General features: G+C 39.5%; 13 protein-coding genes, 2 long non-coding RNA genes and 1 pseudogene across 21 annotated transcripts in view; 7 read left to right on the forward strand and 9 right to left on the reverse strand.

Annotated features, from left to right (window-relative positions):
* The window catches only part of adam8a (ADAM metallopeptidase domain 8a), an 11,118-nt gene extending 1,481 nt beyond the window's left edge, over positions 1–9,637 (reverse strand). The window contains exons 1-22 of one of the 4 annotated variants that reach the window (XM_044214693.1): positions 9,475–9,637; positions 8,005–8,114; positions 7,813–7,886; positions 7,597–7,675; positions 6,468–6,544; positions 5,820–6,051; positions 4,634–4,711; positions 4,392–4,460; positions 3,591–3,760; positions 3,405–3,486; positions 3,135–3,277; positions 2,845–3,022; positions 2,663–2,752; positions 2,297–2,492; positions 2,122–2,200; positions 1,843–2,023; positions 1,652–1,738; positions 1,483–1,567; positions 980–1,091; positions 686–884; positions 277–324; positions 101–157 (exon numbers count right to left, since the gene is read on the reverse strand). In XM_044214693.1, the coding sequence (XP_044070628.1) occupies positions 101–157; positions 277–324; positions 686–884; positions 980–1,091; positions 1,483–1,567; positions 1,652–1,738; positions 1,843–2,023; positions 2,122–2,200; positions 2,297–2,492; positions 2,663–2,752; positions 2,845–3,022; positions 3,135–3,277; positions 3,405–3,486; positions 3,591–3,760; positions 4,392–4,460; positions 4,634–4,711; positions 5,820–6,051; positions 6,468–6,544; positions 7,597–7,675; positions 7,813–7,886; positions 8,005–8,114; positions 9,475–9,637 (2,589 nt within the window). Of the gene's footprint in view, positions 1–100; positions 158–276; positions 325–685; positions 885–979; positions 1,092–1,482; positions 1,568–1,651; positions 1,739–1,842; positions 2,024–2,121; positions 2,201–2,296; positions 2,493–2,662; positions 2,753–2,844; positions 3,023–3,134; positions 3,278–3,404; positions 3,487–3,590; positions 3,761–4,391; positions 4,461–4,633; positions 4,712–5,819; positions 6,052–6,467; positions 6,545–7,596; positions 7,676–7,812; positions 7,887–8,004; positions 8,134–8,200; positions 9,357–9,467 lie in introns of those variants that run through there. The other 3 variants (XM_044214695.1, XM_044214696.1, XM_044214694.1) reach the window with 3 other exon arrangements.
* A 4-nt stretch (positions 9,638–9,641) lies between these two features.
* On the forward strand, positions 9,642–12,922 carry znf511 (zinc finger protein 511). The gene is made up of 6 exons (XM_044214702.1): positions 9,642–9,959; positions 10,092–10,165; positions 11,003–11,204; positions 11,386–11,510; positions 11,890–12,159; positions 12,522–12,922. Exons 1-6 carry the CDS (start codon positions 9,780–9,782, stop codon positions 12,592–12,594), a joined length of 924 nt encoding a protein of 307 aa, XP_044070637.1. The 5' UTR covers positions 9,642–9,779; the 3' UTR covers positions 12,595–12,922.
* Positions 12,923–13,098: 176 nt separating this feature from the next.
* msx3 (muscle segment homeobox 3) lies at positions 13,099–15,985 on the reverse strand. Its single transcript, XM_044214703.1, has 2 exons — positions 15,427–15,985; positions 13,099–15,001 (listed from the first exon to the last, which is right to left on the reverse strand). Exons 1-2 carry the CDS (start codon positions 15,785–15,787, stop codon positions 14,595–14,597), a joined length of 768 nt encoding a protein of 255 aa, XP_044070638.1. The 5' UTR covers positions 15,788–15,985; the 3' UTR covers positions 13,099–14,594.
* Positions 15,986–36,585: 20,600 nt separating this feature from the next.
* On the forward strand, positions 36,586–38,307 carry si:ch211-217g15.3 (uncharacterized protein LOC368914 homolog). The gene is made up of 4 exons (XM_044214706.1): positions 36,586–36,882; positions 37,065–37,128; positions 37,288–37,325; positions 37,413–38,307. Exons 1-4 carry the CDS (start codon positions 36,875–36,877, stop codon positions 38,125–38,127), a joined length of 825 nt encoding a protein of 274 aa, XP_044070641.1. The 5' UTR covers positions 36,586–36,874; the 3' UTR covers positions 38,128–38,307.
* A 4-nt stretch (positions 38,308–38,311) lies between these two features.
* Positions 38,312–41,011, reverse strand: fuom (fucose mutarotase). The gene is made up of 6 exons (XM_044214707.1): positions 40,011–41,011; positions 39,708–39,776; positions 39,536–39,606; positions 39,298–39,396; positions 39,142–39,215; positions 38,312–38,674 (listed from the first exon to the last, which is right to left on the reverse strand). Exons 1-6 carry the CDS (start codon positions 40,093–40,095, stop codon positions 38,608–38,610), a joined length of 465 nt encoding a protein of 154 aa, XP_044070642.1. The 5' UTR covers positions 40,096–41,011; the 3' UTR covers positions 38,312–38,607.
* A 1,905-nt stretch (positions 41,012–42,916) lies between these two features.
* On the reverse strand, positions 42,917–47,892 carry echs1 (enoyl CoA hydratase, short chain, 1, mitochondrial). The gene is made up of 8 exons (XM_044214705.1): positions 47,711–47,892; positions 45,699–45,896; positions 45,451–45,578; positions 44,490–44,589; positions 44,272–44,376; positions 43,631–43,750; positions 43,487–43,554; positions 42,917–43,387 (listed from the first exon to the last, which is right to left on the reverse strand). The coding sequence occupies exons 1-8, from the start codon at positions 47,799–47,801 to the stop codon at positions 43,322–43,324; spliced, it is 876 nt and encodes a 291-aa protein (XP_044070640.1). The 5' UTR covers positions 47,802–47,892; the 3' UTR covers positions 42,917–43,321.
* A 392-nt stretch (positions 47,893–48,284) lies between these two features.
* sprn (shadow of prion protein) lies at positions 48,285–51,304 on the forward strand. Its single transcript, XM_044214710.1, has 2 exons — positions 48,285–49,322; positions 50,138–51,304. The coding sequence occupies exon 2, from the start codon at positions 50,138–50,140 to the stop codon at positions 50,609–50,611; it is 474 nt and encodes a 157-aa protein (XP_044070645.1). The 5' UTR covers positions 48,285–49,322; the 3' UTR covers positions 50,612–51,304.
* Positions 51,305–51,873: 569 nt separating this feature from the next.
* Positions 51,874–56,267, reverse strand: mtg1 (mitochondrial ribosome-associated GTPase 1). Of its 2 annotated transcripts, none has more exons than XM_044214708.1 (11): positions 55,986–56,267; positions 55,752–55,816; positions 55,232–55,336; positions 55,054–55,140; positions 54,876–54,932; positions 54,259–54,349; positions 54,097–54,158; positions 53,915–54,011; positions 53,650–53,731; positions 53,435–53,547; positions 51,874–52,189 (listed from the first exon to the last, which is right to left on the reverse strand). In XM_044214708.1, the coding sequence occupies exons 1-11, from the start codon at positions 56,086–56,088 to the stop codon at positions 52,092–52,094; spliced, it is 960 nt and encodes a 319-aa protein (XP_044070643.1). In that variant the 5' UTR covers positions 56,089–56,267; the 3' UTR covers positions 51,874–52,091. The 2 variants fall into 2 exon arrangements, with proteins under 2 accessions (XP_044070643.1, XP_044070644.1); XM_044214709.1 differs by having other exon boundaries at positions 55,945–56,012.
* Positions 56,268–57,303: 1,036 nt separating this feature from the next.
* LOC122884600 (peroxisomal N(1)-acetyl-spermine/spermidine oxidase-like) lies at positions 57,304–63,174 on the reverse strand. Its single transcript, XM_044214711.1, has 10 exons — positions 62,880–63,174; positions 61,580–61,756; positions 61,010–61,140; positions 60,651–60,838; positions 60,100–60,281; positions 59,520–59,689; positions 58,630–58,715; positions 58,397–58,509; positions 58,125–58,279; positions 57,304–58,021 (listed from the first exon to the last, which is right to left on the reverse strand). Exons 1-10 carry the CDS (start codon positions 63,049–63,051, stop codon positions 57,869–57,871), a joined length of 1,527 nt encoding a protein of 508 aa, XP_044070646.1. The 5' UTR covers positions 63,052–63,174; the 3' UTR covers positions 57,304–57,868.
* Positions 63,175–69,064: 5,890 nt separating this feature from the next.
* Positions 69,065–76,987, reverse strand: LOC122884601 (annotated as a pseudogene).
* An 848-nt stretch (positions 76,988–77,835) lies between these two features.
* Positions 77,836–97,771, reverse strand: rassf4a (Ras association domain family member 4a). Of its 2 annotated transcripts, none has more exons than XM_044214713.1 (11): positions 97,659–97,771; positions 91,694–91,762; positions 91,472–91,547; positions 84,016–84,122; positions 82,805–82,884; positions 81,300–81,469; positions 80,794–80,895; positions 80,654–80,705; positions 80,433–80,554; positions 79,378–79,475; positions 77,836–78,366 (listed from the first exon to the last, which is right to left on the reverse strand). In XM_044214713.1, exons 2-11 carry the CDS (start codon positions 91,744–91,746, stop codon positions 78,297–78,299), a joined length of 930 nt encoding a protein of 309 aa, XP_044070648.1. In that variant the 5' UTR covers positions 91,747–91,762; positions 97,659–97,771; the 3' UTR covers positions 77,836–78,296. The 2 variants fall into 2 exon arrangements, with proteins under 2 accessions (XP_044070648.1, XP_044070649.1); XM_044214714.1 differs by lacking the exon at positions 97,659–97,771 and adding an exon at positions 92,328–92,434.
* LOC122884605 lies at positions 84,143–87,643 on the forward strand. Of its 2 annotated transcripts, XR_006379927.1 has the most exons (3): positions 86,098–86,254; positions 86,729–87,575; positions 87,629–87,643. It is a non-coding gene; the product is annotated as an uncharacterized LOC122884605 (long non-coding RNA). The 2 variants fall into 2 exon arrangements; XR_006379926.1 differs by lacking the exon at positions 87,629–87,643 and having other exon boundaries at positions 84,143–86,254; positions 86,729–87,415.
* On the forward strand, positions 92,461–94,321 carry LOC122884604 (C-X-C motif chemokine 9-like). The gene is made up of 4 exons (XM_044214716.1): positions 92,461–92,621; positions 92,812–92,941; positions 93,051–93,134; positions 93,727–94,321. Exons 1-4 carry the CDS (start codon positions 92,555–92,557, stop codon positions 93,857–93,859), a joined length of 414 nt encoding a protein of 137 aa, XP_044070651.1. The 5' UTR covers positions 92,461–92,554; the 3' UTR covers positions 93,860–94,321.
* Positions 97,772–97,908: 137 nt separating the features above from the next.
* tmem72 (transmembrane protein 72) lies at positions 97,909–105,967 on the reverse strand. Its single transcript, XM_044214715.1, has 5 exons — positions 105,391–105,967; positions 102,372–102,438; positions 101,494–101,565; positions 101,061–101,200; positions 97,909–100,870 (listed from the first exon to the last, which is right to left on the reverse strand). Exons 1-5 carry the CDS (start codon positions 105,464–105,466, stop codon positions 100,431–100,433), a joined length of 795 nt encoding a protein of 264 aa, XP_044070650.1. The 5' UTR covers positions 105,467–105,967; the 3' UTR covers positions 97,909–100,430.
* A 1,342-nt stretch (positions 105,968–107,309) lies between these two features.
* On the forward strand, positions 107,310–110,605 carry LOC122884959. Its single transcript, XR_006380014.1, has 3 exons — positions 107,310–107,410; positions 110,152–110,297; positions 110,428–110,605. It is a non-coding gene; the product is annotated as an uncharacterized LOC122884959 (long non-coding RNA).
* A 20,634-nt stretch (positions 110,606–131,239) lies between these two features.
* cxcl12a (chemokine (C-X-C motif) ligand 12a (stromal cell-derived factor 1)) lies at positions 131,240–138,500 on the forward strand. Its single transcript, XM_044213085.1, has 4 exons — positions 131,240–131,397; positions 132,875–132,992; positions 134,096–134,179; positions 136,061–138,500. The coding sequence occupies exons 1-4, from the start codon at positions 131,331–131,333 to the stop codon at positions 136,086–136,088; spliced, it is 297 nt and encodes a 98-aa protein (XP_044069020.1). The 5' UTR covers positions 131,240–131,330; the 3' UTR covers positions 136,089–138,500.
* Positions 138,501–141,470: the final 2,970 nt, after the last annotated feature.

A 141,470-nucleotide genomic window follows, 5' to 3' on the forward strand; every position in this document is an offset into this window, starting at 1 on the left:
AAGATGTCAAATGTTGAATGTACATAATTTAACACATCAAACAATGAGTGTCCTTGAAAAGAAAATAAGAAATATTGGCAATTTCTGTATGCAGTTTTACCTCAGTATAGATTGGCTTGCTTGAAACTGGTGGTGGCTGCATGAACGTCCTTACAAGCTAAAGAAAAACATTTATTTACTAGTTTATTTACAGTAGACACCTAAACAATAAGGACTGCAATTCTACATAGAAATAATGCTACATTTAGATAAAGACAAAACTGTAGATCAGATTACCTGTTGAATGCTTGATGGCTGAGGTACAGCTGGTGCTTTCTTAGGTGGCTGTAAGGGACAAAAACAGAGGTGAATGCTTGATTAGTGTTTTTTTAACTATAATCTTTACTGGTTTTTGCAGCTTAATTACAATAATGGCCTGTTGATGATTTAGAATAGCATCCCTGGAGCTCAGTGGTTGTCAGTGTGTGGCTCAGGGACACTTCAGCAGGCACATGTTTGCTGTTTCTGTAGCTTCAAATTTGGGCCAGTTACTTAAATCCAATCTCCACAATGACATGGTCTCAGATGCAAACCACAGGGGCCACAGATGGAAATATCATGTCTAATGTAGACAAAAACATAAAAAGCTAACACATACAGTGTTAGTGCCGGTGTATCACTACACTCTGCTGAAATGGAAGCTCACCTCTGGAGCTGCTCTGCTGGGCTTCAGTCCTCCAGTAGGTGGTCTGGCAGTAGCAGAGGACAGAGGTTTACAGGCCTGAGTGGCTGAAGACTCCACAAATATAGGCCGGCTGATGTGTGTGGACCCGAGACGAGGGCTGCCTCGTGTACCGCTTGACTGAAACAACGGGTTGGATTGTCCTGAGGTAGATTGGAGGCATCTATAAAGAAATACACACAGAAGCTACAATTAAAGATGGACAAGATTTTGAAGTTTTGTCTATATGGCTCAATGTACAATAACGTCTTTCTGTACCTCTTTGCAGGTCGTCTTTTTTTGATGCAGCACATCAAACTCCCAATAACAAGGACCAGCAGCAGAAGTAAGCCAACCACCAGTAACACAATAAACATCACCAGACCTCCCTCTGCGCACACACGCACACACACACACACACACACACACACACACACAAACACACCCATTAATTATGACAATATTCTTTTATTCTTCAAGGATGAGCATGTAACAACATATGTCACCCGCTCAGGAAACAAAATGCTCTGTAACATCATTACTGCATTTGTACAGACTAGTGGGGGGAATTCCATTAAATCACTGTTTGTTTGTGCTCATCAGAACAGAGCACAAGTGTTCAGAGTCCATGAGAAATCTATTTCAAGCATTAAATCTTGGTGAAAAACAGAGTATAAGGACAGAGAGGTCATTAAAAGGTCAAGCATATAAAGAGGCAGATACACAGATGCTGACTGTCAGTGCGTACATATGTGGAAAGACAAGCATTACATGTACTATACCTTCAGGCAGCTCCGACTGCTGTACATCGCAGAAAGGCGGGGCCCAGCCAGGGTCGCAGTGACACTTGCTCTCATGGTTACAAACCTGCCAGAGATCACACTCACAGTCAGTCATGTTGTCATGGCTCTACAGCGCTCCAAAGTGTTGCATGGTTAACAAATTTCTTACCCCGTGGTTGTTGCATTTGGCAGAGCAGTCGTTTGTTCCGTATACTTTTATGTTTTTGATGTCTTCACACCGTTGATTGAAGCATACCTGAAAGATAGATAAAGGAAATTGTGAGAACATTGTGACAGTTCGCAGATTTGGAGGTTTTGTTGATGCTAACTATTAACAGCAACATGGGCAGTTTTTCTTACCATGTTGTTGCCACACTTGGTACCAGTAGGCACCAAGCCCAGATCTGCAGGGTAGTTATCTTCGGGATTCATAGTTGCCTCATTGCATATGTCTCCATTTCCTACATTGTAGAAGGACTTCCTGGATGTCACTGGAAACTCCCAACCTCCCGAGCAGAAAAGTGTCCCACAGGATTGATCTCTGTAATCAAAAACCACAAAGCAGTGACCCCACAAACCAACAATACCACACTGTTAATATGCGCTATTATAGTGCTGTTTTGGCTTTCGATTACATACTGGCTTGAACATCTGCTAGACCGTATCTTTCTGCAGTTTCCGTGCTGGAAGAAACAAGCATCTGCAGCTACTTCAGCATCTAAACAGGATCATAACACACAAGATGGCTGTAAGAGTCTTGATGTATCAGAATCGAAGCACATCTAAACCAAACTGTAATTCACTGGTCTTTTACCTGGCCCCCAAAGTCTCTTGCAGTGTTCCTGCCGTGAAGGACACTGTCCATTGTAACAGTATCCTTTTCCACGGTTGCAGGGCAGGCCGTTTTGAGTGTAGGCATCAGTCGGACAGGAGGCGGAGAAGCCAGTGCAGTACTCTACCAGGTCACAGTCTCCTGTTTTTTGTCGGCAGGCGCTGCCTATCGGTTTCAGCTGCAGATCGGAGAGAAACACAGATGGTGATGCACCGACTACTAAAATACGTACACTCACACATAACCGGCCAGACGGCACAGTCAGACAGTGTCTAGCTATATTGTTACACAATTAGCATCAGAGTGACTTTTTTTCCATCTAGAGAGCACATAGTGAGTGTTACTTACTTGGCAGTTGTGGCAGCATTCTCCCTCTGCACACTGGGCTCCTGCAGTAAGTTTGCAGGTAGTGGCATTGCAACAGGGATTCTTGCATTCCTATGAGACAAACAGAGGGGTGCAGAATATTCAGTCTCCTTTGTTTATGCGATTGTGTGTATGCACCCTGTGCGAGCGTGGCATGCACAAACCTTTGCGGTGCCACAGTCACACTCCTCTCCAGGCTCCAGGAAGGCATTTCCACACACTGGCCCCCCGTAGATGCGATCAGCAGAAGGAGTATCCAGCAGACAGGCAGGGTTGACCTCCTCCAAGAACCTGCTGAGCTGCTGCTGACTGCAACTGCTGAACAGTGCTGGATACTCAGAGCTAGAAGAAGAGATAGCAAGAACAAGAAAAGAGAAGGTACATATTAGCTTCACTGTAGGTTTAAGGACAGTAGATTTGGGGGAGTTTATGCGCAGTGAGAATCTGAGCTTACCTAACACTCTCGGCCATGATGCAGCCTCTTTTCGATATTACGGAGCCACAGACACAGTTTCCAGTATCATGGGACAAGCCCAGGTTGTGACCCATCTCATGTGCAATAGTAGAGGCCACTCCTATTGAGTTAGTGTTATGGTCCTGTGTGTACAGTAGACAAAAAAAACCCCAACAGAAATTAACATCACACAATTCCCCTTCATTTCCTTTGAATTTCTATATTTTTACACAGAAATTTTATATTTATTAAACAAAAAAGTATATTTACCTCATTGACAGCTCCAGAGTTTGAGGTGCACATTGCATTGGTGTTGGCTAAGCCGACAGTAGAACCATCAAAATCCACACCTCTGAATGAAGAAGAGGAAAAACATTTAGACACCAGCACTGACAGCTTAACACATCATCTTGGCATTGTCTATTTAGTGGGGCATTAAAAACAGCTGTGTCTCACGTGATGAACTGTGCGTTGTCGTGTTTGGTCCTCGGCAGCAGGCTCCGCTGACGCCACTCGAGGAAGCGACCAAGGGTGACCTCAGGATCAGTGCTGACCTCTATCTGATCTCTGTATGTCCAGATATCTAGACCCACCAGCATCACACGAACACCCACGGGACGATACAGCTGAAACAGAGCAGCATGTTAGTACAAACAGGAAAGTGGAAAATACCATAAAACTTCAGGTAAATATCAGGTAAATAGTTCAAACCAGTATTTATGAATGTGAAGGAGTCAAACGTGTAATGCTACATTCATCATCTATAATGCTGTCACAGGAAACCACTGTTGGGTCTATTGCTGTCTGATGATGCATTCATGTTGGCCCTACTCTTTCAGAGTATGCAAAGAGGATTGTGGGATATGTGTGAAAATTTTCAGCTTAGCTGTGAAGCATTCACAGTTAAAGTTAGATTTTCACAGTGAGAGAACGTTTCCTTCATTTCATTGGTCAGATTCCAGTCAGTAAAGAACAAATAGTATCAGGACAGATTTCTTACACGTGGCTGTGCTTCACTGTGAGAAAAATGTAAGTCCTTATCTGCCGCCAGTGAAAAACCACTAAATTACTAGTAAAAATAGATGGAATACTTTATTAGCCCAGAACGGAAATTGCATAACATTACACAAAATTAAGCTTTTACACTTTAGAATGCCCTTATTTTACGGTCCTGGCTCATTGTTTTCCAAGATAAGTGGATTTTTTTCAACAGGGTTGAATCATTTTAACTGTGAGACTACAGAGAAACAAACGTACCTTGTCCACATGGTTTGCTATTTCAAGCACTCTGGCCTCTATTGTCCTCTTACTGCCATACTTCTTATACTAAAAAGAAATTATTATTTAAATTAGTAATACAATCAACAGCATCTCAGATATTAAAGATAATCAATCTACTTCTTAGGGGGAAAAGTGTTTCACCCATAAGATCATTATCATTAATAGGCTACATCTGCAATAACAGACTCAGTCAGAGAAAGGAAAATAGGGAATCAAACCTCCGCATGGTCGACCACTACAACCAGCTCCACTGTCCTGGGTTTTCCTTTACGGTCTTTGGTCTGGGCTCTGCTTTTCTGAATGACACAAAAGGTGGACGATATCAGCAATACTGTTGTAGTGTGTGTGCACGCATATGTGTTTGTTATGGTTAGACACAAGTTTTAAATAATAATAATAATGATAAAAAACTGTATTTATATAGCACCTTTCAAAACAATGTTACAAAGTGCTTTACAAAGGCAAAACAAAAATTTAAACAAATCCGCACCACCATTAAATATAATCCAGCAAATAAAAGTACAGTGAATAAAATAGAATAAAATACCCAACATACAACAAGATAAAATAAATACTGTAAAATAAACAAATAAAACACAGAAAACATAGTGAAACTAGCTAGCTTTTAGCTAGTTTTTAGCTAACTAACGTTTTTCAAATTTTCTATAAATATCGCAATAATATCGATATTGTGAATTATTTTGGCCGTGATAATCGTGAAGTGGAAATCTGATATCGTGACAGCCCTAGTCACGTCCGGTAATAATTTCCATATATATTAATTAATTATCTCTTTTGTCTCTCTTCCTTATTCCCTTGTTGTGGAAAAATAAAGTGAATTCAACAAAACAGCTCTTTTGGAGTTTTATTGCAATATTCAATCATTCGCGAATGGATTATCACGCTTGCTGGCTCTGAGAATGCCATTCTTAAAATTAGTATTTCAATCATACGGTCTCATGCTGCGCAGAATATTTTGTCTCTCTCAGAGACTAATATTTGACCTGCAGTTGTTCAGCTGCACAATTCAATTCATAGTTACTTTCACACAAAGATAAAAAAGACAAAGTATCATCTTGCATTTTTAGCTAAAGCACAGGCAGTGTTCATGCATGAAACAGTAGGAATTCATAATAAGAGTATAAATTCTCATTACATCTTGTCTATTTTTTTTACCATGTTCCCCTTTGTTCATTCCCTTTGTTATACTAAACGGAATGCTAATGTGAATTGCAACAAAAACTTTTCAAATGATTTTAACTCATAGCTTAGCTCTCATATTGTTAGATTTTTTTAAATATCGAGGGGAAAGTGTTTGTTTCTTTATCATAAATCTGATGCAGATACATAATGATTATGATACAGAACCGTGTTTCTGTATGTGTCCATGCTGTGTGTCTTTACCATACTGCCGAGCTGGAACAGTCCAGACGGATGAGCTCCATGATCATAGAAAGTGGTCGTGTTTCCATGGGAACAGGAGCTCCTCTTCCTCCTCAGGTGTTTGTAGTTGTAAACAGCATGAAGGCCCCCGTCACTGTGAGCTTCAGAGCTCTGCCTGTCGTCCACCTGTCCCGCCTCGGCGCCGGCCAGAGGTTCAATTAGGTACATTTGGTCGTGGAGCCGCACAAACCCCCTGTATTGCAAAACAGGAACTTCAGAGTGGACAGAGGAAAGAACATTTTCTTTTCTTCAGCAAATCTAACTCTCAAACAGATGGGCTGAATTTAATTCATTACAAGACTTTCCTTTGTTTATTATACTTTCAAGTTTCCACAGCTATTGACACTAACAGAAATGTCTTTATGGTAGACAGAAGGCAGCTTTAATCAGAGAAGTTTGCATGGCCTTTGTTGATTGGGTTACAGGTTTTCAGACACACAGCTACATGCAGTCTTAATAGTCTTCGTGATGGAGGAAATGGATGCTGAGGGACTGATCCTCTCCTTGGATTGGGCACACAGTTCAAAATCATCATGGGTTTAATTAAATTTGCCACAATAATCTTTTTGTAATTAGAGATACAGGATGATAAAATCCAGCATTACTCACTTTATTCCTGAGCACAGTGCCACGCTGGCAGAGGAGTCCTCCGCTCCCACAATGTGTCCATGGTAGTAGCAGTGAACCTGAACAGACATCCATTATATGTCACAGAAGGAGAGATTTAAACTCACACTTTGATTTTTCTCTTAAGCACAGTGGAAAACTGTTGTCTAGTTTGAAGAAGATAATATACGCGTCATGGTCAGATGAAATGACAATCTTAACCTTATATGTCGATTCCTCTTCCACATTATGCTCAAGAATTGCAATGCCAGTGTCACCTCACGTATTGAGGAACTTTGGTAATTGAGAAACTTTTCATGACATCTGATATTGCGACATAAGAAGAAAATACTGGCCTAACAGGACTTGATGACTGGGATCTGTAGGAATTAATGGTAAAATATGAATTTATTTACTTCTGAGTGTTTTATTTGTGTTGTACAGCCTTAAAAACTTGACTGGTAAGAATATAAAGGTATAAAGGTACCTTGAACCTTGAATATAAAACGTGTTGTATTTTGGAAATACTGTATCCATAAGTGCAGGTCAAATTTCAAGATTAAACTTCTCAATGGAAGATCTGCATTTTACAAACCCCGTTTCTTATATTTAACAGTTCAGAGCTGTGACTTATATTTTAGACTGACGACAAAATAATCACACCAGCGTTTTACAAAACTACAGAAAAGACACAGCACAGGAAAGCAAATGTAAGAAAACCACTGGAACTGGGTGTGCAGATGGCACAGGAAATCCTGTACTTGATTCATTAAGCACGTATAGTAAGAGAAGTCTTTGGCAGTATATACAAGCCTGGTTCAAGACCTCTGAATCGCCCACATATCTGCTTTATACACTGATTAAAACAGAATGAATGAAGTGAAACTAAATGGCATTTCAGTCTGATTATCAAGCCTAGTATACTATACTCTCAGAAAATAATCACAGATAAGATTGTATCTTACAATTGAGCATCCATTTAAATCTTACAATCTAATTTAATAATACAGGCATCTGTCTCAGATAGACTCAACTAACTAAAAGATATATCACATTATAATGCAAGCTGATCACAAATACAGGGATTATGTTAATGTGAGCGAAATAGTAGTGAAAATGCAAAGCTACATACCCCAAGATCTGGAGTAGTTTTGACTTGGGTGCCCTGATCAGAATAGTGTGTCACAGAAAAGTTTTTCCCGACAAGATCTCTGAAAAGAACAGAGTTTTTTTTAAATGTCAATAATATTGACAGATAAGAAAGAAAGCGCAGTATCTGTAAAAAAAAAAACACTAAATACACTAAAAACACTGTCAAAATCTATAAGGACATTTCAGGTTTTCTCACTTGTTCTTTTCCAGGTGCAGTGTGTAGTTTTGCCCTGCGATCGTCAAAGAGTACTGGAGTACATCAGGGTATGTCTGCACACGCACACACACACACACACACACACACACACACAGCATAAAAGACTTTAGTAAATACATAAAATAATTTAGTAAATAAACTGATAAAATAGTACAGTAGAGTGTGTGTTACCTGATGTGTAGCCGCATCATTAATGAGAGATGAATCCTTCAGCTTCTGGGGTGTCACTGTTTGGTACTTCATCACATGAGGTAGAGTCCTCACACTGCCCGCAATTGTTCCTGCAAGTATCAGGGATATCTTATGAGACAAAAAGAAAGAAAGAAAGAATAAAGAAATAAATAAAGAAAGAAAACTCGTAGGCTACCCCATGAGGAGAAGAAAATCCATATAAAATATCCAGAATACGTCATGTTGGTCTACCGAACGGACTGTGTCATTGTGTGCTTGGCAGTCTGAGTGAAATAGCGAGGATCTTCAGCTCTCCGCCCCTCTCTGCTGTGTAATATCCTGACAATTACCATTTGAGGCTGAGTCACAAGTTAAACGTTGTTCTTTACAAAATGAATATGAATTGTGGGAGGTGCTGAGTGAGCCAACGTTAAGTTACAGGCATCATTTTACGGAGATTAAAGTAATAAACCTCGTTAGAAAATGTGTAAAAGTTAATTTAGCAGTTTATTGAAAAGAGAAAATCGGCTCTGCCCTGAGTTTTCCCTCCATCACAGTTATTCTCACAAGTTGTTATGAGGTTATAGGTCTATTTGAAACTTTTATTTTTTATTCAAGACATTGTTTCCCCCGATTAACAATAGGCTCTAGTCTATTTTTCCCATTTAGCACTCATAGGTCACACAGACGTTTCTATAGCCTAACAAAAGTAAGCTATATTAACACTAGTACAGTTGCATGTAGACAGATTTTACTGGGCAGATGGATTTGAATAGTATTAAATTACGGTAAAATCCTTATAAAAAAATGTCCAGTACCCAATATCAAACATCCACTTGAGCTGACAGCAGGCCCAGCTTTGTCGTCATCTACTGGTAAAATAGCTCAAAGGCTGGTGTTTTCATATTACAAAAAGTCAATTTACTGAATCATCTTGACGGACTTTTTGCCAGCTATTATAATGTACACCGTAAACAGGACGTGTAGATTGAGTTGTAAATATAGCATGTGTTTGCTGTAACGTTAGCTTACTCATTGTGAGAGGAAAAGTAATACTTTTAGGCTGCTGCAAATCCTGACAATTAAAGGATTGTTCAGTGGAACCGAACAGTTTACACGGTTTTTACTTTTTACATAGGCTATCAAAAACAGAACAAATAGTAAAACAAACAAACAAACAAAAAAAAAACCCAAAGGTTTTTAAAGTCATAGCAAAAATCAATGCACTAACGTGGGACCCCGGGTCATAAAAATGAGCTGTGGGGCGCATAATTTGAATACACACAAATTGATTTAGGAATATCCACAGTGTAAGCAAAAATATCAACTGAATAACTAACGCTATGAGATTTTGACACAGGGCTATACAATACCTTAATCTGGTAAGACCTTAACCTTTAACTATCAGTCAAGTTTAAAGTTAGTTAGTGGTGCATAATATCAAAGAAATGTAATCAAATTACCACACACTAATTGCCATTGCTGGGGCCCTCGAGGGTCTGCCCGGGGTAGTTGTTCTGTTGGTAATCCAGCCTTGGTTAACACGATGGACGATTATAGTTAGTGGTTGCCTGGAGTGGATATAACTTTTTCCATATTTCAGTCTGGCCAGTTGGTGGCGGCAACGCACCATTTTATTTTTGACAACCGCCAAAAATAAATGACGTCGTCATTCCGCGACAACTATGACCAAAACAGAAAACTCCTCGCAGGCAGTTGGAGCTCATTACTTGGATAACGTTACAGTCTAACGAGTATGAAAACCTCTGGAAGCGATGCTGCAGCCAGAATTGGTCCGACTTCTGACAGAGGGACATGTGTTAGTAAAAAGCTGCGATGAAGACTGTCCGACGGGAAACACACGTGAGCCGAGGCAGAGTGAGGCAGAGGAGGGAAACCCGTTCAACTTCACCCCGCAGCTCATCCACCTGCACAAAGACCACGAGCTGTTTGAGGTAACATAGCAACAACAAACTGAACCGACTAATTGTTATTCATTCCGCCGAAGCACTTGGATAACGGTCGCCATAACATTAGCTAACCTACCCATCATAACCTAACGTACTGCCCGTGAATGCTGTTTACAGGATGGGGACATTCACAGACACATGTATCTGCAAGACCTCTACATCTCAGAGGCTGAAGACAAGCCAACACCCAGGTATGAAAGCCACGTGATATCCGTGCTTGATCGAAGTTTTTTGCTTTTGAGTGGCTGTGGGCTGCATTCAGTTAGCTAACAAGCAACAAACACAACTTTATATCTATGCAGCCCATACCATTCCAGGAGAAGATACTGTCCTTCACAGCAAAAGCAAAGACCATTAAAAGTATATATACACATGCATACATGGTTTACTAACAAACAAACGCCTAAAACAAATGCGGTTAAAAACATATACAACAGTCATTTTATTATTAAGATGTTTTAACTCTAAATAACAATTTCGGAATAAATACCGCAAACTCCTAGCTAATTTGGATTATACATTGAAATGAAATCACCAAGTTACCATGTTGCTATTGAAGAAATTGACTTTGCCAGCTGAATCAATTTGGGAAGGACTAATTTGTGTTAGACGTTTGGTGCTATTTTACAGACTAAACTGATAGGTTGTCTTAGAAAAAAGAACTGAGCACAAGTTTTTTCTAGAAATAAATATGAGAATCACACTGCTCAAAACACATTACTATTGACTGAATTATATTTTGGTTTACTGGTGCTACTGCTTGTTGACAAATTGATATCTCTATGTTTTCTACTTAAAATTCCCCCATGAATATGATTATCATCGTAACTGTGCTAGACATATGTGGTTGTGTCATCCCAATGTCTATATTTGACCAGTTGAAATAGGAAAAATAAACCACCAAACAACAGATTGGCCCCAGAAATGATAATTCCTTAGCAACAGCTGTGGATTTAGTTGTAGCCCATAGTAATGCCAGTGGTGATGAGGCAGTCAGTCACCTTCCTCCTCCTCTTGTCTTTTCTCAGTGTGTCAGAGTTTGCCTGTCACATTTCTGGCTGCAGTGCAGTCTTCAGCACTTTGGAGGAGTACGAGCACCACTACAACTCCCTGCACAGACATGTGTGCTGCTCCTGCCGTCGCTCCCTGCCAAGTGCCCGGCTCCTGGACATTCACATTCAGGAGTGGCACGACTCTCTCTTCACTATCCTCGCCCAGAGGCAAGATATGGTAAGTCAAAGGAAAAAAAACAAAGAAACCCTCTGAGGTTGTGTCCTTTCCCATGACCTCTTTATTGTTTGATACTCACCATCTTAAGCAAAAAGCTGTACATAAAGTGAAGTATTTTAAACATTCTTTGAAGATGGCTTTAAAGATAAATTTTCCCTGACACTTCCTTCACATTTTTCAGTACCAGTGTTTGGTGGAGGGCTGTGGACAGAAGTTCAGGACTAGTAAACACAGGAAGGACCATCTAATACGAATTCACAAGTATCCTCCAGACTTCAGATTTGACAAAACCAGAAAGGAGAGAGGGTAAGACTGCCCTTACTACACATATTGTCCACTAGATGGCAGCAAGGTTTCAGTCTGGGAGAGCCCATGTTTGTTATAGTAAACAGAATTTTGACAAATCCTTGCCTTGCTGAAGCAATGTTTCCATTTGCACTCACTATTTCATCTTTTTTTATTAACATAATATGATAAAGGACGTTAAATAATGGGATTCTCTTTGCTGCTTTATTAAACCCAGTGTGTAACTTTTGTTGAACTTTCTTTTTAAAAACTGAGTGAATTGTTTTAAATGCATATTTTGGTAATAATTCATCCAACAAACATTAAAATGTCTTAAATCATTATATTATTCTTAAATACCCATATATGTGTATTTCTATTATCATATCTTTGTTAACAGAAACCGAGAGACGAAGAGACCGCAGCAGAACGACACAGCCATGGAGGTAGTGGATGATGTGTGTGAGTCCGAGGGTGTGTGTGAGGTTATGTGTGATGTGTTGTCCGACCAACCCGAGCACGGGGAATCCATGGAGACGCATGTGTGTCAGGAAGAAGCTGCTCGCACGGCAAAGTCTGCCTCTGCTGAGGAGCACGCAGATCTTTCTGCTGCAGCTCACGGCACTGGGAATACAAGCACCGAGCCACTAAAACCACAATACTCCTACAGGTTAGTCTTTAAGCTAGTCTGCTGGAAGGCACTGGATAATCTCAGGCTGTCTTAGCCCTCTACTCAGAGAGAATAAGTCAGCCGTTTTTTAGATGATTTAAGGTTATCACTGGGAATTTACGGCAAGTTTTTAGCCATTAGATAAGATTCCAGTCTTCTTGCACAAATTTGCACAATTATGTAGTTAAGTCTGGGAGAAGCAAACTGCAGGAAGGGTTCTTTCTATCATTCATGCACAATGTTATATAATTAAAATGCATGAGTTGACATCTTCATAAAATTTGCTACAGTTTTTCTTATTTATACTATTTCTACATTGAACAATCTGAGATACAAAACAACAGCTGTGTTCGTGCTCTCAGGGTCCCTACAACTGTGTGCTTCGGTCACGGCTCCGTCCGAGGCTTCAGAGGGCGGCGGGGAAGGAGGAAGTGAAACACCAGAATCGAGTCTTCTGTCCTTTTAAGATGTACAACTTTATACCCTCGTCTTGTAAGATATTTACTGTCATATGTGTCCTTAACTTGAAATAAAATGTTTTTTGCACAACCCCCCCCTGATGTGTGTAGATGTTCGTTCAGGTGATGAAGAATAAGTTTTGTTGTAAGGTGTAGTTTTTTTTTGTTTTGTTTTTTTTCTGCTACATATTCCCCATCTCACTTCTCCTCTTGGGGACATTCTGGATGTCAGAGCTATCTCAGTGTTTCATTTAATGCATCAATGTCATCTGTCTTTATAATAAACTTTATTTTTCCAAAGTACACCATATGGGATGCTGTTGACCTGTGTTATACTGGTGGAAAGTTTGATTATAAAAATTAAAATGCATGCGGTGTCCTTTTTAAAAGAACGATGCACTGCATCATGTTTAAATTACACATGGGTGTGGACGTTTTTAGAGTCCACTGGATTTTTGTGAAGAGAAAAATGAGAGGAATATCAGAATTTACATAATAGATTTTAATAATTGTACAAAACATCTTTTCACCCATCAGATATAAAATACACTGTACATTCATGACTGATGTGAGTCTATCAGTCGTGTTTAGCCTTTTGAGTGTTTGCAAAAATAGTTGATGACTTATTTACATTTAGTAATGGAACTGTGGTCTTGGACTTTTAAGAGCTCTTTGAATATCTGTGCAAAAAAAGTTTTTTGAGGTAATGTAAGAAGAAAAATTACCAATTTTAAATGACAATAGTAAAGCAGATTTTATAGATAATTTGTGTTTTTGAAACAGAAAATTATTAAGAAGTTAGAAACAAACAGAAACTGTGTGGATAAGATATTGTAATAGTAAATTCACCTTGAGAAGGTCTCGTGGTTCATAGTTAACATGGAGAAGTCACTGCAGTATTTGACAGCTCCATGGTAAAATGCCAAAAGTAAACATATTTTTGAAGATGAAACTTAAAAAAAAAACATTTTTTAGGGACACTTGATTTTATTACAACAGTAAATGAAAGGCACTAATGAGCACTTCATAGTTTTGTTATTGATTGTGAGCTGTTAAGGATGACCCACTTATGATTATAAATATGGATGTACTTTTGCACTAATTGAACTGTGTGTGTTTTGTTAAATGACTTTAAAGCTTGAGATTGCCTCTTTATAGCTTCTGATCATAATTTTAGGTTGAGTATACCAATCAGACCTGCCTTCCACCTTCAGCTTATAAAAAGAAAGTCTGACTGTGAGCGATATTATCTGAGTCTGAGTCTATGATTAAACAGTTCACTTCTTCAGATTATAGCTAACCTACTTAAAGTGGATGAATGTGGATGATTAAATGATGCTCTTCAGTGTTTTCTAAACCCCCAACATTTGAAACTGGCCTTTTAAGGTGAGACATTTTCAAAGGTCTCTGGAATAGAAATAAAAGATTCACATGGACACTTTAGTGAGTTATTGCTTTAAACGCAAACTACAGGCCTTTAAATAATCGTCATCCTGGCGAAATTAAAATGACGTTGACTAAAGTATTTGTTATAATACTTCTATTGGAATAGAAAACCTTGCCTATGAAATGTCAAAAAAATTAATACGAAACACTAGCTCAGTGAGAGTCCGTCATTATTATTTTTTTACTGAATACACTGCAAAAAATGACCATGTTAACAAATAGTCAGATTTACCATAAAGTAGGGCCTCAATCTTAAAATCGAGTCAAAATATCTCCCTTGTTTCTGTTCCACGAGTTCCTTGAATGAACCGACTATTTTAAATGTAAAAATTAAGCCAGATTGTTCTACCAACATGTCTGTGTGAAAAGGATTCTTCTCACACCATTAGATTTTTTTTTTTACTTTAGAGTTAATATATTTCAGACAGATTGACTCATAAAATGGACATTTTTGCAGTCTTGGTTATTTGCTGTATGAAGGCATTTTCTAAAGGCAGCTTTCCCATCGATGCAGTTCAAAGTTAGTGAGGGTTAGGACAAGTAGTACATCCCATATGGTCCACTGAATAGTCCTGGGACAGGTAAGGCAGGCCGCGGTCCGTTTAGGGCCCCGTAGAGGGACGGTGCGCCCATGGGTGCGCTCAGGGGGAAGGGAAAGGCGAAGGCCGGCAGCAGCGGCTTCGTTGCCAGCTTGACCTTCTCCAGCTCGGCCTCCTGCAGTCTCTTGGCCTTGGCCCTGCGGTTCTGAAACCAGATCTTGACCTGGGTCTCTGTAAGGCTGAGGGAGTTGGAGAACTCCGCTCTCTCCGCGATGGAGAGGTACTGTTTCTGACGAAACTTCCTCTCCAGAGAAAGCAGCTGAGAGGTTGTAAAGGGAGTTCTGGGTTTCCTGTTGTTCTTGTGTTTCCGTAGATTGCACCCGGTCGGGCTGGGAAGTCCTGAAATGTAGAAAGTCACATCATTGGAATAGAAAATATGTGATCGATATGACTTAACTAGGCCTATATCTGCTAGTGACTTTGCCTGTTTGAATTTTACATCATGCATGGATAAAGTAAAGCCAAATCAGGGAAATATCAAACACAGAATATTTAAGCTATAGGAGCAGTTATTTGCACCATCAAAATTTTATAATCCTTCTCCATCATCTCTAAATTTCTTAACGGATGATATAATTTCGTCATCTGTGTACTCTATGTACTCTATTAAAAGACCTGGGGTATTAAATATTTGGTACACACACACTGCACTATTTCGTGCAATGTTCTTTGGAGATTTCCAGAGCAGTTTTAGACTGTTGGAAAGATGAGAAATAGCGTATATTTCTCAGAATTAAGAAAGGAAGAGAGTGTCCTACACTCACTTGGAGGGGATGCGTTAGGAGCCTGAAACCAGGGGCTCGTCTCCTTGTCGCTGAGGTCCACCGCCTCTTGTTTGGACCGATAAAGTCCCCTCGGTGACGCACACTCGGTCTCCTCTGCCCGGACGCAGCCTGAACCAGGATCGGGGTAGTGGAGACTTCTGTCCTGCGTCCTGTCTGATATGAGGGATTCCACACTGAAAGGCAGATCTAAACTTTTGGTTTTACATCTTCTGACAGATGACAGGTCCAGTTCGTCGGTTCCCATGCCACCAGCGGCTCGGTCCTCCGGTGAGGTCTCCCCCGGAGCAGCCGAGGGCGGTGATCCCTGCGCAGGATTCATTACGCACGACTGAGGTGCCATACAACCAGTTTTCCTGCCGCTCTCTCCGTTGCTGTTTTTGCTTTCGTGTTTTCACTCGACGAAATCTGTGTTATTGCCCAGGTTCCTCCGATGTTGCGCAGCTGCGTGGTAAGCTTCTGTTTTTACGCACGGACTTGCCTCTCCTTCAGTGAAGTGCCGTAAGTTCCTCTCTCATCTTGCCGCCTGCCTATCAGTCTGTCGATGTTTCCACGTGACTCGGCTAAAACAGTTACTGATAGGCCAGGCTTGTAATGACAGTGTTGTGGTCCATTTCATGCGCCTGTGGTGCCTTGACAGATGTAAACCCCCAATCATGTTTAGCCTTGTTCCTCTGCCACCAAGTGGCCAAAACATTCAATTAATGCAGGTTTGACAAAAACTCACTCAGGAAATTAAGTTTACAAAAGTTTACTAGTAGCCATTTGTTCGTTATGTTGCCAAAACTATAGTGCCATTATTTGTTGTGGGGCCTCTTCTGAAGTTGTGCTTGAGAATATGTTGACAGTAGTTTATCATCGTGTTTCATTAAAGCAGTAAGCCAGTCCAGGCTGTGATTTACAGTACTTTTTATACTCTTAGGAGTTATTATCACTATAAATTTCTATCTTGTGGCCTGTAATCAAATTATCTATGGCTGTGTATCTCCCATATTTCAGCCTATTGTGTTCATTGTCTGTAATCCCCTTTAGAGACAGTAAAACCACAACTAATATTTCAGAGGCCCATTGAAGAGGCCCATCCAAATTGGCCTTGTTTTGCAGCTCTTCAAATCAAGTCAAATCATTTTCAGTGAAACCCAATATGTGAGAGCTTTTCCCCTCTTATGGTAACTGTTGTTGGGCCTACAGCAGCACACTGTCTGTCTGTAGGACAATTGGTTAAATGGAGTTAACCGTTTCTCTGCCCGAGGTACATTTCTGCTTTGATCCTGCTGCGCCTGGCGCCTGTCTGCTCTCTCTCCCCCTCTCCCTCTCTGTGTGACAGTGATAGATTGCTGGGTAACCATACAAGCTTTCAATGACTGTAATTTAGTGCCCAACAACATTACATTCTCCTCTACTTACTGTGAATATAACCTCTCACTCTCCTCCTGTTTGAAAAGGGATGTAGGGCTGTCTGTAACGTCTTGTTTCTCTTCCATTGTTTTATAATGAATAAGTAAATGATATTTCCTGCTTCTCTCTGAGTAGCACGCACATGCCGGAAAAGTCAACAATGAGTATTTTGGTTTGAGAAATGCAAATCTATCTATTGTGTAGTAGCTGCACTACAGTTTTTTTTTGAATAACAAACTATCTCTTTCATTTCTATCCTTGTATTACTTTTCACTGCATTTGGATAAATAATGAAAACCAGATAACTTTTTGGCAATCTTTATTTCATTCATTTAATCATTTAATTCTGAAACACAGAAAGGTGGTTTGGATTTTTTGGGCTCTTTAATCTTTCCTACTACTGATACCCTTTTAAAATATCTATTTATCTTTCATCCATTTAATTTATTTATATATTTTCAAAATGGGAAAAGCACAACCCGTACCATTTTGATAATTGCCATTAAACACAAAGTACAGCTGAGGCTGATAGGAATGTCATTAGTTTTGCAGGTATTTGGTCATAAACCAAAGTATTTGAAACATTTTAATTTTGACCTGATGATGGCGCAAGATTAAAAGTCAGGGAATCACCAAAGTTATTAGGATTCATCTTCTGGAAACAACAATGTTTTTTTGTACAAACTTTTATGCCAATTCATCCTGTAGATGTTGAGCTACTTCACTGGATAAGTGAAACCTTTGACCTATTGGTGGCGCTAGAGGAAAAGTCACCAAAGTCATTAGGATTCAACGTTTGAGCCCCATGGATATCTGTAATTTCATGGCAGTCCATCTAATAGTGGACGAGACATTTTATTAAAACCAAAAATGTCAACCTGCTGGTGGCACTAGAGGAAAAGTCAGTGTGTCACGAGAAAATATAACAGGTTCTGGGGAAATATTCATACCGTATTCTTCATTTTATTGTTTTAGTTTCCCTCACAACTTCAACTGAGAAACTGCCATCAACCAGTCAACTACCGTCGCACACACAAACACACACAAATTTACGCACACCTCTCTGAATCCTGCTGGCTTGCCCAAGTGGAGAATTATGGTAATTGTGGTTTCCAAAAGAGTTCTCCTTTTGAACCAAACATGTTGAAGCAGGCTTTATATATTTCATTTTTTAAATCTTTCTCTTTCATGAGAGTTGGCAGGGCTTACAGCTATCCTAAGCAAACTTTGGGGAGGGGGCCGGAGTCATGTGGGATAAACATTTATGAAACGCACAGCGTGGAACTTTGTGGTGAAAGTGTATCGTCTTTAAAAGAGACGGGAGGCCTGCCTGGTGAAGCATAACAGAACATTATCCTGTGTCTGAGTGGAGCTGCCAACATTGGTATGTTAAAATGTCAATGGATGTGAGATCACAAACTTTCCTTTCCATGCTGACATTTACAATAAATCACGCTCTATATGAATTCTCTTTCTCTTCACAGACAGAATGAAGTGTTGATTGCCACATGCACAAGTATCATATTTATGATTCACTCCATTATATGCAGAGTTGTGACCAAGTCAGCTTTGCTTGTGTCCTTAAATTGGTCTGTCGTCTTAAACACAAGTAACAAGTAGTAAAGTCAAGTCTCATATCCAGATGTAAATGTCATTAGTCCAGTCACCACTTTGTTCAGTTCACTCCCACTTTTATGTCTAAAATAAAACATATCTTGACATTTTAATGGAATATTATGTTTTGAAAAGAATCAAAGCTGCTCTGTCTCATGCTCAGTTTATACACAATCCAAGTAAAATCTCTGTACAACTGGGATTTCAGTCAGACTTGAGATCATGTGACTTGAGTCCACAACTCCCCAAATTTACAACCCCATAACCTCATCTAGTTCATGTATCATTACACCATCACTGAGGAATATTAACTCTGTGACTTTTTCTGTGACTAGTTCATTTCCTGCCATCACATGATGATTGTGTCACATGGCAGAATCAACGGGACATTAATATGACTTGAATATGAGCAAAGCTAAAGCTAATTCTACGTTAAGAACGTCCATGAGATAAACTGGGATTGTTGACTATTTATTTTGTTAAACCTATTTAAGCATCAAGTATTGCTTATACATGGCACTGTGCTTGCAGCACTCACACTGTAAATTTGCATGATTGATATGGGTGTTACATTAATCACTGCAATAATAAAGTCAAGCATACAGGCTCACTTGGCTCCAGCTCACTTTCACTCAGGCCCAGTCATGCCAACCATGCCAAAGAGGATGTGGAGGGCCTGAGGTCTTCCCAGTGATGTTTCTCTTTATCTGATCTGAGCTTGAAGGGAACTGCAACAACATGTCAGCTTTGATTAGTTGTTTCATCTTTCCCACCATCAGCACATTGTGCCATGTGAGCTGCTTCTCTCTCTGCGCCCACTGAAGGCCAGGTCTGACCTGTTGACTGTGAAAAAGGTCAGATACGACCTGCTGACCGTATAACGTGCTTAAATGTTCTCCTTCTTACCTGCCTCAGGTGGTGCCGAGCCTCAGATATCATGTGAGAACATTTCTCAGGGTGTCACAGAGTAAAACGTAACAAAAGGCTCTACAGAGAGTGACTACAGGCCACTTAAGGCATCAGTATGCTTCAACCGAAGTGCTTGTTGGATGGTTGAACAGTGTCTGAAACCCCCTCGCCCCATACCTTTTTGACATTGGGCCTGTGTTTGAACCTCTCTCTCAAGCTCTCTTTTTTTCATTCTTCACACAATTACTTCTGACTTTTCGTGTGTACAAGGACAGATTGTCCAAAAGTGTATGCCGTTATCCCAATTTGAATGATCATCACATCAGACCTCTCTCTGACGGTGCACTTTCCACCCTGCCTTAGACTGTGGCCTTTCAGAACAGCACTCACTCTATGCCTTAACACTTAATGTCTTCAGATGTGGTCAGACGACACGTTTTACGCACCTGTTTGCTCCATGCATACCCCTGCCTTTACTCATTATAGCCAATATGGGCATCAGCAGGGCACTGTTTTAAGACAAGATCAAACTAAGCCATGGAAAAGATAATTTGGCATTTTTCCTGGGTTGTGTGTCATGGTACAAGATGACCAAGTTTGAGGTGTGCTCAAAATGAAAATGACTACGTCTGAAGAAAAATGTTTATAGTTGTTCTGAACTGCCACACTCAAAGGCGGGGCATCAAGCCTGACATCATAGAGAGGGGAGAGACACAATAATTGTACTAATAGGAATGCCACATACTTTCAGACAGTCTGTCCTTGAAGGAAATTCATGGTGCTGCACTTGTTTGTACAGCTAAAAAGTGATGGTACTTGTGTGAAGAATGAAAGAAGCAAGCTTGAGAGAGAAGTTCAAACTCTTCCTTTCTTTTTCACCTCCTCACATCTGGCTAATCATTGCGTGAAGTGGGCGTGGCTGTCAGATTGTCTATTTCAGAAAATTACTAAAATTGTCAAATGCAGGCCATCAAATTCCAGCATTGGAAAAATGTTTGGGGTCAGGGTTTCAGAAGCTGTTTAAGCATCCAGCAAATACTTTGTCTGAAGCTTACTGACCTGTGTGCATGTCAGAATTTTTGGGGCTTCTGGCGTGCCCTGGTAGCCCAACGGTTATTGACCATGCCACAAAACCACAACGTCAATGGCTCAATTCCAAGTGGGGAAAAAGTAAAGTCTGATCCCAGAATTTTACAAATTCAGGCAATTGAAACTCAAAATATTAATGAATATTAATTTTTACAGCAGCATAAGCTGAGGTTGTCTGTTTTAAGCATTTGTTGTGATGATGATATCTCAGTAATTTCCTTCTTGAGGAGGACATACTGGGGACTCACATGGCAGATGATGCTTGAAACCTTTGTAATTACCTGATGGGTTGTCAATTGGTTAAGTGCTTTTCATGTATTCTCTATATGTTAGCATGACTTGGCTTCCAGGGGAAAGCGTTGACAGGCGAGCAGCGAGCGGGTTATTATGCCTCTGTGTGTTATGTATGTAGGATATTGGGTTTGGTGACAGGAAGGCGCGTTCCACATGGCGTCTGACAGAGACGAGCAGAGTGGCTGGCTGACGGGGACTCAGCAGTGAGTCTTGCCAGGTGCTAACAGGTGAACACAGAGATATTGTTGCTGTATTGTTGTGATCTGGGATGAACGGAGGGGGACAAAGGGAACCGGACACCCTCTCTGGACCTGGAGCGAGCCAGGGGTTAGGGTGAGCTCAGTGACGGCGCTGACAGTAGGGGGCTCAGATGGTAGCCTGCACTTGGTGATGATAACGACGATGATGATGATGTTAGAGAATGACCCACTAACAGAGGCTAGGGATGTCAAATTATCATAGGCTCTTTATTGTCTGGCAATGATAGCAGATGTAGGCGTTGTTCGTATCAGGGTGATGACAACAGAAGAGCAGGGGACATCACAGGACTAATGGAAATAAGAGAAACCTGACACACACACACGGAGGTACAGCTCTCCCCATGCAGTGTCTGAAATATAGAGAAGCTCAACTATAAATTACTGAAAAAGTCTGAGTATAATGAGCGCAGCATTCCAATGGTTCACAGTGGGACACAGAGGCCTTGCAGCTATTTTGTGGTCAAATGAAATGACTGGAGAATGTTTCCACAACATATAATACACACAGTATTATCTTCTTCACTCTCATTCTGTTTCACTTCCCCTGTTTCCCCCTACTGTCTGTAGATTTACTGTGAATTAAATCTCACAAATCTCTCTGCCACAGCATCAGTTTCCCACTTTGCCTCTCAATGATTGCAGAACGAGGTCAGACCAAAGCCCAGTGGGAGACGGTATTGAACACAGTTTGGTGTAGGCCCACCGGAAGCTGAAAATGGCACACTGATTTGTGTCAAACAGCTGTTGCCGATTGACTGTTTGCAAATTAGGCTAAACATTTCCCAACAATAATAAAATTGACTTCTCTGAAACCACTCAAGTGATGGCAGCTGCGCTGCAACATGCTGTGACATTTAAACTGTGACAAATTACGCACAACAGCACCTGTTGGGAGATGACTGGTCCACTGAGACACTCAATTGAAAAAAAAAGTCGACTTATTGTGCGTGTTTCTTAATTTTAAGACTCTATGTTATACCTCTTTGAGTTCAAAAGGAGACTAATAATTAGAGGTGTAACAATATATCCTGGCACAAAATGTTGCAATACTAGAAGGTGACACTCTGTATCCAGGAGCTGAAAAATGTATACAATGTTAACTGAACAGTTATGACTCAGAAAAAGTACAAATTTTAGTTTGCATATTTTAATTATTAACCATTAATACTATGAAGCTTGCTCTCTGCTGTTCCAACCTTGTTAAAAATATTGTGACTATATCAAACCCTGTATCATGTATTGTACCAAACAGCGAGCTGCTACTAATCATACAAATCATTATCAAAAAGAAAAACAAGGTTAAAGACATTTTGGGAATTAGCTTATTTGCTTTCTCGCCAGGAGTTAGATGAGAAGATCAATTCCACTGTCATGTATCAATATCTTTAATGGATGACAGCTAAAAGCACCATCTTTTAATGTGTGATACTTTTTCCTTTTTTGTAAATCTCATTATAACCCTAACCCTACCAAAAAAGCTTTATTTGGTTTAGTCGTCTTTAGTTGTCTTATTTGCAAAACTAAACATCACCATACAAGATAATAAGTACAATATGGCTTATCTTGTTATCCACCAGAGCAAAACTGCATCAAAAACATTACATTTGACATTTCAGAGAACATTCTGTGTGTTTTATGCCATATTTATTGTATAAAAACTCCTGTAATGTAGATGGCTATTCAGTGCAAATTACTTAATGTTAAGAGAGTGACTCGTTTGGATCTATCTAAAGCAATATCACACAAAGTTCCAGAGGGGACTTTTCCATATTTCCAATGCATATTTCCTCAGAGCTTGTGACTCACACTGACATCAAAAGATGTTCTAGGAAATTCGATAATGTCAATAAATTATAGGATCCTCATGTACTCTAGGCTCTGATGATGTTGACCACAGATGAGCCGAAACTGGAACAAATTGGAATTACATTCCTTGCTTAGAGGCATTTTTGTGCTAGCGCTAGATGGTGGGAATAGCCCTTTCCATTTGCTTCCCCCTCATGCAGATTTTTAAGGCCATCAGTGGATTTGAGCCAGTATGATGTCTTGGTCACACACCTACCTCTCTAACAAATGCTGTAAGTCAACTGTCTTGTTCATTTTCACATGTGAATAAAGATTCTGCATAAAAAATATTGTTTAATTACAATATATTTAGGGCACTAACCTGCGTTTGTGTGAGAATGTGAGTGCGCTCCTGTGATCTCAGCACAGTGACAACCTGAACAAATATGCTGAGTTGATTCTTCTGAGATTACAATAGATTCCACGTCGTCTCATGAAGCTCTGAAAGAGATGGGAGGGCACAGCAGAGGCCCCTGAATAAACAACCATTAAATTCTCCCTACGCCTCCATGAGGAGAACCTTCAGACTTGGGGCCGAGCTTTGAACAAACCAAAACAAAAAAACAGACAGAAACAGATTTAAACGTAGGGAGAGGGAAATTTGTTTGAATAAGGAAGCCCATTTTACCTTCACTAAAGTTTAATCTTTTTAGATTGGATGCTTGGAAAAAGAGGGAGATTAGTGGACAGCCGGATAAAGCGAGGAAGATGGGTGGAGGGAGAGAAGAGGGGGATGAAGTGGATGAAGGAGAAGATGAAAGCTTTGTTGTGCTGATGCTTAATGAGCTGGAAAACACAATTGAACTTCTCTGACTGTGGAAATTGCTGTGAGGGCATCGTAAATTAGCGCCAGTGTGGGAGCTAGCCTGCTGACAGAAAAGGGGCTTTGTGTGGTAAAGGCTTCTTCACAGGCCTGCAGCCACTGAGATCCTCACAGCGGTATCATAGCTTGATCTGTCACATGACAAGGGGTTCGGCAGTTACTCTTGAACATGGACGAGGGAACTGTTTGGCAGCATTTTTGTGCACTCATTTGCCGATGTGATTCTTGTTCTCCCCTCCACCATCTTACCTGTTGATCTGTGTTTACCAAAAAACTTTTAAAACTTTTAAAGCTCCATCCTACTGACCTAAGGCTTTTTATATTTTGCTGTCTATTCTTTCTCTGTGTCCTGCTATATGTGGATTATTATTCCATAAACAGGGAGGCCAGACAGACGAAGACACGGCATGGTGGATAAGGGAGAAAGGGAGTGAAGAGGAGATGGGTCTCACTCTCTTCTGATAGTTAGTGAACTCCAAAGGGTGACTCTTCATTCTGGCTTTGCAGGCTTGGCACATGCCTTCTGTTACTAAGTGGCTTCATATTGAAAGGCTCTGCGGCCGCTATTCTCTCTCCCACTGGGTGCCAGCCTCTCTGCCCTGGCAGCTGCTGGGCTTTAGAATAGACCCATAGTTTCCCCTCTGCAGGTGAGCTGCACAGCCAAAACAGGGCCCCTCAAAGGTCCTTTCAGAGCCTCAATAGGAAACTGACTTGGGGAGAGAGGAACGGGCACACAATGGCCGCCTTCTCTGGACACAGAGAAGATGGAGATGAGCTATTGGGGTGCTGCTTTAGTGTTGCTTATAGCCATGTCGAGAAGAGGTGATGAGAGAAGAGAGAGGATGAGTTCCCCCTGTTAAGTTTTTGAAGGCGTGGTTCTTTCCCCTCAGCGTTCTTTTTTAGCTCAGCCACTGCAGTGCAGGGATGTCCTGTCATCCTGCGTCTCCGATGTAATTGCTGTGCCTTTCAAACCTGACCAAACAAAATGTTTTTTTTTTCCATGTCCTGGGGTGACGGGGGTGACACTCAGCTCCTATCCACACCTCCCCTCTCTCCACCCCCTCTCTTCCACTCCCATCCCAGACCTCTGGAACTCTCTTTCGCCCTTCCCAAGCAGGCAGGAAGGAATGCACCTCCCTCTGCTCCCTCTCACCTCCCTTTCATAGTTTGCTTTTTAACTTTTATTAGCAACAGCTTTCACTGACATATGAAGAGTTGGCAACTGAGAGATAGGGCAAGGGAGGGGATGAGAGATGGAGAAAGGGTTTAAAAGTATGGGGATAGAGAGGAGCGGTGAAGGAAAAGAGGGTTATCCTTTCTCTTTGTTGGTAATTGCAGCATGTCCACATCCTGTCAAACTAGAACAGGAATACAATATGACAACCTGGGGGCTAATTCACTATTGTGGTTTATTGTCTCACTAATCATATTGTGAGTGAATTATTCCATCGATATATCATGTTTCGTTTGTGGCTTTTTTGACCCAATTGAGACCTTAGCAGTCCATACAGTTCTCTGTGATTTTGGTCACATACCGCTCCCTACACAGGGGAAAAGTCGTTACTTTTTACTTGTTTTCCGGCAGCGAATTGTATCTTCAACGCAATTTTTTTGATATCACAGGTGTCTGCTTTCTGCCTGGAATGATGAAATGAAGTGAAACAAATGTTAAAAGCCAACATTTCCATAGCCTGCACCACTGTGCTGTGCTCTTCTTCTTTGTTGAAACATATGTTATGTCCATTTATTCCAGTCAAACATTTTATCATTCTGTGCAAAAAGTAGACATCTTTGAGATTACAGCAATGCCTTTAAAAATACATTCTGTTGCTGGATAACAGGTAAAATATAAATCTTTGACTTTTCCCTCTAAAGCTTTCTTAGGAAACGCTATGTGACCGAATCACAGAGTAACTGCTGACGTCACAGAAATAATTGTTCTGATGTCTAAATGAATGATAGCAAACTAAAATCTGTCAGTTTTTATTTGAATTTCGAACTACCATTTGAAGGTGGGAAATTAGTAAAATGATGCTGCCTTATAGCATTAGGTCATCACTCACGCACCCCGAATAAACGGTATACTCCATTTTCACAATATATTATATTCACAATATACTCCAGTTTCTGTTTAAATCATTACTCTTAAAGGCACAACTTTTAACAAACACAGATTTTGAATGTTTTTTTCTCGATGTATGTTAGCAATAATTTAGATATCAGTGGAGAAAAGTTTAATACATAATACATCCGGCTGTTGGGCTAGCAACAGCGTTCCGCGAGTTGAAAATTACACAGCTTTTTATCAAACACTTTTTCTGTCATTAATCTCTGTCAATGTCCCTGCAGCGAATACGTCTCAGCCCTGAGACTTAATAGCATGAGCATGAGGTTAAATTTTTACCACGTGATTTTGAATACTTTAGTAAAATTCCTTTCAAAATGAACAATGGTGATTGCAATTAAAATTTTTGCCCATATTACCCGCTCCTGCTCCAAAATACAGAAATATTTCTACTGCATATTCTTTTGTTATTGTTAACATTTCACATGAGATTTTAAACACACATTCGTCTGAGAGATTATGGAGCCTTTAGCTGTCTAATATAATTAAGTTGGGTAAGAAGATGCTATCAGTCCCTGTCTCATTTTTCCTCTCTTTTCTTTCTCTCTCCCTCCTTCCTTCTCCTCCTCTAATCAGTTCCACTCTGTTATTGCTGGCCCTGGGCTGTTTATCTCTTTGCTAAACTGCTTTCACAAGCATGAGACCAAAGCCTGCTCAAATGTCTATTAGACCCTTCAAATCCTCACTCAGGCCCACAGTCACTGTGTGGCTGACCTTAAGGCAGTTGTTGCCATTATTATGGAATCAATGCTCGCTGATCTGGCGCTCCTCACATCTTCTTAAACAATGAATCGTTTTTCCTTCTGAAGTTAGTCAACCACTTTTGAAAGGTTAAGTGGTGAATAGGGGCTCTCATGGCAGCGCAGAGGGCTGAGCAGTGACCGCAGCCCTGGAGAACATGAAATCCAATGAAATCCAGGACAGACAATTCAACACAAGTTCTGAGGACAGACTTGCTCATGAATGCACTACGCTTCATGTACTATTTGCTTTAAGGTTTTGAGAAGAAAGAAGCATTTCCTACAGTCACGCCAGCTGGGAGTGATTTAGTTACATTAGTAAAATCCCATTCTGGCAAGTGTCTTTCCTCAGGGATAAGTTCACAGGGCTATGTAAACCAATAATGTAATAGTAACCCTCTTTAGTGAGATTCATCTTGTGTTGGCTTGTTTGGAGCGGACACAGTGGGCATCATTATTGTGTTAGCTTAATTTGCAAAGAGCGCTGTGACTTTTGAGTTTAACCTCTCCTGGTACATTCAACTCTCTTTGTTAACATGTGCGAATAGTTTCTGAAATACATACAGTCTGCAGTACTATGCCTTCTACGCCAAGTACGCCAAGTAGCTTCTACTGAAATAAAAATACTGTGTAGGTGTGCTATGTTTGCATTATTTAACAGAATTTACAGTTGCAATTTTGCTGATATGAAGTGCAACATTTGAGAAGGGAGAAGAGACTGAATGAATCAAAGCTCAACAAACAAACGTGCTGCTGAATACAATTTGAGTAAAGAAACACCCTGAACATTGTGGTAGATTATTTACTTTTTCATGTTATGCTTTGTTGTCACATTGCACTATATCAGAGCTTGTAAATAGACGCCTAAACATTGGCAGTGCCTAAATAATACGAGGAATTATTAAAGGAACTAAAACTTGAATTATAAATAAATTGTACCTAGCTAATCTTCACATCTTAGTTTAAGTTCCACAATTTTATTCTCATAATCAGAAATATCTAAATCACATAGAAGAACTGTATAAACATCACAGCAGCATGGCTCCTTATATGGCTCTTCTACTTCCGCTCCATTTCTATCTCTCAACTGTTTGACTGTACAGTGTCTGTAGTTGTTTTTATCCACATTATGTAAACATGTCCAACAGCAATAATCTCACTGAAGACATATGTAACAGTGTGACGCTGGTGCTAATTTTATATGTTGAGCTGGTGGAAGAGAATCACCATTACTGTTATTTTAGTTTGGTTTGGCAACACACAAATAAGCAATGCACTCAAAAGACTTATTTTAGTGCTGTCCTTTAACGCAAATTACATACAGCAGTGAGTAAGTGGCAGCAAGTTATTACGTATCAGTAATGGTGACCCCTCTCCCTTTCATGCTGTCTGTCTTTACTCCGTTGTTGTCTGTGTTCTGCAGGTATGTAATTATGGTTTGAAAAGGTTGGAGCCAGACTTTCCGCAGGACACTGCGTGGGAACAAAGCAGGGTCTAGGAGGCGAGGTTAAGGGAGCACAGTAGCTGCACAGTGGCTACAAACTACAGAGATAGACATCTAGGGACAGTCATCTTCAAGAAATGAAAGTCTGTTAGTAGAGTGGATTCGGAGGTCTGATTCACATCCTCTGACTGTGCAAGGATAGTTTGCGTGGCATTGAATGATGTGTAATGAGCAACTTTTCAATCTGGCATAAATGGAGGTTGTTATATAGTAGCATACAGTTGATGAACAATGCATTACATGTAACAGGGTTCCTCAAATCAATTTGTCATTTTGACGCACCACAGTAAAATAAAAGTACACAAAAATATTCTCTGAATTATACAAAGGGTCAAATAGACATTTTAAGTAGTTATTAAATATTGGAAATAACGCTGCTTGATATATACTCTTAAAACAAATGCTGATATATTATTAGATATAGTTGTCTAATATGATAACAATAACAAATTGTAAGCCTTTTAATGTTTTTATTTTATTTTTGGAGATTGTTGGATTAAAATAGGAACAATTTAACCCCTAATGTTCTCAACATTCACCTTACATTTATCCTTAAGCAGCATCAAAACATACTTAAATATTGTTTTCAACTCCAAGATGCCTTTTTTATTACATTAAATGTCCAAAGTGTAACATTTAGGAGGAGCTATTGGCAGAAATAGAATATAATATTTATAAGTATGTTTTAATTAGTGTATAATCACCTGAAATAAGAATAGTGTTTTCGTTACCTCAGAATAAGCTATTTTTATCTACAGAGGAAGCGGGTTCAGATAGGACCGGTCGCATTTTTCGTGAGTTTCGCGGCCACCGTAGTTTCCCGTACACGCTTGGAAGGGGAGAGTGATGCGAGCGGTATTCAAATGGTTGCAATCTGCAATTTCACCACTAGATGACACTAAAACCTACACACTGGACCTTTTAATACAAATTTCTAGAAATTTTATTCATTTTATTCGCATTTCCCTGCAATTCAGATTCTTGGAAACTGTTGATCTTGACTAGAAAACAAAACAATTCTTCTTCTCTGTATTTGTAATGGTGGGCCAACATCATAAAATTTACAGTAAAATCTATAAATCTCTCCACTTCGTGTCCTCATCCTGACATCAGGATAGCCTGACCTGATCTGATCTGATCTGTTTTGTATTTTAAACTTAAAACAGATGATTGGTTTTTATCCTAATTGTCTTTACATTCTGTATGATGCTACTTATCATTGTCCCTCTCTCCCATAACTTGAAGATCAGTAGATTTGGTTAAACTTTGGGACAGTGTGTTTATGCTGGGAAATTTCTTTCTAGGGTGATACTCCAGATTTTCAATTGTACGGTGCTGGGAAACTTACATTAGATACAATACTTTTAGGACAAATTGGTCCCTCTATGGTGGGAAAAAGCATTGCTGAGATGCCACACCTACACACGAGAACAGCCCTAGAAGCAGTGCTGCAATTAGTTGTGGATACATTTTGAAGACCAAAGATTAAGTAATCATTTTAATTGAATCAGCTGGGTTTGACATTCTTTGTCACCAGGGAGTCTGTAATTATGTTTTGACTGTGTAACAAAGAAACCATTGGTATTTGAAGTATGAAGATGCACCGAAATGAGGAATAAATCCCTTTATGCTCACTGAGATACATATACGAGTCTTTTATTAATCTTTTCATATTCTCATAGGCTTATTATTTCTTATGGTAATAGAGTGTATTAACCTCAAAAGATGAGAGTTTTGTCAACCGACTATATCTGTGTAATATCCTTATTTGGGTTGAGAAAAAACTAAAAGCAGAGACGAGAGGAAAAAGTTTCATCTGCCGACATAACTGCTCAGAGCGAGCACATGTTTTTTTAATAAGGATGAAAGCGCTGTGCTCTTGTAACCGGATCTTTCTGTAGCTGGCAGCTTTCCATCAAGGAACAGCAGGATCCTCTTTTTAACCCAGGAGCATCAGGACAGATGGGGCAGTGACACGCAAACTCAAATACACACAGTAACAAATTCAGAGCGTGACAGACACTGAGATCTAATCTTATGGATACAATGTGTTGTGAATGTCAAGGGGCAGCAGTGAAGGCGGTGTAAAGAACATCTGTAACACCTGTACTTACTGTTAACACCTGTACTCACTGTCGCGCCTCTCTGTTGTCATGACAGCGTTTCACAGGATGTGCTGCCTGCTGAGTGCATTGAGCTGACGGCTCTGTAATGAATTCTGTGGTGCTGGGGGTCAGAGGTTAAAGGTTAGGGGTACTCCAGCTGGCAGCCAGGGCCGCAGTGGACTCCAGTGAGGAGGCATTCAGTGGCTGGAGCAGGAGGGGGAGAAGGGGGAGGCAGAGGAGGGGAGGAGGCCAAAGTTCTTTCTCTTTCTGTCTTGTTTGATGTACTCCACCCACAAGGCCTTCTTTTCCCCTTCTGGCATAAACCATTGCAATTTTCAGATGTTGGAAAAAGCTGAAGCATTGTACATACCTCTTTATCTCTTAAAGTAGAAGTGGCTGTAATCAAGATTTTTATATTAACAATGATCAAAATGGATCACATGACTTGTATGCGAAAGTTCCCCACAGCTCTATGGAGCTCTATAGTGAGTTTAAGCTCATTGTTTTGGTTTTCTGGCCCACAGCTTCACAGTTTTGGTTCACTCTCACCGCTATCATTTTATTATTATAATCATATTACCTTTTTTGGCTGCAGCAAGCAACTGTTTTTAGTGGAAAAGCTTTTAAAAAACCCATTGTACACTCCCTGCTCAGCAGCAAATGAAAAAACAGACAAAGTTAGTGACTAGCGAACCTACTGGAGCATTTGGCAGCTAGAGCCAGATTTCCCTGAAACATGACTTTAAATGAATACTAATATTGGAATGTATTTTCTGGGTGTGTAAATGTTGGCTTACAAGTTCGCCATATCAACTTAAAAGGTGATTATATGTCAGTTATTGTAGGTTTAAAGTTTTGGTAAGAGAAATTATCAACAGATAAAGCCATATCTGTGAAACTACTGTGAGTGCATGTCAGTAGTCACGTTTCTGCAGTTCCCTGGTTTATCCTATAGAGGGCAGGTCTGTTAATTAATGAGCCACATGTGCCAAGTGTTGGCATGATGTGTGTTTCATTTAACAGAGTTTTCCAAAACATTAGTTCTCTTCGAGTGGAAAATGTGTTTAATGAGAAGCGTCCAAAACACAGTAAATAGCCATTAAACTTACTTTAACAGCTCCCACATGTTTACTGAGTTTATGAGGGGTGTGATCGAGGAAGGATAAGCGTGTACGGTATGTTTGTGTGTGTGTGTGTGTGTGTGTGTGTGTCTGTGAGAGAGAGAGAGAGAGAGAGAGAGAGAGGACCACCTGAGCTTTCCCTCTCATTATTGTGACTATAATATAATATTTCCATGGTTGATACACACTGTCAAAGCAGTGTAATGGCTCTGTGTCAGCTCAAGCAGCAAGCGTTGCTAATGGCCATCTTTCACACAGATACTCAGATCAGCTTTTCAGATTAGCTGCCCTGGACAAAAAGGTCAACCGTATTCCTCTGCGTCTCCTCTCAAACAGACAAAGAGCTTCCCAGTCTTCTGTCATCAGTTACATAACAGAGAGAGGGGAAAGTTCTTCTTTCTGTCTCCTATGTAGCTGTTGCAGCTCCCGGTCCACCTCCCCTCTGCCTTGGCTGTCATCAGCGCTATTGTCGCTGGAAAACTGTCTCAGGCATTACCTGTGGAGCCAGATAGTCAGGTGGCTCCGGGCCCCAGACTGACTGGCTCATCACTCCCCTCATTTTACCCCCCCTAAAACCCCACCTGTTCATTGACGAGAAATTTTTATTAAGCATTAGCACTGGAACATGTTATAGGCAGTGCCTACAAGCAACTGTTGAGCAGATGGCTCCCTAATTCTCTCTGCGGCCGCTTCATAAGTCTGACAACTCCTCTGTTCACCAGACCATCGTCACAACATTTCATGTTCGCCTCCGCTCTTCCGTGGAGGTCCTTCCCCCAGCCCTGTAATTCGTGTGGTTAAACTCCACCGTGAGATGTCTAATGTGTGTTTAATGGGTGTTGGTGAAGCCTCAATTAAGTTAATTGTAGATCATTGAGTTAATTTTAGTTATTTAGAAAACCCCAGCTTTCCTAAATGTTGTGAGTGTGGGGGATATGACGGAAGACTGTGAGTAAAGACAGAGGGGTGGTTAGCCTCAAATACAGCCCTGTGCTCCGGGACGACCTTTATGGGATTTACTGATAGTAATGACGGTGATGATGAGGTTTTGGTGCTGATGATTGTTTTAGTGTTCTGTTTGCATATGAGGCGCACAATATGTTCATTATCACATTTCAAACAGCGATACAGTGTGTGTTGAGGTTTAGCGTGGAGTCTGATGTCTCCAGTTGATTGTCGCCTGTTAAATATTCTGTTTTCTATTTGTTTCTTTGCCAATAGAGAAGTCTTGATAAAGATGCCACTTTAAGTCAAGTAGAAACATGACGGCCGCATTCCTCAAAGTCTTAGCAGTAATAGGCAGTTATTGGTTTTGAGGCAGAGCCAGGACTTCAGATCCTGCACTTAAAGTTACAATTTTGAAGAAAGTGCTGTCATCAGTGGCAATGACATATTAATCCACTGTATCTGACTACACATTGTGCATGTGTGTAAGTAAGTGGTGCTGCAAACTGTAGGCTACACAAATGCATTCATGCTCATGCACACACACACTCATACACCTCATGCAACAACTGTGTAACAGTAAGCAAAATGAAGCCAAGATTATCATTTTAAAATGGGAATTTAGTCAAATATTCATTTTGGTGGTTTCCCCCATAAATTGCTGCAAGCTGCAACATTTGGAGCATGTTTTCTGTCCCACTTTACAGGCATAAATCATGACTTAATGCTGCATTTAAATAGTTACAGACAGGCAATTTATTCTTGGCTCACTCTTTGCATTTTGTGCAATAACATCGTGTAACTGTGTGTGTGTGTGTGTGTGTGTGTGTGTCTGTGTGTGTGTGTGTTTCACAGTTTATTGGCAGCAATCATTACTTGCTGACAACTCCCATTCGTTCTGGTCTTTAGTGTTGCCCTTACAGTTTCTAAAAGGCTTGTCATTTATATGATATGTGCTTTCGCACATTGCACCAGCACACACACCTAGCCAGTAGCAGGATACAAGCAGAAGTATGCAATGTCACGGGGAGGGAAACGTATTTGCTCATGCACTTGGCAGATCAAGCCAAGCCTCTCGAGCGTCTAGAGGTGTCAGGGCACAATCTGTACACACCGCATATAAAGATTCAATTATCCTCACATCACCTGCAGCCAATTTGAAAGAAGAGAAGCTGAGGGGGTGTTAGAGGCTCATTAAGAAATATTCCATCATGTTTTGCTTCCAGGCTTGATTGTTACACTACATAAACTACTTTACCACCAAAGATAGGTAAATACAAACTCGTAGAGACACTTGGGCCAGCACCTCTTAAGTTCACTAATTAACATGTTATATCTCATTTGTTTAATGTGTGCAAAAACTGAAGTGTTATAATGCCAATTCACTCTTTTACAGGGATTATGTGCATAAGATAATTCCTGTTGGCTACTATTCCTTTAAAAAGTTTCAATATTAAAAACAGGCATATTTCAAAATGCCTCTGAATGCATATAATTGTTCACACATTGGTATTCATCTCTACTGCTCCTGTGTCACACAGACTTACCAGTGTTGCTCTGAAAAACTACCTTTCCTAACTTTTCTACTAATAGTACTACTGCTTTTAAACTTTCCGACACTTCATCACCTTAGTGGAGTGACCTGAGACACGATTCAGTCATTTGCTGAGCCGCAGCGCTCTGCCAACCAGAGCCTGGTTAAACCACAGAGGAGCATGTTTTCCTGTAAGCCTGTGGGAGCATCAGAGGTTCAGGGAGCAGAGTCCTGTGGTTACTCTGTGCTGGTAGCTGCTGGGCCTCTGGGCTTCACATGAAAGCTGTTTCACTGATGTGTGCAGGACACAGGGGGTAGATTGGTAGAAGCTTCAGCACACTTTATCCATCAAACCTCACTTTCAAGGCTTGGAGCAGCAGGATGTCTTCTCCAAGGGTTGTGGTTTCTGGGAGACTGACAGCATTTCAATAATGGCTCACATCTCCCGGCCTCAATATCAGTTTAAGAGCCAGTATATGTTTGTCACCAGTATGAATCTGGCAGCAGTGTTTTATTTTTATTTTTTATGATTATCTTTGTAAAGACAATCTTATTGAAAGAAATTAAGTGACATTTTGGGAAATATGCTTATTTGCTTTCTTTTCTTGAGAAGATTGATACCACTCTCGTATTTGTATGCTAAATATAAAGCTACAGGCAGCAGCCGGTTAGCTTAGCTTAGCATTAAGACTAGAAACAGGGGGAAACAGCTAGCCTGGCTCTGTCCAAAGGAAACAAAATAAGCCTACCAGCGCCTCTAAAGCTCACTAATTAACACTTTATATCTCATTTGTTTAATGTGTACAAAAACGACAATTTTTGGTGATTCCCCCTGCTTTCAGCAAAGCTAACCAGCTGCTGCCTGTAACTTGATATTTAGCATACAGATATAGAGAATTAATCAGAATCAGAATCAGAAATACTTTATTGATCCCCGAGGGGAAACTCTTTTGCTACAGCTGCTCACTGTCACGTCAGTGCACACAGGAATAGAAGTACTAAGCAAATCAAAATATAATACAGGCAAGATAAATTAAGTACAAAGTGGATATAATTATAAAATTTAAACAAGTGTAAAGTACAAAGTGGATTTACCGGTTGATGATAAGTAAATCCACTGGTATCTTCTCATCTAACTCTTAGCAAAAAAGGCAAATAAGCATATTTCCCAAAATGTCTAACTATTCCTTCAAGTATAGTGTCTGAAGCGGAATCAAACAGTAGTCGTTTCCTTGTCAGTATTTCACAGACTATCTTATAGATGTCTGGTATTTGCCTTTTTGGGAAGAAGACAGTAGACCACTCAGTGACCTGGGAGTGGGGCTAGTCGAAGGGTAACATGGGACATGTGGATCTGATAGAGGGTAGATAACCAGCAGACACGGTGGAGCCATCCCTTGAACAGAGCAGGAAGTGTGTGGCGTGTCTGTCGGCTCCTGTTCTACTGTACAGTGAATCCTGTTGTCATGAGACATTATTAACCCATATGTTAAGTTAATGACTCTCCTACTGTTTTATGAACAATGAAAGAGGTGAAGAGTTCTCACGGCCACAGTGGTGCCCTAAGAAGCAAACTCTCACGAGCTGCATCACAGCAGCTTAATGGGGGGGCTGCCAGACTGAAACCCAGATCACATTTTTTAAGGGTGTATATGTTATGTTAGATTAGTTTAAATTAGTTTATGACTGTATATTGCAACCTACATTATATTGTTTAACATAGTCTCAGAGTTAAAAGATTTCTGTCTTGGCCACATATCAGAAAGACTGATTCATATAAATTCACAAGTGAGTTGTAATTTAAACGACTTATTCCGTACATCAAACGTGAAGCTGTTTTATTCTGAAACAATGAGTTTTACATTGCGATAGGATCTTGGCATGGATGTAGATTAGACCTGACACATTCAACAGTTGCTTCAGTAAGAGTTGTGCCTGGCATTAAGATCACAGACCGATCATCTGCCTCCAATCTGGCCTCCTATATTGGATGTGTATGAGAGGGGTAATTAGTTGTTTTAAATTACTGAAAACAACAGGAGGGGGTCTGTCTGCGTCTAAGAAAGTTCCTGTGAAAGTAAGCCAAGCATGGTGACTATTGTTGCTTCATGGTAATATTATACATATGCAAGACTTGATTTTTGATACAACTCCAAATAATATACATTTTTATGCACCGTCCCTTCTTCTGAGTAAATAATCGACCAGTTAGCATATTACTACATCCCAAATCACTGAGCCTCATCAGGACCAATAGTCAGTTCACAACTGCTGCAATAACATAAAACAGGAAGTCAGAAAGGTTATTGGTATATTATTATAACGTTTAATCAGGTAAGTCCCATTGAAATTGAGATCTAGCACAGAAACAGAGTGACTCAATGAGCCGTGCTCTGCTAAATGGTGGAGAGCAATTTTTGTTTAATTATACATGTACGTAATAAATAATAATTAACTTAATTTATATTGCACTGTAGTTACATTGAGCCCGGGTAATAGGGACGACCCCCTTAAGGAGATTGGAGAAATTATTACTGCATGATAAGTTTCTCTCATGACCATAGGGCATTATAACCTTGTGATCACTGATAACTGACAAGGAAGATTAATCACAAAAAAATGTAGTTATAAAATACTTGTAATTGTATTAGATCAGTACAGAATTCAGTATTTTTAACTGTTATGCACACAAGAAATCAGACACAAGAATTACCTTTTAATCACAACACAGTAAAATAACAAAGGTTAACTAAAACAAGAGTGACATTAATCTTATTCTAGTCATTTATATATATACATACACACAGCACATTCACGCTTATTAGACTTAATGAGGGATTTAACTGTAATCAGCCATTGTTGCAGAGACCCTATTATGTTGACAAAATGTTTCTGAAGGCAGTTTCATTTTTTCAAATGATGAGCCACTTTGTTATGCACAAAACAGACTAGACAACAAGAATTACTTACAGCTGACGTTCCTGTATTTAGAGGATACAAAGGTCAAGAAAATATAACTGGTTTATTGGTGGAACTTTGGTCCTTCATTTCCACAGCAGGTTAAACGGAAGTGAAAGATTTCTTTGTTGTTCAGATCCAAAACGCTGAGCTGAAAGCAAACACCATGTTCAGGTAAGAAAACTACAAATTTCTTTAAAAGGGTTTCTGACTCTGATTGCTGTGGTTGTTAACCTGGTTTTAATGTTTAACAGCGTATAGATTACATGGTTTGTTTCTTTGAGAGGACAAGGATCTGTTGTGTAATGTCTGTCACATATGGGGACTTGAAATTAATCCAGTCTCTTCACTTGTAGGTTTTCTCTAATAGTCTGTGTTTCTCTAATATTTGGCATCACAGCAAAGCCATATAAACCCTGGGTATGTATATATTGCTCCTGGCTGTCCTCAATATTAGACTCTACAGCTTCAAATCATATGATAAATTATTCCTGATGAATTTAAAATGACAAACATGTTTGTATGGTCACTACCTTGTATATGGACAGCAGTGATGTAATATTTGTGCTCTTTTCTCAGAGTAAATTTACAGATGAAGCATTCAAGGATACTGTTATGTAAGTTGTAATTTCCTTAAACTAAAATGAAAGTGTATAATCTTCTCAGAGGAAATGCAGGCTGAGATTGCATGATTTTTATTTCAGGTCTATAGATGACAATGGAAAGATGTCCTGGGGAGTGGAAGTGGAGCCTCCAGAGGACATGGATGAGACTCACTATGACATAGACCCTCGCATGATGATTTGGAAGAGTATGGCAGGCAGTGGAAAGGACAAACAGCCCCTGAAGGCTGAAGAAGACTTGGATGAGCTGTACCACCCTTCAATGGCTGACCTCCTCAACGTTCAAATCCATAACCTGGATGCCCTCCCTGCTGCCGACATCCAGGCAGAGCCCTCGCAGGAAGATGCCAACAGCAAGTACAATCAGGAACCAGAGGAGGATAAAGATGACATCGACCACTCTGTTTTCAGTAAGGTGGCCTCAGAAGAACCTGAGCAGGACTGGGATAAAGTCTACCACAAAGCGAGGGAGGAGCTGGATGTGTATCTGGCCCCACTAGTGGCTGGATACAAAGCTGGTGCAGAGGTTCGCGTTGCACACTCTGAACCAGAGAAGGATGAGGACGAGCTGTATCATCGCCACGACCGGCACTCGCCTGTGCAGATGGAGCCGCTGAAACGTGAGGTCAGAGTTCACCTTCAACCAGAGGAGGACATGGACGACCTGTACCACAACGATCTCCTGAAGCCCATCCCTTACCAAGGTGATACTAAAGCTGCAGCTCCTGTTGATCTGCCATCTCAGAGGAAGCACAGCGAACCAGAGGAAGATCTGGATGATCTCTACCACCAGTGATCCTTCAACAACAGCTCAACCTGTGTAGATCCTTATCATGTCAAATCAAACATAAACGATACTTGCAGCAGGTAAAGAAAACAGGCGTGTCATTTGACTCCATTAAACTGTCATCAGTAACAATGAACACATCTGAGTGTCACTCATATGTATCTTGATGATAAAGATACTTTAAACACACTCATCAGAGACTTCATGGGTTTTATTTATTGAAATGTATATACAACACAGAAGTTATTTACAAAAATACAAACTAATTTCTGCTCCATGTAAACTGGAGATTAATCAGATTGTATTTACAGTATTAATTACACATGAACAAGAATAAATTATGTTTTGAATTCACAGCTCCTGGTGGAAACTGAACAAAACTGAAAATTTGTTTTATGCAAAAAATATTCACCTCTTGATTTTCACTAGAAAGAATTACAGTTGTGACTGAATCATTATTAGATCATCATTACTTTTAATGTGTGTGTGTCACTGTAGCAGCTCTGCAGGAATGACCCCCTTCTTCAGTATCAGGTTACCATACAGAGCTGTTTCCCTTTGTACACAGAGCAGAGGAATATAAGAAAGAGGAAAATATTTACATTTATCAGCTGCATTTTTAAAGACATGTTTGAAATAATTAAATTTTTGTGGAGATTTCATTGCATTATTAAAATATTAGTTATTTGTGAAATATTTGCCTGGTTCCAGACCTCTGAACTGCCGTCCACATTTCACATTAGTTTAGAAATTCATATAGTGAATCAGGTGAAACAAAATGACAATTACAGCCTGATTACCAGGCTAGTGAAACACAGAGAACAGGTACCAATTTTATGACTTAAGAAGTCTGCTGATTTTTAAAAAAAGACAACTGACAGAAGAAATCTAGAGAAAGGTTCCTCTTGTAGAGAAAGTCTGTCTTTCCTTAACTTTTACAAAGTAACACATGCTTTTATTATCATTTTGCAGACCCAGAATGAAATATTGAGCTATTCAAATGAAGGCAGAGGAAATACACACCCTGTTGCCACAACAGCGAAGCATTTCTTGGCTCGTTCATAGAAAGCAAACCTCTCCACCTTCTCAAGAGGAGTCTATATGAAAACAGCAATCAACACACAAAGAGTCAAAAATCAAAGGAACACAAAGTTGTTTTGTGTTACTTTACTGTTTTACCTGAGACCCAGCTTGACCCAGGAGCTGTGTGTAGGTGTCCCACACAGGGACAGCTAAACACCTCTGTTTGTCACTGTCTACCAGATCCATGACTGCAGCCTGTGGAAACATATTAGCACAGATTCAACAAACGAAATTAAAAAAGTTAACAAAAGTAGCATACAGAAAAATGTGCTCAATATTGCCATCGACAAGACATCACTTAGTGGTTTTAACTTTAGGTTTATGGGTCCTGTACCGGAGAGGGGACATAGGTATCCAAGGGCAACAGCTTCAAAATGGCCTCCAAAAGCTGTGGTATTCCCAAACCTACATAAACATCAGACACAGTTGGAACAATCAACTATAAAACCTCTCCAGTACACACACTCACCCAACATTTTTATTGACAGATAGATGTGTTTACATACCATCAGCTCTTATCTCAGTTGGACCACAAGCACAAATGGAAGATGCTGGAAAATTTGCATCACCAAGAACTGAAAAAGAAAGAACACCACCGAGTCTGTAAATGACTGAATGAACTAACATGGTTGTAAGTTAATGATCCTGTGAGATCTGTCCTGCTCCGTCACAGTTTACACTGGTGTTGACTTGAACTTGGATTCGCCTACTGCCCTGAAGTGCCTGTGCAAACGTTATAGGCTAGCACTGCTAGCACATCCAACTAGAAATGCTACCTATGTGTAACGTTGTGTACTTAAATATCATACCCAGTTCATCCCCATGGCCCATTTTAGCGAGAGCATACAGCAGTTCAGGTGACAAAACAGAGGGGATTCCTTTCAGTACGACCATACTGGCAGCCACAGAGAGGCGAGAACTGGAGAGTATTGAAGCGAAGCGAGAGCAGCCACTGAAGCCTACTTCCGGCCTCTTTAGCTCCGCCAGACATGCTAGCCGATAAAAATAGCCTATTAACAAAAAAACAAAAGCCGTTTAGTGAGTAGCGAGTCTCGCGTGTGTATTATGGTGGTGTCTCTTGTCGGTCGTCAAGCCAAATTTCACATTGTATGTTTCGGTCTGCCGGACGGAGGTTTTTGTAGGATATTTAACTATCTTGATACTTAACTGTATCGTCTTTGTTGAGACAAGGAAACGCGTCATGTGATCAGGGGCCCTAATTTGATTGGTTAGAAGGGCTTCCACTAGAGTATCTTTCAAAAACTTTAAATGTTACAGACTCAAACCATCGCTCAGACACATTTAATTGTCTGTCTGTAAGCCCAGTTTCTAACACAAATAAAAAAAATAATTATTATCTATTCCAGTTTTGTTCGTAACATGGCCTATGGTGAAAAAGGCAGGCGATATGTGCACTGCAAAAGTACATGCCTTAATTAATAGAAATTAGGCTAATATTTATGTTTTGTGTCCAGTTAATTATTTTCAAAAATGTGCAGTCCAATTTGCAAATACACTAAGCAAAAGTTATTTAACGACATTGTGGTAGCCTATCTGGAGCTATCTAGTGTCATTAGTCCGACGGGCTGCATAGTCGGTTAATCTTCGGTCTGTGTTGTTTCTGACACCCTTGGGTGGGCATAATTCAAAGCAGACACCGGTGAATGTGTTATTCCGACACGGTCTCTGGTGCCAAGAATGTGAGATAATGAAAATATTTGTCAGATGAAAACCACTCCACCCGGCCTGTTTCATCTTAACCAGAGAAACCGTCAGCTGGATGGCAGAGAAGTGCTGAGGAAACCTTTCCATGACCGCAGATTCTGGTTCTGTAACCCCCCCCCCAAAAAAAATGCAGATCTGCATAAAAGGCTTTTATAAAAGTCAAGTCACAGTTTAGCATTGCGGGCTTGTGGGCCTATACACTGAATTTACAATCCAGCTGCTGTTAATAACGAACAGGAGAACTATGTTGGTAGGCCTGCTTTATTGTATGTTTTTAATCTGCAAACATTAACTATATATATGTTCATAATATTTTTGCATTCCAGAGCAACCGTGTATTTTTGCTTTAACCCTGTAATATAGGCCTACGGGATGGTCTGTGTGTAATGTCACTCTAAACATGAGCTTTCTGCTAATTGTGCAGGAAGAAATCAGCCCACATCACATTACACAAATCCTTTGCTATAGGGAACTATACGTTTATAATTAACTTTATAATCTATGTAGTTCCCTATGTTTATGTAGCTGCTTCCTTTTTCTCTAAATCAGTTTTTGGCTTTATTGCTTTGAGTTATAAGACTTTTAAGAATACATGCATAGAAACGGATCCACGAGAATGTAAAAATAAATTGGATGTAAAAAACAAACAGATAAAGTCACCAACATGACTGAGTGGTACAGAGGCAGTGTAGGAATATGAGAGTGATTTTTGGAGAGGGCTGGGAGGCTGCTGGGCAGGAGAAAAGGCCCTTGCAGGAGCCAGGCCTGTCTGCCGGACTGAAAGCCCCTTTCTCCCGCTCTGGACCCATGCTGCTCTCTCTTTATTTCGGCTTCTTTAAATGAGTTTATCACGCTATGAGGGTCTGCGCTGCCAAAATGTAACGTTTTGCCCCCTTTGTCTGTGTGGAGAGCATCAATTGAGTCTACATTTATTATTTTGACCTTTCGGTAGCCTCAAAGAGGAGCTTCTTTTCGGGCCATCTCTGCAGACTTTTGTGCTTCCCCGCGGAGTGAGGAGACGAGCCCCCCCCCTCCTCCTTTTTAAAGTTTTGTTCCAGGGGGCTGACAAGAAAGCAAGCTCCAGGGGAATATTGAATGAAAATAAAAATCAATTAGGCCATGGCCTGGTGAAGATATGGGGCGCCGCCGTGTGAAGATCAGAGAGAAAAAAGGTGCCTTGCGATGATTGGAGCGGCAAAAGAAAGTGCACACAAACCAAATTTGTTCTGGTGTTTTCTTTAAAGCCAAAATTATGGTTTTATGTGCTCCCGAATATTTTCAGCCGACAGGCGATGCGCAAGACTTACCATATGCCTACAGATGAATCTGTAAGGTTTTATTCTGTAGGCTATCTAGGCTACAATTAAACATGGGTATTTTCTTCAGTGTCTGCTTGTAAAGGCATGCAGCAGTGCTATTGCTGCTGAGATGACATAATTTCCTCTAATCATCAGGCCGCTAGTATAGTCTTACAGAAATAATCCGCTTCACTGACATTTTGTCAAAAGGTTATCAGCTATAAGACATTTAAATCGGTTATTAAATTGGTTATTTTGTTTTGTTTTTTACAGTATTTAATGACTTGGCCTTATAATTGTCCCTTTTCACTCTGTTGTACCAAATGAAGCCTTATCCAACCCGTGCGTGTCAAAGGAATAGGCCCATTTAATTTATTGTCTATGTCCAGTTTCTGCTTTCTATAACAGCACAAGAGCCCCATCTAGTGGTGTGAAGTACACACTGGTTGAATAGTGGGTGAACTGAATCCACTCTAGACAAGTTTTAGATAATATTTACTGAATTTCTTCTATATTTCAAAGCTACGTTAGAAATCACCCTCTGAAACCAGGATATTTCAAATAGGCACATGTGAATTAAATGCAATCCTACTGCACCTAATATTATAAATGCGTGGTAAGGAACACCCTAATGTCTGTAACAGTGTGTTAGCAGTATCTTCCCATTTCTGTTCATGTCACAGTTACAGTACTGAAAACCACTCTAGAGCTTTAATTGTAAAATGTACACAGAAATAAGTTGCCTACAAAATGCAGACAAACATTTGACAGTGAAAATGAAAAGGCAAGATCAGTACAAATCATCAAGACTGATTCCTCCTATTACACGCTGACTATAACACGGTTATCACATGGTATTCACATACAAACCCCTGCACCCAGACTGAATTTACTGTTGATACTGAGCCTCAGCAGGCAGGGCATCACTGTGATAAGACACTCTTGTGCACACACTCAGTGCCAAATCCTAATTTAACAGCTTGTATGTTCCACTACCATTGGGATTTTTTGCAACATTCAACTTATTGCAGATAAGGAAATGACCCACTGATGTCAGGAACGCTGTGATCATGGCCGAGCTCTTGATCTGCTCTTTTCTAATTGTCCTGGAAACTGGCCTTTCTCTTCTCCACAAATGCAGTCATGCCTTCTTTACGATCATCCTGCAGGGGAAAACACAGACGTGCGTCGTGATCGGATTGTAAAAATCAAAGTCAACCCCCCCCCCACTCACTCGCTCTCAGATCGGCTCTTCTACTCACCGTAGCAAAGGTAGCGTGGAATAAGCGCTTTTCCAGACGATTACCCTCAGCCAGAGTCAGTTCATAAGCTGCAAACACACAGAGGAGCAAGTCAGACAAAATTTAGTTAGAAGATATTCAACTTTTAAAAATTTGTTTACAAACCTGCATTAACAGCCTCTTTCGCCATAGCAGAGACCAGTTTGGAGTTGGCAGCTATTTTCTCCCCACATTTAACGGCTTCAGACACCAGCTGTTCCACAGGATAAACTTTACTCACCAAACCTGGGAAACACAAAAAGCTACTGAAGTGTGTAAAATATATAAAACAGTGTATAAATATATGAAGACCTGTCAGTTTATTAGCTACACTGGTAAAATCTAATGTAAGAAGCGCATATCTCATCTTTAGTAAAGTGCACGTCCATGCTGTTACCCAGTGGTGGAAGAAGTACTCAGATCCTTTACTTAAGTAAAAGTACCAATACAACAATCTAAAAATACTCCATTACAAGTAGAAGTCCTTAATTAAAAATCCTAAAAGTACAGTAGTATTATCAGCAAAATTTAATTAAAATATTAAAAGTGAAAGTACTTGTGCTGGAGAAAAATGTCCCCTGTGACTGACACATTATTATATATCCATTATTAGATTGTTATTGATGTTCCAGTGTGTACGGAACATTTTACTGTTATAGGTGGTCGAGGTGGAGCTATATTTAACTATTTTAAGTCAAGTACAAGTGCCTCAAAATTGTACTTAAGTATAGTACTTGAGTAAATGCACTTTCTAACACTGCTGTTACCTGATTGCTTGGCATCTTGCGCATTAATTCTGTCTCCTGTAAGTACCATCTCCATAGCCAGGGATTTGCCCACCGCACGGGTCAGCCGCTGGGTGCCACCTGCCCCTGCAGGTAGACAGACGTCATCAACAGCTGCTCCAACAGCAGGAATCTGGTAACCTTAGTATAAGGAAGTGAAGTCTGCACAGGAAGGAAAGTAGATAGAAATCAGTCTTTACCAGGAATGGTCCCCAACAGGATCTCTGGTTGGCCGAACTGCGCCTTCTCTCCGGCATAGATGATGTCACACATCATTGCCAGCTCACAGCCTCCACCCAGCTGAAACAGCAGAACGTACAGTATGAAACACAGAAACAACAAGGAAGTGAAGGAGAATTCACTAAAAGGTCATTGTACAGTGACTAGTCTCACTCTTCATTGTTTAATACTCATACATTTAATACATTTTATGCATCCTGAACTGATCAAATACTGGGTATATAGTGTTAAAAGCTTCACTATATGGCCAAAAGTATGTGGACACCCCTGTCTTTTTGGTCTGGAGATGTTTTCATGTGATTTCTGTCAGGGTAATAAAGGTTGATACACCTTTATTACCCTGGCCAAAAGCAAATGGAAGATGTTTAAATCATATCTAGATATTAAACAGATAAATTAAGCTTTAAATGACAAGTATAGCTGGAGTGCCTGACTATAAATGAGAGTTTAAATTATGCCAATGGAGGGAGGGAAAAGGAGAAGAAAAAAACTGGGAGATAAGAGAGGGATGAAAATAGGTGGGAGAGAGAAAAGAAAAGGTGAAAGTGAGGAACTTTGAAGGAAATATTGAACGTTTAAAAGAAAAATTACACAAATAATAAGACGTAGAGAGTTAATAGGGGGAAGACAACCTGGTCCTTGGAGCAGAAATAGTACACAGTAGAAAAGTTAATTCATTATCATTACGTCCTATGACACATTTGTATTTGTCTCATTTAAAAAAAAAATGTGTTTCTGGAACATATGGTGGGTGTTTTCTTTTCTTACTCACTTGCATATTTATTTTATTGCTTTGAAAAGTTTTTATTGTCATTTTAATGTAATGTTGTATATTTTCTTCTTTTATCTGTTGGAAATCCTACTACAATTCCCCTCAATTAAATCAATAACAATATAAATAAAATTAAAAATGACACTCACAGCAAATCCATTGACAGCTGCAATCACAGGCTTCCTCACTGTGGACACTCTGTTCCAGTGAGCCAGGAAGTTGCCACCATAACACTCCTGGAAGGTTCGATTCTGCATCTCTTTAATGTCCGCCCCCGCTGAAAAACACAGAAGTTGAGCTCACTTCTGATACATCGTTGTAAACAGTGTATTGTATGTTCTCTGCTCCTCACAGGAGGAAAAATGCAAAAATAAGCGCAGAAAACAAGTTCCCTCACCAGCAAAGGCTCTGTCACTACCGGTGATGACGATAGCTCCGACGTCGCCGTCAGCTTCAAAGGCATCCAGGGCCTTTCCCACCTCCTTCATCAGCCCGTCACATAGAGCGTTGAGAGCCTTAGGCCGGTTCAACTGAATGAAACCCACATTACTCTTCTCACCTCGCTTTTCCACCAAAATATACTCATACTGACCACCTGCATGAAGAGAGGACCAACACTGATGGTCAGATGAGACTTTTGTGCACTTAGTATCAAAGGTTTCTGCAGGGCTCAGACCACTTTTTAAATACCACATAGAATGCAATTTCTACTGTCACACTGGCCAAAGTATGAAAGTATGACAGAAAACCAGTAGGTCTGGATACGGCCTAGAATAATTATTTTTTTTCAGTACATCCCAGCAGTATATAACAATAATGCCTAATGATACAATTAATTACATTAACCAATCTGGACCTGGATAAACAGCAGAAAACGGATGGATGGATTAACCAATAATTTATTTATTTTTTGCTAAAATCAACACTTGATTAGCCTCCTAGCTACCGTAGCTAGCAGTAGTGAAAGTGGCGTGACTTTTGTAAATTAAAGCCTTTTTAATACATTTTAATGTCTTTTTTTGAGGAAACTGAATTCAATGCTTGAACTGAGTTGAGAGTTACAGAAACATTGATATCACAATGCAAGAACAATTCAAAAAACAGAATTTAATCTGAGATATTCCAGTTATTTTGGACATGTCGAACCACAAACGTCTGTCTCTCGAAACTGGAAATCAGCACATCAAGACTTAACTTGATGGTATGTTAAGGTGACACTTTTTGGAACTGATTCACTGACTGAGCAACCAACTCTGCTACTAATAGTTTTTGACATTCAACTAAGTTTTTGAAGGAATTAAGTTAATTTATTCATTTATTTAGTAATTTATTATTGTGTCAAGCATAGAACTAAGCCCAAACCAGCATGGGCTTACAAGACACCACAAATGAATATAAGCCAGATCCAGAGCTACATATATATTTTACATATATATTTTTTCAAACAATGCTATGAACAATCCAAAAAATGAATAAAACTAATCTAAATAATTTTTACAATCAGACCTTCCTGTCTATAACAACATCCCTGATACAACATTAATATAATCATATCATAGTAAACACTAATTAAATGGTCAATGTTATCTACTTTTCTAGGTTTTTGAGATAAAGATAGCAAACTTAAATATTCTAAATTCTAAATTTTGATCATTCGTGATAAATAAAAGCTGTAAATCACTGCGTATCTGCCCACATCCCTATAAAATCACCTTGACCACCTGAAATTATTCAGCCACATCTGTGGAGCAGCTCCAGGATTTGTCTCTGGACTGAAACCGTGACCACAGTCTGATGATGTAAACTCTTTGTTTTATAATTCAATTTTCAACGACATTTTTACGTAAGCCATCAAACTGTCTTTGTTGTACTTAGGTGTTTTAATGTAGGCATTTCTTATTTAATTCGTAGTGATGCTACTTTGAATTGCAGAATTTTATTGTTTAGTTTTGTGTTGTATGTCTTGTGTTTAGTCTTTTAACATTTTGGGACCATGTTAGAAATATATGTTTTCCAATTTAACCTGTCATCCCTTGGATTTTTTAGCAATCCATAAATAAAATCATATCACATCATATCAAACGCGTTCAAATTCACAAATAATATCTGGGCTGTATGTAATAGAAATAACACCTGTGAATACCATTTTAGGGTGGTATTTCCCTTTACACAGTGCTGGTCCTCCTGTCAACAACATGTTACGAAATTATCTTCCATTTAAACGTTTTGTGGTGAAAATAACACTATACACAGATTAAAAATGTTGCAACAAACTATGTTAACTTTAGCTAGCAAGTCTGCTTGCTTCACATGCGTCGCACATTCAGTGACGCAGGTTTCTTGACATTGTGGCAGGGCTAGTTGTTCTTGTAGCTACAATAAACTGAGCCTGGTGTTTTAAACACACACCTGAGCTGTAGAGGCGGGCAGCAGACAGGACGGCCGGCGCTGCTCTGGAGGGCTTCAGGAGCGAAGCAGCACTTCTGCAGAGGAAAGCCATGAAAGCGACGAAAGCAGGTTGTTGCCAATGAACTTGCTCCAAGATCGCGAGCCGTTTTTCCTCTTGGGTTTTCTTCTTCTTCGTTGGTGTTTTTCATTAGGTAGCATGTTTACAAATTCGCGTTGCCGCCACCTTGTGTCTGCAGGTTGTAACGACCTTCAAAGCTTACTGACCATGTCTCACTTTTAATTAAATTAAATTAAATCTGCTTTATTTCATATTCATTATTTTTGTTCGGTTTTTCTTGTTTACTGTGGGTAATTTATTCGGAGATCGATTTCATTCAACTTTATTGTCATTGTACAAATACTGAGACAACGAAATGCAGTTTAGCATCTAACCAGAAGTGCAAAAAGCAGTAAAGTGCAGAGTAATCAGAATCAGAAATATTATTTATTTATTTATTGATATAATTTATTGATCCCCGAGGGGAAACTATTTTGTTACAGCAGCTCACTATCACGTCAGTGCACACAGGAATAGAAGTACTAAGCAAAAATTATAATACACTATAATACAGGTCAGAAAATAAATTAAGTACCAAGTGGATGAATGTACACATGCATAGGGGTAATATGTAAATAACAGTGAGGGATAGCTATGAAAACGCTAAGATATATAGCCTACAGTATAAACAGTATGGACAGAGATAAATTAATACACTAAGATAGGCCTATATACAGCATGTGCAGCAGTTACAGTGGGCATTGCAGACATAAGTATAAGTGTAAATATAGGCTACAGTGCAGGTAATGCTAGTAGTAGACATTATATACAGAACAAACAGCTGGATACGGTGTATACAATATAGATGGCATATAAATCACTAACAATTATCAGATATTATTTGTTTTACCATTTATTTAGGCTACCATACAGTATTATTCGAATTTAAACATTTGTCTAATATAGGCTACATCCTGGTAAAATTGACAATGTATATATTATTATACGATTATCTCGAAAACGTTATGTTACAATACGTTATCTGGTAAGTGTTCAATAAGTGTTCAATATAAAATGGAAATTTATCTAATCTCATACAAGATTTTTAGTTTTAGGATACAGATACACATATTTGATAAAATAGACATTAACCATAAAATTTTCACAAAAGGATTAAATGAAGAGACCGTGTACAATTAAATTAAATTCTGGATTATGTTCATCAACAGGAGGCCACCCTTTTCAGTTTCAGAGAGAAACCAAACAGTAACCTTATCAACATTTATCATCATCAAGTTACCTTATAGGTCTACATAAAGGAGATGGAGAAATGTATCAAAAAACTAATAAGGAACTTGATCCAAAATAAGACTATAAGAAGCTTTTGACTCATCCCAGTCTGACGGTATCACAGTGTTTGATGCTCAACTAGACACTTCAGATGCGCCTGTGTGAGCGCGCTGCGCGTCCTCGCAGCCGTCTGCGTGAACGAGCCTACATCGTCCGTGACAATCCCCTTTCATCTTTCCTCCGAGTGCCAAAACATAAGCAAGGATAAAAACACAGAGAAATAAGGTAAGCACCAACCATTAAGATATACTGGTTAACATGGGCATGGGTTATATACATACAATGCATTTCCTTTTAAATGGTGGTGTGATACCTTCAGGCTGCAATACAGTACCGTGCAGGCTAATTTATGAGAATACAGTGAGATGGACATCATGTATGTATGCACTTGCATTGTACATGCATTTGTAAAACGTGTTATTAATAACACATCGTAGCCTACGTTCAATAATGAAAACAATTGTAGGCTACATTTCTATTTAATGGCCCAGTTACCTGATAGATCTCTATAATGTATTTCAAATGATGGCCTATTAATACTGACATACATGCCATCTTTTGCCTTTATTTCATAATCATCCATAGACGGAATATTATTTCATGTATATGAAGGCTGAAAGCCAAGAGCAATTTTCTCTGGTGAGCATATTTATTTTGAATCTGACCTACTTTAATGGAGAGGGCTAATCTGCAGCACAGACACGTCTTCACGAAGACCGTATTCAACAACAACACAGAACACTACAATGCCCTCTCACATTTGTTGATCAGTATGGGTTATAATCTGATGTCTTCGATGCTGGTGAGAGCTTGACACACCAGTTTAGGGTGATATTCTGAATTTTATACAGAACTGATCAGTGAATAGAAAGCTTTGGCTACAGCTGTTTGCTGAAATGTTCTGCCATCCAAAATCAAATGAGAATTCTTTATGTTTTACATACTCAAGATAGATGGATGTTTTCTCCATTTCACACATCAAAAGGTGCAGCGTGACCAGCACAGGTAGGTCTAAAATGTGCTTCTCCATTATGTTACAGATGTCAGGAATGAACCAGGTGGTTGCAACATGCTGGACTTGCCTCCTGATCACTTCTTTCCTGTGTGAGCCCGCGCTGTCCAAGGGCGGTCGTGGAGGGTCCCGGGGCTCCTCTCGAGGCTCCCCCTCCCGCAGCTCCACTGCGGGGAGTTACCGGGGAGGAGGCGCCTACGGGGGGGCCCGCTCTCGCTTCAGGGTGTCGGGGCGGGCGTCCCCGGTGAGGGTGGCGAGTGCGGCAGCAGCAGGGGCGGCAGTGGCAGTGGCGTTAACAGCGGATAAATGGTACGCCTCTGCATACCGCCGCAGCAAAGCCGACAGCTCAGATGAAGAGCTGGATTACTTCAACAGGACCAATTACTTTGATGCACAAATGTCAGGCTCAACTCAAAATGGATCTTCTCTCTCTCAACTGGTTTCTATCATTATTGCGACATTTTCCCCAAAATATGGACTTTTACTGGACTGTATACTGTAGATGTTCAGGTTATGCTTGAGGAGCAATTCCTGATTCGGTCTAGGACTGAGCTTCTGCCCTGGATCTGACTATAATGTGCAGGATTGGCTGGAACCTGCACTGGGAGGACCAGTTAAGAGGTGCAACACAGTGATGGAGGGACAACACAACCACAAAAAAAAAAAACATCACTGTACTGTATATTTTACACATATAATCACCTATACCAACAGATAAGTGTACATTGACAGCACAGTATTCAGTGTGACATTTCACCTCTTTGTCAAATGTCTGTGTGACAGAAACTGGGTCCAAACTCAAGAATATTAGTTTCCTTCCCTCAAGCTTGATTCCTATCTCCAATTGAAAAGAAGATAGAAAATGTTTTATCAGAAAATGTCAAGAGCCTGTAACCAAACCGCTGGCTGCAAATTTTAATTGTACTGCCAAATTCAGTTGTATCTTAAAAATCTTTATTTTCATAATGTGCACAAAAAATGCAAAGTGAATGACCAGTATCACTGCTTAGTACAACTGAGGTAAAATATCTGTATGTATTAGCAGACTTGGGTCTAAATGTAAAGCCTGGACTTGCTTGAGTTTATGTACATCACTGAAGTGCAGGTGACCAGTCATTCCATAAAGAGTAAAAGCACCAAGTTGGCACCAGCAATATTCTGCCCCCGAAAGTAAAACTGCCACATGTCTTTTTTTTTTTTATCTTCAATTGGCCTGTTATTTGCTTTTAGAAAGCAAAATAAGTCAAGTTTTTTTTTTATTCCATTCTTTCTGTAAAACGTAATTTCGATCTTGCTCAGTGATCTGAATGACTTATGGTGGCAGTCATTTGTGCTGCCATAAAGATGATTCTCTACAATAAGACAAGGCAAATCAGAGTAAGCTAAACTGCATTTTCCAATCATCTCAAATTTCTGTGCAATTCATACTCTTTTATAATACCTGATATTTGGCCAATTCATTTCTCAGACCTGTGTACGAACCACGTCACGGCTGGGAGGGACACTAGAAAACAAACTGCTGGTCTCACTGTTATTCATGTCTGAAGGTTTTCTGTCCATCATCCCAGAAGAGCTTTTTATCTGCAGTAGACACTCAGGAGCGACAGACTGTTCCATATCTATAAGTGCACTCTATTATATGCTACAACACTTACAGAATAAATAAAGAGTTTGTTATCACTGTCTTTATGCTAATAAATATCCTGTTTACACCATGTCAGATATTTGCCTCTTGTATTCTAAAAGCAAAACTGAGACAAAATGTCAAACCCGAAGTTAAATTCTTTTATCTACAAAGGATACATACAGTGCTTTGGTGACTTTTTACATCATCCATAAACCAAACATCATGTCCCCAAAATGTCAAAAGCATGAGGACAGAGATGGACTATATTCCCTTGATGACGCTTTTGTGGTTAAATATAAATCCTTCCAGGTTGAGGGCAAACAGTCTCTGGTTATCTTCATTAAAATGGCTCAGGTCAGTCCAGCATTACTCGTCCCAGCTCTCCTTTCCTGAAGGCTCTAATGAAATCGTAAGCTGCGGCTGTGTAGTTTGGGACAGTGATGGTAATGTTCCCTGAGGGAGATGAGGAACAAACATTTTCATTATGGGACTAATCTTTAAGACGTTGATATGATGGCAATTGCGCCATCAAACTGAAGTGAGAGTGCACATATTCCCTAGTGATTTTCAAACAAATACTGATGTGAATTTCACCCTGCATGAGGACAAGTGGTTCAACATGGAAAACAAAGTTCTTTAGTATTCAGAATGATTCAATATTTTGTGGTAGCACTGTAACATAGCTTGAGGTTGTTTGCGGCGTACCATTTTAGAATTTTTGTTCCGATGTTTAAGAAGCCAGTCTGGTTACTACATCAGTATTAATTAAACATGTAAATATAGCGAACACCTGGTTATAATGGCAGTCGTCTTTAAAGGAATAGTTCGATTTTTTGGAAAATATGCTTATTCGCTTTCTTGCCGAGAGTTAGGCGAGAAGATTGATGCCACTCGATATGAAGCTACTGCCAGCAGCCTGTTAGCTTAGCTTAAACGCGAAACACGGTGAAACAGCTGGCCTGGCTGTGTCCAGAAGTAACAAAGCCCGTCAACCAGCACCTCAAAAGAACACAAATTAACACATTATATCTTTATTTGTTTAAACAATAAAAAAAGTGTAAAAATCACAAGTTGTGGTGTTATGTGTGGGACTATTTCTTGGCCAGGAACAGTGACTTCCTGGTGTCTCTGCTGGTTGCCTGGCAACCTCACTGTGACCACAAGACACCAAGAAGCCACTGCGCTTGGCCAGGGTTTCCAGATTGGGTGGTTTTCCTTTACTTTTTATTTCATTGGGTGATCTAAATTTGTTTTCCCCAACAAATAGTTATAATTACAGTCCAATGAATCTTTTCCTCTCCAGTTATTGTGGTTGAGACTGACAGGGCAATGAGTTCAATAGACTCCACACACAGTAGTAACTTATGACCGTCGTGGTATGGATTAAACAAATGAGATATAAAGGTGTTAATTAGTGAGCTTTAGAGGTGCTGGTAGGCAGATTTTGTTACCTTTGGACAGAGCCAGGCTAGCTGTTTCCCCCTGTTTTTTGGTCTTTATGCTAAGCTAAGAAGCTGCTGGTTGTAGCTTTATAAAGACAAGAGTGGTATCGTTCTTCGCATCTAACTCTTGACAAGAAAGCAAATAAGCGTATTTCCCAAAATGTCAAACTATTCCTTTAAATAAATAAAGCTGAGAGATAGCTTGTCTATAATACTGTATGTAGCAAGAGTATCTATAGGATTAGCACTTTCTTACCCACTCCAGTAATGGCTTTGACCCGTTGAGTCTTTCCAAGTTTTACAGCAATGCGTTTGAGAACATGCTGGATGTCATCGCTAGGCTCATGGAGGTTGTATTTCTCCACATAACTGCACATAAACACACACACACACACACACAGTAAACAATCACAGTAATGTGAAGCAAAAAAAAAAGTTCACTTAATCAAAATTTAGGGAGAAAATTCACACCTGAACCTCCCTAGCCTGTTCAGAGAAAAGAGTAAGTAGTCAGCGATAATGTCTTCACCCACTAAATGGTCCAGAATAGTTCCTGGAGAAGGAAAGAAAAAAAAAATAAATTGTTGAGCACCAGGAAAAAACCTCTTTTACAGACAAATGTGACAGCAATTTCACTGAATACAGTAGTTACGTTTCCACGTGGTGTTTCCTCACTGACACTAATTGTTTTGTTGGAAAAAAAAACTAAACAAAAAACAAATCCTGTTCTGCTCACCACACAAAGCCAGCTTCATGCCTGTTTCAACACTCTCAATCTTAGGAGGCAAGACTCCTGGTGTGTCCAACAGGTGCATTATGGGTCGCTCACACACCTGAGGACAAAGACAGCCACAAAAGACTTTACAGGTGCAGGGACACAATGAACACACAAACACACACAGACAAACATGTCCCCACCTGAATTTTAGTCAGGACCGCTTTAGTTATACCTGGCTCCCCACCTACACGAGATGCACGACCTGGAATTGGTGTGATATTACAATATTTATCACTGAGGAGGTGAATCTGTATCATACTGAATCAATGTCCAACAACTATCACCTACTTTATTATACATACCTTTTTTCAAGTTTGTTCTTCGTAATGAGTTAATAAGAGATGACTTCCCCACATTGGGCACTCCAATCACCATCAGGCAATAATTTGTATTCTGAAAGATTTTCATGTCGAAGGTTAGACCGAGGCCAATATATTGGCTTTTACCCTCCATTGCCTTAAAAATCTAAATCGTGAGAAAATTATAATAAATATAAAAGTGGAAATAACAGATTCTATGTGGATTCAGATCCACTGAAGCAAAAGAAGTTTTAGAGTCACAATGAAACAGCATTTTGGTAAGAATCTTGTTTTCATATTTCTGGCCGACACAGAATCTTGTGGTAGATCATACTTTGGAGAGTTTAAATAAATGAGATATCAGTTAAAGAGAAAAGGGTTGTATTATTTGATAAGCATTAATCATAGCTCTGTGAGGGTATGACTTGTTGTTTTGTAGATATGTCTTCTATCTTATGTAGCTTATTGCAGATATGTTGGTATCGGTGTATATGTTGGGCGATAGTAACAAGAAATGATGCTTGAGGTTGTTTAGAAACAGAGAGCACTGACGGCTGTAAAATTTTCTCAAAGTAGAAATGAACTAAAATATGTTATTAAATTGCCCGGAGTAAGCATACCTCATCTCTGTTAAAGCGTGGTTTGCTCTCAATAATTTCCACCACCATTGGCACCAACTACAGAAAAACAAAAAAGGAATAATTTGCACATTCATGCTCGTAATGTTTATTTCATAACAGCTGAGGACAAACTTCTGCAAGCAGTCAAAGTCTAGTACACAGTGAAGACGACCTTTACCTTTTTGATGTTGTCGTCTCTCTGCTTCAAACAGTCTGTGAAGAGAACATTCCTCACCCCATCTTGTTCTAGCTTCTTCCGGATTCTCTGCAGAATAGACGTAAAGACATCATTTCGCGTTGGTCATTTTAAAACGCTGGTGACGTGATTTCGCTAAAATAGCAGCAAGACTTCGGACCTGCTTGTTGGACAGATCAGCGAGGTCCATCTTGTTGAGGATCAGCAGATGTGGTCTGACATCTAGAGTCTCCTGAAACGCAGGGTTTCTTCCAGAGAAGGGGATATGCTTAATGTTAAAGAAAAAACAAATCTCAAACAGTTCTCATTTCACCTCTGCAGTAAACAGCAGCATGGTTGGATTAACCTGCTCGGGCTCTCAAGGGCAAAAATGGCCTGCTGGGCCCCTTTTTAAACTTTGTTCCTCTGAGACTCTGTGAAATGTGTACACTTTTAATATGCTACAATACTACCAGACAGATTTGCAGGGTGGTCATTTGCTTTAACACATTCATTTGGGAATATGAAGCATATAAGCACAAAACTGACATAATGAAGTGCTCTGGCTGCTTCTGGCACTACCAGAAGATATATTAATATAATACTAATGCTATGATGATATAACCTAAATTAATTTACATGTTGAATCTGTAATTAAAAATAAGATGGCACTTATTTCTGCTATATATAAAAAAGGATATTCTGGCATCATGGATTTCTATGATGCAGTCCACACTCTTGAGGCTGGCTCTCATCTGCTTGAGTCCTGCGAACAGTGAAGTGAAGCTGTTATTAAAAACTATCATTACAGCGATCATATCACCAGCACGTTATGTTACATACACGACTGCTTGCTTTACACAAGGGACAAACATTTATATTCCAAATACATACATTTTACATATCCTGGAGATAACTTTAAGCGAAGCTGTCACCTTTAGCCATGTGTCCGGGGAACCAATGAGCCACTTCCCGTCCACCGAAGTCGAAAACGGTTCTGAACTTGCCGCCATTACGGAGAGCCTGGTACAGTTTCATGGCTACTGTTCATCTAAATATGACTAACGCCTGGCTTTCATTTGTGTTAATAAAGTACTTAGTTTGACCGTCTAGCTACAAAACCTCTTGCTGCACTGGACATGTTGATGATGTGCTACACTGTTTACATACCGACTCAAATCTGCAGTTAAATAACTTTGTTCCGCTGTTGAGATTTCTTCTTCTATGTTTTTTTGTAGTTTATACACTAATGGGTGTACTACTGCCCTCCTCAGGATCAAATATAATGAAATCACTTGTATCGTCCAGGAACTAATACCAGCCTTCAGTGTTGGAGGAAATATTCAAATCCTTTACTTAAGTAAAAGTATTAATACCACACTGTAAAAATACTGTTATAAGTTAAAGTCCTTCATTGAAAATGTTACTTAAGTAAAAGTATTTAAGTATAATCAGGAACATGTACTTAAAGTATTAAAAGTAAGCAGAAAAATGTCCCCTGTGACTGTTATACTATTATATATTATATCATTAGATTATTATTACTGATGCATTAATGTAAAAGCAGGATTTTACTGTTGTAGTTGGTTGCAGTGGAGCTCATTTGAACTATTTCATATATGATAATTTTCATTGTGGATTAATCTGCTGACCCAGCAACACCTTCACAACGCTTGTTTTGTCCAAACAACAGTACAAACCTCAGAATTATTAAAAATAAATTTAAATTATTTAAAGGAAAAGCAACTAATCCTCACATTTGTGAAGCTGTAACCACAAAATGTTTTTACATGGAAAATGAATTAAATGATTATAAAAAATAGTTGATAATTAATTTTCTGTCAGTCGACTAATTGATGAATCGACTAATTATAACAAAACATCATATTGTATAAACTCTTCGTATATTTTGTGTGCAAAAATCTTTTGTAAAGTAACTAGTAACTAAAGCTGTCAGATAATTGAAGTGAAGTAAAAAGGACAATATTTCCCCGTGACATGTAGCTGAGTAGAAGTAGAAAGTGGAAAACACTCTTTCTATGGCCAAGCATATCTTACCTCATCATTCAAAATTAATCATAATGTGAGAACCGAGTTTGTGCAAGTGCAAAAGGTAAGGCAACATATTGTGAGTTACAAACAATAAAATAATTAGTCAATTGATTTTTTAAATAAGTGAAATGAAACTTGAAATGTTTTGCACATAAATGTGGACATTCATTTACTCACTGACTTAAGAAAGAACTGTTAAAATCATTTATTTATACATTTCTATTTATTAATAATATAGTTAATTACAGCCAGTTACAATACAATAATTAGATTAGAAAACAAGAAAGTTGAAAAACTGTATGAAATTCAATCAGTCTTAAAATAAGACAATGAAGTTACAAAATCACTATTAATTCCTATAACTGTTATTAGCTGATTTGTAAATAAGATTACTACATGTGTAAATTTAAGTTAATTCCTTAATTTTTCTTTACTAAAAATATACAAAGAGGCCTTTCATCAGTTTATATTTACAGCTGTATCCTTAATGTATTTACTGAAATAGCATAATTATTATATCAATATCATTACTTGATCACTTGATTGCCTGTCCAATACCATCCAAGTCCATGTGTATTTTAATGCAGTGAAATCCACAGTATAAGGTCAGCAGTATCACACCTCACTGGCTTTCCAAAATTTTAAGTGACTGATTTAAATAAACAGCAGGCTTCCACACACTCCTCCAAATTAACCCTGAGATCACAGTTTGAAGAAGTTGCAGATTTTAGCTATAAATCTCTTTTTTTAAAGCAGTATTGTTCTTTTAAAGCTTAGACTTGGGCAGCTCAGATGGACTGATGGAGGAGTAGTGAGAGATGAGTCTATCAGCTTCTCTCCACCCAGTGAGAATAGCTCCATGAACGGTGGAGTAGTAGCAGGGATGAGTAGCCTCTCCAGCAAACAACACCTGCAGGGGCTGAAACAGTACAAATAGTTAGAAAAAAGAATCTCAAACCTTGTGTGAGCTGGTGTGTATGCTTAATGCACACATTTGTGTTTGACTTTGAACATGTAGGTACTTGTGACTGTGATCCCTTCGTGGGCAGGGGCTCCATCATGTTCTCCAGGTCCTGCGCTGAACAGCCTATTGCTGGGTGACAGTAAGATCCGCATGTCCACGGGTCATGAAACCACTGGGAGCGCAAGATTCTCCTCGGGGTGATGGTAGGGTTTCCTAAACACACAGATCATCAGAAACATTTTTAGAAAATATAAAGATCTTGCTGTGGAAGTAATACGCTCTCTATGGAGGATTATTGTTGCTCAATGCTTGTGGCTTATATAGACTCACCTGTAAATCTGCGGATGAGTTGCATGATGCCATGTGTGACCTCCTGTTCAGACAGTGTCTCCATATACTCTGACTCATGTCCAGCAATCCAGCCACACAGAACATGGCCATACCTGAAAGTTAAACCACAAAGAGGACTGCATTCCTAATCAAATAGTTCGTATTTCCTATTAAATACAACCTAAACAAGCAAGCCAAGCAACAGCATTTGTGTGCATAATGTGGTTACTGACCTTTCAGTGGGTTTGAGCACAGTGAAGCCAAACAACTTCTTTATCCAAGATCTCTGTACATCCGGCACCTGGTCCACCATGTCATTCTGAATCATGACAAGAGATAAAAGACCGTTCAAGTGTTCATACATGTTAGATTTTTTGCTAACTGTTGGCATAGTTGCATGTTAGGGTCCACTCTTGCATCCATGAAAAGAAGGTACGAAGCCAAGGAGAAGGTGGTTGAGGCCTTACACCCAGGCTAGTCAACTGGCCCCGGCCCATAGTCAGCTGGCCAGGAGGAAGAAGTAGTTATAGAAGTTAGAAGTCCACCCCACTGCTAGGTGCCAGCTGTTCTGAGGCCGCCTCTGTCTAGTTCAGTGTGTGGCGGGAAAACCCCCCATGCCAGCCCTCCCTCTAGCGATGTGTGGGAGCCTGGAGCTCAGTTTATGCATTCAAGCACTCACAAACACTTTGTGAAAATAAACGTTTGCCTGCTGACGCATTCAGGCACACAGAGGGGGGTGCAGTGTTGCAGTTCTTTAAAGGACAAACCCCCCCCCACAAAGTTGCAAAACGTAATGTTTCCCCCTGTAACTCCAGAAGGAACCAGCGATCTCTCTGGGGAGAAATGGACAGTGCCAAAGCTCAGACCCGGAGAAGTGTCTCGACCTCCAGGAAAGCTATGTCCTTGTAAAAGACTCTTTTCATTATTTATCGTTTGTCTCTGTCTGCGTTAGTTTGTAGTCTGTTTGAATGATTTAATTATTGAAATATTCTTTGGATAGGCCATATCTACATCAAAATCTAGGCTTATTACTGATTTTTTATTTTAGCTGTAATTGAGTCCAGTGTGTATGCATTTACCTTACAGAAAATGTACACCTTTATTCATTGACTACATGTCTCACCTCATCTTCCCACACGAGGTAGATGACCTCACAGTCAGCATCCCACCACGGTGAATCAAACTCCACAAATATTTTATTGTTTGTTCCAAAACCTAGTCTCTGGATGGAGTGCAGCTTGTGTAGAGGGAGAGGAGGACGGAACAGGGCTGAATGGTGCTTCTTTAGGTATCCTGATGAAACAGAACAAACCAGGTTATGCTCAGTACTGAATAGCCTGAATTTATGTTGCTAAAGAATCAAAGCAAAAAGCCTGTGTCATGTCAATTCTGACGTAAAAAAGTCACACGATCAATCATCCTGTTTTCACCTCATTTTGAACTGTCCATTGTGAAAAAAAATTCTTACATTTTGTTGTTGCTTTTTGCTTTTAAGTCTATAGATGAAGAATTTGACAAAATATAAGTTTTGTCAAATTCACTTTCATAAAACAAAATGTAAACTGAAGCTAACTAAGTTAGAGGAGTAAGAACTTTTGTTCTCACTGTTAAAAGCTGAGTTGTACCACAAACTTTTCCAACATTTCAAGCAGTGAGATGGAAAATAGCAAACTGTGTTTGTGAATGTACGCATCTGACTCTACCTAGCGGTACAGTGACAATAACATGATCAGCAGCAATTCTCTCCCCAGCGTCACACTCAATCATCACAGGGTTTTCTCTCTTCTCTGCGTTGTTCCAGTGGACACAGCGCACAGGCTGATTGTAGGTCACTAAACCACTGGGGAGCTCCGACATCAAGTTTCTGATTAGATCTTCATAACCACTGCACGAGAAAGAAAACAATGTCTAAGTCAGTCGGATACATACTGTTTACACGGCATGCACACGTGTGCTGAAACAATCAGTTAATTAATTACAGACTTATAATGTACTTATGTATCAGGTAAAACTACCAACACCTGCAACAGGGTACAACAAAACAAACACTAAGATGGGTTTCTATCTTTATTTCATGTCACTATAAAATAAATGGGGTATCCTTTGGTCGCTGGTCGGACAAACAATTTCAAGACACCACTTTTGCTTATGAAATCATTAATATGTAAATGTAGGAAATAATGATTTCATGAAATTAATAATTAAAATAATTGTATGTTGCTGCACTATATGTATGTAATGTTGGAGTACGCACCCTGGGAATGTGCAGTCCAGTCCAGGTAGAGTCTTGTAAAGGCCAAAGGCCCCCAGGCCCACCTCATCCATGCTGTGAGACCCATTAACACAACACTCCACCTTCAACATGTTACTGATCACACACAGTCGCAGAGATCTAGTGGTTGCATCAATATCTTTCCACTTCTCCGCTGCTCGTTTTTGTGCCTGCGCCAGACAACAAGCAACAAAACAGACTCTTTATTCTTGCAAGATGCAGTTTCTTATCAAGACCATCTGAGATATTCCAGCCGATCCTTGCTGGCAGCTGATCTCAGATATTAGTAGCAAGCAAACACACTGCTGGTATTATTATTTTAGTCACTGAAAGAAATGTACCTCTGACCGTATGAAATCTCCCACGCAGGCCCATGGTTCTCCTCCTTGACTCTGAAATTCTGAACTTTCATGTAGCAGCTCAGCAAACATCTCCGTAGCAGGCTTGATGTCCTCAGCAGTCAGCTTCTGACCTGCACACGTTACATAACGCACAGAATACAAATTAGGAAAATATCAGGTTTACCAACTTACAGTACATCACTTCACTCACACACTACAGTAAGTAATCAATAACCAGACTGGCATAAGATGGCAAATAACATCTGCTTCTCCTCTGTATTATATAATTGCTTTTCAATTCTTGTTAGATGCTTTTCGCAGTTGACTGCTACAAATAAATAATACACAATTACTGAGGGTATAACCAAAATACAGTACTTTATTTTAAAATCACATAGTTTTCTACAACTGCCACAGAATGAAATAAATCACCATTGTGAATATTCACCTTTTGCTTAGTTTGTCAGAAAGGTTGATTCAACTCTATGGTCCATATTATCGTCATATTACTTTGAACTATCTGAGAGATCAGTCTTAAAATAGGTTATGATTTTTAAAACATCTGGTGACCTGAACTGCTGAAGAAGTTGGGAACCCAGGGGGGATGTCCTCCTATGTCCATGGCCTGGTTCTGTGGGGTGAGGGCCTCTGGATCCAGAAGCCCGTACTGACGGGCCAGACAAAACACTGGGTTCTCCTCGGACGGTCCATGGATCCAGTTTGCCCCTATCTCAACAATATTATCACCTACAGATGAAAAATATTGTGCAGTTGCAGAAAAGGATTATTATTAATCTGGGTTGTTTTGTTTTTTTGCTCCTTCACAGCAAGTTTATTGCCGTTTGTTTATGATAGGGTTATTAAAGTGGAATAACCCTTGCACAATTCTCTCTTGTATCAGTTAGTCACATGATTTACAGCATACATAGCCAGGTCTTAGTTAAGAAAGAACAAAACATTTTAAAAAAGAGGTGAGACAATACTTGGATCTGTAAGATCTGTTTTAATGTGGAATCCCATTTCCCACAGAAAAACAGATTAAAGAATAGTTACGATAAAGACACAAATACTCTTGTACTATGGGACTAATGCTACTCAAAGAACCCATGCTTACAGAAGTAACCTAAAGATATCTGTATAAAACTCTGTATACATGCATACTGCTTTGGTTAGTGAGAAAATGTGGAAACCCTGAAAGGTCACAGTGGGAATGAACTTTTCCCCTTAACTTGTTTTACCTCACAACACTTTTTGCATTCCCCCCATTCATAAAGCAAGTCCAAGCTCCTGCAGTATTACAGCTGCAACGATTAGTTGATTAATCAATTAGTCTGTCAACAGGAATTCTTTATAGCTCCTAATGTATTAACATTAACCGAGAAAGCATTTAAAATCCAGACATTCAGGATATCCGGTGCTTCTATCAGATTTGGCATGTGTTGCAAATATACAACAAAGGAGTTAAAGAATAGCTAGATCACAATGCTTAGACAGCACGGCCATGTCATTGACTGCACACACACACACACACGCACACACACACACACACACACACACACACACACACACACAAAACCCCTGCATAGTTACTGTTACGTACCTATGAAAAAAAAGACTTGCCGACTTGCTGTAACTAATTCAAAACATTATAGTTCATCTGTATGCTCCTGTCAGAGCTCAGCCTTGCTCTATGGATCAGAGGGAATGTAAAAACATTTTGCAAGATAATGCAAAACTTCCTAGGAGGGAATGGAGAAGTGGTTTTAAAATAATCTCACCGTAACCTATGAGGCTCCGCATCATTTTTTTTTTTCGTAATTTGCTAAAACTGCAGTCAGAGTTGTAAGTAACGTTGCACATAGTCGCTCACCCAATCTGCCTGTTTTTATTCGTCCCCCGCTTCTTGCAGTTGCTTCAAGTATCCGCACATGATGAAAACCAGAGTTAACGAGCCTTTGTGCCGCTGCTATACCTGACATCCCGCATCCTATTATAACTATTTTAGCGTTCACACCTTTATACAGTCTATGTTTCACACTCATAGTCAATTGGGTTCAATTTGGTTCCGCACTAATAAAATTTACTACGCTAATAGCTGTATACACCACTGACTCTGGTAACTGTCCTGCCGTTCCTCTGATGGAAAAAGACAGGCGACGACAAAAAAAAGTCTTCCGGTCAAGAGTTTCAAAATAAAAGCCGTTTTAGAAGCCTGGGACCGGGTATTGGTTGATACTGTTGAAGCACTGTAGAAATGAGACCTTGTACCACACGTCTTGTGTTCACTTGGTAATCTGTCCAGGTGGCAGTGATGTACCACAAAACTCTGATAACACTATACATTCTCCTTTCTGTGTGCTGTATAGTAATGTACAGTCAAATAACTATCTTTAGGAAGATGTTTGTTACTTAACACTCATATTTCCATTCCTTTTTTACAGATTATCAATCTTTTAGTCCTTTGCGCTATTACCTTGTTTCACCTTAAACAAACAATATATCATTTTCAACAGAAAAATACTTTCTTTAGATTGTTTCCCCATTCAGCCAAATAGTATTTTAACTCAACTTTTTAATGAACTATGTTCAGCTAAACTAGTATCAATTATCAAAGTCCTTCAGGTACCTCTGAGGGTTTCTCTGCTGGGTTGCGTCTCTCAGCCTGAGGATTGGCTGAGAATGACTCTGCTCTGCTGTAGGCTCTTGTGTGGTGACAAGATGGCTGCGTTTCTGACATATGTTTCCCTGAGGTGTCTCAACAATGTAAGACCTTTGCTTCTCTGCCCGTGCCCTCACCGTCCCCTTTTCTTTTGTGTCAGTGACCCCAAACATGATCATCATGTGTCTTCTGTTGAAGTTTTTCCACTGTTTTGTTCCCCCTCCTTCATGGGAAGATGTAATTTTGATGCGTCTGCCCATCAGCAGTTTGGCGGGACTGTGCCCATTGGCCAGGGGAGTGGCATGGTAAGCCATCAGTGCCAAGCATGGGTCTTTACCTTTCTGCAGGAGACTTTGCTGTCCTCACCGCACACTCTGCCTCTGCATTACTTTGGGGGAAGAGTGTACTGGACGTGATGTGAGTGAATCCCCATGTTGCAGCAAACTGTCTGAAACTATCTGCAGAGAACTGAGGAGCGTTATCGGTTCTGACTTAAGATGGTATGCCATGTCTGGCAGAGATGGATTTGAAGTGTTCAATTATTGCTGCTGCTGTAGTTGGAGTTTAGTGATTTCTATAAGTAGTCTACTTCTAGCAAATACTAGCTGCTGTTCCACTCAAACAGATCAGCACTGACCGTCTGGAAACTCAGTTGGCAGTAGTGTCTCTTTGAAAATGCTCAATCCTGGCCACCAGACAGTTTGTTTGGCACGCTCACCGGCACTTTGCTATGCCCTGGTGTCTACCAGTCAATATCACCAGACTACTACCCTTCATCAGTATTACATTTTCTACTGTGAGCTTGCCAGTGAACTGTAGGAAAGCTATGTCCATCGTGCATCTGTCTGGCCGCCCCTCAGTGCAGTACTTTTTCACTTGCAACAGCATTTCATCTTTGTCCTGGTGCTCCTTGATTTCCTGCACTCTCTTCTGTCGCTGGCAGGCAGGACATGACCATGTTTACATACAGGTTGACCTCTCTCTCCTGCTGTGTGTCACCTTTGACCCCCACAGTGCTCTCGGCAGGACATCAGCAGAGGATTTTTTTTACCTGCAACATGGGAGATGAAGTATGAGAGCCTCATCAATCTCATTCTCAGTCTTTGAATACGAGGAGGTAACTCATCCAGGTTCTTTGACCCCAGCAGCGGCACAAGAGGCTTGTGGTCGGTCTCAACATGGAAAGTAATCCCAACAAGGAAATCAGAGAATTGCTCACACGCCCATATAATGACTAAGGCCTCTTTTTCTATTTGAGCTTATCTTTGCTCTGTGTTGGTGAGTGCTCTGGAGGCATATGCTGCTGGTTTGAGTTGGTTGTCTTGTTATCTCTGAAGTACTACTGCTCCAAGTCCGTATGAGGATGCGTCAGCTAAAACCACTATGTGGGCTTTGGCGCTGAGAGTACCAGACCTGGGGCATACTCAGATCCTTTTTGATACTATCAAAGGCTTTCTGTTGTTTATCTCCCCATGTTCTTTGCTCTCAACAGATCTCTAAGTGGTTGCATCTTTGGCTGCATCTTTTCTGCTAGGTGTGGAAGGTATTTGCCTAAGTGCTTTACCATCCCAACAGTCTGACTCCACTCACATCAGCTGGTGCTTTCACGCTGGAGACCACTTTATTGGGATTTGCTCCGGACCTATCAATGATCTGCCACAGGAACTTGACAATCTTTTGAGAATTTGCACTTCTCACTTTTCAGTGTGACTCCTGCTTCCTCGAGTCTCTTAAGAATTGCATGCAGGCATGTGTTGTAGAGGGCCTGTGACTCTGTGTACACAAGCACGTCATCCATTTGCCATAATACTCCCTCTAAGCCCTACAGGATCTGGGACATTGTCTTTTGGAAATGCTCTGGTGCAGATCATTTACCAAAACACAGGCAGTAAAACCAGTACCTACCGAATGGTGTGATAAATGTCGTTAGGAGGGCAGATTCCTTGGATAAGGGGATTAGCCAAAACCCGGAGTTCGCATTTAGCACTCTCTAACTGTCCAAGTGTATGCTTGACTGAGGGAAGCATGTGCCTCTCTCTCTTGACCGAGTCATTCATTTTTGTCAGGTCAACACTTATGCGCATCTCTGTATTATTTGGTTTCGGTACAGAGACCTTTCCTCTCAACTGCAGGTGGTTCCTTCCAGCTCCATAGAGAGTTTTAGTGGATCTCTTCAGTTCTGGAAACTGTCCATAATTGGTATTCAGAATCTGGTATTGCTGTCGCATCCGCACCTGCATCTATTCTAAACTCAGATTTGTGGTTGTTTATCTAAACTTTTGTTAGCCAGGCTTCCCCTCCTCGTCTGTGACTAATCCAGGAAGTATAACCTCATGGGGTATGAAGAAAATTAGAGATACCCTTTTACACGTGTGCGAGAATGTGTGTGTGGTGTGTACTTTAGTGCATGTGTGTCTATGTGTTACAAAGCTGTGCAGGTGGTGTGTGTTTGTGTACTTTAGTTGTAGTTGTGTGTGTACTTGTACTTACTACATAGTTGGGACTGAAACACGTTTTTTACCTACAGAGAGGACATTTTTGGAAAATGAGGACATTTTGGCCGGTCCTCACAACTTCAAAGGGCTGTTTGAAGGTTAAGACTTGCTTTTAAGGATTAGGTTAGAATTAGGTTATGGTGAGGGTAAGGGTTAGGCATTTAGTTGTCATCCCTTTCCCGGGCAATTGGCCTGTCTTGACCTTACATGGGTATGACAGATGGTGGCCATACTGTTTCCTGGTGGTGCTGTTCACGTGTCTGATACATTTACATCTTTTTAGTGCCATTGTTGTGGTGAAAAACTAGAATTTTAACAACAACAACAAATTTTTACACAATTTACTGCTATTGAGACTTTGTGGTTTGAATTAAACCCTCCACTCACACGTGTATTTGTCGTGCCTGTTCTTAAATTTCATTCTCAGACATGTGCGGATACATGTGGCACGCTAAACACATGGAGAAGCATAAATTATTGATAGGACATAGAGACATGCCTGTTTCTTTCAAATAATCTGATCGTATGCATTCCTAATTTGCGCCTCACGCCACCTTGTTTGTTTAAGGATGCTGTGACAGTGACTACAAGCTAGTCATCTGAAAGCCTTCTGTTATTGCTTTGCATTACTTGTTCGATTTCGCTCAGAAATGTTTCAGCATTGTAGTCATTAGAGGTTTTTAATACTGTGCACACGTCACTGGACAGTGATGGACCTCTAAACACTATATTTAAAACACCGTCTGAGGCAGCTAGGTTTGTTTAAAAATTAACAATGTCTGTTAATTTATGTTTATGAGTAGACAACGCTGTTCTCAAATTGTCCATCCTGTTCCTCGATGCTGTGTAATTTCAACTCCATTAAATTTTCTTCTCTGTAATGATAAAATCGCGTATCCCTGCATCCCTCCTGCTCGTCTTATCCATTCAGCCAGTTTGGTACTGTACTTCTGTATTGTCTTTGTTGTATGGTATTACCCCCATTTGAGGTGTTTGGGTGTCTGGTTCTACGAATTCTGAGGCATTTCTTTTCAGTATACCCAAGATTTCCAAAAGATCAAGCCTGAGCAGTGGTTAATTCTACATGGTCTTCTATTGTGTCAACTTAATTTTCAACATCAGATAAGCTTTTGAGTGGGGATGTTTCATATTCAAGCAAATTTTCTTCACTTTCTGAATCTATATTACCATTTGACCAATTTCATCCTCTGACAAGCTTTTGAGGGGAGAGGAGGATTCAGAATTTTCACTATCGCTTTCATCATCACTGATTACAATAATGCATTATTTGCCATATTTTGATTTGTGTACACATTTATGAGTGAAACTTGGCGAGACTGGGATGAAGATCCAGAACAGGTAAGCAGGTAGGTGAGGTAATGGAGGCGACCATGGCGTGGCTGAGACATGTGGCGGACAGGCAGGTGAGTAATGATCCTGGAGCACAGAAACATATGTTAGCAGATCTACACGACACAAAACAAGAACAGACTGAATGCTTAGTAAAAGCAATGGTTGGCCGGCTAGTAACTACAACTGTGGTTGAAACAACAATCTGGCTATAAGTGACTGGACAGACCGAGTAGATATACTCGTATACAGAGTGATTGGGTGAAGGATCTCAGGTGAGTGAGAGTGGTGGAGTCAGGAGCCAGTGGAGAGGGACAGGAGGAGTAGCCATGCCTCCAGACATGATACACACACACACACACACACACACACACACACAGACAGACAGGGCAGGGGAACAACATATGGAAACACTAAGGGAAAGCAGACAAACTGTCACAGCCGTAACAAAGTCCAGTTGTTGAGGAATTTCATCAAATAGATGTCTCAACTCCAGAGAAATCAAGATTTATGTGGTTATTTTAAATCAATGCGAATATTCTATCCTCATCTCATAACTCAATAAACCTATGACATTTCCTACTAAAAAACACTTGACACTCATTTCATCCAACCAGGAAGCGCCCACAGAAACACCATGGATCATGGATGTATTATTAGTGAGAAACACTCTGCAGCCGGGATGCCAAGACAGTGACGGCAAACGACCTGCTTGAGACGGCGCAAGGTGATGTGTGGAGTCATGATGATAACAGCCCCATGAAGCACAGGCAAAGGTACTTAGTAGTCCACTGTCCATAATAATAAACAGTCTCTGAGGGCTTTCAACCTCTCCCCAGTCAGCCTCAGCAGAGTCTAAAAAGAGAACTATGAAGGACTGAGATGAGGGAAAAACTCTTCTTCTTTTGAAACCCAGGTTCACCGAGTGTTCAGTGGGACAGTGTAGTCCCTCATTCGTCCAGGAGTGTTCTATCGTAGAAAAGGTTTCAGTCGTAGTCATCTGGACACTGTTTTCAGAATCAAGATGTGATGGCCCTACTGATTACTGGGCCATCATGGAAACAATTAGGTCAGTTTCAGGTGAAACTAGGCAGAGTAATCAACAGATACTCAGGTAGACTCCTTTCTGAGGGCAGGGCTTATGTAACACAGAGTAGCTTAAATTTCTGAGTCCATTTTTCACAATTGAGAATGACTTCCGGATGGGAGCCAAAACGTCTTGATTCTGAAAACAGTGTCCAGATGACTACGACTGAAACCTTTTCTACAAATGTTCAGTGGCTACATGGTCCCTCTATGTGTGGTATGAACAGTTTTTATATGCTGGAGTACAACTTGGGCCTGATTAGGTACTAGAGCAGGGCCCACCTTAAGGCCCTTATCATGTCAGTTGATACTGTGTTTTGTCATGCATGTTACCAAACAAATTTTCAATTAGTATGACATACAGTAAGCCTGCTCCTGATCCTTTCGGGGTCCTTGTAGTATGCCAATAGGGCAGGTTGGTTATCCTGCCTTGGTGTCCCCCAAAATTGAAAAGAAACACCCTTGTTGAGAAAAACACATTTATTGTCCCTTATTTTCAACTTGACCCCAGGGCACTTTCTGCAATACAAACAAGAAATATGATGTGGCTGCTGTCAGGTTCACTTACAAAAATAGAAGAACACAAATCACCTGACAACAACTTGTTAGACCCTCACCTGACAGGGTGACTGGATAGAAATAAAATCAGGACAATGGCTATCTAATTCAGCAATTTAGGGTCCATCACAGTGAACATTATGTAACCTTACAATATTGTACAATACATACGCTAACACCCATAAATAAATAGAACTTTTACTCGCATAAAAAAACACAGTAGCTTAATAAAGCAGTGTTAATTACATTCTTTCTGACTGTTAATTTATTCAGCAAACATTAAGGCGGATCTTCCCAGAGGTTTGAGCTATTTGTGACAAATGTAAATCAGGTGAGGCGACCCAGACTAATCTTTTCTGGGCTTGCCCTAAAGTTAAAAAAGTTTGGGAGAAAATATTTCATTTACTTATTATAATTATTGGGAAACAAGCCAATCCAGACTGTGAAAAACTGCCATATGAGACCCAGCAGGCTTTAATATTTTGTATGGTTCTTGCTAAACAGGTTATTTTGAGAGAATAGAAATCTACATCCCCTCCTTGTTTTAAGAAGTGGCTCAATGACGTGGCTTTATACAACTTTTTTCACATACAGTAAGCAGTAGTACTCTCCAAGACCCGTAAACAGAGTTTGATGTGTAACATCGGTGGAGTTCCCCATTAAAATCCATTGTATGAGAAGTATCAAATTTAATGTAAATTTAGAGGGGAAAAAACATGACATATTTTTATGCATCCAGCATGTTCATCTTTCAAAATCTTTGATCTGAGTGGCTACATGGACTGACTGAAGAGTAGTGAGAGATGAGTCTATCAGCTTCTCTCCACCCAGTGAGAATAGCTCCATGGACGGTGGAGTAGTAGCAGGGATGAGTAGCCTCTCCAGCAAACAACACCTGCAGGGGCTGAAACACACCCATGCAGTTAGAACTAGGAGAACTTTTGACCAAAGTCATATTTTGTGAGTTAGTGTACTCTGTATGCACATGTGTGTTTGTGTGTGAATAAAACATGTTCATCTGTGTACCTGTGACTGTGATCCCTTCATGGGCAGGGGCTCCATCATGTTCTCCAGGTCCTGCGCTGAACAGCCTATTGCTGGGTGACAGTAAGATCCGCATGTCCACGGGTCATGAAACCACTGGGAGCGCAGGATTCTCCTTGGGGTGATGGTAGGGTTTCCTGAACACACACAGTTAAGCTGACAGGGACCTCAAATGACCAAGGCTCCAAATTTTTTTAGAAAACATTAAAATCTCAAGAAGTGCTCATACTAAAAGGGTAGTTGATTTATCACACATAATACACATAATAGTAAGCTAAGCAACAGCAAACTAAGAATTTCATTACAACTTGTTCTCCATGCATTTCACAATAATGCTTTGGATTTTGAATCTAGTACATCACTATTGGCTACCTCCCTTCTCACTTAAAACAGGCAGCACCTTGTACAGCATCTACTAAAAAAGCTTACTCTGCCCCCACATGTTCTGGATAATAGCAGAATGGAATTTCTCCAGAACTCATTTAGTCAACTCAGGCCAACTTAATACTGGCTCCAAGTTTAGAATCAGTTTAACAAAGTTATGGATCAATTGTCAAAGCAGTAAATTGATCAACATTACATTAGAACTTTCATCTCCTTATGTATGACATCTTGAGATCCTCTAACACATCAAGATTAAAGCAATATTATACAGTAACTGACTCCTCTTTAATCAGGGCAGCCACATTTTCAACAAGACATAGACAAGACACTAAAAGTCTACTTACTTGTGGCCCTCAGGGCTGTAACACTCACTGCATACATTGCTAAAAATGGAGAGGCAGCTCTGTTATTCTTACTTAGTAAGTCCAAATATGTATGGTTTGGCCAGAAGGTGGCACCACAGGAAATTAAAAGGGGGATTCTCTTTACAGTGGCCAACTGAGGACATCTCAGACTCTGTGTTGGCAGACTTAGGCCTTGTTCAGACTGCCAGCCCAAATCTGTTTTTTGGCATATCCAGATTGTATCCAGATTGATTTTAGAAATTCTGGACAGCCAAACACCACATGATTTTTGCATTTGGAGGGGGTTTGAAATGTTTGAAATCGGCTTTCTACAGATGCGTCTCAGTGTGGCTGCTCTCGCTGCTCAAATTGGGCTTACAAAGTGACTTTTGTGTCATTTGCAACGCGACACACAACGACGATGTTAAATCCAGATTGATGGATCATCATAATACAGATCCACATAATACATAATACACATCAGAGTGGCTCATAATAATATATCCACGGGATGCTCTTATGACACATCCATGAAGTGACTAAGCAGAATCCATGCTGCACGCTGTCAAGTCGCGGTGCAGAAATCCTCCATCGCACATATATATAATATGTATGGAACTGCTGTGATGCTTGTCCATACACCTGATTCCCAATTTTATTTAACTTGTGCAGAGATTTTATCTTTATTTCAACATCAGTCTTTCTTTTCTTATATCATATTTCTCACATCTTTAATGTGATGTATTTTTGTAATTTATTGTGATTGTCTTCTCTTTGTAAATCAGCTAAAGCATTACTGTCCATTTTCATCCATACTAGCAATTAGGAGGCAGCTACAGGTTGAGACCACAGATCTGAGACTCACCTGTGAATGTACAGATGAGCTCTGTGATGGAATGTCGGACCTCCTGCTCAGGAAGCGTCTCCATATACTCTGACTCATGCCCAGCGATCCAGCCACAGATAACATGGCTACACCTGAGAGTTTAACCATAATTAGTGAAAGGAGTCACATGGCTGCATTGCTCTTTGAATCTGTGAATCTGTTTCCTCTTCTTTATCCAGGATTTCCTTATATCTGAAATCTGGTCCAAAACGTCCTCCTGAAGACACAAAGGGTGTAAAACAAACAATTATTGTGTGTGGGTGTGTATTTATAGTCAGGTTTTGTTTATTTATCTGTGATACACTACTTACTATTAGGTTATTTTCACTGCCATTTTTAATTAAATGAAATATTATGAAGGAAATATTATCAGAGGAAGTCATTTATGCAGTAGCATGTATTTTGATAAGGAAAAGAGAGATCTGATTTCAAAAGTATCTCGGAGATGAATGTTAGTGTCAGGTGTAAATGCCCATCCATTACGTATAACAGGCCTTTTCCCAGCAGGTAAGTGCAGTAGGTCAGTGTAAAGGTACATGTATTAGGAGCATATAGGTAGCTTAACTTTGGGTTTTACAGGCAATCAAAAGTTGTCATTGCTCTGCTGAAGAAATCCATTAAATCTGACAACAAAGACCTGCTATTTAAGGATGCCAAGTTGCAAACCATCACAGGAAAATTAGACATATTCTGTCACACTAAATAACATTTAGAAAACTGTATTCTGTGATTCATGGCAGCACTACAGACCTCATGTTTCCACACCAGGTAGATGACCTCACAGTCAGCATCCCACCACAGTGATTCAAACTCTACATATATTTTGTTGCATGTTCCAAATCCTAGTTTCTGGATGGAGTGCAGCTTGTGTACCGGGAGAGGAGGACAGAACAGGGTTGAATGGTGCTTCTTTAGGTATCCTGTCAAAAAAGAAGGTTCATGCTTACATACTGTATAATAGGGGTGGCTTATATGGAGACATATAACCGTCAGAGAATTTGCCATACCATTTATACAGAGGTAACTCCGTCATTTATGTCATTTATATTAGGCTATTGTGGGCAATGTTGCAAATCAACAATAAGGACAGTTTTATAACAATATTTGTTGATGTTTATATGACTTTTGCATCAATGTGATTAAGTATGTTGATTTGTCAGATATTTAATTAGCTTTTTGCCAAAAACAGACATTCCCATCTGGTTAGTTCATTTATTTACAATTTCTTGAAATGTCTCTTGATTTTCCAGACAATCTATTATATCACAAAGTACTGTATGTTGATATTGTAATATAAAATTGCATATAACGTAACAGAGGATCCATATCGACCACCCCTACTGTATAGCCAAAATAATGTTGCCAAAAAACCATAGTCCCACAACTAATTAACTCCTCAACTTTGACAGAAGTCCCGTCTCATTTACAATCATTCTATTTCATGCAGAGATGAGATGAACAATAGTTTTGTGCAGAAGACTACCTAGAGGCACTGTGACAATAGCATGATCAACAACAAGCTTCTCCCCATCATCACACTCAACCGTCACAGTGTTTACTCCGTTCTCTGTTTTGCTCCAGTGGATACAGCGCACAGGCCGATTGTAGGTCACTAAATCAGTGGGGAGCTCCGACATCAAGCTCTTGATGATGCCTTCATAGCCGCTGCAAGAAAAAGACATGAATAAAAGTTACCTGCATGCACATGCGTAGCCTTCTAATGGACTCAGATATTGGTTTATCTCAGTAAGGCTCTGTCTCAGCACCGCAACAAGGATCAATTCATGGGGAACAGTGCTTCCCAGTGAAATATATTTTACTTCTTTCTGGAGGGCATCCTGGAAGCCTAATGGTTAAGATTCATACAATTTAACTGCAACGTCCCCAATTCAATTCAAGCCGAAGGTTTTTGTTGCATAACATAATACCCTTCTCTCTCCCCATGTTTCCTGTTGGCTATCAAATAAAAGCAACCCCCCCCCCCCCCACCCCCAAAACAATCTTACATAAATTAAAAAAAGATCCTCACATTTTAGAAAGCGGAACCAAAGAATGTATGGCATTTTCTTGAAAAATCACAAGGCAATTCAGTTTCTGTCAATTGGCTAATCGATTAATTGACTAATCGTTTCAGCTCTACTTATTTATAGAGCATGCTACCACCTGATTGGGTGGTGAATCCCTTGACTACAGAGGAGTCTCGCCAGAGTAAACCGATAGCAAAGAGTGCTGAGCATGTACAATCCCGCTTTCACTCTGACATATATGTTTATACCCTTTATTTGGTATGCACTGTATGAATGTTTATATGATGGTGAAGTACAAACCCTGGCAATGTGCAGTCCAGTCCAGCTAGACTTTTGTACATACAAAATCCCACCAGGTCTATCTCATCCATGGTGTGAGTTGCACTGACACAGCACTCCGCCTTCATCATTGTACTGACCGCACACAGTAGCAGTTCCCTGGTGGTTTTATCCTCATCTTTCCACCTCTCTGCTGCTCGCTGTCGTGCCTGCACACAGTACCAAACACCCACATCAATAACTTCTCAGATCTAGGCAGTAGGCAATTTAAGAAAGGGGGGGTCCCCCTAGTAGCAGAAAGATCACAGGGACAGAGGGGTTGTTTAGTCTAGTCTGCCTGAATCATTAATCCTTTATCTGAGGTTTGTGCAAGTTAGAATGTATGGCTCCGACCGTGGCTCTGAAATATCAGTAGCCTAACTGTGCTGTGTATTGATAATCCATGGCACTGTCCGTGGTGCTGAAGTAGCAGATTTGTAATTGCGCCTTTTTCTTTCAGTCCCGCCCTTCTTTCAGTTGCGTCTTTGATATATAATATTCTCTAAACTATATACTATAAATATTCAATTCTATACTATATTGTAGGCTATATACTCTATAGAGTAGTGTCACCTTCATGATCAAAGTGACAAGTAGTAACGTGTAGACGTGGGGTGTTCCCACTGGGCCACCCCCTTGTTAAAAAATAACAAATCACCAACTGGATCTAAGCACCAGGAAAATTGTTTTGGTCATTGAAAGACAATGTACCTCTGATTGCATGAAATGTCCTACACTGGCCCAGGGTGTTTCCTCTTGATTTTCAAACTGTGACGTATCATCCACTAGCTCATAAAACATCTCCAGAGCAGGACTCATTTGTTCCGCACTAAGCCTCTGACCTGCATATCACCCACAGAATATAAAATATTAATAACAATCAGTTGTTTTTTTTGCACTTGCACAAAGTAATCAATAGACAGGCTACAAGACACCTTATAGAGGATAATGGTAATACACATATAGCCAGATAACTTAAAATAGGAAATATGATGCATTAAAACAGGCTGGTGACATGTTGCATATCTACATCTGGTGACCTGAACTGCTGAACCAGTTGGGAACCCAGGGAGGACGTTCATCCATGTCCATGGCCTGGTTCTCTGGGGTGAGGGCCTCTGGATCCAGGAGGCCATAGTCACGAGCCAGACAAAACAGTGGGTTCTCCTCAGATGGACCGTGGATATAACTTGCACCTATCTCCGTAATGTTATTACCTGCAGAGTCAAAACAGGATTGTGTGGTAACAGAGAAAATAATAAACCAACAGGTTTTACTCTATTAATTACAGTGAAATCACACCGCAACAGAATTTTGTTTATTTTAAAAGGGAACTGCACTATTACACATTTATCAAAATCATAGGCCAAATCATTTGTTCCCATTATAGATCTACTTCAGCTTTGTTTTCAGTCCTGCAGAATCTCCATGCTTTAACTTTACCACTAACATTCAAAATATTTATTTCACATTGTCAAATGTGCAACTGCATCATTTTTGTGGCCTGTTTTCTTATTTGGAGAGTATCTGCTTCTGTTGGGTCCAGCTGCATCCCACTGATGCAAACATTGATGCTGAAAATAAATGATCATTTCAATGGAGCTCAGATGATAAAAAAGAGAAGAAATCTGGTTTGCTAACAGGGGATGCAATTTTAGCATACAAAACGAGGTGCAAAGTTTCAGTTCATCCTTCCTTTTGCTTAACCTTCATATCCTTTTCAGGATTTCAGGCTTCAATTAGTCTTCCCAGAAGTCTCTTTTCAATAAAAACTGTTGACAGCGAGGTCTGCGGATTGTTGTTTTCAGAGTTTTTCAGATTTGTTGTTGTAGGCCTTATTTGTAGTTAGTTTGTTAGAACTGAGAAAGGCGTTTGTTTCATTTGGAAATTTGGGTTTTTTTTTTTTTTTTTTTTTTTGCTGGTTTCTGCTTTTCTGGCAGTGTTGAGAGGGCTTTGAAACATCATTGGGAAATAATACACATCCAAATAAATAAATCACGTAGAGCTCTCCGTTTTGTTTCTTTGGAAATAAAATATGGAGGTGGTAGTGATGGCTGCGCCCTTCAGCTTATTGTAAAAGGGGGGAGTCAGTCATCAAATGTGGATACCTCAACATCTGTCTGGCTAAATAAATACCAGTGAGTGTTAGTGAGAAAATATCTTTTTGTGATTTGCTAAAACCGCCTTCAACTAGGTCATATACTGCACATGAAGTCGCTCACCCAATCTGCCTGTTTTTATTCTTCCTCCGCTTCTTGCAGTCGCTTCAAGTATCCGGACATGATGAAAACCAGCTTTAACGAGCCTGTGCGCAGATGCTACACCTGGCATCCCGCATCCTATTATAACTATATTTGGGTCCGCACTCTCAGCCATACTCGCTACGCTTTAAACAAATCCTATCGACCCAACTCATCTGACGTTCACCTCAGATCTTGCATGAACTAATATCGTAGCTGTGGACTCTTACAGATAATCGATTCGTACTTCCTTGTACGGATTTTACGGCCTTGCGTACCGGCCGGGACTGCCCAGTGTCTGTCTGAGAAGCAGTGTGGTTCAGTTCAGCTCAGCCGGATAGTTGCAGGATAAAAACTATGCCAACTTTGTCTACATGTATGCACTCGCCACCAAAGTCTTTTTAGTTGGTTGGTAAATGGTGTGCCATCATCAACAGTACCAGTATGGAGACAGCTGATAGGGCTGCTTAGAGGGGGGTGCACGCCTGATGTGGCCAACTGGCAGTTTTCATGGACGAGATTCCACCATTCAAATATTTGTATATTAGTTAATTGTTAGTTGTGGAAATATCATATTCATATACTTCCCAACCACTGTGATTTATTTTCTGCGTCCCAAATCAATCTCTGTAACAGCAAATAATTTGTCAATAATTTGTCATTATTTATTATTCTCATAAAGTTCTTAACCGAGCCTGCTTGAGGTCACAATTCTACACTGTAAAACATAATACAGAACCTGATACTGAATTGATAATAAAGTTAATTCATCTTAAAATTTCTAGTTTTTATTTGCACACAACTTCATAATTTATAAGCATGAATGAAAGAATGAGAAGTTGAATGAATGTACTTCTGAGAGTTCACTCATCAAATTCATCAAGTCTCTGAAGAAACATGATTAACATATTAGTATACTTCCAAGCATGCATTGTTTGAGAGTAAAAACTCTCCAGAGACAAGTCTTCTTGAGACAATAGGTGTGTGTGTGTGTGTGTGTGTGTTATTATTATTATTATTATTATTATTATTATTATCTGATTAATCAAATAACAATAATGATCAACTAACTGTAGGTCAGTGTTTAAGGTGGAGGTCGGCCCACCAAATATTACAACAGTCTTGCTGTTTGTGTGGGAAACTGTGGGAAAAAGGAACAGCCCTCCATTCTCAGGATACCCCCATTGTGTAATGTTGATAGGTTCTCACACACACACACACACACACACACACACACACACACACACACACACACACACACACACACACACAGCTCATGGGAACTAGCTGGGAAAGAGGGTCCCTCAGAAGAACAATGCTAATCTTTGCTCCAGTCACTGTGGAAGTACAGGAAATAATAAAGATGGCGGTTTTCTTTGTGGGAAGGCCGGGCTGGGTATTATGTTTGGTGTCAGCAGAGATCCAACAGCATTTATAAAGGTCACACTAAAACGGATTTATTACATAAAAAGGTCAGAGAAAACATTACCAAAAACAGCTTGTATAAATATCCATATTTGCAGTAAGACTTTTCATACAAAATGCAAATATATTAATAGCAGAGATATCATAGCAGTGATACACTTAATAGTAATAACATTAACAAAACAGATCATACAAACTTTTGAGATATGTAATTCTAAAAGTAGAAGCACATTGGTGTATGATATGGTTCTATTGCAGCCTTTACTTTTACCTTTTTACCTTTACCTCTACATTCACTACAGCATTTGGAAATGTTCCCATCGTAAATCAACAATCATTAGTGTTGCAAACACCCCTTCCCCTCACACACACACACACACACACACACACACACACACACACACACACACACACACACACACACACACACACACACACAGAGGTTACGTCAGTACATGCATACAGAAACATTCATACTCTGTCACTTGTGTGATCTCTGCCTTCAAGCTGGTGTTGAATCATAGACCTCAGAGCACTGTACCTGCAGAGGTGAGGAGGAAACACATGATTAAAGACACTCTTACACTCACACAGTCACTCAATTACACACATTAATACATTTATTTACATTCATATAAACAAAGAACATATAAACTAATAAAACATTTCCAAACATCAGTTGCATCTATTACTTTAAAGGATAAGGCTGGTTTTATTTTTCTTATTGTTTCCCATTGAAATACGATAACCAACAATGTGTTACTTGGTCTCCTCCCTGACCCTGTCTGTGGCTCTCAGCCCCAAGCACCCATTCAAAGAAATTACATCACAAATTACAAGTTCCTGCTTAAGACTATAGTAAACAGTGAATTTGTTGGGGACTATTTTCATCTGCGGATTAATACACATTAGTGAGTATATACGGCAGCAAAAAGGGTTATGTGGGATTAACTAAAAATAATCTACAGTGCCCATGTTTATTGTAATGAAAGCACTGTAATAACATGTCAACCAGTACAATAGTGTGACTCATTGATGTGTTTTTAATAGTTTTAATAGTGGGGGTCAATGGCACAGAGGAGTAAGCTAACACAGGCAATACTTGTTAGAAAGATTGTTGGTTTTGGTTTTCATGGAATTTCTTGATAATAAGAACAATATAAAAATCACCAGGATTATTCTTTAACACTGGCAGTTACAATGAGTGTGTGTGTGGTAGATTATACAATATGCCTGTGTAAAAAAATTAACAATATGTTCCGCAAGTGAATGGTCACCATGACACACACACACACACACACACAATGTCAGGGTTACAGGGCTGAAATCTCAGTCATGACTTAAATGATTACACAATCTTGCAAACAGTGAGTGATGAATGTTTCACACAAACACTGTCCTCATTGAAAGCCTTGTTTTGCTTCTGTAATGCCGGCAGGAGACAGATATTGGCTTCACATAATGAAATAGACGTGTCTTTAAAGAAGGCTTTGTCTAGATTGGACTCTAGTTTTGTAACTGTGTTTGCTGAGTAGAGAGACTCTTGACTTACTTTTTGGTTAGTTTGTTTATCTCACGTTCCTCTTCCTCTTTAAGTTTCTCTACGAAGCTGTCTAAAACAGGAATCTCAAACTTTATGTATTGGGCAACCTGGGTAGAAAAAGATTCAGAGATATCAGTACGAGCAAGCTACACATGTCCTTGATTAAATGATACTACATGTGCCCATACTGTAGATACACAGGCATCCAAATAAAAGAATTAAAACAATACAAATAAAATAATAAGAGAGAAAGTTGACTGTCGGCAACACAAGATGATACCTTTCCACTAGAGGGTAAAACACAGTAGAAAAGCTTTACCACTATCTTAAAGGGTCAGTTCACCACATTTACAGCAAAAAACCAAAAACAACCAAACAAACAACATAAATCATAAAAAAAACACATGTTTTACATAAAAAACCCCACTTTAAATTACATTTAAAAAACCAACAGGAGCATTTGTTTCCAGACAGCTTTCCTGTTATTATGGATAATCCAGAGTGAACAGTTTTTTATAAAGGACTATATATTCAATCCAGTGTAGATCAATATAGATGTCAAGTGTTTTCTGAGGTTCATCCAGAGTAACTTGGAGTTTATTTCTGGAAAGAAACATTACTGCTGAATGTTTCAAATGTAATCACCACCATTCACCTACATTGTGATGGCGTCAAGGGAAAAAATAATAGGTGGATATTTCAAAACAAAACTATTGCTAGATACCACTAGAAGATACCACTTTAACTTTTACTCATTACTGAATTGATATGTATGAGAGTGATTCCAATCATAGACAATCCAGAAAGGTTATCCAGCAACAATTTGGTTTTATTTATATTACTCAGTGCAGTCACAACACACAGTCGGTCATCTTAGCCTATTGTTTCAGTCCTGAAACAGGATATCTATCCTCAGCTTGCTAAATTTAACCTGACTGTCTATCATTGGCCCATTGTATCATTGTGTGTCTATGTTGAGGACTACACAAAAAATTAAAAAGGGGTCAATGGTCGTGAACAAGATGAGAGAATAGAGATAGAGGTGGCAGGAGGCCCAGACTCACATCATATGTGACTTCCTCTCCCAGGTCGGCCTCCGTGATGAGGATCTTGGAGATTTTCTCACAAGGTCCATAAAGCACACGAGCCACCAGCGGGTATTCACCATCCCTCAGTCGGGTCCTCTCTACATGGTCATAGACAAAGAAAACAACTGACCACAAACACACAAACACAAAAACACAACATTTCTAGTGACAAAACCACAATGAAAGTTATGACTTACCGCCGGACTCATGCACCATATAAAGGACAAACTCTTCAGATTTATTCTCCACCTTAAAAAGACACAAATACAGATTATTTCTAGTTTTAAGTTTTACTGAAACACCACTCACCAGGTGTAAACAGCATCTTACTGCTTACCCTAAACTTGTGTAGCAGCAGGTTGAGGACTTGTCCAGTGGTCATGGAGCTGTTTACACGAACGTTAGTGACCGAACCATAGGCTGGAGTAAATACAGATGTCTGGAAGAGAAACAAACATGCAGAAATCTATAACGGGGAGGACACAAAGTACAGGGAACTTTGCTTCATCAACAGTTGTGAGTGAGTAGGGATTCCTGGACTTGAACATGTTGGACATTTTGAACAGGAAATATAAAACAGAAAGGAAATCCCTCAGTCTGCAGCTGGAAGCTGTTCAATAACAACACACACATACTGTATTCAGGAGAAACTGATGAAGGAAGGCAATATAACCTTGTACTCTGTGGCACATTAATAAAATCAGCCCACAGCAGGCTGTTGTGAAACTCAGCACAAGTGCAGGCACACCCGCACAGGAAACTTCTGCCCCTCTGCACCTGGAGATGTGTCAACAACGGGATACATTAACGTGTGTGCTCGTATGTGTGTTCTGTTTATTGTACCTTGTGGTTGTAGAAGTGTCCGTTGATTGAGAACCTGTGTGTGCGCAAGCGCTGCAAGTCTCTGGCAGTGTGTGTTCTTGACCGCCTCTGAACCCGCATGAAGGAAGCATCACTCCTGGTCCTCAGCAGCTGAGGAGAATCCTCTTCCTCCTGACCGCCGACATCACCACCTCAGGGATGCACGTAAACAGAAACACACCACTCTTACTGCGTGCATCAGATGGTGCCTATTTTTATATACGTCAGCAGCTATGTGTGGCAGTTACACTGAAAGGGAGTTACAAAACATTTGCAGATAGTTTTATGATTTTATGTTTTTTTTTTCCAGATTTCTTTACTTTTAGCTTTCATTGTCTGTGACCCATAATTTTGATCATCACATATACACAACAACAGGCTCTTCTCTCTGCTGTGGTCAAGGAGGTACTATCGCTGCCTCAAGGCCAAAACAGAGAGGATGAGGAGGAGTTTCTTCCCTCAGGCCATTCGGGTCCTGAACCTGTGACTTTACACATAGATATAATTCATAATTATATTATATTATATTATATTATATTATATTATATTATATTATATTATTATAATACCTATAATACCTGCCATACATCACTGTCATACTAATGTCATCTTATATTGCATATATTATTATGTGCTTGTTTCATTGTTTCACAGTTTTTTTTTCTGAAACTCATAACTCAACTCATTTAAACTCATTCTGATTTTCTTGATTATTGTTTCACTTTCATTTATTTTGAACCCTATTGTCTATCCAGATCTATTTATGTATCTATTTGTTAGTTGTTCTGGAGCTAGGCACCTAAGAATTTCACTATGTGTTGTAATGTGTATGATTGTGTATGTGACAATAAAATTAGATGTGTTTGGAGGACAACATGTCAGTTTAAAAAAATAAAACTAACTGAATAAACAATAGGTTGATTTAATTAGTTCAAATAACTAATGAACACAACTTGATCTATATGGCCACTTCACAGCATTTTTGAGGGTTAAAAACTAACCATTGTCCAGATACTACATCAGTGTCCCCGTTAAAAAAAGCCCTTCTATACTCTCTAAGCCAAAGCAGTGTTGGTTCTCCTTACCTATTTCATCTCATTTATAGAATTTGACCAATGTTTAAGACAAATTGAGAAAAAATTTATAGCCAATATCTTATGCCGATTTTCACTGTTGTTAAAATATTTTCTGAAGAATCCTTTTACTATCAAGTGTATGAATGTGTCTGTATCCAACAAAAATACATGCCCTGCTCCATCACATGTTAGGCCCATCAGTTTTTTTCACTTCAAGATTACAAGCTATATTTTAACTTTATTGCAATATACACACTATAAATATCCTCTTTTGCTCTCAACTTAAGATCTTTAGTGTATAAGTTACTGGTAGGTACAGAATGATCTGTTCTGTCTGATCTGTTCTAATCTGTTTCAGCATGTCCAGCAGGTGTGTGTGAGAGAGAATGACTGCACGTGTATGTTACTCACTAGCTGGTCCAGTTTCTCCGTCCAGTGAATTATTGTTACACTCCGCTGATAACTGCTTTTCCACAGCAGATCTATCGTTTCTGTAGAAAGACAGAGGATATGTGTGTTTACTGTATGTTAACATTCATAACACTCTTTACAGTATACAATTCTTAAAATGCAACCTGGTGTTGCCAAAAACATAAACAAACCATTTAGCAGATCTTAATTCAAGGTCTACTTACTAGATTTTTTTGAGAGCTTTCAATTGCATCTCACAGTCTTTACTGAGATGCGGTCCTGGAAAAAGCTAGTGGGTGGACCTTGAGTTAAAAGAATGACATTTTGGAAAATATGTTTATTCGCTTTCTTGCAGATAAAATCAATACCACTATATTTAGTCAGTTAAATATGAAGCTACAGCTAGGAGACAGTTAGCTTAGCTTAAATACTGGAAGCAGGGGGAAAACAGCTATCTCCCTAATTAATATGTTATTTCTTGTTTGTTTGTTGCTAGTAGGCAGATTTTTTTAAACCTTTGGACAGAGCCTGGCTAGCTGTTTCCCCTCACTTCCAGTGTTTATGCTAAGCTAAGCTAACTGTCTCCTGGCTGACAGACACTTGTCAAGAAAGCAAATAAGTGTATCTCCCAAGACAATATCGTCAAACTACTGTTTCCAAAGTCAAAGATAAACTTTCACATCATGCAGGTAATTAAAGATATTAGACCTGTAGTTAATGTGGTTTATCACTGGTATATTTAAATTTTCGGACACTATATTTCCTAAAAATACTGTCCTTTATATTGAAAAGTCCATATCTTTTTTCATGTAAGACACAAGAGTGAAGAAGACAACTTAAATCTCCTCCTCTATATCATTGACTATGGCTGCAACTAACGATTCATTTTTATTATAGATAAATCGGCCATCTGCAATAATTTTCTTCTTCATATTATATATTTCACCTTTTTAGACTGTTTGTTGTGCTGCTGTAACATGTAAATTTACCCTTATATTTTATCGTATACAGCAACATCATGTACTACACTGGTTTCCTCAGTTTCCTTAACTAAATAATACAGGGTGGGGATACTGGTAAACAAAGAGGTGAGTTGTTAGACTTTCTCTGCTATTGTGTGAGAAGTCCCTGTTGACAGTGTTGTAGTTACAAGGCCCACATCTGTTTGTTCAGCACATGATGGCAACTGTGTTTCGATCAGGTCGTCGTACCGGTTGAGACGGAATCTTTCATTGTCATCGTACATCTGAAGTCTGATTGGGCGGCGTAGACCCCAGTAGATGTTCAGCAACCCCTCGAGGATGAGCTCTCCATCCTCCTACACACACATGCACACACACACACACACACACACACACACACACACACACACACACACACGTATAACAATAATTATTCAGCACTCATGGTCAGAGAGGATATCCTGCTGGCCGCCCGCCACAGCGACTCAATATCAGGTGTACGTGCAGGAACAGTCGCTCACAGCTACAGGGTGAACCCTCTCATCTTGGAGAAACCCCGTCAGGGTTGACCCACCCTTTATTACACAAGGGTGAAGTCACGTCTTAAAAGGCAGCAATAATGAGAACAGAAGCACGACTGCTTTGGGTCACGTATGCGCAGGGGGAGGCGTTATTGATTTCACAAAACTGAAACTCTAAATTTAGAAGAAATTGCTGCATATGTTCTGAATGCAGAGGAAAAAAAACAGTATCTGTCCCCTTGTTTAAGATTGTTACAGTTGGCTTTTAAATGTAAAACCAAAACCACAAATTAAAAATATAGCTCTCTAACATGTTGGACTGAATGGTGTTTTTTGTGCATATATTACAATTGAACGAGCATTACATCAAATATTAGACCACAGTCACAACTGTGAGTGTTGTAGTCTCAGAGCAGATACTCTTGTCAGTTTCCTTTGTCCAAAACAGCTTGTTATATCATCACTATATCTAATTTGATTTGATACCCCAGAATACAATGCAGATCTTTTAACCCATATTCTGCTGGTGGAAAAGAAAATCAATTTGTCACAGAGGTTTTAACACCAGAGTAAAACAGATTAGAGTTAAAAGGAGAACATTTCAGTAATTTTCAGTCTGATCAGTTGATACCAGTTGAAAGTTTGTGGTTAACCTGTAGCATTTTTGGTTAAGTAAAAATTATTTGTAAACACATAAATAAATGGAAATATACATCAGGGAAAGTGTTGACCTTTAATTTAAATCAAAATGATTTAGATCTAATTAGAAATGATATAAATCGTGATAATTTTAATTAGTCCCCTGTAGTAGATAACATACTTTATTTAGGATATATATTAGTGTATATAGGTTTATATATACATAATGTACAGTATATAGGATTTAGTAGTATTTAGAAGTTGATCTTGCACCAGGCCTTCACTAAAACAGGAAGGCAGTTTCTAGATGCTTTTTGATTGTTTTTTGATTTAAACAATTAAAAGGCATCTAGAAACTGAGGAAAACTGATCAAAAATTTAGGTTGTAGGTAAAACAGTTTAAGATTTAGGCAGAAATGCTGTAAAGTGCTCCTGTCATCTCTAAGCATGTGACCACTGAGGACACACACACTGAAAGCAGTTCAGAATCAGAATGAGAAATACTTTATTGATCCCCGAGGGGAAACTCTTTCGTTACAGCTGCTCACTATCATGTCAGTGCACACAGGAATAGAAGTACTAATAGAATAGAAATAGAAATAGAAATAGTAATAAAATAAGTCCACAACCAACAAGTTGACCAGATGATCTCAGACTGCTGTAGGAGCCACGTGATTTGTTGGTGTTAGACGCAAACAGCTTATGGAGTTAAACTAATTATCCATGCTGGCTGGGCCTCTACATGTATGCCTCACATGTTTAGACTGTAAATGGTTTAAAATGTTTTTTACTTTATACTTCTAATCGTTATATCCTAATTGTACAGCGGTGGGACCAAAAGGAGGCTTGTCAGTGAGAAATGTGCAAATTGCTGAAAGAATAACAATACTGGCGATGAACGCAGTCCATTTTTAGTACCATTTTTAGATGGATAACAATCATTTTAATACAGAAATGTCAGAGACTGGAGAGAAGAAGCAGAAAGTGGGTTTTTGGAGGTGAGAAAGATTGCTCCCAGGGCTTCATTGTTTCTGGAATATAAACATTCAGAGCAGCTGCACCACTGAACCTCCCTAACCCACCACTCCTGCCTGTTTCCTGAACAGGCATGCACACACCCTCACAGACACACACACACACACACACACACACACACACACGTGAGTAAGGTCAGCAGAGCTATTTTTGGAAGTAGCGGTTAATCGCTCTGCTTCAGCGTGCCTCTATAAAGCCTGGATACACGCTCCAGTCCAGTTATACTCAACTGAGTAGACTAGACATCACTCTGTTTCACTCTGCGTGTGAAACCTACAACTCAAGCATCAAAGGTGAGTGTGCTTCTTCTTCTTTTTGTTCATTATCAGCTATTCTTTATTTCTACGAGTTGATTTTAAAGGAATTGTAGCAACGATACATATTTTACATTAGAAAAGAGACATAGAAGATGAAAAACACAAATTATGAAATAGAGTTTACTGTTCGACAGCAATTATAACATTGTTTCTTAATTGTAATTCACACTATACTACTAATACCCTTCTTTACTACTAGTAAAGAAGGGTATGTACAGCTATCAGTTTAACTATTAAAGCTATTAAATAGCAAAAGGCTAAAAGACAGTAGGCAAAACAGCAAATGCAGATACACAACCACTGTGGCTGATTTTTTAGCAGCACAGTGACAGGCCCTTATTAAAAACAGAAAATTAAAATCCCTACATTTGTTTTATAGTTTTATTTATTTTATGTCATTGAAGTCTGTAGACAAAGTCTAACTATTTTATTTTTCATCTCCCGCTGCAGCATGAAACGCAGGCAGTTGTTGCTCTTTCTGCCTCTCTTACCCACCATTACTGAGACGCTCGAGGACTTGCCTGTCCATCCCTCATCCACCCAATCTATGCAGAGCTCCCAGTCTCTAGAGGACTACATGACCAGTATCCAGGCCCTCGCCCGCCCTGTTGAGGCCCCAGGCTGCGGCCCCGTCAGACACCAGACGTCCCCCTGGCTGCGGCACTTCTCAAAGGGTCAGATTAAGCTCTCTGTCTCAGCCTCACTTCCTTGCGGGTCTCCCCACACACTAAGGACTTCCAGGCCTTACAGTCTGAGTCTAAACAGCAAAGAGGATTTTTCTCTCAAGATGGGCAGAGAAAAAGACTTCATGGGCAAAGACCCCGTAGACTGGCTGTTTGGACAGATAAGGACTTGAAGAGAGTTGTGGGAAGCACAGAAGGCACTTTGGTGGAGTATCTCATAATCAAAAATGGCTGGAAGAACCTGCTCTGTTTAGGAAGATGAAAACAATGCAATGTATGATGGGACTTATTATGATGGCTGGACAAAGACAAAATCACCTAAAGGCTTGTGAGAAAAGTGAAGATCTATTTATTTCTATGCACTGAGGACTCAAGTCTACATGTTTACGGTATTCAATATTTTGTAAAGATGTAAAGGATATAGTTTCTAATAAAATACAAAAATAATAATGTATTTATTCTTTGCTGTTTCTAAAGTTACATTACATCTCAAATCCAGTTGAAAATAGAGCTGAAGTGATTAATCAGGCAGAAAATTATTTGCAACAGTTTCAACAATTGTTTAATCCTTCAAGTCATTTATCAAGCAAAGCAAAAATGCCAAACATTTTCTGGTTCTAGCTTTTCAAATTTGCTGATAATACTTTCATACTTTTACTTAAGTGAGATTATAAATGCAGGACTTGAAGTATTTTAAGTGTTGTTTTGATACTTCTACTTAAGTAAAGGATCTGAATACTTCTTCTACCGCTGCTCCAGACCAAGCCTCAAATCTAACAAAAACTCAGCATCCAACTGCCATTTAGTAGTAATCAGTGGTGCTACAGTGGTGGCCTTTTAAACTAAACAGTACCAGATACAGCCATTAGAGGGAGCTGCATGCACATAGATTGATGTTTGAGGTTATTACAGTGGACAAGTACAGGCAAATACATTCAACCTCTCCTGTGTTTTACAGAGCCCAGTGTTGACTGACTAAAATCTTTTGACTACATTATGAACAGATTATTTAGTAGCAGGGGGGTTTAGAGGTTAAAATGACATTCCTTTAACCAGAAGACCATGGTTTACAGCCCTTTCAGCACAAATCCACCATGCTGAAGTGCCCTTCAGCAACACAGCTATCAATACCGGCTGCAGTAAGGCTGTTGCTCTGCAGTCTGAGCAGTGAAGGAGAAAATACCTCCTGCAATCAGCATCATCTACATTATTACAGCTAATACACATGTCAGAGCTTGTTTTCTCCTCAAAACTGGGTTAGTTTATTGTGGATGGAGCTGAACCTCCAAGTCAAACCACCTGACATGTCCTCCCACAACATGACTAACACACATCACCTGACTACACCTGCAGAGCGTGATCATGATGTCATCTTTAAACAACAAATGCTTGTACTCTCTTCACACTTCTTCTTCACACAGAACGTATTTGCATCAGTCTGGATAATAATTATAATATATATATATATATATATATATATATATATATATATATATGAATGATGGTGCATGTCTACGGCTGGTTTTCATCTAAACTCATTCACACAGTCACTGTATTTTCTAGAAATTCAGGAGTTCCCAAATTTTGGTTTTAGGCCAGCTTCCAACCCAAGAATGTCATTGCTGGTTAATGCTTTGTCCTGCATACCCACAAAAATATGATTCACTGTTGAGTAACCTTTGGCCTCACTCCATTAGCTCTAACAATGTTACTCGATCATGTCAAGCTGAAATTATTAGAGCAAGAGAATAGAGAATTTTACATAAAGGAGTTCTTCACCCATTTCAACATGATCATGATCATATTGTGACATATGTTCAGTATATACAGCATTACAGTTGTCACCATGATATCACAGTGTATTTTTTGTAGGAAGGCTTTTTCACCACCACAAATCCTGCCCTAAAAATACCGTAACAAAAAAGTTAATTTGGCAGCTGTTCTGAAGCTTTCGATCATATCATATGATCTTCATCAGCAGATGATGTTGTCCAGTTGTCACGGTACGGTTGATCTTCAAATTTCTGTTTTTCTGAGCACTTTAAGGACACTTCATCCATGTTGGTTTCAAAGTTGAGATTGAAATTTCATTCTTGACATTGGAAAAAGCAATTAACAAACCAATTGATCCATTTAGTAGCTGTTCTGGAGCTTTAGATTGTATCACATGATCTTAAAATTGAATTTTGAACATCTACAATCAAAAGAACTTTCAATCTAAAAAACGTTTCTGTAGATTCAAAATGTAATTCTAACTTTCATGGTTTCATGTCTTAGTTTTATTTCTCATAGTATGTTTTAGTAAAGATAATGATTCTAGGACTTCTGTCAAAATTTGTCATTCTTGCAACAGCTCGGCCTGCACTTACACTACCATGTAAGGTGCAGTTGGACTGAGTCGGAAAAGATGAACAGAGCCATCAAACAAGACAGTAAAACAACAAAATGTGATGTACTTTATGTACCTGTTACTTAGTATAAGAAACACAGAGATGAGACTTAACATAAACAAAGTGGTTCTTTAAAGACACTACAAGCAGAATTTACTGATGACACATAGTGGGTACTGTTTAATGCCAGTCATTCCAGACTACAAACTAGTCATACGTTTCTTATGCGTAATCTTTACAAAGAGTAGAGTACATTTCCACCGGATACACTTAACAGTGGAACAAGAATAAACTTGTGATTTTTTTCAACAAAATGTTTAGCAGGATCCAGTTTCAGATCATCACTCAGATGATCAGATTGTGCTAGTATAGCTTTGCTTCTGCAGTAAAAATAGATTTTCTTTGCCAGCAAATGCAGCATTTCAGTCACACTAGACTGAACTAGCGATGTCGTCTTTGCACAATACATACAGAAATAGACTGCCCAATATCACCACATTTGGCACAGTATGATGTAGGATTGAGTGATGTGCCCTAGCCCACAGTTCCCATCAAGTGTTCCTGACCCTAGACTGAACAGTTTTTTAATGTAATATATGTGGAATTTACACTATTAAAACAAAGTGTCTAAAAGGCTGCTATGATACTGTTACACAGCTTGTATTTGCTTTATTGGTAATCAAATTACCAATAAAGCAAATACAAAATACAGGTAACTGTGAGTGCAGAAAGTAGTAGTAGTAGAACATAATCACACAGAAAGCAACATATACTGTAGAATCACCTGTGTTCACTGCAGTAGTCTCTTTTTACAGCTTTAGAAATATATATTCATTATTATTCTACAAGTCTGGACTGAATCTATTTAGCTTTAGTTAGTGAAGCAACATGTTTTGTTTGAATTACTGACTCACATTTTCAGCAAAGTTAAAAGATGACACACTGTTAAAATCCCACATTAAAGCTTCAGAGGACCTAAAACAAGTTATAGTGGTGTAATGCAATGTGTTGAGTCATTCTCTATAATGTGGCATTATAATGAGTAGAATTCTGTTTAATATCTTTTCGTCAAATATTAATGTTGTAAAAATGACCCTTTTAAGAGGTCCAAGCTATTGTATCCTTATTTTTGGTATAATGTTATGTCAATATTGTGATATCAGTGGTCCCTCTATTATGCATGTGTATGTTGCCTGTACCCATATTATGTATGTTACTGTGGGGGATTTTCCCCAGAGTGAGACAATGTAGTGGGTCTGGCTCAGGGGACAAAAATGAGGGACAGATCATGACCACCCTGCCCTGCATCACACACACACACACACACACACACACACACACACACACACACACACACACACACACACACACACACTCTTTCTCAAAAACCTGCTAGTGAACATAAAGGGGAACTCCCAACCATAAAACCCATAGAATGATTATCAAACAAATAACCAAGCTCCTGCAAACAGTTCTACAGACACACCACAACAGCAAAACATTTACTGTGGAAATACTTTGCTAAGTGGTTAGTGTACATGGCTAAAAATCTGAGATCCCTCCCTCCATTTTGAGGGAAGAGGGGGCTTTTTGTGGTTTGTCTGCCGCTTGGCATGTTGGGAAAAAAACCCAAGAATCGCAGTTCTGTGCTCAGCACTGCAGCCACATTGGAAGCTTATTTGGTCTCAGGTTTTTTGTCAAATCGTAGAAAAGGTTTCAGTCGTAGTCATCTGGACACTGTTTTCAGAATCAAGACGTTTCGGCTCCCATCCACAAGTCATTCTCAATTGATTCTCATTCACAATTGAGAATGACTTCCGGATGAGAGCCGAAACGTCTTGATTCTGAAAGCAGTGTCCAGATGACTACGACTGAAACCTTTTCTACGATAGAACACTCCTGGACGAATGAGGGACTACACCGTCTTGTTTTTTGTCAAAGTACATCCCAGTGGTGGTTTAAGGTAGTAAAGTGCTGGTTTAACTAGTTCCAGTTTTGGAATGTGTGCAACCCACACACACAGTTGAGCAATTGCCAATAACTCTCCCTGTTTATCTTTTTTTATTTCCGCCAGCACTGCGTCCTGTTAGGTGGTATGTCTGCGGCTGAGCCTTTCTTACCTCGCGAGTCCTCAGCTGGAAGTTTTTCCCTTCGTGGTAACAGTTGTAGGTCCTAAGCAGTGACAAAATGTCAGACCTGAATATAAACACAAGACCACAAAGGGTAGATTAGCACTCATAGTTCTCAAACAATGCAAGCAATGATGAAATTTAATACATGTAATCATGATTTTACTTTATTGTATCTAATTACTGTGCAGTGAGGGAACTAAAAAGACTTACGTTGGTATAAGTTTCTCTTCACTGAGCTTCACATAGGTCTGACGCTCACCCATTCTGACTAGAGCCCAGCTATGAGAAGACATAAAGAGTGTATTATTTTATCTCTTAAACACTGTATATAATCTTAACTTATGACTGATTCTCTATAAATGATGATGTGCATGTACAGATAACCTTAACTATTCCCAGAGAGAAAATTGGTTTGACCATTGATAAATAAAAAATATGCACATTAGTTTAATGTGCTGTCATGTTTCATTTTTGAGTCAATTGGGAGGATTGGATAGTTTTTTTTAAATCAAACGCTGCTGAACAAATGGCTCATGCGGTAAAAGCAGGGACAGGGAATTAGGAGAAATCACATGGTGTTGTTGAAACAGAGCCAACGGACTGATAGAAGTATCACGTTGAGGCAAGGCTCAACAAAGCCTGGAAAACACGTCTTCTATCTCATTCAAGGATAACTCCAGCGACTGTGGAAAGATTCAATAATTAGAAGAAGAAGAAGAAGAAGAAGAAGAAGAAGAAGAAGTACTCAGTCATCTCACAGTTTCTAAAAAAAACCAACAACCAGTCTGCAACACCAATGTCTTTTTTGTACAATAAATTAAATGCACAGTAAAAGAAAGGAAACCTATTAATCACTGTGTCCTTCAGGGTGTCAAGTCTATCCTGACAAAGCCAGAGGAATGGTGTCCCTGATCCCTGAATCCTGAGTCCAGATATTTAAAAAGGAAAGTGCCTTGGGGAATTTCCTGGTTTGGAAAGCCCAGCTCTGAGTGTGCAGGGGGGAGGAGCAAGAGTATAAAACAGCAACATGTGGCTCAGAGGCTCAGTTTTAACGCTCAGCTTGTCTCCAGTATGAAGCTTTATCTTCAGTCAGTCTCTCAGCTCGCCTTCCTGAGCCTCTGCTGTGTACTGATCACAGGTAAGAATCTACGGATTCATCAATGCTTATATCTGTGTGTTTTTCTTTCATAAAATCTGGATACAGAAAAAGTGTTTTATTTGGGCAAAGATGTCTGAGCAAATGAACTTGCAGTAACTTAATCTCTGCTCATGTTGCACTGTATTGAAGTAACGTGTAATCCTGTGTTACTGTGTCTGTGTCTGTGCAGTGAGAGAGTCAGACAGCACGTTTGTCCCGGGAAGATGTGTGTGTCCACAGACGCAACCAGGTGTCAGAGGGCAACTGAAAGAGCTCACGGTCTACCCAAAAAACCCCAGTTGTCACAAAGTCACAGTAATGTGAGTACCAAATCCTGCAGACACACTCCCATTAATGCACACACACACACACACACACACACATCCAGATGAGTGTAAGTAAATGTGTGGGTTTACATGTGTTTTTCAGAGTGACACTGAGGAGTAACAACACCCTAGTGTGTCTGAATCCAGAGGCACCGATGGGCAAACAGCTGATTCGCTGCTGGAATAGGTGAGAGCATTGATCAGTGAAACTTAAAACCTTGCCTCTGTAAGGGATTCGAAAGCTTAAGGAATATAGCTTTGTCAACCCCCAGTGTATCATGCAATCCTTCTATTTAGTTAACAAAAATTCTGAAATTACGTTTGCACATGACAACAGCAACATGCAATATTTTTATTACTCGAAGGATTGCAGAATATTATTAGCTAAATTATAAAAATAGCCAAGTGTCCTAATTGGTTCTTAAGGGGTTCCACCCGTCTTCATATTTCCTGTAAATCATGGCCAACAGTATCTTATTTGTTGCCAAGCGAGTTCTTGTCCTAACAAAGCACCTTTGAGCAGTTTCTTTCCTCCACATGTTTTGCTACCTGTGAGACAGGAGAGAATGTCAGTTAGTGCCTCTAACATAGTGGTAATCAGCTCATTTTGTATTAGAACCCAAATTTGCAATTTTTTCACGCTTTTCTTTCTTGGTGTCTATGAATAGAGTGGGCATTATCACGTCTGATCAGCTGAGAGGTCTCATCTTAATCAACAAGTTGTGTGATTTCTACAGGAGTATCAGGCTAAAGTGTGTATTTCTGTGTGTATTCTCTAGAGCTCATAGGTTGGGTCGTGATGTGACGCTGTGCCTGAAGAGAAGGAGGAGAGGGAGACGAGGTCAGCACCAGCGGTCTCGACAGAGGAGCCGGGGCCACAACAGGAAAGCCTCATCCTCTAACTCCCAGTAGTCAAGCAGCCTGACAGATGATACAAAGCTACTGCAAGGAGAGAACTGTGTACATGCTGATTCTTGCCACACTGTGGACTACATACCACCAGGGGCCGTTAAAAAACCCCAACATGCTACCACTTTTCTTTCTATAAACGTCACACAGCTATGATGTCAAGCTCTCCTAAACTGTTGTCTGGGCTGTAAATCAACCTCGCTTCCTAGGCCAGCAGCAGAGGGCTTTATTTTTTTATGTGCAAATGACTGATGTGATGTTGAAAACTAAGCCCTGGAGGCTTGTCATAAATGTTAACAGTTTTAGCTTTTAAACTCTGTTAAATGGTCAATATATTGTTTATGTGTAGTTATGTGTATGCAGCTGGAAAAGCTAACTGAATACACTTAGTTGGTTATTTATTTTTATGTGAACATGGGCATTTTTCAGACATTGTTTTTTTTAAATAAAGAAATCAGAACAATAGTGTGACCGTGTGTGCTATTTATTGTTAAAACTCCCGATTATCTTTAGAACTGAACATTAGGGAAAGGTAATTAATTACTTGGCAGGATATGAGAGGTCACTTAACCCACAGCCTCAGCTTTAGTTAATAAACTACAGGATGTGAGTCAGCAGCAGGAACAAAGCAAACGTGTTTCACTCAAAACATCTGCCCAAATATCTCAAAGCTATAAAAGGAGCTAACTGTGCATTGTATTACAATGTGAATCTATAAATATCTCTTTCCATGGCACTCTAGTGTAAAATCTAAAGAGGTGACCGCTTGATGTTAAAGCATTTGCTAGAGGAGGTTTGGAAAACACAATACAATTAATTGTGCATATTTATAGTTTTATACTTTTATGGCCTGGTGGTGTTGCACAACTGAGACGTCCAGGTGTCAGGGTGTCAGGGTGTGGACTGTCACTTTTTATGTCACTTTTGGGGACATTATATAGACTTACATTAATGGAGACTGGAGACTTACCCTAACCTTAACCACTGACCCAAAAATCAGCTTTTTCCCAATTGGACAAGCCATCCCCAATTAACTGGTCTTTAGTCTGAAATGTGTCCCCGAAGGTAGCCTAAGTCTCACACACACACACACACACACACCCCTACACACACATAATGCTTTACATTTGCTGTGCACCCACATCAGTCTGGGCAAAGGAAAGTTAGTAACTAAGGCGTGTGCTAACCTGTTTGGTTATCCACCTAAAATACCTATTGGCATTGATATGGACTCTTGCAAAACTGCTATGTGATCCTGTTATCACTCAATGCTTAACAGCACATGGTAGTAAAATGGAAAGTGAAGGTAAACTGCTCAACAAGAGCACCTTTGTTACAGGCCAGCTGGGTTTTTTAAGAGTCTTTTCATATCTAGTATGATATCGATTAATACAATGAAAGTCTTTGAAGTCAAATATTATTCAGGATTAGACAGGATACTGATTAAGAGTATCTGTTAACAGCTGCAAGATAACTGTCTTATTACGGGATGAATACTGAATACTTCTTCCACCACTGTTAAAATCCCATTTAAGATTTACATTGCAGTTTGTCATTATTTCACACTACTGCTTTCACGTACAACACTTTCACACAAACTGCAGATTTGCTTAACCTTTTCTGCAACACACAAACACATATCTTCCTCTAATGCAAAGGTAACCACATGATTGAAAGTACAAATCATTAAATATACTGTGGCAAATGATTCATTACCAACTTTTATAGTAGTGTGTTTTTTTTTATTTCTCTTATCACTGTGTAATGGTACTGTGTTCAGTAGCAACATATTGTGTTTGTGGTATGTGAAATAAAAGCTGAATGTATATAAGGCAACATGATTTTTAGTATTTATATTTACATTATAAGTCTGAGCTTTGGTCTGACAACTACGCGTTTTTGGGTGTCTGTTGACAGAAAATGAGCAGTTATTAAAACCTATCTAAACAAATCTAGACACAAATCTAAAGAGTCAGCAGATTATAAGAGTAGAAAGCGAAAGGAATGTCTCATTAACAATGCCATCTTATCAGCAATCGTTTCTAATCATAGCTTATGTTTTGCTACAAACTGATACTTAATGTTTACATTTCACTGGATTCTAATGTACAGTGTCTAAAATCACTTTATCCACATTCATGATATTGGTGCTATGATGCTGCCACCTAATGTCTAAAGAAAGCATTATGTACATCTGATCTGTAAAGTGTAGCAGCATTGCTCTGTCTCGCTCAGTGATAGAAGAGACACTGTTTGAATGTTCAGTTGGATTATAATCTCTGACACCAACTGCAGGAACAGAGCCAGCAAAATAGCAGACAAATGTACTTTGGAGCTTTTCAAGTTGTATTTACTCCAAAGTGCTGCTGCCTGAGTTATTGTTTGGGACTCTTCAGTAATTTCTGAGATGATCCATTTAGTTGCAGTGGTCACATGATAAAGAAGGGATGTTAATCAGTTGAAATATTGATGTGTGTCTCATTTAATGTAAATGCAGTTTGGCTTGTTTAATGTAAATGCAGTTCCACTTTGATCTATTACTGACCCATTCATAATAAATGTACCATTTATGGTTTGATGAACCATCACCTGGTTCATCAAACCGTTGATAGTTGTTATTCCTAAAAGCAAATTAGGTAGATCTTTGCCAAGAATAAGATCTGGTACACAGGAAGTGATTCTTTTGCATTTTCTGCAGCTGAAACACAAGTTACTTAGAAGGAAAAAAAATGCTTGCATGAGCAGTGATAGTCACCGCAAAAACCAGGAAACAGGCTGCCTAGTGCTGACCACACTGTCTGACTGGGAAGTGATCTCTGGGAGGCGAGGTGCAAATTCAGCTAAATAATGAACACTGAGCACAAAAGCTGGAGACTAGAGTCTTTTAGATTTCTGTCACAATGCTGCTCCTCTTATTATCTTCATACAGCTGAAGATTCAAATAATAATTACTGAGGCAATAGCAGTACCTATCAGCCCACCTTCCTCCCTTTAATGACTTCTGACCACCTCCAATTTCATCCAAGTAAACTGCTGACACAGTAGGTGCATAATGGGATGGTCAGTCTATCTCTCATACATATGCATGCATAATAATGGGGTTTAAATATTCCATAACTTAAAGGATTCCAGTCTGTCACCAGTATTATGAATTATTCATGCACTGCACATGACTGCACAGGAAATTGACCAAAAGCTCTGATTTGGGTGAATTTACATAATCTGTCTCTTCTCTTCTCTTGTGACTAAATTGTGCATTACCTCTGTGTCTAAGCTCCTTCGGTGGACAAAGAACCTTCATTGCTAATTGGTTTAATCATCGCGAGATTCATATCCAATTATCGCACCTACTCTGGCAGCTGCGCCCCAAGACAATCCATTCCCACGCGTAAAAGGTCCAGGAGAGCTCCAAATGACGCACACAATGCCATTTCTGGCAAAAATCTTTCCAAAAACGTGAGAGAGACATTTGTCAGCAAATCACTTGCTGAAGAATGATCTATTTCTATTGAAACTATTACTGTAAAGAACGTGTAGTTTTATAGGAGTATACATCAGATTAAAGATGACTAAAAAGGAAAGTTTTTCATACCAGTCACCACTGCATCATAAATGCAACAAACAAATTGAATTTACACCGTTAGTAACCTGCATCCAACTTCAGAACATCTCCTGCCTCCAGGGCATTATGTTGTTTTCAGGGTTGAACAGCGTGATTGCATCCGTAAAGTTCCTGGCCTCTTGATCTTTTCGTATAAAAATGTACTTCAGTATCCTGAATTTGATCAGTTTGGGGTCTTACCATAGCAGAGAGCGTCCTCCGTCTTCTTCCGTATATCCACCAGCATGTATCACGCTTACCGTTCGTTATCAGTCTTCATACCTCTCCGGTCGTGCGGTATACAGAGCTGGAAGATAAAACTGACAACAAGGTGATCCAATAGAAGGCCGCACAGATACGCCTCAGCCAATCAGTATTGAGCGTGGGCGGGGCGAACAGAGTCAGGGTTGCATACCTCTCTCCTCTTGATCAAGGTGTCGCTGGGTGCATTGCCTCAGTCTCATCAGTCAGAAGAAAAATCAGCTCGGAAGACCATAAGCTTAAACTCGTTTTTACTAATGTTGCTAGTTTGACCTATAATCTGCACTCCAGGTTAGAGGTTATATTTTGATGTGTTCATTAATGTGTTTTATTCAAAAATGCACATATAGATATGTTCATTTAGGCTAATGTATATTTTGCATTTTGGAAATGGATTTTCTTCCTGTGCACTGTTGACCACAAATAGCTGTACTCTGAGTACAAAATAATATTTTGAATAGACATCCACGTCTTGTATTTTGAAACATAATTTTAGTTATGAGATGTAAAAAATATTTTTTAGTGTTATATGTGTTATATGTTAGTAGTTAGTGTTTTTATTCTGTATCATGCATTGAAAGTTGTGAATATCACATTTTGTGTTACATGCCTTTTATGTTTTTGTTGTGTTTTATTTAATTTTACATTTTTCCCTTTTTTTTGTTTTGTGAATATTTGGAGTGTAAGTGTGTTATGTGTACGTCGTTTGACAGAATCAAATCAAACCAACCGCATCAACAAACAATACAAAGAACCAGTTCTCCACATTTTTTGTCTGCTTTTACATATGCAGCAATCAGAAAATTGCTTTACCACAGCCACCACTAAAGCACCTATCCTGTTGTTTCCCACCTCAGCAGTAAAGGAAGAAGTCCATGTGACCTGTTAAGATTTATTTCACCCATCCTGTTTTTGAGCCTGGATCTGCCATCTAGGAAACTATTGTAGGGTGGAAACACAAGCTGTAGGAACTCCCCCCAACTCTCTGTCTGAATAGGATTTATGATTTAACATGCAGAGGAAGTAAGTTGTTCCAGCAGCTGAATAACTTCCCCCACTGAGAACAGCTCATTCTAAAGGATATGGGCATGACAAGTTGGTAGAACATTTATGGAAGAGGACTGGAAATACTGATATTCTTTTCCTCTCCTCTATTTATTATTGGGTCACTCAGCTGCGTTCACACATTGTGAAGCTGATAATACAGCCCTGATTATGGGCCAATGAGCGGTAAGTAAACTCTGGACAAAGACTCTCTGTTCTCCCCATAAAACACCAGAACATCTCATCCCTCCTGACTGGATTCACATGTCATGGATTTGATATACTGTGCAAAAAAACATGTTTAAAAGGTTGAAAGAATATATGACACCATGTAGCTGCTGGGGATGTAATTTGCGTCAAACATGGAGACTAACCCAGTTGTTTAACCTACAGGCTATTTATGTGTGAGTGTGTTTTCACGTGTCTGGTCCCAGTTTTCTCAGTGACGTGCTTTCTGATGAATGAGACTCTCTGCTTTTATTGATTCGCTCCTTAGCTTTGATGCTGCAGAGAGATTGCCTCTTAAGGCTACATAGAGTTCTATATCTACATTTCAGGGAACAAAGGACTGAGGAATACAGTGTGTATACAGTGTGTGTGCGTGTGTTTTGACAGAACAAAACAGTATTGATTTATGACCCGAACAAAAGAGGAATGTCTGTGTGGAGAATTGTATCATTTGTAGCTTGATAAAACAAAAGAAAAACAAATGAAATGTTAACATAGGCTTTTCATACTCTTTTGTATCACAAATATGCTAATTTCAGGGTGATTTATAGAGCTTGGGTCTGATACACTCACCCTATTAATATTATCAAAGCCAAGTGTATGACATTATTATTATTATTATTATAATGCATGAATAATACTTGTAATTATGTTTGGTGTGTTGGCACATCGGATATGTTTAGGTGAAGCATAGCCCTATGGTGGCGCTCTGGTGGGTGATCTGATGTTTTTCTCATTACCATAATAAAGTGAGCACTCCTCCCAGAGCTCCGTCTCCATGGTCACCGCTCACACATGACAAACACACAATGAGGAGACTTGAATGCGACTAACACATGCACCTGCACAAGCTCCTGCTACACTCAGTCACATTCGCTTGTATTTTCTCTGACGCTGAATGAATGAAACAGTTGATCTAATTTATTACCTTATGAATAATGTATGCTGCAGTAACTGGATTGGATTGCTTGGCTTTAATGTCTGCTCTTCAATCAATGCTGGCTTTGCAAAAACAGGCTATCACACTAAAAGCCACTCACGTGGACATTTAGGTACTAATTGTTTAATTTCTTTGCATTCATACATTTGAAGATCAAAATAGTTAAAAATGCTTCTATATTACGTATATATTAATAGAGCTCACACAATTTTCATTTCGTACAAATAGATCTTTTTGAGGTAACAAATACACAAATCAGTAGAACATTTGAAAAAAAAATCTAATAATCTTCATATTTTAGTTGTGTAAAATACACAGTACCTTATTACTGAACACTAAAAAATGCTGCTTATTTTGGCTGGTCAGACATTTTATAGTGTTATTTTCAGCTAAAAGTCAGTGTAACACCATCTAGTCCCACTCAGTCAGTATGAATAGATTGCACAAGCTTTCCTTTGTGTGATATCAGTAAGGAGCTCAGTCTGAGCACAGAGGGATGTTCAGTCAGTAATCATAGGTGCAGTGTCTGATGTGGTGTCTGGCTCTGGCTCACAGTAGCTGTCTATCTCCTCCATCTCTCTCTCCACTGGCTCCTCCCTACCTCTGAAACATATCGGTCTCCTCTCTTTCCACCTCCTCCTCTCCCCATCTGTGTCTTTAGGTACTGCTGTCTGCTCCAGCTCCAGCATGGCCTGGAAGCTCTCTCCTCTCTCTCCCGGGCTGAGGCAGTGGCCTCTGGTTGTGAGAGCCAGTCCCCCCGCCCTCCTTCCTGTCACCATGTGGAGGAATGAGAAAGTGCTGTCCGAGGCTGCTTCCTCAATCCCACAGGTGGTGGTCGGGCCTTGGTCACCGTGGCTCTCCTGTGTCCTTTTGGAAGACTTTATCTTGGTTTTCTTGCTTAGTATGAAGTTGAAAAAGGCTGTCACCAGAAGCATCGTCCCTGCAATCAGAAAACATATCCTATTTCTATTGGCATGGCTTAGTGGGACACTTGAATAGAATGGAGCCGTCATTAATGTTTTCTACACCTGTGCTTTTCCCATTATGTGACAAGTCAAAATCTCTGCTGCTGAAAAATGTTATTATGTCACTAACAGTACAGTAAACAGTACTGTACTGTGCAATTTTACCTGGGATAATTGCATGCCACACCAACACAGGGTGCAAGAAGCACACCACTGACATTATGGAGTAATAGAGGAACTTATGGAAGCCTCCAATGCGAGCCATCTTCCCCCACAACATAAACAGCTGCCAGTCTGGCGGACAGCTATACAGAAGGAGAGGAAGGAGAGAAGGACTGAGGCGGTAACAAAAACAAAAAGGCTTTCTCTCATGCACACAGCCAGCCAGATTCAATTTACAACCAATTCTACCAACATCTTTATACCTGTTAGGACTGAAAAGTCACATTCTTACAATTTTAAATTCTTTTGACAGTGAAGACAGCTAAATGATATGGCAGACATGACAGATTAACATTCATGGTTGGTTACAAATGACCTCAGAGAATCATACTATATGATTTTCCCCTCTGTGTATTTATGAGTGCTGTGTACTCACGGCAGACACATGAACAGAAGAGCATCCAGGAAATAGGCCAGCTCAAACATCATGATGCCAACAGATGACACTCTGGGAGGAGAAAAATAGTTTAAAGCCAGATGAAACTGATACAGTCTCACTGATACAATCAGTAAACTATTTATAATTAGATCTCAATATTTCAGCTTCTGTGTATTTTATCTAGGGCTATGGGTGAAGATTGCATTTTCTAAATTGTGGAAAATGTACAAACAATAAAAAGAAGCGATATCGCCTTTATATGGCGCAAAAGACTTGTGTTGTGTTTGGCGCTACAGTATATGCCCTCTTCTCTATTTTGTGTTTAAATAGTCTGATAACCATCTCATCCAGTGAACCAGAAAAATGCCCCCAGAGTAACCATCATTGTACACTATCCTCTGTCACTATCGCTGAGTTGTGTGCTTCTGTTTGTGTGTGTGAGTGCAGCATTCATCTGCATTTGTGTGTGCTGACAGAATAAACAGTCATGCATTTCTGGTGTCCTTTGGGAGATGTTTTCCTGTTACTCTGTGGGAGTTTGGCTATGAGCCACAGAGATAATAAGAAGTAACACTGAAGGACTGGTCTCCTTTCTGCCCTTTGCACCTCGCTTCATCCCTCTGACTCCTTCCCAACATTGCCTTGCAAGTGTGTGTATATACTGTATGAGTGATTATGAAGCCAGGTACAGTACTGTAATTGTTTTCTAAAAGCTCTCAGGCCACACATTCTTTACCATATTAAAATCCAGGCTGTCTATTTGTAACTCAGGAATGCCACCAGTTTAGTCTCAAGTAGGCCGGAGTCAGGAGTGCTTTGGTAGGTTTAAACTCTTCAGGATATTACAGGATAGACTACAAAACCTAAGCACTCACAGTAAGTAGATGCCGAGGCTGTTGAATTCTCCCTTTTGGAGTGTCTCTACTCCCACAGCACACAACACTGAAAAAGAGACGGGAAGATGAGATAAGAGTTACTGGTGAGCAGATCTGTCCACTAGATGTCAGACTTAGTTCATGATTTTCCCTGCAGGCAGGGTTGCAGCACCTCAGTAAAATCTCAAACTTGTATAAATACTGTTAATATTTATTTTCAATATTGTGATGCAACTTTGTGTTGTGCTAATTTGACTGTTCTTCGGCATATTGTCTTTTATGTATCTCTGTCATGTTGCTTTCAAGTTAGTACTGTATCGTTGCAGCCATACTTGCAGCAGTTGTGAGTAACTAATTTAAGTCCTGGCTAAACACCATTTCTCCCCTCATCGAGCAATAAAGATTGACTTGTGTTGACCTGAAGTGACCCAACTTGAATTCATAGTTTACACTCCAGGGGGTAATATTGAATGCTGATGACATAAGTTATGTAAAGATAACTAAAGAACACTTTATATTGGTAATTGTTGTAATTGTTTCCGTCATGGTCACAACATTTTGGTAATAGCTTTCTCATGCCTGTAATTACCATATCACTGCCGGCAGGTAAGGTCATTTTATTTGAGTGGACACTTAAACCATCACAGATCTTCTGCCAGAGCAGAATCATGACATTTTAAAAAGCCTCGCCACTTGTTTGTGACGTGGTCACTAGATGTCATGGTATGTTGATAGTTCCTCCACATTTTGAGCTTCTGAGTAATAAAGGATACAGAACAGTGTTTCTTCTATTCTTCTATCTATATTTATTCTGTGTAAATAAAAGCACACACTTATTGTAAAAAGGGATGCTGGGCTGCAAGTGGAAGTTGCTGATTTATTACTCTTTGTCTGCAAGATCAACTTTGTTGCAGTGCCCTTGAGCAAGACGCTGAATTTCATCTATAGATACCCTTAACCTCTAACCACACTGCAGTGGGAGATGCCAAGAGAAATTCTCCTGAAGAGATCAATGAAGTGATTTAATTTTATTAATCTATACTTCTGCTACTGCCACCTGCCTAACATTTTAAAATAATAGTTCAACATTTTGGGAAATACACTTATTCGCTGTCTTCCTGAGAGTTACATGAGAAGATTGATACCACTCTCTTGTCTGTAAGGTAAATATGTACTACCACCAGCAGCCAATTAGCTTAGCTTAGCACAAAGACTGGAAACAGCTGGCCTGGCTCTGTCCAGAGGCAAGAAAAATCTGCCTAACAATACCTCATAAAGCTCACAAATTCACACGTCATATCTTGTCTATACCTTGTCAACGACAAGTTGTGGTTTTACAAGGGGTTATGTGCCAGACAATTTCTTGGCCAGGCACAGTAACTTTCTGGCATCTTGTTGGCATCGTGAGGTTGCCAGAAAACCAACAGATACTTCAGGAAGTTACTGCACCTCGTCAAGAAATAGTCCCCCCATAAAACCACAATGTGTTATTTTTATGCTTTGGTTTTTGTAAGGATTAAACAAGTGAGATGCAGTATAACTAATGTGCTGATAGGCTGGTAGGTTTGTCACCTTTGGACAGATCCAGGCAAGCTGTTTCCTTCTGTTTACAGTCTTTATGCTAAGCTAAGCTAACCATCTGCTGGCTGGACAGATATGAGAGTGGTATCTCATCTAACTCTCTGCAAGAAACCAAAATCTATTCAAACTATTCCTTTGTTGTAAAGATTCCCAAATCTGAGTGCTGAGAGCAAAACACATTTGAACACATAACGATATGAAATTGCATGACAACATAGTCTTAAAAAATATAAAGAAAAGCCTGTTTTATAAACCACTCTTTTTCCTGTGAGGTATAAAAGAGGTGAGCATGGTTAAGTGGTGATCACCACTAAACACATGGAAGCAATTTCTCCATGCTTACCAGAAACTCATAGATAGAATCTGCACCAGAGGGAAATCAGGGGAATATAGCTAAATGTTTTCTGGTAGTTTATAGAGTGTGAGAGGAATTAACGCTGCATATAGACCAGCTGGAGATTAGCATATATGTGCTCCCTACATGTATGTCTATCTATAGAACACACACAGAGGCAGACGGGCCAACACAGACATGTAGACATATGAACACACAGACAGAGACAGAGGCACACGTAGACATACCATAAACATACACACACACATATAGAAACAATGTTCTGAAAGCTTGTGTAGCTGTGAATGTGTAACAGCTTGTGATCACATAAGCCCAGTAACCCAGCTGGATGCAGAGACTTGGTTTTGGTGTGATGTGAGGCACATGTCTCTCGGTAAATGTTCAGTGTGTGCAGCTGTTTGAATTTAAATGGAGAGGGTCCCATATTTTTTGAAGGAGACAGCAACCAGAGAGCTATTTCCCCCAAAGATGATTTAATGTGGCTAAGAGAGCTGCGTGCAATCTGTCCCTGTGTGCCTGAGGAAAACAGAGGAGGAGGGACAATGATAGCAAGGTTATGCATGATCAAGGGCGTTTTTATATGCTCTATATATCAGCCAAGAGACGGTTTGGTGTTCTTTGAGCTCAAGAATACAGTTGGCCAACATCACCACCTAACCTTCTAACATTTTGGGTTTATGAAATCCTTAAAAAGCCAAGCTGGATAACCCTCCCCCACAGGAGAGCTTTAAAGATGTTCCAAAAAAAAATTACACTTTGGAGATTGAGGGGGACAAAAGCTATTTCAGCGCAGACAGAGAGTCAGATATCAGCTTAAAATAACATCTTGCAACACTTCATTGCTGAAAAAAATGTATAACTACTATTGCTACCACTGCTACTATAATACCAATAATTTTATGTTGAAAACCTTATTTATATTTTTACAATGGTAAGTAAGCTCTGACTGCAGAACTTATCAGAGAGAGGATCTGGAGTCTGTTGTGCATCTGCTAGTGTATCCAAAGAACTAAATCATGCCCATACTGGAACAATAAGTGACTTTAATTTAGTTATATTTTTCTGTTTATATTTATATCTTACCTGTTGCCGTAGAAACACCAAGGATCCTGCAGGCAAACTCCACTACAATCCACCAAACGCTCTCTGAGTTCCCCATGACCTCAAATACTTTGCCCTCTTTACCCTTTACCCTGGCACCTTCACACTTCTCTAAAAGTATGTGAAATAGTTGGTGACCTAGCAGTCACTAAAGTAGCATTCTAGACGCAAAGTGAACTGTTCGCTAGATGGATGGTTGTAAAAAAAGCTGGGTAAAGTTGGGTAATCCATCAGTGCCATGATGTGGAGCCTCTTAGACTGGACGAGTTTACCTCGGAAAGGTTTGTGACTCAATGCCCCTGTTGCTCCATTAACTGCTAATCAGCCTCTTTCTTTCTCTCACACAAACACACACACACACACACACACACAATAACAATACCACTTTCAGCTGGTTTAGCATTCCACCTTGAACGTCAAGGTGAATATGTTCAGGTCGAGGTCATTTGTGAAGCGTATCACATTTGTCATTAGTGCTGGTTAAACATTATTGTTGAAGAATTAATATAAAACTAACTCTCTCTCTCTCTCTCTCACACACACACACACACGCATGCATCTACTGTACACACACATATTCAGAATTGGCAGTAATTTGCTTCCCACCGAAAGAATTTCTTGTCCCCTCCCCACAACTTCCTCTTGTTTTCCTCCAGTAATTTCATCTTGTTGTGAGGATTGGGTGATTCAGAAATCAAACCATCAGAAACACTTTTTATTTTTCAAGGCCACAGTCATGCAGCTTCCAGTTTGGCATCCATTTATCGGAGCGCTGTTTCAGCGAGAGTGAGGGCTGACGAAATAGGCTGCAGCTTGCGTCAGTAAACAAAAAGCAAAGTTTTCACGCTTAGAAATATTATAAACAAGTTCCACTAAGTGTGCAGTTTGTTTTAATGCAACACCAACTCTCTTCACATTGTGAATAGTGTAACAATGCAATAGATATGGGATAAAATGCCACAACAGCCAACAGAGACCCTTTGACACACTTACACATGCGTAAATGCAAGCCCACATAATCGGTTGACGCAGATTTGGCTGAGGTGTAAGCTTGTTCAGGCACAGCAGAGGCCTACTGGCATGAGCAGTCAGAGTCACAGAGCTCACACACACACACACACACACACACACACACACACCTTGACTCCTGGTAGGGGCCAAAGTAAGCTACATTAATCTCCTTAAATCTCTAACAAAGACACCTTTGTGTACTGCTTCCACTTGTTTTCTGTTATATGTGGCATTTATGGTATAGAGTATATATATATATATATATATATATACATATATATATATATATATATATATATATATATATATATATATATATATATATATATATATATATATATATATATATATATATATATATATATATATATATATATATATATATATATTTTGCTATGACATTTGGTACACACATTCACATCCCCACAGGATGAATTGTAATAACTTCGGTGCTCCCTTAACAGGTTAAACTTTTGATTTGTTGAATATTTTGTTTTTTCACCAAATACCTGCAAAACTAATGACATTCTTGCAGAAACAGGGTTCTCCGCGCATCTTCCAGCAAAATGCAGCTGAATCGGGTATTTCTCAGCTTGAGGACAGCAAATTTCCAGAGGACAAAAGGGACGGGAGCACACCGATTAATTCACAGCTAATAGTGCAAACAGACTAACGTTTCAACACTACTGTGTCTTCATGAGAGTCTTCACCTAAACCAGGTGTACAATTGTCATTGGATAATTGGTTGAACAGGGTTTCAAATCTATTGGATAATGAATCCAAGGGTGGGAGTTGCCATAGTCAGTGTCCAAGTGCCACACCCCTAACACCATGTCAAGAAACAAAAGAACAAAAGAGCACAGACCTCTCTTAAAATTACAAAGATAAAAGTACAAAAAGTACAAGTACAAACATCCATCAAATATGACAAATTAGAGGAAACACGACTAATTCAGTTCTTCATTTGGGCCAAAAGAACAAAGGAACAAAGGTCTGTGCTCTTTTGTTCTTTTGTTTTTGACATGGTGTTAGGGGTGTAGCATACTAAACTAAGATGGTGAACATAATAAACATTATAACTGCTCAACATCATCATGTCACTCTGAGAATGTTAGCATGCTAACAATAGCATTTACAGTAGCTCATAGCACCACTGAGCATAAGTACAGCCTTACAAGGTCACTAGCATGGCTAGTCTTGTAGTTAATAAGGTATTCTTTGTAGAGGGTTTATAAGTTGTAACTATTGGCTTAACTTATTAAATGCTTAATAGATAGTACTTTATCAGTGCTCAATAGCTCAGCAGTAAGCTATTTGTAAGAACATCTGTTGGGTTGCCAGGCTGTGCAAAATCCATTTGGTTGGTGTACATCCTCCTCTAGCATGCTTTGTCTTTTTAAAGCAAGCACTACTGTTTGACCACCCACTTTATGTGATTTAATTGATAAAAGACAAAAGCAGTCTGAAGAAATCTTAATTAAATCACATTTATGTTTAGACTCCAGTGCATTATTGCACATGAACCAGACATACATGAGCTAGGAATGTATACTGTGCATGTTAACTGAACCTTGCCACTATGGCCACATAGGGCTGTATGTTTATTTTTATTTGACATGCTTGGCCCTCATGATGACATGAAAAACAGGCTTATAAAAACATGATTTATGATAATAAGTCACTGTGTATTGTGTGTATACATTGTAAGTTTTATGGCAATTGTCAGGATATGCCAGAGGGTGGAGTAGTTTAAGAAATTGTGACTGATTGCCATCTAGTGAGACTGTAAATCTAGTGTTACAGAATAAATACAGTCTCATGTTTTCTTTTGGTCTGTGCAGCTATACAGGCATGTCTATATCTCCTCTCAACATTCAGCTTTACCCAGCCTGACCTACAACCTCTCACCCTCTTCCCAAATGTTCACTCTCCTGCTAACATGTTCCTTCACCCTGTAATCATTTCTGTGTTACGCTTCCTCACCCTCTTCCTCGTCGCGGTGTCACACCATTCTCCCTCTCACTCAACTGTGCCCATGGGCATGGGACTAGAGATTAGCCATGCCTCTCTCTCTCTCAACTTTCTCCCTCCCTTCCTCCCCATCCAGCCTCTCTCAGTCCAGCGTGGGTGTCTGGTGCCTGTCAGAACCAGTGAAAACAGCTCTAATCTTAATTACACCACCAGCTTTATTACCCTGCTCCATTGCTTTGCTCAGGCAATCTCTCCATAATCACTTCCTACAGGCTGTTTTATCTAAAGGCCAAGGGAGAGCTGTGAAAGACAGCTGAAAGACTGAACTAATTTAAGAAGAATACTTATTTCATAAAATATGAAGATATAAACCTAATTGGACTCTCTGTGACTATTACACCTCACTGCAGTCTTTAACACCAGATAGCTATATGGTGGAGCCTCATTACTAGATTTACAAATGCAGGGAGCCACCTAGTGGTTGAGAGATGTTGGTACATTGCAGTCCTGAATGGCACATTTATATGCAGACACTGATCAGGACAAAAGTGTTTCTAAGCTCTTTTTTATCTGATACCATTTATAACAATACCAAAAGGTCAGGAGCATGACCCAGAGAGATGATGCACAGACGTGGGAAAGAGAAGAAGAAAAATATGTGGTTGTGAAACAGATATGAATCATGGAGATGGTTTTGGGAAGACAGAGATAATCCGTAATATCTGCCTGTTTAGTGTTTTATAGTCAACACAGAATATATACATCATTATGAGGTGGTAATATGTATTTCACAGTGTTCAGACCCCCCACAGTTTTAAAGAAGAATTATAGTGTTTGTGGGGCACAAGTCTACATAGCAACAACCTGGTGCAGGACTGAGGCATGTAGTCAAAAATTTTTGAACACACAATTTGAACACAATTGTTGTACACTTTTCATGTGTACAACCGAGTGCAACACTATGAATGCCTTCCAGGAGAGACCCCCCCCCCCCCCGATATGAGGGCCAGCTTTTCATTCTGCCTTTGAGTGTAGCTGTTCAGAAACAACTATAAACACTTTTGACTTCAAATAAGGTCTGACAACACGTGAAAAGAACTAGTTCTAATCGAGCATAACCCTTACACATTTGTACTTACACATGGAGACGCAGACATGGAGCTACATTAGCATTCATTAGGAGTCGTGTTTGTGTCCACCTGATGAATGTGAGTCCAATATTCAGTCTTCTTTTATCTCAGTTTTGGTCTCCACCATTTCCTGAGGAATACATCTGGCTCTTTAGCTGCTAAATGCTCCACTATGTTCACCAGCTAGTTGCTAACTTTGTCTGTTTGTTGTTTGGTGCTGAGCAGGTAGAGTACAGTGGGTTTATCAGAGCTTTTTTGCTGAAAACAGCTGCCTGTTGCAGTCGAAAACGATGACAGCTGATGAGAGCGGTGAGAGTGAACCAAAGCAGTAAGGTTGTGGGTCAGAAAACCAAAACAATGAACTGAAAGATTCTAAAACTCTCTGTAGAGCTGAGGTTATCTGGAGAGTTGTGTGATAATTCACTGTTGGTTCACAAGTGACCCCTCTCACATACATGTAGTCAAAAGATCCACTGTTAACATAAAAAATATTGATTATAGCCGATCAAAAATGCTAATGTACTGAGTGTTCCTCAGACTGCAAGTGTAGCCACAGTGAGGAAAAGATGAACAGCTGCATATATGGTAAAGTATTACCATGTGCTCACATGTGCTTAATTTTGATTGGCAGAGCGTGACTTGGCTGAGAGGTGTGGGAAGTCTTGATTCCCGTTCACACAGGATGCAAATGAGCTGGCTGAAGACTACATGGAAATATCCAGTTAGCATCCATCACACCAGACTCTCACATACCTGTATATGTGTGCATGTACTACTGTGAGTGTTACTCTTTGGCATCTCAGTTGTGAATTTGAGGCCTGCTTCACTAATGCTTAGTCAAATAAATAATTACCCCCAGCTTCTCTTCCAAAGCTAACATTAAACTGTCGTGTCTTTTCTGTTTCAGGTTTTGATTTGAGCAGTGCTGAGTCAGGAAGTTTAAATCCCCTGCAATAAGAGAATGCAACTTTGATCTGCTTTGTGTATTCGTCACATACCACTGAGGTCATTGGTTGTTTTTGTGGTGATTGTGTTTGCGGCTCACTCTCTGTCCTTTCACTTTAAATGACAGCATATTATGATGAGCCAAAACAGTGTTTCCTCATTTTCCCATCATCCTGTGGCTCATAAGCTGTCTCCTCCTTAATGTAAAGCTTTTTAGTCTTTCTGTCTTTCATCTGTCCTCCTTGTCTTATAACCAGCTCACAGACAGGCCTAATGAAGAGAAATAACTTAACTCTTTTGATTCTGACAAATGCCATCAGATGAGCTGTCCAGATCAGTGAAGAATTTCTTTTCGGTCAATGAGAGGATGACAAAAGGCTTCGTTTTTATACCAGGCCATTACCTTGAGCAGTTACAGGGCCGCACTTTATTTCACCTTATTTTCTAGCAGAGGCAAGGTTAAGGAATGCAGTATGATGTGAGAGGGCAATCCCTCTCGAGTGTTCGCATAAACACACACACATGTGCACACACAATTAGATTCACACACTGATAGTGAACAGAGAGGAGAACTGTAAGCAATTCAGAGTTTGGCCTTGGTACTGAGGGATTCTGATATAGATTTTTTATTTTTCTTTGTGTATGAAACAACATTTCTGTTCCATGAGTAGTTATTCTGTGGTTAGAGTGCAAAGTCTTTAAAGATGGAGTATTTGCCCTCTAACCAAGGGGTTGCAGCACAAACCAAAGCCCCACTGTTCCCTCTAGACTGATGGCAGCCTCCCATGTGGCCCGGTTGGCCCATGTTGGCTTTGCTACACATGCCTTCTTCAGCATTTCAAATCCAACAGAAGGAAGTGGATCTAAAATGATTTAAGAATATGAATAAAAGATTCGACAAAACCTGCAGTATTCTTCCTTCAAAACATATAGCTGTGTAGTATCATCTCCCATGATAATATATCTGAGATGGTGCAGTCTTTCACTGTAAACAGAAAAAAACGTTTCATAACATATTTCAGCATTCTTTTAAAGACATCCAAACCTTAGTCATAAAAATCTGCTCTGCATTTCTTCCTTGTTCCAACTCAGGAGTAGAAGAAAAGCTTTCACGGCAATCTGGCCTGGCTGTAAAGATTTTCTGAGGGGTTCCTCAGAGACAGAAGTCCTACTTTATAGAACGTAGAGATTTCAGAAGAGAAAAGAATAGAAGAGAAGCTGAAGTCAATAATCCAGAACACATCACTGAGTGTAATAGACTATAAGAGCATGACAGTGGATAAGGGAGGTTTTTTCCTTCCTCCTCCTGAGGAAATGCTGTTGTGTATCATAATATAGTGTGTGCATGTAGGTTGACTGCAGGTTTTAGGTGACCTCCCATCACAGAACACATTGAGGGTCTGTTTGGAATTAAGTGGAAAATCCTGTTACTGTATTGTTGATTTGGGAGCAGTAAAATACAGTCATGGTCATCATATATCACCACAAAACAAGGTCAATTTTGTGAAATAATACAGGCAAAGGTTACACAGACGCACTATAAAAAGTGTCTTGAATATCCCAGTATATAACTGGTTGTAATATGGGTGGTTTTTACCTCTCACATGGTGCACACTATTATTTGCAGCAAACAAGTTTTGGAGATACTGCAATAACATTTTGACGTTCTACTAATATTCTTTGAGGCGACCTGCAGACCACAGCTTAAGCTCTCTCACACACACACACACACACACACCTTTTTTCTAGTTTCTGTGTGTGTGTGTGTGTGTGGTGTGTGCATGGTTGAGTAAGAAAAAAAGAATACAAATATGAGGGACATCACCCAAATTGAGGACCTCACCTTGCCCCTCCTTTCTCTTTTCTTTAAGGGTCTATTTAGAGATCAGACTTAGGGTCAAGGTTAGACATGAAAAAGTTATGATGAATGAATGTTATTTCTGAAGGTCCTCACAGATATAGTATAACATTTTCAGAGCATAGATTGTAGCAACTTCAGTGAGAGGATCTTTAAGTAACTTAATCATAGTTACAAATACTGATACACATTTGGGTTTATTGCAATTAACAACATTTCTCAGATATAACATTTTTTCAGTGCAACATAAGGACACTACCACAGGTTCGAGTTGCAGGTGCAATGGTCAAAAAATGAAATAAAACAAAATGTCATAAAAAGAAAATAAAAAGAAAGCAAAAAAGATTTAACATGTCTTTATAATCATGACAACTCATTGCAAAACATGTTTCAGCAAAGAGGAAAAACAGTCATAAGTTAAACTTGACCAACAGGGATACAATGGATATATACGGTACAAAGTACAAATACAGCCAACTTTTACGAATTACTATATAATGAGGTATTTATGTAAGTTTGTCAATCTCCTGTGTGTGTGTCAAGGCCACAAACCAGGAGTGGATTTAACATCATCAGAGGCCCAAACAGATGGTGATCAGCTGTGTTTTTCTATAGTTCTGGGCCACTGGAAACCAGACAGAGAAAGTGCAGCTCCTGTTTGACTGGTCATCATGGATTTGGATGGACGCATGTTTGTGAAACTCAAGGCTTCCATAATATAAAATGACTGGGTGTGTTCTTTGTCCTTCAGGCAGTGAACCAAAACGCCTTGCAGCCCTGTGTACAGTCTTTTCCAAAAACACAATCCCTAATCCTGTGGCTGACTTTTACAGTTGCCAGCTTGGTCTAAAGACAGCTAATAAATTGGATGATTAAGTTCAAGATCCAGGTTAAGAGAGTGGAATCATGCCTTATTATACGCCACATTACACTATGTCATTATGCCTACTGCTCTCATGCGGAATATCAAAAGAGAAGTCATCATCCTCCCAATCCTTTACATATGGCTGTGTTTTATGAATGTGTGCGGTGGTCAGGGTGAGGGCCATCCTTCAGCCTGGTTAAATGTTTCCATGCAGCCGAGTTTTGCTAACTGCAGCTGGTTGCCCAATTGTACCAATGAGAGGAAGCCTTGATCAAGGACAGCCTGCCAGGAAGATTGCCACTGCTGATAGTTTGCAAGTTTGCGTGCACATGCTTCATGTGTACGAGTATATATCATGGAAGTAGGCTGAGTTTTTAAAGAAATTAGTTAGGGTCCAGAGAGCAAAATTAATGTTTTTGTTCAATTTGTGAGGGAGTGAGAGCGGAGTCAAGCATCATAATGAGATGGATTCGTTAACTTTATCATTAGATCAGTTAACAAAAAACCCTGTATAAACATTATATGGCCAATGGACTGCAGTTCAACGGAATTCTCTCAGGGTACTCTGAATGTTGGCCAACATTTTGATTCCCGAAACATGAATTTAAATTACTTCATAACAAAAGTAATTATCTGCAGTGTTATGAGAATAGACAGATTTAATGACAGAAATTCAGAAATCGTTTATTCTGGCATCCACAAACTTGTTGTTCTAATGAGAGGGGAGCAAAGGTTTTCTTTGGTAAGAATGTGAGTTTGACTTTATGGTAATAACAGCTACAGCATGTCCTGAGTGTGTGTATGCTTGTGTGAACACCTGTCACATATAAATCACATCAGACTTATGAGAGGACACACAGGAAGAATGCTTCCATAGTTGGATATGCTAACAAGCTATGGGTGACAACAGATGGGCTCTGAAAGAACATTATGTTTTATGATCTAAATAACAGAAAAGAGGTGGACATAATGTATATTCCATCTACAATATGTATAATCTAGCCACAGACTGTTTTTGCTTTTTCAAAGATCCAATTCCACAGAACCAAAATAAAAATGCATAAATTCTTCTTTAGATATTTCATGTGTCTTGATGTGGCCACTGAGCTGAAACAGTATTGAATAGAGAAGTAAAGGAAGTGGTGAATAAGGGGAGCCATAAAGAGAAAAGAGTAAGTGGGCCATTGAGACAAGATGGATGAGAACATGACCACTGTCAGAGTGACGTGGTGTTTTGCTCTGGCGTTGGATAGATGTGCTGCCTGCATGCTGGTCTCCTGTCACTCCTGCCTAACCTCTCGCTGCTCCTCTGTGACCCTGTGACCCTGGTTGACCACACAGGAGTGCTCCATGAGCAGGGTCATGGCCGCACGTTAACCCTCTTTGCTGCTCCGGCTTCAGTGTCGTAAGACATTCATGGAAGTGCAAGGACGTCCTTCATACTGCACCCTTGTGACCCTGACATTGTGGGTCATCCTCGCTTGGGCCGGTTGCTATGGCAACACAAGTTCATGGATGGGGGCAATGATTTAAACAGTGAGATGACTCGAATATGGGATACTTTAATGTAAAAGAGCAGAAGTGGGAGGACATGATTGAAAAATCGAAGATGGAAAAGTGGAAGAGGAAAAGATCAATATAAGTGATTGGTGTAAGGTTAACAGTGAGGTCAGTGGGATTTTATAAAGCCAAGTGCTTGCAACTGTGAAAAGGCAAAGCTCTCGTTTCTAGTTTTTAGGGGAAGTGGTGAAAATGAGGTGCGAGATCCCAAGAGTCCCTTTTTCAGCTGGGGTCATTTGTCTAAATGGAGAAACTCAGCACAGCAATAAGTCATGCAGGAAATGTGCTTAACAAGACACAGCAACAAAACACAAGAGTTTAACATGCCCTCCATGCAAACAGTAACATAAATATGAAGGAACATAACATGACTAGTAATGACTATAATTGTTTCAGTTTATCCTCAGGATATTCACTGGGGGTGGATGACATTACCTGAAAGCAAAAGTGATTTCATTTGGAAAGAGAAATAAAATTATAATAAGTTGTTCTGCTATGATATGAACCTGGGGCGCAACTCCAGACCCCAATATCTTCAGTGCCAAAGTGTCAGCTTCTGATTAGAGCAGCTGTGGTTTTAATTCAGAGTTATGAGTTATGATTTCCCCATAAAGCAGCATTGCTGTAATTGCAAATTTCATCACCACTGGAAGACACCTGCACTGGAAAAAAAAAATCCTCCTCATTCCCAGAAATCGAAAGACAGTTTTTCAAGCGGCATGATGACTTTATAGTTTGTCCTCTTCTCAACCTGCTCTTACCAGGGTCAGGGTCAGAGGGTGGTGTGCAATTCAGTAGAGCTATTACCCCTTGCATCTGCTCCAGTACACGTCAACCTGACTCAAAGCTAAGAGCTAATAAACATGCCTGAAGGCCAACAGGTATATAAAGCCTGAAATTCTACTTACAGCCCATGTTTCACCTGCCTTCAGGAGTGAGATGTGATGCCAGTGTGTTTAACAAAATGAACAATGGATTGGATAAAACCTCTATCACTACAGTATCTCAGCATATGTTGCAGTAGTGAAAAAATTAGTAAAAAAGCATTAGTAGGAAAGTTTCAGCAGCAGTGTGCAAAAAAAAACTATATCTCTGTTACTTTATACTATCCACTACATTTGTTTATTTAACAGTTCTAGTTACTGTTTGCATATCAGATTTTACAAACAAAACATATTATCAGTTTATAAACTATACAGCATTGTTATAGATAAAACTATGGCCAACATATATAAAGTAATTAAAATTAGCTCCACCTTGACCAAAAACATTAAACAACATTAAAGTACAAGTTACATATTAATACTGCACACCTGTAATAATGATGCAATAACATAATAACATTGACAGGGGCCATTTTGCATAATAAGTAGTTTCACGGTTGATACTTTTACATTTAGTTGCTAATACTTCTGTACTTTTACTTAAGTACAATTTTGAATTCAGGATTTTTACTTGTAATGAAATATTTTTATAGTGTTTTATTGCTACTTTTACTTGTTTAATGATTTGAATATTTCTTCCACCACTACATGCAACTACTTTTTTAGGATGTGACAAAAATTGGTATTTCATTCTGCAAACTGCGTAAACACGATCAGATCAAACTTTGGTTTTGTAGCATAAATATAATTTAACTCTCCAAGACAAAGTTTTCCTTGACAAGCTCAGGAGAATACTTCCAATGACCTCAGGGGAAAAAAATTGTCGATTAGCTGGCTGGTGATGCTTGACACTGCACCTTGTCCAAATTTCATGGTCACTTTAGTTGATGGAGGTTGCACTATGATATATCCTTACAGTCCTGACCTGTAGCGCTGTGGCCTCTGGCAACCGCACACAATCTGTGAATGAGCGATCCAAACGGGATGTGGGATTACAGCAGGAGGTTTGCTGTCGACAGTGATAAGCCTTCACATCTTGACTCAATGCTGTCACTCTTCGGTGTGTCACTATAGGAGACCTGACTTTAATTTGGAATAATGCAATATGTACCACACCTGATACATTTAAAATTGCAAGACAAACATCACAATATACGTGCACAGTCGCATAAGCACAATAATACAGACATTACAGTTAATCATAGGTAGACTTGGAGAGAAAAAGAAATGACAGGTTTCACTTATCACTTCATCGTACATTATTTTTGCACACAGCCAGATATACACATATAGACACACATCGACCCCGTCCTCTCCTTACACACACACACACCAACATGTGCCAGACCTGATGCAGAGGCCATGGTTTAAAAACATATGTGCTAATTGGTATATGCGTCATACCATTTGTCACATGTTGGCAAAAAACACAAAAGCAATGATTATAATAAATTGAGGTTTTTATGCAGTTAAGATTCCTGACCTGTTTTGTGCTAAGAGAAAAACCAACTGGGTTATCAACATCGTAACACAAACAAATGATGCAAGCTTGATAGAAAACGATTGACCAAGCTCACCGTTTTACGTCACCATCATAAACAGTGGTTGGCTTTGTTAATGGTGCTGTGTTTATATTTTCTGTTGAACAAATAAAAAAATGGTTCATAATAGCTTCAATGTGCTTGTTGACCTGGTTACCTGGTTCTTAAGTTCTTAAGTCAAAAACAAGTCATCAGATTGTCAACTGCATGAGTGTTTATTAAAAACACCAATTTCATTTCAAATCTGTTCCTGGTTTATTTATGCGCTGAGCAACTGTTTACACCCATGTTTTCTTTATACGCCTGCACGCTTGATGTAGACCATCACCCATGCTTGACAATGACCAAATACACAGAAAGGCAAACAATTCACTTTTATGTGAAAAAGAGCAGATTTGCTTCACAAATTGAGTCTGTGTTTGAGATGTTTCCCTGAGGACTCCATGAAACAACCCTGACCACAGTCTAAACAAATGCCAGACAGATAAACCTGCAGTGAACATCCCTCACTGACACAAAGACACACACACAAATGCACACACTGTACCCACACATATATATACAGTAAATATAAAAGAGATAAAATGAATAAATACATATACTGAAGGCTACACAAAAAAGTGATTGTTTTCAATCTCAACTCGGTAGACATTTTATTTCTAAACAGTGTATCAGTGGATGGAAATAAATAATACTTACTATCATAATGAATGAATAAACAACACTGATTACAACATCATCATAACCTCACTGATGTGGTGGCATTTATCTCTGAGTGGAGCTGTTTTTCAGCCCTTTCAGAGAAAAACTATTTAACTGTCAACATAATCAATTTACAATTGTTTATCTGTATTTTTCAGACCATCAGATGCTGCTTTCCAGAAATGCTTCATCCAAAGGATGCGTTTGCTGTAAACTAACACTGGCAGTACATAGTTATATGAGGTTTTTTTCAGGAAGCTCATCATAAATCATACATCCGAGCTTTAGCCCTGCTGGAATGCCCATTAAACCACCATCCAGCCCTAAGCTGTGGCTGTGAGGCCGGAGTGTGATCCCAGTAGCCCCAAACTGCTGCACGTGTGTGAAAGCTGCATTTGACAGTGTTTGTCTTAAAGGACACATTGGATTATGGCTGGATAAAATGGCCTTGGGCTGTCTTTACAAGTCATATCTGCTTGAGTGGAGTGCTTACCAGTGTATGTGTTTGGGGGGCAGGGGGGAACAGGAAACCAGCCTAATCCATCAGGATCAGTCCATTAAGCCCCAGACAGATTCAATTAAAGGTATAAATAATTACCTCTGCCACAATAACATAACACAGCAAAAAAACAATACTGTCTGAAACACTAAACACTCACAGCTTGACATGCAGGCAAATATTTAAACATGAGAGAACAAAGTGAAGTTCGATCACTGTTTTTTCATCCCACATTTCTTCCTGAAAACCATGCGGTAGGGTCCCGTGTGGTGATTGTGATTTCACGGATAAAAATGCAAGGCAAGTCTCCTCAACAGAAAACAAATGCTGCTCTCTGCGCTTGTTAAGCATTGAAAATATCTTCCTCAACCTGAACTGAAGTAGAATGTTAATAGGTTTCAAATTAACATTGTTTAGTTGTCCAAATATAAGCCTTTCCATGCAGCCCTGGCCAGCTGCGCAAATATGAACAATTTACCCACAGGGAGTATGACTTTCACTTCATACAAGAGCCCTGTGGCAGACACCGACAGACAAGCCAATGCAGATAGAGTTCAAACCTTAGAAATAAAATATGTAGAGGGGACACCTAATATATCAGGACAGGAACTTAACCACAGATATGGAACCAGTAGAAGGGAAGCTCTCTAATCTCTTCCAGAGGTAGCTGTCATGCCTTCACATATAATCAGAATACATTTTTTTGCTCATTTTGGAGTGAGATGAGAGAGATGTAGATATGGTGATGAAGGTTTTATGTCTTCAGGATTTTGCATGTAAAGATAACTGCATTTCTTTACTGAATGTCCTGAGGACTGGATGGTAACCACTTTTTTGATGCTTCATTGAAGAGCCTTAAAGGAATAATTCTACATTTTGCAAAAGACGCTTATTGCTGAGATTCAGATGAGAAAATTGATACCATTCTCATATTTGTCAGCCAGCAGTTAACTTAGCTTGGCATGAAGACAAGAAACAGTCATCCAGGAATTTCACTGCACCAGGTCAAGAAATAGTCTGGCACATAACCCCTCACAAAATGGCAAATTTTAATTTTTGCACTTTGTTTTTTGAATGGGTTAAACAAATGAGCTAATGTGGTAAGTAGTGAGCTTTAGCTGTGCTGGCTGGCAGATTTTGTTACCAGTCTTTATGCTAAACTAAGCTAACCGGCTGCTGGATGCAGCTTCATATTTAGTGGACAGGTGCGTAGGTGGTATCAATCTTCTCAACTAACTTGCTCTGTTTTAAAAAGCCACATCACACAGTATAGTCAACAAACCGTTCAGCCATGCAGCCATGGTTCCTCTGTATCCTCTCACTACTAGTCACACAGAGGGTCACAGAGTCAGCCACAATACGAAATCAATTCCTTTTATCTGCTTTTAACCCTTTTATAGCTACTATAAGTGTTAAAATGTGACCAAAAGAAAGCTGTTCCCATCCCTTCTTCCTCTGCCCTTTCCCTCATGTTATCAGGTTTTATAAGGTTCGAGATAGTGCCTTAAAGCTCAGACGCTTCCCAGAAGCCCCCTGTGGGTCCTGAGGTCTGGTCAGGCAGATTGACAACAGGCAGAACAATACAGGGTCACCTGGCGCTGCCCTACACAGGCCTGGGAACAAGACATCTCTTATCAAAATCACAGCGCGACACAGACCTGCTAACCAACCTCACCTGATAACAGTGATTCAGAACGAGCAGAGGAAGCATAGGGGGGTGTAAAAAGGAGTTGCAAGGAACAGTAAAATATGGAAAGGAAGAGATGCATCAAAGAGGGAGATTAACATAGAGGGTTTTATCTGGGTACTAAATTCTTACCCGCAATTTCATGAATTACCAGGTGTTAACGATGCAAGTATTGGCTTTGGACTAAATACTGTATCACCACAGTCTAGTGAAACACACCAAATACTGCTTTTATTCCTCAGCCCGGTTAAATATGGCATATGGAGGCCTGCTGTGATTGTTAGGGATGTCTGGAAGGCAGACGGTTTTAATGTGTGTATGTTAACCGCAGGGTTCCTTGTAGTAAACCCTCAACATCATCACTGGCCCTCACTATTACAGCCCAGTTAAGATTTACATAAAAACCCTATTACAATGATGTCCATTTAGCTCCGCATCTCATATTTTGTACCCGAGTGTGTGTGAGTTTTCTGGAAATAGAGAAAATATGCTTTTCTCTAGTTCTCTACCATTGTCACATAATAATTGCAGAAATGGTTGATGCTTATTTGACTGTTATTAAGTGTTATGACCAAAAAACAAAGAGAATGTGCTTTCTGAAAGAGGAAGAGGTTTGTTACACTGATTGGTACTTTTATTCTGCGTGTCCTTTTTAATGGGATTCATGCGAAAGCCACAGTAGCTGAATAGCTGCCACACAGACCCACAGACAGACATACAGTTCCAGTCAAAGCCAGCTCAGATTTCAACAGCCAGCCAACATCTGAACAGCGGATTATCACAGCTTCTTGACCATTATACACCTCTTGAATAGTCTTGATTTCCTGTTAATGGCATCCATACATTTGTAAAGCGAGGAAGTGAAAGACATGGTTGCAAAAGAAGAAAAGAGACAACCTTATTTCACATTCACCTCCCGAAACCTTTTCACTGCACACACAGCTCTCAGACACAAAGCTGCTTTTGTCTGGGGAGTCTGGGGTTAACAGAGTCCTGTTAAGGTCCACAGGCAAGGCCACTGTGAACCTCCGTGCCTTCTCACACGTACTGAAACAAATACTTACAAAGAAAAGTTTATATTAAATATATAAACTATTGTATTCTAGCTAATTGTAAAATAAAACATAATTTTTCATTTAATGTTAATGTAAATCTTGTTTGGTTACATTCACCTCCCCAAGGCCAACTTTAACCCTCATCAATAATGTCTCTTAAACTGTTGAACTATATAGGCCATGTCTACATTAATGTGGATAAATGTACAAAACAAAGTGTTAATGTGTTAAAAGCTTTGTGTCCACACCAGCCAATTCAGATTGTTTTCTAAACATTTGCCATCCACAAACATTCAAATACATGTAAGAAATGTTCAAGTCTCAAGTTCTTTTTCCTCTTCTTTAGTTCATTTGTGGTTGGAAAATGCTGGGAGGCGCATTATCACTAACAAATAGTAAGAACCACGGTTGTGATGTTGTGACAAACATGAACAGATACTTAAACATTGCCTGGGTAAATCTCTGTTCTTTCTGTCTGCACAAATATAAAATACTGAATGAATGAATTGTACCTGTACCTCAAAGCTAACGATTACTTTGGCATTGAGACTCCTGATCAAATCATTATACAGTATATTTGCGTAGTTGTTGTACAATAGAAGCAGGACAATATATCAATAGAAATAACTCTTCACAGAGAGACCCTGAAGCGAAAGAAAGTTGGCTTCTTGTGTAGACAGAAGGCCAAAACAGCAAAACAAATTATCCATCCATCCATTTTCTACCGCTTAGTCCCGTTAGGGGTCGCGGGTGACTGGAGCCTATCCCAGTGACTTTGGGCAAAACAAATTATCTACACTGATATTGACATGGTCTAAAACTAATTCTAATTTTAACCTTAACCTCAAATCCAAATCAGAACTCTGAATTATATTAGAATATAATAGACTTTCCTCATTTCCTTTTCATACTCACATGGTCCTCATCAGGATAGAAAATACAACAACACACGGACATGAACACACATAAAGTGCATGTACCTTTTTACACATGGGATTTTTTGTGAATTCTACTGCAATGAGCACAACCATCCCTCAAGTCTGTGCGATCAAAAGGACATGACAGCTCTGTGAAGTCATTGTCGCAGGAGAACAGTGTAGAGAAGATGGATGAGAAGAGGAGAGGAGATGAGAGGAGGTAAACTTGTGAATGAGCTGCTAAGTGTAAAGCTCACTATATTGGTCTTGTTTCTTCCCCCTGTGAAAAATAGCCCATCACTGTAGTTTGGCAAAGAGAGAGCAGAACACCAAAGACTTTAGACTTTTCTTTGGAATTGGCCCATTGTGGGTTTGGAGACTCACAAGCAGAAATTTTTCATCTGTCAGTTTGTCCACTGAAGTACGGGACGAACAGATCTCATTTCACTTCCAGAAAGAGAGCCAATTTATTTCTGTTTTCATTCAAGAGTGGTGTAGGATCCTCAAAGTATGCTCTTAATCCTGCTACAACAGAAACAAATTAGCTCCCAATGAAAGTTTAATGGTTTCTGTTACACTTCATCACTGTGTTTGGCAACACCTGCCTATACAAGCAGAACACTGACTCCTTGGTGTGTCAGCCAGGGCAGGCGTGGTGAGAATATGTATGTGTGTGTGTGTGTGTGTGTGTGTGTGTGTGTGACATGTTAGCAGTTAATGACCTTTAAAGCATAAAAATGTTGGTCAGGCTTGCTCAAGAGCTCAGGCCAGATGTGGAGAAAGTTGAAAAGAGCACTTGTAGTGGTTGATGTGGCTACTTCAAAGACCACCCATAATTAGACTTCATGTATGTACCGTAAAAAAAATTTGACCCGCCGGCCGCAGCCCACTTGATGTTGGAACAGATCATCTGATTGGGGGTTACGCGGTCCCAAAATTGTCAATTGGCTACCTATACTCCAGTCCAGACGAAAATTATCAGGGCCGAATTTTGTTCCCAGTCCGACCCTGGTGTGTGTTTTTGGTGGACCAAGGCTAAGCATCATGCTTCTGATGAGCATTACCTTTCTGTAAACTACCCAGCTAATATTATTGCCTTATCTCAAGCTGTTATTTGGCTGCTAATATTTTTTAAATATATATCACATAATATCACGTTTTCTAAATAAACCAATCCAGTAAAATTGCAGTGCATCCTGAAGTTACCTAGTAACAAGAGTAAGATTTAACAGCCATGATAGCAGCTCTGTGAGGCTGTACTTACTTTAGGCACAGCAGTGCTTTGAGCTTAATGCTAACCTCAGCATGACAAATTAACATTTTGACATGATGATGGTGCTAGATGAAAACTCAGGGGATCACCAAAGTTATTTCAGTTCATCATCTATGTCTGTACCAAATTTTTTGACAATCAGTCCAATAGTTGTTGAGACATTTCACTCAGAACCATGTCAACCTCACAGTGGCGCTATAGGAAGTCAGGGGATCACCAAAGTCATTAAGATTCATCCTTTGGAGACATGAATGTCTGCACGAAATTTACTGGCAATCATCTAATAGTTGTTGAGATATTTCAGTCTGGACAAAAACAACATTGCCATTCATCGAGGCATGCAGCTAGCATGGGAAAAAATAATGAAGGACAATATAAATGTTTCTGTACAGAAAGGCTCACAATTGAGCGCTGAGCAGAGAGAATAAAGACTTCTCCACTCTTTGTTCCTGCAACTTTGCCTCATTGATGAAGATACCTACACATTTTCTAGCAGGTGAGGCCTTTTGCGCCCCTGTGAAGATCACTTTATTCGAATACACATATTTTACACCAGTAAAAGGCGTGAATCCCAGAGTGGAAACACCAATAAGATCAGAAGCTGTTGTTGAATTATGGTAACCTTAGTTTGAAGGGGGAATGTGCAGGGAATGAATTTAGAGCAGGACAGGTCTCTGATTCACTCTGCATAGTCTTACCTCCCAGAAAGACTCAGCTCTCTCTCTCACTCTCTGCTACACCTCCACGCTGTGGTGAGTTAATGAGGAACAGAACGTGGTTACAGTCACTAATCAAAGCCAGCTCTGGAAACAGACCTTTAGCTGGTTGCTCATTTCTCTCCCTCACCTCTTGTTACTTTGTCTTTCCTCTACGTCATATGTACCTCTCCTCTTCTCCTGTCCTCTCTCCTCACCTGTCAGTGACTCTGCATCCTGTTTTCTCCTTCTTCTGCGAGACTTTTCCTTCACATCCCGTACTCATTTGTCATCCATTCTGCTCGTCAGAGAACATTGGTGACGTATGTGTGTTGTTGATAGCAAGCCTACAGGAGGCCTCAAAGATCACACGGCCCATTAAGAATAGAGGAGCAGCGCCAAATAACTCCAGGACAACCACCATGCCAACACACGTCGCACACACAATTCAGTTTTCATACTACAAATACAGTATTTTTCCCTCATGAAATCCATTTTTATATCTTTACATAAATCCATATCTGTTTTTGTGTCTATGTGTGCATGTGTGATTGTGTGTCAATGCACATGCAAGTATATCTGAAACACATAATCCCCTTCATGTTCATTTATGCCTTCATGAAAAATCACCCTGTTTCCCCGCTGGGGAATTACTTCAAAGGCGCCATGCAGGATGAATAGCATGTAACAATATCTCGTATTTGTCCATGTGAAAGAGGACAAGATACTCTGTCTTCGCCTCTCTGCTGGTGCCGTTTCTACACTCTGATTAATAGGCCTTTGATTGCAGCTACAGACCTGTGCCCAAGCACAGAGTGCTGCATGGCTGCCTACTATTATAGCACATAAAAGTGACAGTCACGTTAAGCCGGTCTATCATTCTGATTGACAGCTGTAGCTTTAACTCTCACTTTAAATGCTCTTTAAGTGTTTTATGTAATGACCTGGGCATGGAAAAGCAGTAAAGAGACAGCAGCTGTGGTGTTACGGTTCAGCGGAGGACTGAGAATAGAAAGACCTGGGGGGTTGTCCCAAAAGGGGTCGGCAAAAGGGAAAGATGTGGCTAAATTGAGGGAAAGTGCTTTCTTTACAATTACGCCATGATTCCACGATAATTGATCAGTCTAGGAAACATGATATGTCCAGTGCACTTAGCAAAGTCATGCACCAGAGACTGGATGCTATAATGATTGCTCCATGTTAAGCTTTTACTGTAAGTATTTTCAGGAAAGACAATCTGCTGGATTTTCAACATACCTAAGCAGAATTGTGTTTTCATTTATCAGCAAATATAATTTTTCTCAACCTTCTCATCAGCCTTTGATGAGTTTCTGATATGAATTCCAAAATGTAAATATATCTCTCTGGGAGCCTGAGGATGAGGACAGATATAGATGGCCTCATACTGTCACAGTAAAATAAGAATACTTCTAAATAGTGGTCTGGGACAGTTCATGTATTATTTTTGTTGTATTACTGAATATTTACTGCTGGTCCCTTCTGCCAGAAATAAGAGCCAAGATGCTTTTTTACTAAATGAACAGGGAAAATCGAAAAAGCAGTGGTGAGAACCGATGCCTTACGGTTTCACTTTCTATTGCAGAACTCTTAGTATGGTAATGAAATTATATTATTATCAGGTGTAAAAACTCAAACAAATGACACAGCTGTATCTTTATGATGCAGCAATTACTTGAAAAGCACTTGCACTGAAAGACATTTTATTTTAAATGGTATTTCTGTCAAGCAGCAAGGGCTGTTAATCACTTTGTTTTAACCTAAACTAAGAAACACTAGATGGTGATTTATGTCTGAGAGGCTTTCAGCTGTTTCTGGCACTTACTCACCTGTTTCAGCATCTCTCACAGCACTCAGAAACATCATGTGGCCACATACCAGCTTGATGACAGACAGGATCAATGTAGTGGATAACACTTGTGCTGTTTGACACACAGGAATGAATGAATAATGAAATATTAATAGCCTCCATGTGTCTAAGGCTTTTTATCACACAAATGGATCAGGTTTAAGGACAAGTCAAAAACATCAGCTGTGTGAGGATGCTTTGACTAATGTAAGAGCCAAAGAGGCTAAAATAAATAAAAAATGGGGAAAAATGGAGCGAGGGATTGAGTGTCACTGCTTTTGTCAAGGATTAAACATGTGGTTGGGACTAAAGCAGGAGGCATATTGTTTGTGTTGTGGGTTTTAGTTTCAGTAACAAAATAAACTGCAGGAGTTTTTGCTTGTGAGAAAAAGTGTGTTTGCATATGTGTATCTGTCCTAGGATTCAGTGTGTGTTTATGAACATTTGCAAAATAGTAATACACACACATGGAGAAACATGTATATCACAGATCTCCATGACCCATTGAAAAACCTACTCAAGAGAGTTTTGGGGAAAGAATCAAGATGATATACCGCAATAGCATTCCTTCGATTTAGAAAAACCTGTAACTGCATTACAACAGTATATCACCAGTCTTGACTTCAAAAAGCTAATTCAGCAGTGTTACCATGAACTTTAATGTGTATCTGGGCTGCCTCTCGGCTCCTCCTGGGCAACATCACGGAAGCAGCTGAAGGGTTTTTGTTCCCGTGGCTGGAGAGCACCAGGTGTCAAACTCTATGGATCCACCATCAACCTTACAGGCCAGCTCAACACCAGCTATAGTTCATGTGGCTCATTCTGGCATAAAACCACATGAAACCATAAAAACTAGCATATCTGACATTCACTTTAAATCTGACTTTATGGTAAGGTAAAGTAGATTTATTTTTTTGAGAGAACCTGGGAAAACATGTTTTATTCACTGTATCTCCGGGATTATCAGAATACAAAAACTCACTCTGCTGTTTGTTAATAATATGACTCCAGCAGCTCTAGCTTCTTGCCTGGAGTAACAAAGTTGTGTTTTTGTGCATGGCAAGTACAAAAAACAGGATATTGAGTCATGTACGATTTGTTGAAAAAATTAAAAATTTGATTAAAGTATTTATGTGACAACAGCATCGTGACGCAAGAAGGATTTTGTGTGGTTCACAAACCCTTTTGAAGGACAATACACAAGATCAAAACTTGACACTGATTATATCTTAGTTAAAATAAGAAAACAGAGAGCACTAATTACCAAGGACAACGAGGAAAATCTGGAGACAGTGCCTGCTAAGGAAAAAAGCAACAAATATGGGGACTCTGCCCAGATGCCCATGTTATTTACCCTGGAAGTTTCATTAGAAGAGATAAAATGAGGCAGAAAATGTCTTTTTGTTGCTGTTATATTTGGAGGATCTTGAAACATGCAAGGGATTATAAAGCCATTGTCCAATGCATTGTTTCTTCTTTGATTCAACATCTATGGCTAAAGACTTTGTTGACAGGCCATTGAGGTGGTCCATATGGCGGTGTGAAGGCGCAGGGCTCGTGACTCTCTGGAGGATGTGGAGGAAACCAGACAAAGGCTCAGCCAGCAGGCCCTCAGCCTCACAGAGCCTCAATGGAGCAGTGGCAGATCCCCCACTGGGGCCAGTTGCCTGCACGTTCTCAAACCAAAGTCTGATCTATGGAAACCGGCCACTCCAACATAATACGCTCAGCCATCCATACTCCTGCCTCCTGGGTCATGTGGTCTCTCTTTAAAGGTGAATAGTAGTTAAGGAATGTTTAACAATCTATTGGCATGTGACAGATTAATGTTTTTTCTAACTCATCACTGACATAATGTAGATGAATTTGCTGTCATTGAACAGCATGGTGTATGTGATCTTTTAAAATATTTAGATAGGAAACTATGAAAAAGCAGCTTTGTAAAAGAGTTATTATGATGAGACAGTTTAATGTGTGTGGGTTTGGAATTCATATGCTATATTGGCTGTTAGGATCTGTCTCAAAATATAAGATTTGGTACAGTAGGTGAGAGATTTAAACTGTGTTATTGCATGTGGAAGAGAGAAATATATGAATCTACAGAGCAGAATCAACTAGAAACACATAGAGTAAAAAAAAATTCAGCATTTATGGATCTTCTGACATGACTTGTGAACGTAACACTAGAATATAGGATACACAAAATATATAATGATTTTGTCTTTTGTATAACCAGTTTGTGTTAGAATCACATTTGCTTTCTTTCTCTTTCTCCTTTATCCACTATTTTCTTCATCTATTTGCTTTGGCAACACAAATTTATTTAAATGCCAATGCCAATAAAGCAAACTGAGATTGAAAATAGTGAAATTGATAGAGAAAAAGACAGAGAGAGAGAGACGGACAGAACAACAACAGAGTTGATCAAAGTTGGCAGTCGTAAACGTTCTCAAGGTTTACACCTGACACCTGCTATGCCTTCGGAGCTTCAGAGAAAAACCTGACATGTGATTTACACTTGCAGTCAAAAAGGTACTTAACATGCTCTTTGAGAGTACAGTAAGAAATCAGGCAGAGAGCGGGAGATGGACCCCTGGAGTGAGACCTCCCAAAACAGACAGACAGCTGGGCTCCAGAACACAACTCTTGTCAGCTCAGACAAATATACCGGACACTGCACAGGTGTGAGGAAAACGTAACAGGTAACATATATATGTTCAGTGTGTGCAACTTGTGCCCAAATCACCTTATATCACTATCACCGGAAACACATCATGCAAACAGGCATGCTCACCCCAAAACACCCTAAAATGTGAGTGTGTTTCAGCACTTTCTTTCTCTTTCTGTTTTAAAGAAGATACTCTTAAAACAATGATTCCCAGTGAGTGTTTTATTTTCGGGAAGATGCAGACTGCGAACTTGTTGATGCAGGAAATGAATGAAACAATTGGGCAAGAAGATGTTCTGCCAAATCTGCTTATGTAATCACAATACTACACTCCATTCACCTCAGTAAAAGAAAGTAAATCTTGCTGATTGTGGCAGCAATGTTGAAATACTTGGATGTTGTCTGACTTCTCTCCCATGACATGGCCCCCATTTACAACTTTCGTGTGTGTGTGTGTGTGTGTGTGTGTGTGTGTGCGTGCGCGTGTGTGTTCAAGACAAATGACTTCCATTTGTTTTCGTGCTTGTGCGAACCGCACTGTACACGTTTGTTGTTTGTGCGGACTCACACAGGTTTGGGAAGGAATAGAGAAGTCAATGTAAAGTGTGTATTGTAATGCCACGTCAGGAATCCTGTGTGAGAGCGAGCAGGTTGGTGAGCTGTTGTGATCAGAGCTCTTTGATCTGAAACCCTCTGAAGTCACCTTTCACTCCAAGTCGAGAGAAACTTTCATACTGCGCTCTTTTCCACTCTGCTTGTTCTATCTTTCTCTTTCTTAGTTTCTCACAAACACACACACTTGAAGTTAGCCTTTGTAGCCTGTGAGAGAAGTCAATATGTGTCCATTCAGCTGTCAGCTGATTCTGCCCCGTACGTCCCCTTCTGTCTGTCTGGTCTCCATGGCACCATCTATAACGACAGTCTACACCGTACGGAGCAAAATGTCTCAGACAGACACAAAATGATAAACACACACAGATTTACACATAGGTAAGTTGTGAAAGCGCTTCATAATCAGCGTCTCGTGTGTACATTAATACTCAATCCTTGAGATAGATATTGTCCTTTTAACTTACTTAGCGGAGAATTTGTACTTTACTGAAGTTATGATCCTGGATAGATGCAGCAAATCACAAGCGTAAACCACTGTTACTCTCCTTGAACTACCCTTTTCTATTCCCCACTCATTTTCATGATAAAGTGTGCTGTCAGCAGGTGGTTTGCTTTCCCACAGCTGTGTGATGAGAGGATATGTCTCCAATAAATGGAAAAAGAAATAACAGAAAATACAAAATCAACTACTTATGCACATTATTCATGTTGCTCTGTGATTCACAAAAAAATGCAGCAAAACACATCCTCAGTCTGTGTAAATATAAGCTTTTGTTAGCTGCTGAGTAAAGGATTTCAGGATATAATTTTATTGTGGAATTGCATTTAGTTCAGTTGTGTGTCTTTGGCTTAAACAAGTCTGTACAAGCATTTCAGGTATTACAGCATTAGAGTAACCCAGTGTGAGATCAGTGCAAAAGACATGGCTCTGTCAGATCTCAGATAAACTTCTGACATACACACACACACACAGAAAGTACATATTTACTCATATAACACACATGTCCACACATAAACTGGAGTGTTGCTCTGAAAGATGAAAGCCAAATGTCTGAAAACTTCACATCTGCATCCCATTAAATACACTAATAACACCCTCACACACAACAGTGAGGATGTGCATGTGCACACACACACACACACACACACACACACACACACACACACACACACACACACACACACACACACACACATATTTGTTATATTCAGCAGACTGTATAAAGGCAATTGTTTAGGGATTCACTTAAACTGAGAAGAGTTTTGCTTCTTTCCAAACACAAGCCGTGAGGTGTGTGTGTGTTGTTTCTATATCCCTCTTGTCTATTTATTTGAACCATCAATGTAACAGAGAACACTTTATGCTCAAGTGGGTCCTCTCCAGTTACATTTTTAGCTTTTAATTAATTTGGGCCAATGAAGTCCCTGAGAAGACAAACCATGACTAAAAACAAACACATGAGCAAAAATGTCTCCAATTTCTTTTCATAGCCTCAGCAACCGCCATAAGGACCATGATGAGCAGGGGAAAATGCATCCAGTGTTTGTCTGGTGGGCAAATGTTGTGTTTCTTATTAGATGACTTAAATAGATTTTCTTAAAGCAAATAAATAAAATAAAACAAAATTAACTTCTTGTGAAGTTTGTCATGCCAAAAATATTCCATGACACACAGTACTGCTAAATTACTAAATGTTAGGTTACAGGCATGATAAAGGAAGAGGTGTGTGTGTGTGTGTGGTGGAGTGGGGGGGTCGTGATAGTTTGATGCGTCTCTATTGAGCGCTGTGCGTAATTTGGCTGCCTGAGCCAGTAGGAAAAGAAACAGGAAACAAAGACATTTCTTCTTACAAAATAAGAGCATAAAAACCAAACATTGTGAAAACAGAGTCGTCAGTCACTGACATATTGCGAAGAACGTACTTTACTTTTTTTAATGTAAAACGTATATTTTGCGTTTGGTTGTTTTTCGATACATTATATGACTTGATAAATGTTCGTTACAACAAAGCATGTTGCCTATGTGGTTTTTATTTTGCCTATTCATGACCGGAAGTATTATCTATTTTTCTGGCTGACTTGACACTGGTGCGTAATTTAATGCTCCACCACAGTCCCGTCTGTCACAGTTCCTTTGGACTCTACTCTGAGCAGGATCAAATCTCGGCGGCATTATCTCAGAATGGATGTGAAGCTGCTGGCAGTCGTGGCTGCGCTCACGCTGGTGATATATGCGCCTCCATCACAAGGTATTACATTCTTTTCTGATTTGGCTCAGGTTTATTTTGATTTTTTTTTTTTTGCAGCTGTCGGTGTAAAATAAAGCGATGCTTCTTTTTTTTTTTGAAAATAAGAACTGAAAAGGATGTTTAAATAAGCGTTTAATCCAACAGATTAGTCTTTACATTAAAAGACTGTTGACCTTTAGTACTTAAATACAGAAATAACCCTGATAGACTTTTGCAATTATTATGTCATGTTTGTGTTAATCCTAATTTTCGTGGAGTAAAATAAAGTCTCAATTTTAGTGACATATCTATCCAAATAATTGACAATTTATTTCACATGCCGAATTCCAATTACATACAATTAAGTGCAAATGTTGCATGAATTAAATGTCAGTTAAACGTATTACCTCTTTACTTTAATTTAAATATCATTTTCATTCCATAAATGTTAGTTTTAATGTATGCATGAGTTTGTTCTGGAGTGGGAAAAAACATTTTCCGCCGTGCGTAAAGCACCAACAGGTTGCACATGTGGATCTAGAAGTAAGAAATTCCCAGTCGGATCACCGATCAACGTGTGTATTTATTCTGCTTTTGTTTTTATTTAATTACGCGCAAATGAGGCAGCCAAAGCCACAACTAGTCTACGTGGCGACATCAGTCACCCGATTTGAAGGTGTTGCGCTCTTTATCATGTTAATACCGTGAGATCATGTGTAAAAAACAATCAGCATAGAGTTTAATCTATATGTACCTCACCATCTGTTCGTGTGACCTGTAGTCTTCTATCAGTTTCGCTTTAAAATAGTGAAGAAAAATAATATTAAACTGTTGTCTTTAAAACTCTGCATGTATGTATTTATTCTGAAAGCACCACATGCATTTTTAAAACATTCTTAGCCTGGATAACCCCGAGTTTTGTTCACGAAAAAATAATTAAAACATACTCCAAATTAATCAACTTGAACAACCTGAAAACTGAGGTTGTAATGGAAAGTATTCACATCCATCATGAAGTTTAAGGACCACACAGTTGTGTATGACTGAAAGAGCTTAGTGTTTGTGGGTCTAGAAGTCCTGATGTAAATGTCCCCTACCTCTGTGTGTGTTCTATGTTGCAAGCAAAGCTATCTTTAAAGCTTACATGAGTGATGCCTCGCTGAAGATGAATAGGTATAGATGATGGATACATGGAAAATTCATCTGCAAATCCGAGAAGATAAGCTACAGTACAGTGCATGGGCTGTTTGCATGTATAGATTTTAGATTTGTAGTGACTCTGTTTTGTAGTGATGTTTTTGTTTTCTGTATCATTTTCAACTCATTTGATTGTTGTTATGATGTTTAATCATATTTATATTCAACAAAATATATCTAGCAGTATCCCAGATTCCACAGGAGACCATTGCCTTCATCTAATCCATGTTTTATTGCTTTCTTTGAAGCATGATTTGCTGTAAATGTGTAACTGATATTCATCTCTTCTTCTCTTCCTCAGCAAAGCCCATCAGTCTGGTGGAGAGATGCTACTGTCGTTCAACAGTCAACAGCCTCCCACGAGGCTACATCCGAGAGCTCAGGTTCATCCACACGCCCAACTGCCCCTTCCAAGTGATGTGAGTATTGTTTTTAATGCTGGCTTTAGTGAGTGGCAGCCACACAAACACATAGAATTGCATGTTTTCCTCTCTGGCCTTAAAACATCAGACAGGTTTCCTCCTTGTTGGACATTTCTCACCATCAATCTCTGAGAGGTGACAGGCCAGAGAAAAGAGTTGTGCATGCATGTGTACACACATACACACACACACACACACCCCTCGGTCACTTGCTTTCACATGCACACATGCACAGAAAGCAAGACGCTTTTAGTACGGGCCCAATGATGCATCCACAGGAAGTGCTCCATTTGAGTATGAGTGAATGTGAAAGGGAGGTGGAAATTGGATGCAGTTTTGTTTTCAACTGGAAAGCAATAGTTGCGGGTTTTGTAATTGGGTTGGATTCTAATTTGCTTGTCATGCAGCGTTTCCTCCTCATGCTGTGCTTACAACCTTTAGGTCTGATCTCATTCATTGTTATGGCTCATGTGGGGTGAATTTACAGGCAGCAACACAAGCATATTGCAGTTAGTTACAATAGACAGAAAAATCTCAGGAACAGTTATGAGTGGGACATAGAATTGGCAGGTCTTACAAATACACATACAGGGAGAGGGAAAAACAGATTTTTACTTAGCAGGACATGTGCGTCAAAGGAGGCATGATCTCCCACATAGAGACATCTGAGCCAGTCTTGACCCATTCTGTAAATAACCATGGGGTTATGCTTGATTTAGAATCTAGCCTGTAGCCACATGTTGAGGAATCGACTCATCAACCTACATGTACTCAAATTTTTACTGAACATTAGTTAGGTAGTTCAATCAAGGGTGAAATATCAAACTTAAAGGATATGATCTTTGAAAACTGCGTGAATGCACATATTGTTTAGCTGTACGAACATCTGTAACAGCATCACATACAGGGTAAAAGAGTGATTGGTCACTGCTGTGAAAGAGCTCTCTGTGTGTGTCAAACTGACAAGAGAGTGTTAATTCAGTCTGTTTAATAACAATGTGTCAAGACACCTGATGTCACTGACTTTGCATAATTCACCCTTTCATCTTCATCTGAGGCATGATTGGCATATACTGAACTCTTTTCCTTTTTCTAATCAGTGCCAAGCTGAAGACAAACAAAGAGGTGTGCGTGAACCCAGAGATCCGGTGGCTGCAGCAGTACCTGAAGAACGCTGTCAACAAGTAAGTTGCAACAAATCAGACTGATTTTGGTTATGGATTGTGTGTTTGCTGCAGTACATGGTTCAGTTGTCTGCTGCAATTTGTCAAGCTTAAAACAGATAACTCGTCGGGAGCACTGTAAAATCACTTCCACTCTATAGAAATTTAAAGTAAGGAATGCAAAGGCACATTTGGACATGTATCAGTTGACCATTGTGAGAGTGACAGCTCTTAATTGCCCAATTAACAATTGAGCCCAAACTTCAAACATGCTGGTACATGTACAAGTGGGAGTAGAGACTGATTCTACTTTCACACACTACAGTGCTGTTATGGGTTCATCACAGCTTATGCAAGACACATGTTTAATAAAATATGGATGTATACCACACTTGAATAAACATTGTATATTTGCTAAACAGAGTTTTCAACTCGATACAGGCAAATTAGTGTCACTTGATATAATTACCTTTATCTTTTGGTCACTTAATGTAACATTAATGCAACAACTTGCATTCTACAATCATGTTAAAGTTTGTCTGAGTTTGAGAGGGCTTAAAGTCACCACCAATATCAACTGTCTCCTTCCTGTCCTGAGGACACTTTCCTGAAAAACGTTGGCACCATAAAGTTTATAGAAGGGATCAAGTTGCCACCCTAAACTCGGTGCAGTCATATATTTCCAAGGATTGAGCACCCCTGTAGTGGTCGGATGAAACGAACTCTTCTGCACCGTGGTGTGGAGGCAGATGAAGAGTTTGGGGATGAAAATAGTGGATTTCCTGTCTCTCCACATGAAGAAAACTTTGTGCACTCCTGGAATCACTGACCCAATGAGGACATTGCTATCGCCTCTGTGCTCTAGCCTCTGCCACACACACTCAATACCCACTGACTGATCCGCCCACAGTCCCGCAGTCAGACTGTCTGTCTCAAGGATGATAGTAGAGCCCCTTGACTTGTTAAGGTGTGAACACCTTCTACATAACAAAACAGCCCATGTAGAGAGTAGATGGTGGTCATTTACAATAGATCAGACCTAATGTGTTTCCAATTACACATACAGTCAAAGGGGGGAGGGACAAACTTATTTACAATGTGTATAAAGGCACACGATTGTTAAGTCATGCATTATGCTAATCTTCAGTCTGGTAAACAAGACCGTGATTACCTTTTTTATCAGTTGAAATGTGGCTCAGTGTTTCCTGAGTATTATTCCAATGACAATAATTCAACTGCCCACCCATGTTCAAGTGTTTATACTGTTAATATATACGGTTTGCGCAGCGGTATGCGTATACCACTCTGCAACTGCTGCAAATTAAAGTTTTTTTTCATTTACCAGCAATGAAGTCAAAGTTTTACAAAAAGTTCTTTTTGGAATGAAAAACTGTCAACAAGTAATTGACAAAAAACTTTAGAGTCAGAAATGGCCAACTGACTAATGGACTAAAAGTGGACTGATTAACCAGCGAAAAACTGAATGCAGGATAAATTTAACTTTAATAGGCTAAAATGTTAAGTTCTTGATTACAGGTCAACAAACATTTTGGTCCTGTAAACCTGAAGCAGCTGTTTTTGTTTGAGAATGCTGGAACTAAATATATTCTGAATTTTGGCATTCAGTCATGGCTGAATATATACCAATTCATTTTCAATATGGTGTACATTATGGGTACATTTTCACAGACAAGTGTGACCAAATGGACATGGTCAAAATTTTGTTTGTCACTCAGCCGGAGTTATCTAGTATAATCAATTCTTGTTGGTTGTGGAAACATTGGAAGCCAGCAATCACCTGTGTGAATAGTCAGAGCCAGATATGTTATATGATTTTGACATTGTGTCTTCACATCTTTTTTTTTCTATAAAACTCATATCAAATTTGCTTTTCTCTTCCAGGATGAAGAAATCCAAACAGGGCAACTAAAAACTCCTGCAGAGATCCTCCTGAGCCATCACAGTTATGTAACATGTGAAATGAGATCATCTGGTATGTTGTACAGCACTTATCCTGGCTGCCAGGCTGCAGCCTCTCGCATGGAATGAACCTACAACTCACCATGAACACCTATCTACTAGCCGTGTCGCCGTTTTTCACCATCGCCACTCTCACCACTTATAGAGATCATAGATGTTATTAGTGCAAAGTGCAATTATATCTGTAAGTGTATGTTTTCCTAACTCTAATGTATATACTTTTTTGTTAATGGAATTCAACAGTAAAGAGCTATTTTTTGAGATTTTCTCGTTCCTCTGGCCTCTCTGTCATTTAGAAAAATGGATTGACCCCGGGGTCAAAGTGTTTAAGGAGGAGAGATGTAGGTCAGTGGGAGGGTTTTCTCCACAACAAACATGAGTCAACATCCCACTTGCAAGTAGCAGAGTCCTGTGGACCATTGTGCCAAGAGATTTATTATAACTAATCCTAAAAATGGGATCTGCTTATCCTTAGTGTCTCTGATTTTAAATTGTACAAAATTATGAACAGCAACATATAGTTTCTCTTCTAAAAACGAAGGAATGGGCAGAGTTTGCCAAGTTGTATTGCATGTTTCAAGTTAATTGGCACCATGGAATTTCAATGGGTGCCAGCTAACCCCAGACTGAATATAAGATGTATAAAAGATTCTAGTAAAAATGGCAATTACAATGCTTTCGTGATGGAAGTTAGGATGCCAAAAGAGCTTGAGCATTTCCTGAGCTATTCTGAGGCTGTGATTACGCAACCCTCTGTTACCCAACATGTCTGCTTTTTTCACTCTTAGAGAAAAGTTGAACATCTGGATCCTAAACAGTTTTAATTGAGTGGGCAATAAGTCGAAATTTACTGGAATCATAAAATTGTGTCACTTAACTAGAGAAGGTAAGAACAAATCCAGACGCTCAACAATCACAGTTAGCGGCCTTACTAAATTGGTGTCAAAAAGACAAGCTTTATTCTGATTGAAATAAGCTCTTAGTATGAATATCCATTTCAAAGAGGGATGTACAGCAATTTGAATAACAGTTACCACATCAGTAGTTAAAACACTATATTATACTGAGAGCCGCAGTAGAGAAAGTAGTACTGTAGTACCTTTACTGACAATGAATAGATGTACATTGATGTGACTACCTACAACTGTCATGCAGATAGCAATGCACTTTATATCTGATGTATTCATGTTTTAATGACACAATTTACTATTACTCACTAAGTCTGATCATTAAATTCTGTCTTTATTTTTTATGTTTATCATGCTGTTTCTATTCTGTTTTTGCGATCACTGAATGTGTAGCTGCATTTAACTGTTGAAGCCTGGGAGATCTATTCATCCATTCATTTAAATCTCCTTGTCATATGTAAAATTAATGTTATAGAAATGTTTTATTTTTGTACTCTTTTATGCATTTATATATTAAATCTAAGCATTTAAATGAAGGAAATGTACTCTCACAATTGAGTCATGGTCAGTAAAAAAAAGGAAATCTTTAAAACGTTATGGCTACCATTTTAATGTATGCTTTCCTATGCATGTTACGAGCCTTTTCGTCATAAATACACACACTTATACCCACTGATGCACACATACACACAGTTCAGTTATGTGACTCACATCTTTATATTCAGTCTATAGCAAGCTTTACCAGGGCCAGCACACAGCTGCTGCAATCTTACTGTACTTGTGGGTCAGAGGGCAAATCTAAAGACTTTGATGTGAGAACATGTGTTTAGCTTTACTCACAAGGGCAAATGAAAGGCAAGGACAATGATCCTGCCTGTAATTTAACTATTAACTCAACAAGCGACCATTAGGCAAACATAAGAGCTAAAAGGGATGAACTTTCAACTTCCCTCTAAGGGCATTATGTGAGGCGGAGCACAGTAGTATATGTGATGAGAGTGGTCCGCTGATGGAAACATCAGGGAGAGATAAAGGGCTGTGAGTGGCAGTCCACAACACATTTTGCTATGTTTACTGATTAGCTTTGAAGTCTGGTTTAAGCATGACAAAAGCAGAGTTCACAGCACCCTTGTGCAAGATAAAGCCATTGATTTAGCCCCTGATTTAGCTCTGGTGTCCTAATTTGGAGTGGGAATAAATCAGATATAATCATTGCATGAACTGATTGTTAAACTGATATCACTGCAGGAATCTGCAGGTAGCAACAACTATTTTCCTCTCCAGTAATGTGAAAATTGGGCAGCTTAAGTGACATTTTATCATAATTTTGTCATACAGAGGACATGCCCTCTTATCTTACAGTGTTAACTATTTGTACTACCATTTGTAAAACATTTTTAAAACATTTGTTCCCTGGGAATTTTTCAATTAAACTTCATGAGACTTTATAAATAGCTCACCTGTCATTTGCCTTCTGTCATCCATATTTTACATGCAATTATCCATGTAGCTACAGTGTCACTGATCTGTGTGGGTTGCACAAAATCATACAAATATGATATGCCTTCTAATGTTTGTAATAGTTCATAACTCACTGTGTTCTTGGGATCACTGCCAACACCCACCAGTTAAACCATAAAGGTGGTGTGACTGATGCCATGAAGCCTGAGATGTAGGGAAAGGGGGATGGAAAAGGTTTAACTTTATATTTATATGTGCACATTACATTTACCTGTAAATGGAAAATGTGAAAAAAATCCAAGAATCTGTGTAAAAACATCACACACTGTTTGAAAAACTAGGTCATTCATATAAAATGTGTTGTGTCGGAGAAACAAAAAAAGCTAATGTAAACATATAAAGAGGTTTCTTTAATAAAGTGTACATTAAACAGAAGGCCATGGAGTAAATGAGACATGTTAAAGCCCTAATGCATCTGCACATCAAGTTTACTGAAGTGTAACAGAACAACATGATTAAACGAATTATTGGCAGATTTACACACGTGATCTTGAGTGATCATGTTGCTACTTGAGGCTAGCTGGGCACCGAGCCTAAATAAACACACCACAGAACTGCTCACCACGATGTGTTTCACATATTCATCACCAAACCTGAGAGACAAGCACATAGAGCTTATCAGCTGCTGTGACTCACTGCCACTTTGGAGGAAATCCCTGAACAAGCAACTTATCAAACCAAGAGTTCAGTTTAAAAGTGAATTAGTCTGTGTTGCAAGGCTGTGTTTTATAATATTGTGAAATATTCTGAAAAATAATACAACCAGAGGGCTATTCAGCACCTTGGTTTGAGCTGTACAGCCAGCACAGTACTGGTTTACTCAAAGGCTAAGGAACGTACAAGACAGGAGAAGACATATGAAATTCATATTCAGCATTGCCTTCAAAAACTCTATTGGGGTTTAGACTTCAACCACAATGTCAGACAAAAAACTGACACCTTGACAGATGAATAAAGATTTGTCATGTGAAATGCAAGGAATGACACAGAAATAAGGGACGAGTGGAGTGTATGTGCTCATTTGACTTACAGTACATGTTCCCTCCATCTTTAGCTGTAAGGGCTCCCAGATGTGCAGCCAATGAAACTCCACTTAGTGGTTATTCATCATGAAAAGCTGAGCATGAAAAAATTTAAACTTTTTGTGTGTATGTGTGTGTACGTGTGTGTGTGTGAGGGTAACAAGGGTCATAGAAAACAACTTCAAAAAGGTCCCAGTGAACATTGCGCTCCCAGGTCAGACCAGTTTTTAATAAAAACTATAAGGTGGTAAAGTTAACCTGGGGTCAGTTTTAATGTTTGTGTGTGTGTGTGTGTGTGTGTGTGTGTGTGTGTGTGTGTGCATATCAGTGAGTGTGTGAATGTATGCATGTGTGATGTCACTTCCTAACTCTACTCCAAGACCATTTACTTTGCTTTAGCTCCGTACCTTCAGGATGCTGGCAGCTGAACACAGCAAGTTAAAGGCCCTCCTAGTTTGTCACCACCCAAAATGTCAAGGGATCATGAAAATTGTCCTGCGGAGCTTATTAGGTGGTCAAAACACAGACACTCCCTCGTCACTGCGGTTCGACCGTGGAAGAGTAAAGTGCTGCGACACAACACTAAGCTTTTCGAGGGAAATGAAAACTATCAGGCCAGTTACTGAGCGGCTGTGATCTTAAACTTGTGAAATGTTTGAACTGGCAGGATGAAGATGTGAGTGCACACAGATTTTCAGTGCTTTGTGGTCTACTGAAGGTCTAATTATATTTGCTTGTGCTCCATGAAAAGGCACTCTTCTGGATGACTTCCTTCCCTATAGCCACTGCTATATCCACACATGAATAAACACATACTTATGAAAGGATGTATGTGTTGTGTATGTGTTGAACTCTTGGACATTATATTCCTGTTTCTGTTGCTTTTTGTAAGCCTAATAAGAAGGAATGGACTAGTTTTGCATTCACATTTGATCTCCCAAAGGAAAACTTTACATTTTGTTGTCGTTTCAACAATTAGCTCAGAGCACAGGTCAGCTACCATGGGGCAGACACTTGGCTGCCATGTGGGATTGATGTCATGAGTGGTTTTTCCGGTTGAAGGTTGAAAGCTTAAATTGGCACCCAGCTTTAGACTCTGAAACAGTACAATACAGAGACAGACAAGAAAATAAAGGTGAAGTGGCATAATTTATGATTAAAGAGAAGAAAGCTATAGTGCTATGAACCTTAGTCTGAGAAAGGCCAAAATGATGTGAACTGTGAACTTCTGTATATTAGTTGTCCACAATACATTTAATGTAAATAAACACACTGGGCCTCATATAATCTGTTAAATTATTCCTCATTGTTCCATTAACTGTCATTCAGCAAACCCCTATAATACTGTGGAAGAAAAAAATATTTCCCTGAATACACACTCACTCTTCAGACATGAGCTTGACTAAGCGAACTTCCATACAGAGCTGTCTGCAATCTTTGTTCCTCTCCCATAAGTACTGATTCTTTCTCATTTCTCATCAGAGTAGACACGCAGATGTTGCCTATCCTCCAGCACAGAGAATAAACCTCTGACTCTGTGATTCCTGCATAGAAAGTTTCTTCAACAATTCTCTGAGAGGTTGATGTGTGTGTGTCTGGGAAGTGTGTATCAGCAGCTCCTGCTCTCTCTCCACCACAGCTCCCCTCCTGTCCCAGACCAGGCCACTGCCCTTGGGCACTGGGTGAACCAAAATCATGCTCCCCAAGGGAAACATTAGCAGAGTCATAGCTGTTTTTGTATCAGATGACCTGTAGCACATTTCCACAAAGGCACACTCTGAGTCTGAAAAATCCCAAGTAATGATTTCTAAATGACTTGTTGATTATGAAAGGGGGGGCCACTGAGTGTTGTTAATTGCCTTAACACTGCCAGTGACCCGC

The sequence above is a fragment of the Siniperca chuatsi genome, linkage group LG11 (assembly GCF_020085105.1).
Source record: "Siniperca chuatsi isolate FFG_IHB_CAS linkage group LG11, ASM2008510v1, whole genome shotgun sequence".
NCBI lineage: Eukaryota > Metazoa > Chordata > Actinopteri > Centrarchiformes > Sinipercidae > Siniperca > Siniperca chuatsi.

Coding starts and splice junctions, on each gene's coding strand:
- znf511 (XM_044214702.1), top strand. CDS start 9,780: ATGCTGCAGCCAGAATTGGTCCGACTTCTGACAGAGGGACATGTGTTA. Junction 11,205..11,385: donor TCGCCCAGAGGCAAGATATG/GTAAGTCAAAGG, acceptor CACATTTTTCAG/TACCAGTGTTTGGTGGAGGG. Junction 11,511..11,889: donor AAAACCAGAAAGGAGAGAGG/GTAAGACTGCCC, acceptor CTTTGTTAACAG/AAACCGAGAGACGAAGAGAC.
- msx3 (XM_044214703.1), bottom strand. CDS start 15,787: ATGGCACCTCAGTCGTGCGTAATGAATCCTGCGCAGGGATCACCGCCC. Junction 15,002..15,426: donor TCCTAACGCATCCCCTCCAA/GTGAGTGTAGGA, acceptor TCTACATTTCAG/GACTTCCCAGCCCGACCGGG.
- si:ch211-217g15.3 (XM_044214706.1), top strand. Junction 37,129..37,287: donor CAAAGCCATATAAACCCTGG/GTATGTATATAT, acceptor CTCTTTTCTCAG/AGTAAATTTACAGATGAAGC. Junction 37,326..37,412: donor GCATTCAAGGATACTGTTAT/GTAAGTTGTAAT, acceptor TTTTTATTTCAG/GTCTATAGATGACAATGGAA.
- fuom (XM_044214707.1), bottom strand. CDS start 40,095: ATGGTCGTACTGAAAGGAATCCCCTCTGTTTTGTCACCTGAACTGCTG. Junction 39,777..40,010: donor GGGCCATGGGGATGAACTGG/GTATGATATTTA, acceptor TTTCTTTTTCAG/TTCTTGGTGATGCAAATTTT. Junction 39,607..39,707: donor AACTGAGATAAGAGCTGATG/GTATGTAAACAC, acceptor ATGTTTATGTAG/GTTTGGGAATACCACAGCTT.
- echs1 (XM_044214705.1), bottom strand. CDS start 47,801: ATGGCTTTCCTCTGCAGAAGTGCTGCTTCGCTCCTGAAGCCCTCCAGA. Junction 44,377..44,489: donor CCTGTTGGGGACCATTCCTG/GTAAAGACTGAT, acceptor GTCTACCTGCAG/GGGCAGGTGGCACCCAGCGG. Junction 43,555..43,630: donor GAAAGAGGCTGTTAATGCAG/GTTTGTAAACAA, acceptor GTGTGTTTGCAG/CTTATGAACTGACTCTGGCT.
- sprn (XM_044214710.1), top strand. CDS start 50,138: ATGTCAGGAATGAACCAGGTGGTTGCAACATGCTGGACTTGCCTCCTG.
- mtg1 (XM_044214708.1), bottom strand. CDS start 56,088: ATGAAACTGTACCAGGCTCTCCGTAATGGCGGCAAGTTCAGAACCGTT. Junction 55,337..55,751: donor TAGAAATCCATGATGCCAGA/ATATCCTTTTTT, acceptor AACATTAAGCAT/ATCCCCTTCTCTGGAAGAAA. Junction 54,350..54,875: donor CACGCTTTAACAGAGATGAG/GTATGCTTACTC, acceptor AAAATCTTTCAG/AATACAAATTATTGCCTGAT.
- LOC122884600 (XM_044214711.1), bottom strand. CDS start 63,051: ATGAGTGTGAAACATAGACTGTATAAAGGTGTGAACGCTAAAATAGTT. Junction 61,141..61,579: donor CAACTTCTTCAGCAGTTCAG/GTCACCAGATGT, acceptor TAACGTGTGCAG/GTCAGAAGCTGACTGCTGAG. Junction 58,510..58,629: donor GTGCTCAAACCCACTGAAAG/GTCAGTAACCAC, acceptor TTTAACTTTCAG/GTATGGCCATGTTCTGTGTG.
- rassf4a (XM_044214713.1), bottom strand. CDS start 91,746: ATGGGTGAGCGTCAGACCTATGTGAAGCTCAGTGAAGAGAAACTTATA. Junction 81,470..82,804: donor CGGAGAAACTGGACCAGCTA/GTGAGTAACATA, acceptor TGCATCCCTGAG/GTGGTGATGTCGGCGGTCAG. Junction 80,555..80,653: donor TATGGTGCATGAGTCCGGCG/GTAAGTCATAAC, acceptor ATGACCATGTAG/AGAGGACCCGACTGAGGGAT.
- LOC122884604 (XM_044214716.1), top strand. CDS start 92,555: ATGAAGCTTTATCTTCAGTCAGTCTCTCAGCTCGCCTTCCTGAGCCTC. Junction 92,622..92,811: donor CTGCTGTGTACTGATCACAG/GTAAGAATCTAC, acceptor GTGTCTGTGCAG/TGAGAGAGTCAGACAGCACG. Junction 93,135..93,726: donor CTGATTCGCTGCTGGAATAG/GTGAGAGCATTG, acceptor TGTATTCTCTAG/AGCTCATAGGTTGGGTCGTG.
- tmem72 (XM_044214715.1), bottom strand. CDS start 105,466: ATGGGGAACTCAGAGAGCGTTTGGTGGATTGTAGTGGAGTTTGCCTGC. Junction 102,439..105,390: donor TGGTGTTTCTACGGCAACAG/GTAAGATATAAA, acceptor TCTCTTTTTCAG/TGTTGTGTGCTGTGGGAGTA. Junction 101,201..101,493: donor CTTCTGTTCATGTGTCTGCC/GTGAGTACACAG, acceptor CCTTCTGTATAG/CTGTCCGCCAGACTGGCAGC.
- cxcl12a (XM_044213085.1), top strand. CDS start 131,331: ATGGATGTGAAGCTGCTGGCAGTCGTGGCTGCGCTCACGCTGGTGATA. Junction 132,993..134,095: donor AACTGCCCCTTCCAAGTGAT/GTGAGTATTGTT, acceptor TTTTCTAATCAG/TGCCAAGCTGAAGACAAACA. Junction 134,180..136,060: donor CTGAAGAACGCTGTCAACAA/GTAAGTTGCAAC, acceptor TTTCTCTTCCAG/GATGAAGAAATCCAAACAGG.